At 40.3% G+C, this 144,179-nt stretch overlaps 4 protein-coding genes across 4 annotated transcripts; 2 read left to right on the plus strand and 2 right to left on the minus strand.

The window, feature by feature from the left end:
- The first annotated feature begins 31,413 nt into the window (after positions 1-31,413).
- On the plus strand, positions 31,414-50,393 carry YES1 (YES proto-oncogene 1, Src family tyrosine kinase). Its single transcript, XM_014938623.1, has 12 exons — positions 31,414-31,519; positions 32,304-32,576; positions 36,836-36,935; positions 38,106-38,204; positions 41,247-41,350; positions 41,530-41,679; positions 41,898-42,053; positions 42,327-42,506; positions 46,017-46,093; positions 46,448-46,601; positions 47,157-47,288; positions 48,067-50,393. The coding sequence occupies exons 2-12, from the start codon at positions 32,312-32,314 to the stop codon at positions 48,273-48,275; spliced, it is 1,626 nt and encodes a 541-aa protein (XP_014794109.1). The 5' UTR covers positions 31,414-31,519; positions 32,304-32,311; the 3' UTR covers positions 48,276-50,393.
- Positions 50,394-55,563: 5,170 nt separating this feature from the next.
- On the plus strand, positions 55,564-73,916 carry ENOSF1 (enolase superfamily member 1). The gene is given in 16 exon segments (XM_014938454.1): positions 55,564-55,629; positions 57,228-57,319; positions 60,051-60,138; positions 61,503-61,575; positions 61,778-61,869; positions 62,217-62,330; positions 63,493-63,527; positions 63,931-64,018; positions 65,084-65,230; positions 65,861-65,914; positions 66,522-66,711; positions 70,068-70,231; positions 70,330-70,514; positions 72,758-72,784; positions 72,786-72,845; positions 73,321-73,916. Coding segments are annotated over 16 exon segments (1,566 nt in total). The 3' UTR covers positions 73,412-73,916.
- Positions 73,917-74,365: 449 nt separating this feature from the next.
- On the minus strand, positions 74,366-83,091 carry TYMS (thymidylate synthetase). The gene is made up of 7 exons (XM_014938750.1): positions 82,770-83,091; positions 81,984-82,057; positions 80,586-80,760; positions 78,784-78,885; positions 77,443-77,618; positions 75,948-76,019; positions 74,366-74,933 (listed from the first exon to the last, which is right to left on the minus strand). The coding sequence occupies exons 1-7, from the start codon at positions 82,942-82,944 to the stop codon at positions 74,796-74,798; spliced, it is 912 nt and encodes a 303-aa protein (XP_014794236.1). The 5' UTR covers positions 82,945-83,091; the 3' UTR covers positions 74,366-74,795.
- Positions 83,092-84,472: 1,381 nt separating this feature from the next.
- On the minus strand, positions 84,473-97,838 carry CLUL1 (clusterin like 1). Its single transcript, XM_014938475.1, has 9 exons — positions 97,753-97,838; positions 96,734-96,843; positions 95,319-95,467; positions 93,025-93,192; positions 90,597-91,041; positions 89,205-89,342; positions 87,479-87,693; positions 86,192-86,362; positions 84,473-84,871 (listed from the first exon to the last, which is right to left on the minus strand). The coding sequence occupies exons 2-8, from the start codon at positions 96,834-96,836 to the stop codon at positions 86,195-86,197; spliced, it is 1,386 nt and encodes a 461-aa protein (XP_014793961.1). The 5' UTR covers positions 96,837-96,843; positions 97,753-97,838; the 3' UTR covers positions 84,473-84,871; positions 86,192-86,194.
- Between the last annotated feature and the right edge of the window lie 46,341 nt (positions 97,839-144,179).

The following is a 144,179-nucleotide window of genomic DNA, read 5'->3' on the forward strand; positions in this document are numbered from 1 at the left end:
AACAGAAAACCCCCACCACATTACATTTCTATCTATTTTTTTTCAGGTTTTGAAATGTCAGGTTTCTTAATGTCCAATAAACTGTAAAATAAAGATCAACATTTCAATCAAGTGTTTTGATTTTCTTAATCAGACTGTTAAAAAAAAAAAAAAAAAAATCAGTGTCTGGGTGGCAGGCAGGGCCCCGCTGCTGCCGAGGCTGCGCGTAACTTTCCGGGCTCCCTGCGTAAAGTTGTGTGTGCATCCCTCGGGCCAGGGGCTGGCCTGGCTTCTCCCTTGTCATCGCATCTAGTCCAGTATGGTCCCATCCAGACCTCAGGTGTGGGTGTGGGTACGGGCCACTTTGCGTTGGGAAAACTAGGTTATAAATATTTCCGAACCTCGTGGTTGTTAGGAAGGTGTATCCACTGGATTTAACCCTAAGCAGAGAGGCTGGTCGTTAATTAAAAAAGTAGATACGTGGATTTACTTCAACTGGCAGAATGATCCAAAAACCGGTTTAAAACTTGGGAGCATGTTGCCAAGGAAGTTGTATTGTCTTTCTCTTAATAATTCATAGGCAGCTGAATGAAATACAAGGTATATTTTGCAAGCAAAATTGACCTTTAGTCAGGGAAGCAAGATATGAAAGTTTACCTCAGGTTCTTTTATTTTTGGACAGTATGCTCTTGAAGAGGGTTTTCTAATACAATTGCCTTATCAGTTACACTTGCAATATCCCTGTCAGTAGGTAGTACAATTTCGCCATAACTATGTTTCTGCAGGCTTTGTAGATGTAAGGACTGCTCCTTTCCGAACAACTCAACCTTGTACTTCCACTCGTCTTTCTGTTGCATGTCTGTAAATTTACCTGTAGGAGGTTCCTGCTGAACAAGATAGGGATGGAGCAGAGACGATGGGTGGGTTGTGCACAGCCACGGTGTCAGGGTTAAGTTCGGGACAAGGTAACATCTGTGATGGGAACAGAAGGAGAGCAGCACTGGCGTTGTGCTGAATTTCGGATACCAGACGTGTGAAAGGATGACAATAGTTGGTAGCAGTGATTGCCAGTAATTATTCCGTCGGTTTCGTTAGCTTTATTTCCTCAGGAGGTGCAGCTCAAATGCAACTGCAGTACCTGTGTGCCGTCAGTCCCTCTAATAACCCTTCTGGCCATTAGCCGATTTCAAACACATTTGGCAGCAGAGGTCTCCCAGGTGAGCAATTTCTATAAAATTTGTGAAGGTAGGGGCGCCAGTTAGAAGAGAGCTCTTAACCTGCACACTGGAGAGTTCAGGTCAACATTTATCTCAAGCTGGAAATTGATGCAGGAAATGGGGCCTCCCTGGTTTTGCTGCTCACAATGCTACTGATCCAGTTTCCAATAACTTTTTAATATCTGGAGCCCAGTACTGCTCTTTGAAATCTGAAGAACTCCATTTGGAACGAGAGTAGTGAGCCCAAGGTAGGTTTAATCTGTATTTTGTATTATAAAGAGAGATTTTCAGGGGAATATTTATTGCCTAACAACAGTTCTTTGGCTATGAAACAAACGAAATTGAAAGTATATTTAAATCTCTATGTTACTTGAAATCACTAGAAGAATACTTAATAAATCTTTCATGTGCTGCATACTGTGTAACAGAATTATTGAAAAACTGCAGTTTACAATTTGGCTTTTTTAGCAGCATTCACGTAGCAGAGCAGAGAATGACACTTTCACACTAGAGGAATATTCTTTATTTTGAGCTTTGCATACTTCCTGCACCTCCTGAAGAATGAAATCGGCGCTCTGTTTGCTCTGATAAATGATGGCTGTCATGTGACAGTGCTTTGAAAGTCTGCAGTGTGGCACATGTCAATTTATCTGGTCAAAGTTTACTTTATGAACAAAGTCACTGCATTATTTTACTTTTTTATATACGCTGTCTGCAAACAAAAAGCTGTATATTTCCAATAGATAATTCCTTGTGTTCAAATCGTTAGTTAGAAGAAATACATTCTTTCATCTGTATTCCCTACTTGGATCCAACAGTTTTGCCTCGTACTTTGATCACAGTTTGAGTAAGCTACCTTGATGTTAATTTAAAAATTGGTGTCAACATAAACAGACTACTTTAGGAATGCCTCCTTATTCTGCTGCCTTTTTCAGATAGGACACCTTCCATGCATACGTACGCAGTCTGTGGTTTCTGTGAAGCCCTTGTGAAAAGTTTTGGGCTTCCAGTACTGGAAGTCCTCTGCTAGTTGGTGGAACAGATTGAGTAGTGAGGGAGAAATGTAGTTTCTCAAACTACTGGAACGGAATGGTTTAGTTTTTTGTTCTGGAGAAGCCATCTCCAAATGCAAATACAATTCTCGTTATTTATTCCATATTTGTTCTCCTTGAGAATGCCGGTAGGATGCTGTTTTATAGTGATGGATTTTATGATGATTTTTTTTGCTACAACCTGCTTTACAGTTGCTATAATCAGTGTAGTCCCTGACTGCATTCAAACCAATGACTTAGAGCTGTAGGGTTCCAGGCTGTGTTATCAATTGCCAGATTCTGAAGGCAAACCTGGACAAATTCCCACGTGTACGCTGAATTTAGTAGGGAAAAATTCGTATTGAAAAGATGCTGTCAACTAATTGTAGGACAAGTTTAATTTTAGGTTTTAAGAGGTCATTCTTACTGCCATTTCCACCTGTGGAGGCTTATGCTTAATGGTACTAACATGTCAAATCAGAAACTGGCACCAAAACAAGTTACTGAAATGAGTGGGACTGTACCCTTAGGTAAAGTTAACATGAATGGCTGATTGCAGCATCAGAGATCAAGATGATTGTAATAGTAATGCTAGAAGTTAAGTAAGTAAACTATATTACTTATGCATGAGTTTTGTTCCCTTTAGATTTAAACACATATTCTTTAAAAATGTAAAGGATAACTGGAAATAGGATGGAAAAATACTCTTTCTGTTGTCACTTTGGGTAGGCACCTACATAGGGCACCGGGTTTCACGCTACGTCCCTGGAGTCAGTGGATCAAAGTCACACTCAGCTGAAATGAGCCCCCGAGCTGAGGGTCTCCTGCGAGAACTGTTAGCCCTGGCTTTTATCTGATCCTCACAGCCCAGCGGGATACTGCTGTAGGGATGGGATCCTTGGTAGGCAAATCCTTGGCCATGTTGACTGTTGTGGCTGAGACTGGAGTTCTGTTTTGATTTTTCTTGACTGTAATGTTAGGTAGTGTTACAAGGTATGCTTGGAGAGTGCCCAGGAAGTAACGACTGCTAAAACCTCAGGCTGGCATCATCTGTATTTCAGCTTCTTGAGTACTCGAAGATGTTGCATAGGAAATTAGGTAACTTCTTTTGCTAACCTGGCAGTATTTTACCTTCATATTTTTGAAAGGCAAATGCTATTATACTAGGGTTTATGAGGGTTTAATAAATACCTTTATTGACTACATCTATATCTTAAACGTTTGCGTAGATTTTGAATTCTTATGGTGCTACTGAACTTCAAATAATTTGTCTTTCAAATTGGTACTGCGGGGGGATGAAAAACTTCTGTGTCTTGAGATACATCTTTCTGTGGTTTTCTTCACACCAGAAGTCTAGAGAAGTCTGGGAAAAATAAATGATTCTTCAGAAGCTTCAAGCCACCCATTCAGTTCAGATTTTAGGATCAGCTAGATCAGGCTTACAAAAGTGAATAACTTCATTTACTTCTATTGACAATGAAGTTGTTGACTAAACACACCCACATAGGTATTTTCTTGTAGATCTTGGCCTTTAGCTTGTTTCTTGGGAAACTTTCAGGATCATTTTGTGGCATTAATCAGGTGCTTGAAGTCAGTCTTCATATTGGAAGATTTTGCTTCAATTGAGTTAATTTCCTTTGTTCACAGATGTCCAAAGCATCTTTTAATCTTGCCAAACTGAGGCAGTTAATAGTGTTTTATTCATGGTGTGGGTGACGGTGCATGAATGCAGTCAGGTCTCGGGTATGCTTACCAGGACTGATGGTCTCCTGGCAAAAGAAGGGTCAGAGTGGAGGACGGTGTTCATGTTCAGTCCCCTTCCAAATGTTTGTCTGTAGTTCAGGCAGACTTTCTGATGGTGTGTGTAAAGTTCAGCTTCATGAAGAAAAATACAGTACATGGGCTAAAGGTTTTGAAATTTTCAACCGTACTTAATGCCCTCACGATTGTAAGAAAAGGCAATGCTCATGCGAGGCATTTAAAGAGTAATTAGAGGGTACTATGAATCTCTTGTGTATTGCAATTGTATAGCATTATAACTGTTTTGGCAGCCAGCCAGGAAAAGAAGACTTAAAACAAATTAATACTGAACAATCCTGTTTTATTAAGTTATTTTAAGTATGGTTAGATAACAAAATTAATATTTATGCTTAAAACGTGACAAAAGAGAAATACATCTGGGTTGTTATGTGTATCTTCTTGCTTTCTAAGAACGTTTTATTGGAAACTAAAATCGTGACTGACACTTGTAACCACAGAATAATAATAAAAAAAAAAAAAAGCCTTTCACAGTCCATCTGTATACCTTGCTCTTCCTTTCCACACTCTTCCTGTTTCTGGTTGTTTTTTTACCAGCTTAGGTTGTTCAACAAATACAGTATTTTGCCAGCAACAGTACCCTGAAGTCCAGAAGCTAAAAGACTGTGCCAAGGACAGCACAGCCGCAGGCTTTCCTGGTTCTCAGGCTCCCTTTCTGAGCATCCAGTATCACCCAGTGCCTCAGACGGTGGGGTCCAGTGGTGAACCTCTGCTCTGACTCAGAGGTGTTTGGGCCAGATGGGACTATTGGTCTGATTCGTAACATCTGGTCTTGCAGTAGGCTTAATTTAATGAACACGTGCCTCAAAGATGAACAACACTGTTAAGATTTTGGTCAAAGCACGCTCCACTGAAAAATTAAGATAGAATTACTGTCTGGAAAATCTTCTCGCTTTCAAACCATACATTAATCTGAAATTAGCATTCATTTGCCAAACTGTGGGAAAAAAATATTAATAAAGAGTTGTCATTGAGGAAGTCTGAACATAAATACAAAAGCTCTGCATTTCATTGTAAAGTGTTTTAAAAAATCAGTAAGTTTAGTAGTACATCTTCCAAGTTGTTTTTTTTAGTTATCTTGTATCTCCTTTCTTTGTCTTGATTCTGATACTATTTTTCAGAATGTCTGTAGTTTGAGATTAAAACCTTATCTTACTGATTTCCAAACAATGGTCTCCAGAGGCGTATTAACAGGCAGAATCTGTAGTGTTTCAGTTAAAAGTTTAACACAGTTAGTCTGTTAGAAACAGAGAATTAAGTGTGACATGTAGGTATGAAACTTACGTAAAACAGTGGTCTCCAAACATCTTAAAAATCTGCACCAAAACTAATAGCAAACTTCACATTTTAAAAATCTGTACAGACATGGCATTTATATTCATGGGAGAACTAAGCAAGGGTGAGATGAAATGGGAGGAAAGCTTATGGTGATAAAAGTGAGTGTTTTGTTTACCATTTCCCGTAACTACTTGAGCTGAAAACAAAATGTACCAGCAGACTATTTTACTAGTTCTGGTGTTGTTGATACATAGTATTTAGTATTTGTGACTAACTCTGATTCCACTGTTTCAGTTGAAGTATTCCACATTTCATTAGAGGCGTGAACTTGTTTTGGTGCTATTATGAAGCTGCAAACATATGCAATAGTGCATCTTACACGCTTGTAGGTAATTTATCTTAATAGAAAATTTCGCAATATGTCAGAGACAAGTGAATCTGAAAATATGGATTTTTTTTTTTTTTCCTAATGCAAATTTATGCAAGGCTTAGATAAGATCCGTAGGGCAAAGACCATTTTCTGCTTCGCGTTATGAGTAGCCCAGGTGAGTTGCATATCAGTCTTGTGAGAAGGCTGTCCCATACTGCACAGAGATGGAAGATTTGTGGTTTTCTTTTTTGTTTTTTTGTCTTAAATCTTAACAGTGCTTATTGTCTTTGCTGCACATGTTCATTAAGTTAAACCCACTGAAAGAACAGTTGTCATGAATCAGACCAAAAGTCCATCTCAGTAAATATATCTCTTTTTTATTCCCACCCCTCAATTCAGGAGAAGTTCTTAATGTCTCAAGTAAAAGTTTTTGGCAGTTTCGTTAAAGGGAAAATTTCAGGACAGGTTCTTTTGGAACAGATAGCAGTTGTGATTCTGTTTGTTTAAATAAAAAATATCCAGGTTTTATTCCAGCAGTAATATTTTTAAATGTAAGTGTGCTCTCTAGTTTCTCAGGCGTGTGATTTTTAGGATTTTTGCCAAAGTATGTTTTATGGTTTTGGGCTCCCCCCCCAAGTTCTAGGTAGAAGATGCATTAATAGAATGACAAACCAAAGAGAGGGAGGGGTTTGTTTAACTGATACCAATGTTAAATATTTGTTTAAAGGATTATTAAAGGTTACAATAGCATTGGCCAGGTAGCTCATCCATACCTAAATGAAAAACATGGATTGGCAAGAGAAGAAGAGTGTACTAGTCTCACTGTGGACATCCACATTTAATTCTGTTTTCATAGCAAAGTTAAATACTCTGTTCAGGAACACTTACAGGATAAAGCAAAATACTATGCATTTTGAAAACAATTACCTATGAAGGAAAGATAAGGGAAAACCAGGATAATTGCTAAGCTGTTACTACTAGTCAGTTGGGGAAATTTTCCTGAATAAAATTCCAATTCTCAGCAGCCACACTTCTTCAAGTCTGAAAAGTAAGTATTGTATTAACATTCTGTAGGGGGTAGAAAAAAGGGTTCTGGGTTGGGTGTTTTGTTTGGTTTTTGTTTTTAGTTCTGTGGTTTTCAAATGAGTGAACAAAATGCAAGTACAAAATTATCAACTTTAGAAGACACAAAAATTAAATGCTGACTTGTGTACGGCATTAGAGGCTAAGACGCAATAGTAATATGGATACTTTTTTTTTTTACTGTCAAGTACAGTTCTGTACTGTATTTTAAGTACAGTTATACACTTAAAACACAATTCATAAATCCTAGTGGTTGAGGTTATTTAAAGTGATAAGCTTTCAAAATAGCTTGCTGAATAATTATATATATTATGTAATTTGCTAAAGATATCAATCTCCTTTTTCATTTTAGGAAATAGTTCTTAGCCTGTACGCTGTAGAAACCTGTAGAACTGATTGATTCAGGCTATCATGATGTACGTAAAATGAGACAAGTGATAGTTTATAGATGAAAAATCATTTCCTTGGAAACGTTTGACTTGTTCATGCAAAGTAGGTGTATTTAAATATGCTGGAATTAATTTGCATTGGTTATTAAATCTGGGACTCTGATTACCTTCCCCCCCCTCCTGCTTCAGCACAGGTCTGACGTACCATCAGAATACTATTTAAATTTGGTGCATACATGGTGAAACCATAGCTAGGTTAATTAACAAGCATGACACCCTGATTTTATATGGTTATTTAAAATGATTATTTAAATTAGTTTTGTGTTTGTACTTCTTCGTTCTTTTCCCAAAGAAAGAGGCTGAGTCTTACTAGTCAGTAAAATACATTGACTCTAACCATATATTAGGTTTACGCTAATCTTGTTAGCTTTTTGCCAGGGGTGTGGATTTTATGCGTGTGTGTTTAATGTAATAATAAAGTGTCTTAATAATTCTTTTAAGCTATATATATAATTATTTAAGCAATGAAAGCCTAATTTATACGCAAGACATTTTTTTTCTTCCTAATTTGTGTTCAGTGACATTTGAGTGGAAGTCCTGATTGAAATTCATATAAATAACCAGCATTACATTTTAAGGTACATGTTAATAATATGTTGCCTTTTATAAGGATATAGGAGGCAATAATTCTAAATGCAAAACACATTTTGTTTTAAATCTGATGGATTTATTTACAAAAGGGAATGTTAACTTTAATTTATTAATTTATTTTTGTCACCAGAACCTCTAAGGTGTTAGAATGAATAGCTCTCCTAAGTGCAAGTTTTTGTTTTCTTTGAAAAAACAACTGAAAGTCTTCTTCTGTCCTTTAACCTGATCTTCCCTAAATGTTTCTCAGTTTCTAGTGAACTTGTATCTAAATAATACTAATTGTGGGGAGGGAGATCTTATACGCTTGTGAGAGCTTATGTTACTTCAGATATTTAGGTGTTTGAGTTCTAATTCCACATGGTTATGAATGAGGTCTGCCAGTTTGGTGATTTGAATTTGTTTAAAATTTTGGTGGCTAACAACATAGTTTGAATATTTTTTTAATTTAATATAGGTTATCCTAACAGTAAATTTGGGCCTTAATACAAATTGATGTTACAGTTTTAAAAAAGATTTCTTTCCCCACTATAAATACTGAAAAAAATGCCATCAGAAGGGTAACTTTCCATTATAACGTGGCGTGTGGTCAGTTAGCATATGACTTAATTTGGCTGTGCAGATCTGTTTTGTTTTAGTTTTGCTGTTATACAAATACTTAGGAGTAAACACTGTTTACTGCATTATATGGAGCATAGTACAGCCAGGTAAACAGGTAATTTAGGTGACAGAATCAAATCATGTTCGGGCCAACAAGTAGCCTGCCAAAACTTTTGAACCGAAGGACTGATCACAATGTAAGACGTTCTTGAGGAAACCCTAACAGCACTGACAGAGAACTGAAAAGTTTTAAGCATTGCCACCGCATGATTTCTACAACTTGGAAACCATGCCATTAAACTGTTGTTTCTCTTGAGGTATTTTGTAGACTTGAGGTCTTGTTACTTTTTCCCCCTCAGTTTCTCTGAAACTGAACAGACAAGGCAGACACATTAGACAGTATGGTGTTACAGTCAGAATATTGGAATGGGATTATTTTTTCTGTTTAAATATGATGCTGTGTAAATACGTTGCTGCATACAACAACTTTTCACATGCTTTAAACTAAAATAGAAATTAGACTTTTTTCCCATTTTTGTTTTCCTTTTTTTTCCAATTTTTTAAAATTGTTCGTTTCATCAAATCAGTTGCATATGTTTGTTGTTTGGGCTGGTTTTTTTTAGCTAATTAGGAAGAGGAAAATCGGAATTTATTAATTTATTTTTATTCACAGATGTTTTACCATTGCTGTTCTGGGACCTGATCCTGTTTCACACTGAAGTCAAGTGCAAAATTCTCCTTGACTTCAGGGAGAGCTGGATTAGCTTTACACAAAAGGACCAAATTGTCCCCTGGGATAAGTGGAGGCATCCCTATTGAAGTAGACTTCATTGGAATATAAAATGAAGACAAAGAAGTGTTGCCTGCCTTTACAGGCAATGAAATTGTATCTGTTAGCTCTTAACAGCTAGGTTAATTTAGCAGTTGAATCAAGAAGTTATGCTTTTTCCAATTAGATGGGACAGTTATACTAACTCACTGCATTGAGCAGTGAGTAAGATATCATTTATTTTTTTACCACAAATATTTTACAGAAGCTAGAGTCTGTTTATGAACTCTTCTGTTTATGTGGCGTAGGAACCATGAGAAAACTCATACACTTTCTGAACTGTTAGCAAATATTGAAGCAGTTTATCCTTAAGTAGCTGAAAGGGACCCACGTAGCATTTAAATTTAATAGGCTTTATGTGACAAGTTGTGTGGGGTTTGGGGGGACTTTGTTTCTATTTTCAGCATGAGGCTGGTGTCCTGAGTGGCTTTCTTTAGTCTTGCTGAACTGGGAAGAGGGTAATTCATTTACACCAAAAGTTGGACTGGATGTTATCCCTTGTGTTTGCCAACGGTATCCAGAGTAATCCCACTGACTTTCACAGTAGACAGTAGCACGTTTGGCATCTTTTTTTATGCTTTATGCAACGATATCTGTATTGTATACACAAACGATGAAGAAATAGTATTTGAAAAATGAACTCAAATATAGTGATTACTTCTGTAATTCTCTGTAATACTTGTAAAATGCATCATTCGTTACTGTTGCGTATCAAGTTTTTCTTTCAGTGCTTCTGGTATCTGTTGGGATCAGGAATTAATTCAACAGTCTGTGTGGTTATTTTGACCTAAGTGCTGTACCGCTTTCTTGTGCTTTCCCTTTGAAGTTTCACAAAGGGAAAGGGGGCTGGAGCATTGTAATCTCTTTAGAATAATTTGAGAATGAGTAGTTAAATGCTGCTCCGTGTTTCTTTATTAACATTTCATGTGTGAAATGAAATCCCCTCCTGGGAAGAATGCGGATCCACAGAGCTCTTGGCTGTTTGGCGTATGTAGCTCTGCAAAAAATCCATCCGCAAATAGCGGCTGCCGCAATATTTAGCTGATGCGAAGGGGTTAAGGAGTAAACTGCAATTCTCTGAAACACTTGAGGTGCTAAATTTACAAAACAAGACACAGGAACTGTTTTAAGATTAGTCATAGTTAGGAAGCTTATTGAACCACCAGCATCTTCCCGGAAACATCCTGTACTTTTGTCGTCTTCGGCTAGCTTCATCTATTCACCCTCCTAACTGCTTTTTGGTTTTTAGAAACTCTTGCTACAACTTCTTTGTGACTAAGGCACATTGTCAATCAGTCCTGTCCTCCCCATGCCAGCCAACTGTCCCCTTAATGCAGCAATTCACTTGGATGAATAGTGCTCATACTTTAAGGAGACAATTGCCTACCAGAGAGAGTGCCAAGTTGATTTAACTTTGCACAAGTGTGAAAGAGTTTTTAAATGGATGCTGTCAACTAACGTTGGCCCAGGGCTTCAGCTGCCTGGAAATTGTTATAATCTGCTTGGGAGTATATCCAAATTTGTTTAAAATATTTTAGTCAACCGCTCGGCTGCAGAGAGCATTAGTACCCCAGAAACTGTTGTCAGACGATCGTCCTTGGTCTGTCGGAACTGCAGCAGACGTGTCCTGGCCAAATGTATGACACGGCTTTTAAAATGGGCTCTTTTTTTGGCAGCACATCACTAAATCGGTGAAAGAATACGGGACTCATGTTGTAATCTGCTCTTCCAGTTCCATTTAATGCCACAGCGTGTGTTTGAAGCACTTGATTGGACATATAATACAGGATAAAACCACAACTGTAGCCTGCCATTACTGTAGGACTTTCAGAGCTGAGCTACCATTTAGCCAGACTAGCTACTAGATTATCCGCTACCTGGACAGAATTTAGGAAAACTGCATCGCTGCTTTGCTGGCCAGAGTGTTTTGATGCGTTTTTAGTGGAAGTTGAAAGGATGCTTACCTTCTAGGTACACTGCCACTTGAATGCAGAGGGTTTGGTGCTGTGCATTCTTTCTTCCCTGATAAGTGTAATTAATCACAGGCCTTTTCTTAGCATAGTTTGGGGTCAGATATGTCTTCATTGAAGTTCTGAAGAGAAGCAAAAAGGTGAAAAAAATGTAAGGAAAAAAACATGGAAAAGGTGCTCCCAGAAATACCTGATGCCTCTGTTCCACAGAGGCCAGGAAATCTAAGAAAAGGAGCTACTTCTGTCAAGAGTCTCAGAAAATACAGGAATTAAACTAGATGTGTAGCAAGGGTACTATAACAAAATGCTCAGTTTAAAGTAGAGAAAAATTCTTACAGGCACGGTGATCGGGCGATACGCCTGGTGTAAACTTGTGTTTTCCCAACAGTAAATAGTGAGTATATTTGGGGGCGGGGAGGAGGGTGTTTTCCTTGTTTCTCTGAGATCATTAGGCCATTACAGCTGCAACAACATTGCTACTAGTTTAGATACATTTGTGGAGGAAAAAAAGAAGCATTGTTATTTCAGTGCCTGGCTGGAATAAGTTAAGCAGCACTGTGAGATTGTTAGTTGTTTTGAGGACATCCCGATTAGTAGATAAGCAACTATTAATGAGTAAGTGTATTGTATGCATCAGGAAAAAAATACTTAGATTGAAAAAAATGAAGAACAGGAGCTAGAATAATTTCCAAATACGAAGGTGATTGGGGGTTTTTAGCATAGCATGGATTTGTGAAGGGGAAATCATGCTTAACCCCCCTTCTGTGATGAGATGACTGGCTGGGCAGATGAGAGCAGAGCGGTGGATGTTGTTTATCTTGACTTTAGTAAGGCTTTCAGCATGGTCTCCCATAGCATCCTTATAGACAAACTGGTGAGGTACACGCCAGGTGAGTGAACAGGGAGAGCAACTGGAAACTGCCTGAACTGCTGGGCTCAAAAGGTTGTAATCAGTGGCACAAAGTCCAGCTGGAGGCCAGTCACTAGTGATGTACCCCAGGGCTCAACACTGGGGCTAGTCCTGTTTAACATCTTCATTAACTGACCTATGTGGTCACACAGAAGTGCAACCTCAGCCAGTTTGCAGAGGATACAAAACTGTGAGGAGTGGTTGATAGACTAGGGGGTTGTGCTGCCTTCCAGAAGGGCTTCAACAGGCTGGAGGAATTGGCTGACAGGAACCTCATGAAGTTCAATAAAGGGAAATGCCACGTCCTGCTCCGGGGAGGAACAACCCCAGGATCCAGTATATGGTAGGTTCCAACCAGCTGGAAAGCAACTTTGCAAAAAAGGACCTGGAGATCCTGGTGGGAAAGATGTACATGAGCCAGCAATGTGCACTTGTGGCAAAGAAGGCCAGAGGTGCCCTGGATGCACTAGGAAGTTACCAGCAGGTCGAGTAGGTGATCCTTTCCCCCCACTCAGCACTGGTGAGGCCAAGACTGAAGTGCGGTGTCTGCTTCTGGGCTCCCCAGCACAGGAGAGACATGGACATTCTGGAAAGCATCCAACAAAGACCACTGAGATGACTAAGCCCTTGGAGGATCTCTCTTATGAGGAAAGCCTGAGAGAGCTGGGACTGCTCAGCCTGGAGAAGAGAAGGCTCAGGGGCATCTTAGGTGTATAAATATGATGGGGTAGAATAAAGAAGACAGAGCTGGGCTTCTTTCTGTAGAGTCCACTGACAGGACAAGAGACAATGGGCACAAATTATAATAGAGGAAATTCCATGTAAACATAAGAAAAAAAAAAGTGTTTTGTGTTTTGTTTCGGTTTTTGTTTGTTTGTTTTTATTGTAAGGGTAATAGAATGCTGGAACAGGTGGCTCCTTCCTTGGCAATAACTCAAACCCCAGCTGGACACAGCCCTGAGCAGCTTGCTGTCATTGACATGGCTTTGGGCAGTGGGGCTGGAGTAGGCATCCTCTAGAAGTGCCTTCCAACTTCAGCTGTTCTGTGATTTTTGTGAAAGGAGTTAAGAGGGCCACAACAGTCAGTGTGGTAGTTGAAATGAAACAAAGCACAGCTGTTGAAAGGCAGAATATTTTTGTTTGTTTTGGCAGCCAAATTTCTTTTGTTTGTTTCTGCCAGCTTTCCTATGACAGCTTGGGAAGAGGGGAGATAACTCTTTGCAACGGCATTTTTCTCCTGGGTTTCTTTGCTTTCTGCTATTAATATCAAGTCTGTGTATGGCTTTGTTTTCTGCTGTGTCCTCTCCCCACTCCCATGGCGGCAGTGGTGAGGATACTGTTAACTTCTCTGCCGCCTGGAAGACTGAGCAGTACCAGAGGCTTTTAAGTCAAGGATATGTTTTCATTTTGTATTTGGAACTGCTGCACTTGTTCCAGCAGTCTCTTTACCAATGGTAAAGTGTTGGTTTTGTTTGTCTCCCCGTATTTAACTAAACATACTGAATTGATGAATCCATGCTGTTCTGATGATGGTGTTAGAACTAGAAACTTAGGTTAGACTAATACAAAATATAAAGGTGAAAAAGGAGCTGAAACAGTTGCATGTGGATTTAAACACCTATTGTGTTTAACATTTTACCAGTAGAAATGTAGTTACAATTAAACCTGGCATTTGAGCTTGCATCACAGAAAGGCACCTCATTAGTTTCATAAGAAAGAAACTCATTAGTTTTCAACATTGTTTTTGGACTTGTGTGTAAATAAGACAAATAGTCAATGCTACGCTGAAGAAGAATTAGGTGAACTTGGACTAGAAATTTATAGGACACTTAGAAACCTTGTGAAACAAAACTGCAACTTCATAAAATTGGTGAGGATAAAAATACTTGTGTATATTGAAAATTGTCTTGGTTTAGTTCTTGTCTCAAGTTGCCTGGCTGCTGGTTGTGATTTCCACAGAAGTTCTCAGTTCCAGTCTTCTAGCAAGATGTTAGAAGTTATACTTCCCTTTGAACAATATCTCATTTGCAATTGAATAACTGTGTTTTCAGAAGCTCATTTGTGTTTTCTGGTAATTAGGACAGCTATTAAATAGTTGAATGGCTACTACTGCACAGGAGCATATATTTATGGAACTGTCATTTACAGACTGGAAAGATAAGAGGGTGCTTTTTATAAAACTAACTGTAATATTACTGTTTGTAGTATTACTATTACTGTTAATCTTTATCATGTACTGATCTTCCCAAACATACTGCTTAAACCTTCTGACAAAAAGAACAATACTCGCATCTCTTAAGAGAGTTTTGCTTTTGCCCCTAGAAGTAGTACAGCTTTTCAACTGGCAAGCAAGCAAGGATCACTGTGCTGCAGACAGTAAGCAACAAATACAACATCTAGTTAAGATATAAATTCATTTATGTATGATCTGTAATGTCTTAATCTGGATGTGACACTGACTTATTTTTAAAAAAAAAAGGCTTCAGGAGAGATCTGGGGAACAATACATCAGTAAGCGTGACATCTGTACGAAGTAAATCAGTCAAAATAATAATGAAGATAACATGGATAAACATGATGTATTGAGGAAGAGTTAAGAGCCTGCTATGAAGGGATGACATGTTTTGCAAACTCACTGGAGCTTTTTGAAGGCCAGCACATGAATAAGTAAGATCTGACAGAAATAGTTTACATGGATGTCCAGCAGACATTTGACAAGGGCCCCCACCAAAGAATTTTGAATAAAGTAAGGGACTATAGAATAGGGGGAAAGGGCTTCATGTGGTTAAATTAATGACTAAAATATAAGAAGGGGAGAGTTGGAGTAAGTAGGGTAGAGAGGGGTCCCATGTAACAATTCTCCAGGGTTATGTTAATGAGAGTGTTCAAGTTCATAAACGATGCGGAAGAAAAGTGAGCTCACAGACTTTACTGTTGGGTAGCAGATGCAAAGGCAAACCCTAGCACTGCACAAGGACTTGACAGTGCTCAAAAATGGCAGATTAAATTTCCCATAAATAGCTTCCTGTGGTATATTTGGAGGTGGGGAGGAGGAAGCTTACCTTCGCATCTAGAAAGATAAACTCAAAGCTGACTATTGCCACTGGAAATGGCTAGGAAATAAAGAATAATGATTATACTATTTTAAAAAAAAGAAATTCTAAAGAAATTAATTATCTTACATAGTTCTGCCCAGCTCACCCTTATCCCCGTCATCATCTCAAAAATAATGTAGTTGAAGTTTAAAGGAAGAGCAAATCTGAAACAAGTTTTGTAAGAGCAGCAGCATGAATTCATTAGGGTAGAAATGGCGACCAAAAAGTGGTGTGACAGAATTCTGTGAAGTGTTCAGTAGCCAGCAGGATATAAATAGGAAGTGTTTATTCACTGTCTTCTTTTTTTCAGTGCGCACACACTGAGAGGTATCTAATGAAACTAGCAGCTGATGAATTGAAAACAGACAAAAGGAGGTGGTTCTCAACAGAACGTGTAATTAAGCTATAGAATTTCTTGCCTCAGGAATTTAAGGAGGCTAAACATTACATCAGTGCAGAGGGAAATTGCCGTTTCATGGAGGAAGAATCATCAAATGCAAAGACCTATTCTTGTTCAGGAAATCCTGCTCCTGCAAGCTGTTGGGGGCTCAGGGAGCATTCTGGGCAAGTATTACTATATATTTATTGTGTTCTTACACGCTTCACTTGGTAGCTATTATTGGCTGTTGTTAGTGAGAGGGTATTTGAATGGTCATGAACCTTTAGGTCTTGTTCAGTACAGCCATTCTTTTGTTGTAAAACCTGCCCCAATTTTTTTTAATTATTATTTATTTTTAATTTCTCTTACTTGTTTTCCAGAATCCTTTCTACCAGTAGCACTCAAACTCTGGTGCAAAATGGGGTGATAACCTATTTAGGGGGTGTTTTAGGTCTACTGGCTACATATTGTTCTCTTTTTGTGACATTGTATGTGCCACCAAAATATAAAATCTCCATGAAGCAAGCATCATGTTCAGGGCAGGGTTGGACTGCAGGTACATGTCAGTTGGTGGCTTAATTTCCTATGACTTTGTCTTCTTACAGCTGCATAATACTTTTTTGGTCGTGTAATGAGTGCATTTACAATCACATCTCTCTTGTGTGCTCCTTGCACAATAGAGGCCTTTTATGGAAAGAGGTGTTCTAAGGAAGAGGCATTTTTGAGTGGGTATTGATCAAACAAATGCGTGGTCTGGGCTGTCTGTAGACTGGTTACTTCTGCTGTCCTTTCAGACTCCTTTGCAGTGATTTTTGTATTGCCTTTTCCTCTCCCAGACACGCTAAACACCCGCGTCTCTCTGTTGTATGTGACAAGCTTATAACCAAGGGACCTCTCTTCTTGAAGTGAAGGTGATTTTTGCCTTTTCCTCTCCCAGACATGCTAAACACCCGCATCTCTCTGTTGTATGTGACCACCTTATTGAGAAAAATATATTTCTTTCTGTCTGTGGTGACTATTGAAATAACCAAGGGACCTCTCTTCTTGAAGTGAAAAAGTAATACTAAGAGGACATAGTTTGTGCTGGATGGAAATACTGCATTTGAGAAGATTCCTGCTATTTGAAACAAGAGGCTGCTATTTAATATAGCTGGCCTGTTCCTTTTGTTAAGGTGACGTCTGTGCAAATCACAGATAATTTTTACTGTTCGGTTCAATCTTAATCAATTATTTTTATTCAGTAGCATACTTTACTGTGTCAACAATTTTGAATCCTGTGTCTCTGCTTTTTGTAGAAACGTTCTTAAAGTTTAGGCTGACTTTAGGCATTTAATAGACTTAGTAATATGTTTTCATCCAGTTATTATTCATCATTTTGTGAAGATACGGGCTTCTGAATAGCTTTCTATATGTGGTTGCATTATTTTAAAATAGTTCTTTCATATTCAACAGGTGCTATGATTTGTACAAAGATGTAAGATGTGTGGGGTTTTTATTTGAAAGATGTGTGTATTTTTCCACAAACAGACCTCCAACTGTTATGCAAGGGGGAAAATAGTAGTGACTGCGAATGTTTACTTAGAACTTAAGCTAATTTAGGGTAGTGCTGCTTCTCATCTTGAAAGAAAACTTTTCTAGTCTAATTCTTTGATTCAGTAACAGAAGACAGCTGTCAGGCATGCTCTGCAACCTAAATGTGAGCATTAGCTACCAGGAGACAGGTTGGTGAACGCCAGCTTTGGCTGCCTATACGTGAGCTAGTTCTGTAGGCTGCCTTTAGAGTCACTGGAGAGAAATAAGCACTTTCATTGCATGATTCATCTCACCCTCACATAGTTGTCTAAATTTGGAAGATGAATTCTACCTGAAGTCCATTATTGAATATAAATGTCATTAGCTTGAACTAGGGAGTTATTTAAAAGGACACTAGCTTGACTGGCACAGCAATTGAGTCTATTGTTTTCTACCATGAATTATTTTTCAGAGATTTAAAATCAGCACTCTGTAGCCTGTTTCATATTTTGTGTTATCTGAAGCTTCTCTGCTTTTATGGTAGATTTGATACTTAACAAGTAGAGTGTATTCCCATTTCCTAATTTCTAAGCATCTAACTCTTTGAAGCTCTCTGAATACTCTTGTTGCCAACTGGTTTGACTTTGGAGCGAGGGATGAGGAAGTAGCATAATTAGAAGAGCAGGGCATATAACAATTTATTCTGCTCTAATCTTTGTTAAATGTTAGTGATAAAAAAATAAAAATCTTTAGGTACCCTTAAAACCATTGGTCCTCTAGAGGAGCCTGTGTCTCCACTGACTGTACGGGAAGCCTTTGTAAGGTGATCCAGACTTCAAATTTCCAGGACCAAAAGGTAGGCAGTGCATATACCTTCATTAATTTTTATTTCTTTTTGTCTGGAGTCAGCACTTGGAATGGCTGGTATCGTTTTTAAGTAAGTTTCAAGCTGTGCCATGCTTGAAAATTTTATATTTCTCCCCTCTTCTTTTTTCCTGTGATTCCTGTCAGTGGCAAACTCCTGGTCTTTTTCTTTCCTTTTGGGAATGCTGCCATAATTTGCGGCATCTTTATCCTCCTGATCACAGTGATCAAGTCCTACCATCAGATTCTGTCCTTATACCTCAATCAAATATAGGATTTCTAATGTACCACTTCTGTTTTTCTGTCCTATTAATTATACTTCTGTGTAGTTGTATGTGAAAGGCTGAAAGGAGCTCTGTCAAGTTTGTTGTGGGTGGTTTTTTTAACACTGAAGTGAGTGGTTTTTTATTTCCTACACCAGCTTGACCATTCTAGAAAGTAGTTTAGGATTAGAAAATAACTTGCAACAATATTTCAGATTACCTATTCCAGAGAAACCCATATCCTTCAAATAGTTTCCTCTACCAGGTACAAACATGGAGGGAAGAGGAGTTCCTCACTATGAGCTTAGGGGAAATCACTGCTTGGAAACTTGGAAATGAAGGGTTATTGGGGTTCCTAGCTGGGAGAACTGGATGCTGTACAGATATCACATGGGCTCCTTACTTGTACTGACAAGGATGTAAACCAGTTCTCGGATCTCTAACAAAAACAGCGAAAGTCAGAAGTCACAGCTGTGACACCCTACGGGAAGGTACGAGGACAGATGAAGCACATCGCCTTAACACGATGAAGCATGCTTTCCTTAACACGGGCAGAGCATTTGTCAAATAGAAATTGTCAGGCACTCTAGAAGAAAATGCTTTCCCTGCAAGAGAGGACATAAAAAAAACCTGGTAGTCTTCTACTAGTTGGGAATGGCTGGATAATTCTCCCCATCTCTAGTCTGGCAATTTAATGCTGGGTGTTATATGAGCAGAAAATGCAAACCTGTCAGTTTGTGTGATAAGGAGCAATTGCTGAGCTCTCCGCTTGATATCGAGTAGGACTTTGCTTGGGGACAATAATCCTTTATGTTGAGTTACAGCCATTATTTGGTAGAAATATGAAGTGCTACCTGCTCCTCCCCTATAGACTGTTCCAACGAAGTTACTCCCTTCTGGTTTTTCCTTTCTTCTTACTGTGTGTTTGGGGTTTAGTGCTGTATTGTGCAGCCCTTACCTGTCTTTAGACCAGTCACCAGTGAACTATGTCACTCTTCTGGTGGCTGAAAGTACAGGGATTTACTTCTTCTAATTCTGCTCAGCCTCATGGTTATCACTCTTAGTATTATTCTTTGTGAATAGCAGCGGATTCTGGCAGTGAACAGTCCACAAATTGCTCCGAACAGCAGAACCTGTTTTTCAGCAGATTCATTTTGTGTTTAGTCCAAAACACAGTGTTTAAAAATATGTAAAATGATAGTATTCCATCGCTTCCTGCTTGAAAGATGACATTTAGAAGCATTAAGTTTATAAAACTGGTGAGGACTTAAGGAGTTTTTGAGGCTTAGAAGATTTGAGGCTTAGCAAAGAAATCCCATGTCTGCGGGACAGGGAGCACCTCTAACTTTCGCTCAGATACAGCTTCCTATTTAACCTTATGAAAAGTGAGAAATACAAGTTTTTACATATTTGTATATCATTAGTTTGTATCAGCTTAGGAAGAACCAGAACATTGAAATGAGTAAGAAGACCACATAAAGGGACTTAAAATACCTCTACCCCACCTTCTAGGAGAGACATAGAACAAGGCTTTCTTCCCTTTCTCATTTTATGGGAACATGATAAAATAGAATTATTTAAAATGTTTGTATTTTTTTACATTTTTTTCAATAAACACTAAGTTTTATTGAAATTTTGAGTTGAAGCTTGTCAGATCTGCAGTGAGGTGTATATTTCAGCTCTTTTACACATGCTGCTTTTTTTAAAGAGAAGTTTTGTCATTGCAACGTTTCTCTGTTAGACAGCATTAATTCTTTTTGAATATTGTTAATTTGTTGTTTCCTTCGTTATTACTCATCACTTAAATCCTTCTGACCTATGACCAAAATTTAAATAACGTGGAATTTCTGAGGAATAAGTTGTTTGCCTCACTCATGCTTCTGCTGAATCCCTAACGTCTTCCACTCCCCTTCAGTATTTTTACCTTCAACATTTAATTGAAATGGAAATTGTGCTTCCTTCTGGTAATACTGTTGGAGTCAAGACTATTGCTAAAAGCTCTGCTTATTGGTTAGGAGCAAGAAAATTTGCTACTACACAGTAGTTCTTTGGCCTGAAGAGAACCTTTAAGCATACATTGTGTACTCCTGAAAACAAGGTACCAGAGTGGCCAAGACATTTTACTGACCTATTTAGAAGAAAGTTACCTGAACCTGTCGATAAAAACTGAAGGATGTCTTTGTGCTGTGGTGTACCCTATTGTAGTTTAACAGTATTTACCTACATGAAATATGTCAAAACTGTTTTCTTTTGCTCTTTTCGTTGTTCTTTGGTTACTAATACTTGGGGTTTTTTTTTAAAGAGAACTTATAGCACTCCAGTTGTTGCTCTAGCATCTCTTCACTCCCCTATTCCTGTTTTAAATTCTATCCTGTACAGTGGCTTGCTTAATAATATTATCAGTTGTGTTCACTTTGCACATCTGCAGAGAGTAGTGACCGATATTGTGTTTTATGTACTGCTGGCTTGTTCACGCTTGGATTGTGTTGCCTGCATGGCAGGGAGTAATCTGAGCTGGAAAATGCTAAATTAGAGGGAAGGCCTATTGCCTAATATGGAAAACCTTTTAAAAAGATGAACAGAAAACTGACGTCATCTTTAACATACCCTTAGAAGATGTCTGAAGACTTCTACATTTTTTTTGAGCTGTATTTTGGTAAACCTCCCCATAGCAGGAGATGCTGAGATGGTTTCCCTTTGTTTCACTCCAGTTGTTGCTCTAGCATCTCTTCACTCCCCTATTCCTGTTTTAAATTCTATCCTGTACAGTGGCTTGCTTAATAATATTATCAGTTGTGTTCACTTTGCACATCTGCAGAGAGTAGTGACCGATATTGTGTTTTATGTACTGCTGGCTTGTTCACGCTTGGATTGTGTTGCCTGCATGGCAGGGAGTAATCTGAGCTGGAAAATGCTAAATTAGAGGGAAGGCCTATTGCCTAATATGGAAAACCTTTTAAAAAGATGAACAGAAAACTGACGTCATCTTTAACATACCCTTAGAAGATGTCTGAAGACTTCTACATTTTTTTTGAGCTGTATTTTGGTAAACCTCCCCATAGCAGGAGATGCTGAGATGGTTTCCCTTGAAGTTGTGCCATCAAATAAGAACACCCTCAGGAAAAGTTTGTCTTCGACATCTTTTTCAGAAATGCTTTTATGAACTGTGTTTAAAGCCCTTTCAACAGCTTTTAAGTGGTAGAGTCAAAATCAGTGGAAGATGAGTCTAAAGGAAACCCAAGAAGGAATGGTAAGTGAATGCAGTGTGGTTTTCTATTACATGACATTATTGCAGGCTTGGAACACGCTGTACATGTCACACTAATTGCTAGTCTGGAGCTGGAAAGAGTTGAGCTTTTTGAGTCCTTAGGCAAATGAAACAACGTGAACATGAGGGAAAGTAACACCTTGTTTTTGAAAGCAAAGAATTAGTTGAGTTTTTTGGTTGGGTTTTTTTTTTTTTTTTTGGTAACAGGGTCACAAAATCACTTGTGAAATGCCCACACTGGAACAAAACTTTTCTGTTGAAGACAGAGGATACACCTACTTTGCAGGAGCCAACCCTGGCCGGGGACAAGTGACTGTAGCCTACAAACAAGCCAGTTTTGCCTCCCAAGACAAGAGGAAAATGGGTGCTTCCTTTCTGTGGTGTGCTTGCTGGAGGTGCAGCAGAAATTTGTCTCCTGCAGAAAGGTCTTTCTCCTGCAGAAAGAGATGATCTTGGAAGGTAGAGCTGCCACGTGGCTGAGCTCCATGCACATTGCAACGCATAGTGCCAGGTGCTCGTAGGCTACATGATGAGCAGAACAATGGAGTATTGGAGATAAGTGTAGGAAGCTCAAGGTAGGATAACAATGAGACTCCAGTCTTGCCATGTCGTCTTGTCTCCATTTTCAGATGAGTGATGGATTTATTTTTTTAAAAAAAATTTGTCTCACAGCTCTGTGATCAGAGTAATCAAGATTAAACTGGCACAGACTCTCAATTAATACAGCTAAATAGAATAGTGCACTTCTAGCAAGAAGGATGTGGGCTATACTTTCAGGATACAGGAATTTCTATTATTTCTATTCTAGAGCAGTACTGAAAAAAACCTGAGAATCATAAGGGACAGTGACTGCTGCCAAAATAAATAGTAGAATCTCAGATGGGCCCATGTGAAACTCTGGAATTCAACAAGGCCAGCTGCAAGGTCCTGCGCTGGGTCAGGACAATCTCCAATATCAATACAGACTAGAGGATGAATGTATGGAGAGTATGCATACTTGTGAGACTCCATGCAGTCCTGAGGCCTTAGATTGGCTGTAAGGAAGAAATTTTTAACTATGGGGATGGTGAGATCCTGGAACAGGTTGCCCAGAGAAGTTGTGGTTGTCCCATCCTTGGAAGTGTTCAAGGTCAGGTTGGATGGGGCTGTGAGCAACCTGTTCTAGTGGAAGGTGTCCCTGCCCATGGCAGGGGGGTTGGAACTGGATGATCTCAGAAGATCCCTTCCAACCCAAACCATTCTGTGATGGTATGAAAGAAGAAATATTTCTTATCTGGAATACCATGTCTGTTCCTGGTGACCCTGTTAAAGGGAAACACAAAGGGAAACACTGAAAAAAACTGAGGGGACTTGGAGAAAATGAGGTGGTTGGAGTGATCAAACAGCCTTTTGCTAGGCTAGGGGGACTAGACCTGCCAAGGTGAAAGGTTGAATGAACCATGATCTACACACTCAACACCAGGAACAAAAAAGGGGCCCCAAGGCAAACATGTAACAGGATTGATGGCTGGATCTTGGTATTAAATTCAGATGGGACACGAGGCATGTACTTTGAGCGGTTATTGTGTTTAAAATTTAGGACTTGTCCGTTGTGGGTGGACTATCCATAACAGGTCACTTTGAAATTAAATTAATTGAATCATGTGCTTACCTTCAAAAACATAAAAAAGAGCAATTAATTTAGGGCAGCACTATGGCCTCTATTGTGCAAGATGCCTGACAAGCTAATTAACATAATTTCTCCTGGTCTTCTTGTCTACAAATGCTATTAACTGTCAGTATAGAAAGCAATATAACAGTAATAATGATAGCTATTAGGGCAGTAATTCTTGTTTAGGTAAACATCATGCAGCTCTTCCCTTTTAATAAGGGTATTATTTAGCAGGTGTCATCTTACACATTTTTTTGTTTAATTTTGAATTTCTTTACAATTTAATTGTACTTTTCACTTGTTTTTTATGTAGAAAGGAAAACACAAGCTATTGAATCATCAAGAACAGTGTACATGTGTGATTGTAATTGTTTATAAATACTTTTACTTTTTGTTTTAGTCAAAAGGTTGATATTTTCCAGCTGGCTTCTTGAAATTCCTGTTGTTCAGCTAATTGCTAAAGGAGGTCTGGGTGTATGGCCCTTGAATAAATGAGCAGCAACATTTTGTCAGTAATTGGATTTAAATACTGTAATTACTGATTTTTGTTAACATGCTAATCATGTCAATTATATCAGATAAAATAGCTTGAGAATAAAGAGGAATTTACTTTCAACTTAGGGTGACATTTGGCAAACGGTAGCTGGGAAAATTCATTTCTACAAAGCAGGTATGTGCAAATGTAAAGTAACAGTTTGTCAAACACACCAAATTAATTAAGTCTAAGTTCCATGAGATTCCCTAACAGTGTTCTTCTCCTATAATTCATGTGGATATAGCAGTCGTTTACTCTAGAGGCTTTTTTTTTATTCATCTTTTACATTGCTGTAACTATTCCTTTCTTTATCTTTCTAAGTTGACTAACAGACCAAATGACTTTGCAAGTGAATTCTTGCTGATATTGAAATACATCTTAAAATGTAATTACTACTTCAGCCCTATGCCCAGTTGAGAAAATTAAAAATGCTGTAGATTCATATGAATTCCAGTATCTCTGAATTTTTGGGAGCTTGCAAATTTTGTAGTCCATTTTTTTCAAATTTTAAAAGAACTTTGAAAGAAATTACTTCTTAAATTTTTGGAGAATTTTTCAGAACAAAAGTGCTGCAAATTGTTCTTCTACCATGTAAGTTTTTATTTCACCTTTTCTGTAAAGCAGAAGTCCCATGGGAAAGCAGTTTGCGTGCTTCCTGCTGTGAAATCCAGAAAACAGAACATTGCTTTACTTTAGTAAACAATATTGAATAGTTGCTTTTTAAGTAACTTTTAGAGGCATCTTTTTAAATAAATAATATACTTCAATAGAAAACTGAATGTATAAAAAGGCTCTGTGATACCAGGCGTACTTTTTGTTGTTTTCCAGATAGGATTCAATGAAAACAAAATCTTTCTGTTTATAAATTAGTTCCTTAATTCTGTCTGAAATAGTCTAGATAGCTTTGGCAAGATATGACCTGCATCTTATTGTTATCTGAAACAATCTTTTGGCCAGACATCTTGAATATATCAGGCTTGTAATTATTTACAAATTAATAAAAGTTGCTATTACACTGAAAAAAGTGAACTGTCCTTTTCTGCTTGCATTTATTTATAGACTGTACTTAAATGTTCAAGACAACAGTGCAGCAGTGATGCTGTCTAGACAATATATTGGTTGTTTTGTCTGTGGTATCATCTATTGTCAGAGAAATGTCTTTGGTAAAGACTTGAAATTGTATGTCTAGACATTGTAACTCTAAATTTAAAAAATGGTCTCGTGTATATGTATTATATATTTCAGCACATAAAATTGCTTTTGCAATTCTAATGTTTTAGTTAATTTCTCCCTTGTGATCTTGACTGCTGGAGTAAAGAAATATAATCCATCAGTGTTGAGTACCCATTTTGTATCATCTGCCTTAGGTTTGTTGGCAGGCTTTTTGTTGGATGTACAGGAAAGCACAAATTATTTTTCACACTTTCTGGATGTGAACAGTATGCTTGAAAATTCACTGAAAATTTTGAATAGATCCTGAAAACAAACTTTCTTAAAACAAAAGTTCTATTTAGCAATTGGTACGTTTTTTTAAATGAATTTTAAATGTTTAAATTTTACTAATATTTTCTCTGCTGTGCTCTGGAAGGTAGAAGGAGCTCCCTCTGGCTGTCTATCTCAGGTGGCCTTGGGATGTTGTGAATTTTTTGTTTGCTGTTGTGGGGGTTTTTCCCCACCCAGTGTCTTCTTTCTTTTGTGCTTTCTGTTGCTGTGCACACAGGGTAGGGCAGCTTCCAGCTGAAGTGGAGATTGCTTATGTGAGCAACTGGAAGACAAGGAGGTTGATGGTGGAAATGTGCTCCTTCAGGTGCTTGAATATCTTTGACGAGGAAGCCTTGCTCAGGTGTAGCAGACTAAAAGTCAGGTCACTACAGTCACACTTGGCAGATCTCAGTCCAGGTCTTGGCTGTGAATCTCACCTCCTGCGGGTTTTCAGAAGCCTTGTCTAGAACAGAAACTTACAATGTTTAAATCTGTATCATTATAGTGATAACTATTTTATTTACCTGTTAGTTCCAACAAGGACAATAGGTGTTTCTTCAGGAGAGAGGCTTTTGTTTGGGATAATTCAAATTGGAGGACTGGAAATCCTCAGTCTCCTTCATAGATACGATGTCCTACATCTGATGCATTCAAGCAAGTCTTCCACATCTGAAGGTGTTCAAGTCTCGAAGGAAGCATGCTTCCATCAAACTTAATGTTGTCCATTCCAAAAAAAAAATCAAGATATTATGGAAGGATTGAAGGACCTTTTTCTTTTTTATGCAATTTCTGCTTATCCTAATTTTCCAGGTAGTTCTTTGTGATCTGGTGTTCCTTCAGAGCACAGTTGTTGTAGTGATCTTGTCAGCCAGGGAAGTGGCTCCTCCAGTGGAAAGATGAGACTCATCCATTAATTTAATGCAAATTTAAGATTCTGATTCCTGTAAAAAAAATGAGCCAGAACAGAAATGTACTATTTCCAACAGCTTTTAACTCTGAAATACAAAATGTGTAACTAGAAAAGCAATTTTTCACTCATTGTTTTTTCTCTCTTTGTACAAAGTCCTGTTTGCTACACTGGCTTTGCTGTAGCTTTATTAGCAAACAATCTGGGGTTTGTTCTGCTTCTATGAAATCGAAAGCATTGTCACAACAGCCCCAGAATTTTTCCTTGATTATATTTGTATAGTCATGATATAAGCAGGATTTAGTCTGCAGAAACATTAGGATCAAAAATTTCAGATTGCATTAGTTAGATATTTCTTACCTTTTAAATATATTTTTAGTTTACGGGCAACCTAAGGTCTAACAACGCTGGTGTAATAGTTCTGGGTAGAACTGCATGAAGATGTGTGGTAAACACTGAAATTCTAGTAACCTAAATCCTTGCTTCAGTGTCTCTTTTTTTAATGCTTCTTCCTTTATCTTCACTTTTTGCTTTGTATTAGATTGTTAATTACAAGGTCATGTCAGTTGCACTTTAAATGTGTAATGATGCAGACTCTCTGAGGTCTCTTTACAGTAATGTTATTGCTAATTATAAAACTGAAGCAAGGAGAACATCATTCTTCAAAATTCCATGGGTTGTTTATATAAAATAAAATATAAAATAAGCAAACCTTGCAGTTTATGACAGCTCATAAAATATAAATTACATCACATGATTAAAATGGCAATTTTTTTTTTAAAATTGCGTAGACTCTGCGGAGAACACAGGGCAATTCCTTAGTTTATTTTCCTTTACAAACATGGCAGGTTGCCTTATAGCCAAGAAAGCCCACCCATCTTTTCATACCAAAGCAGTGACCTGTTAAGGATGGAGTGAATTAGTTGGACATTACAGCGTTGGCCAGAGGGGCTGTTGGGCTCTTTTCTGGTTATCTCTGTTTCTTTCAGTCTGTGTCACTTCTAATAAATGAGTCTTCGATACCACCAGCTGAAACCAGCTGTTAGTGAAAAAAATGATGTTCTGCATCGTTTGCCCATTGTACGAAAAGCCAGAGTAGGTTTCGTGTCTCCGGTGACAGACGGGGCCAGCTCTGCGCTCCTTTGGGCAAAGAGTCAGCCCTCAGCTAATGGGTCCATTAGAGAACTTCCCGCAGAATATCCTGTCTTCATCGTTGCATGAAATTTTAATAACTTTACATCATGACTTCAGCTGAAAGTTAAGAGGACCTTTTTGTAAGACATTTGTTTCACATTTGAGAGGTGAAGGTGCTTCTTTTCTTGATAAAAACAGTTTAATTTTTTTTGGCTAACACTGCGAAGTGAAGGTAGAGTAGCAGTGGAGATCTTCCAATGTTTTCTTTCATCTTTTTATTAGCAATTTGTGGACCTCAAATGAAGTTATTTTTTATGTTATGTAGCATGGGGGGATTGTTTTCCAGTTGTTGGGGTTTTTATTTTTAGCAGGAGGATATTTGCAGTCTTGCTTTATCCTTCTGGAAAGAGATTTGACTTGCTTGTTCTTCTAACTTGACTCTTTCTTGATAGTGAAAAATAACTTACATGCTCTTTTTGGCTGTATGAACAATTTCAGAAATCAAAAGGAATGGAAAAAAGAAATGTTGCAGCCTCCCCTTCCCCTTCCTGATTATTTTTTTTTTTTTGCCCTACCTCTTCCATTTATTTCTTGTACAGTTTTAGTACCCAGTTTAGCCTAGAGATTGAAAAGAGAGCCGCTCGCTGAGGCTGAAGTCTCACCCTTTGTGGAACATCGGAATGACCACATGCAGCTGTCATTCCTGGCCTTACATCATGATGAAGTCTCCAGAAGGCATCTGGGGATGTGCTATAATTTAACAGAAAAGCAAGATTGGAAGAGAACCTCCAGTTGGCCCCAAGAGGAAATTCCTCTTTTTTTCTTGGTGTTTTGTTGTTTTTTTTTTCCTTCTAGTGAGTGGGTTTTGTTATCAAATCCATTACAGCAAGTGAAACAAACGAGGCTCTCCCAGCTTTTGGTCTTTGGGGTTTCAGAGACTAACATCTAGCCCTCAAAATCTTGGTACTGATGAGTAGAGCATGGAGGGGAAATGAGTAGGGTGTTTGGAGACATTTGCAGACTGCTTTGCTCTGGGGCAGCTTGCTGTATCAGATGGCCAGGTTATCCACCTGACTTAAAATCACCTCTTTTCTTTGAAAGCTCTATCATCTTCCTTCACACCAGTAGGAAACCTTTCTTGAAGCGCTCTGGAGAACCTTGTGTCCTAAGGAGCCAATGAGTAGATAACTTCTGTAACTATCAATGGAAAGAGCAAAGACGCATTGGATGAACAAGTGGTTCCCTTGTGACACCCCATTTCCAGGCTGGATGGACGAGGCTGCAGACATCCTGAGGGAACCATGTGTCAGTATCCTAGGATGTGATGGCTCTTGAGGAAATAGTTGTTTTTCTTGGTCTGATAGGTCATCTTTCTGAAAAGAAAGCTGGAAAAAAAACCAAAACCAAACCAAACATAAAGACTCCACTGGCTACACTTTTCAACTTTCAATTTCAGAGTTTTTTTCAGTTTTTCAACTTTGTTGAGCAAAGCTTTCCTTGTGATCCAGCACTCTGCTATAAAGCAGAGTTGGGAAGATAAGAGGGCAGCATTGACTTCCCTGGAGCTCTGTTGTTTGGCAGAGGGGTTATTAGGGTCCTCTGTCATTGTCTGAGGTGTTTGCAGAGTACTGAATGACAATGAACTATTGTCCTTTGTATGACTTCTCCAAAAAGCCCAAGTCAAATTAGATGTCACTAAAATCTCATTTGGTGACTATTTCCTGGAGTAGTCTCATTCTTCTGTTGATTTTTGCGGGCACCCTGCTAACCTTCAGATGTCCTTCAGATTTTAGCTTCTATTTCTTCTTGAAAACCTTATAGCATAGGATTGTTTTCATCTAGAAAGCAGAACAAGACATCAGTGCTTTTAGTCCATGCCTTTCTGAACATGCTTTCCTGATAGACCTCCAGGGAGCTGACTCCTAACCCACCCACCAAACACGTGGGCATGCTGATCAGAACCTACAGGAGAGTATTTGTTTCCAAGAAAGTTTGAAAACTGAAGTTACTCAAGTAGTTTGCTTCTGACACCAGTCTGGTCTAAAATAATGATTTAACTTAATGGGAATGGATCAGTGGCTTGTGAATAACATACCTTGGGCCAGCATCGCTTTGAATAGATGGACTTCTACTGAACAAACAGGAACTCCTCATTTGTATCTATTTCTAAAAAGAGAAAGAGAACTATGACTTTTGTAAGAGAAACCTATTCCTTAATATTTTGTTGCTGGTCAGACAAAGGGTGATAAAAATAGTTGTACATTATTTCAGTTACATGCATTTTTAATAACAAATAGAGTACCAGAATAATCAAATCTAGTATTGCGTACCAGCTGCTTGAGGATTTTTTTTCTTTATCCAGTAATTTATTTCAGGACTGACAGTAGTTAGTCGTTGGGTTTTTTCCCCCCCGTGGTGTAGGCAATCATTTTTCCTTTCCCTACTACTCACTCTTGGCTTATGTCATCTTCTCTCCTCTCATTCGTCCAATTCCTCCTCATAAATGCATACACAGTGTTTTATATAGTAAGTTCCATAGTAAGTTTGATTTTTAAAAGCAAAGGAGTTTGCTTCCTTTATTTTGTTTTTTGGGTATGCAGTTATAAAAGTAGAGCTTTTAAATTTTTGACTGCTTATTTCTGGATGTCTTTGTCTTTGAAGTGCTGATTGAATCTCTGTTAATCTCTTTAACCCCTGAAAAGAAGATTACCTTGACAGTAAAGTTGCTGGGGAGGGGAGAAGGAAGGGAGAGGCTGACTCTTACTGCCCTAGAATGAATTCGGGTCTTCAATAAGGGCTTTTCCTTGCGGCACTCAAGACTACCACTGGTGACTTTTTGCTGCTCAGCTTAATGGGTGAGCATGGATGGGTGATAGCAGTTATAATTGCAGTACGGGGTAGCCTTGTCATCGGCCATGTGGTCAGCAACACCCTGGGCAGAACCCAGCAACTTTATCCAACTCGTAAATTGTTTTGAACACGTAATTGTACAAACATTCATACATTTCCCTTTTAATCTACTTTATTAACATAATTAGTGTGTAAGTCTTTTGAATTGCGTGTGATGTGTAACTTACAACCAAAGGCAGGGAATCGGCCGATAAATTGGCAAATATATTTTTGCAGAGGTTATTGGACTTGTATTCAGTGCCAGCAGAAAACCTTAATTTTTTAAAGAGAACCAGAGAAACAGGCCTCAAAGTAAGGCAAGAGTTCACACTGGGCAGCCACATGACCAAAAAAATGGTTCAAATTACAGCATTTATTTCCAGGGGCAAAGAAATTACAATGATGTGATTGGGTGTTTGATTGACTTGTATCATGAATTAATAACTAGCTTTTCTACTGTAGATTGTAAGGCTTCTTTTGTAACATGTTTAGACACGTTCTTCGTGTGTGTATTTGAGTCTTGCTTCATGAACATTTCTGCAGAATTAATAAGTTGGGAAGAATAGTATCAGAAGTGGAAAAAAAAAAGGATATGCTGTGCTTTTGTGATGGTTTATTCTGTGGAAAACTCTCAGACAGGACCTGTAAATAAGCAGTTATTTGACTTTGTTGCTGCACCAGTAATTGTATTGCATTATAGCACTAGGGGCTGAATCGACAGAGTAAATATTCTTAATTTTATGAGCAGTAAATTCTGTATGGTGTTTCACTGGCTACAAACCTCCTTCTTTAAAGGAACTCTGATTTGTGGTTCTTAAGGAAATTACAGTATCTTTAATATTGTAATAGTTAGTTATACAGAGGGAATTAGTTTCTCTCAGTGTGACTATATTAAGTATTTGTTTAGTAAGATTTACTTTGTTCCATATTTTTATGTCTAATAGTTAACAAAGTAAGAGAGAATTTAAAAGGAAAAAAATAGTTAGACACACAGTGGGATGCCGTTTCCCTAATTGTTAGTTAGAGTCTATGAAACTGTTGTGGTTATCAAAAGACATATTTTTAATACTTTCAGACTGGTGCTGTTTACTTTTTTTAACTGATGCATTGGAGAATGTGGAGCAGCTGATTTCCTATTTTTGTGGACCTTTCTCCTTTTGAAGCTGAAGTAGATTTTAAACTTTTTTTTTTCCCCAAGAATGTAAGATTTTTTTCATGCTGGACTACTGCTGCATTTAATAGAGGCTCCTGTTATTTTCCTGATTTTTTTTTTTTTTTTTTTTTTCCCAGCTGGGGTAAGCCAGAAAATGCCTGCTACCAGTTGTCACCACCTGATAAATGGCAGGTGGTGACTTCTTAAGACTCAGTAATTTTAATTGTTGGCGACATGTCTCCTCTCTGATTGCCTCCATCAGCAGGTAATAGGTGTCTGCCTAATAAACAGCTCTGGCCCAGTCTGTCCGTAGTGGGAGCTGGGAGCAGTCTTGGGCCATCAGGGCTACAAATTGTCACCTCTCTGGGCGCAGTTCAGTTTCTAAACTACTAGAGACGTTGTAGTTACTCTTCTAAATAATTTTCTAATTCTAGTTGGTCTGTAGAGCTTAACCCTGTCCTGTGGCCGTGCATATCCCAGGTTTGTTTGCCAGTTGTATTTTGGGTGTTGGCAATGGATGAAAACTTCTCTACATCTTTAATGATATTAGTTGTAATACCACCAGCACACAGGTGGTTAAAAAAGAAAGCAGGTCTGCCCCACTCGTTTTCTTCATATAATTGCTTTGGATTTGCTTCTTATAGTTGGCCTGGGATTTGTCACCTCTATTTCCCCTCCCACCCTACTATAGAATTCTTCAGTGTGCTTTCCTCACCTGTTGCCCGACCCCTTTTTTGTTTCTTCTTCTTTGTTTGCCATTTACAGTCTACCAAGAAACTGGGATGAAGAATAACTCAAATGTGCTGTTAGTGTGTGTTGTAAGGGAAAATAATTATGTCCTCTCTAGTCTAGGAATAACTTAGATTTTTTTCCAGAACGCTTTTTCATCAGACTTTATAAACTGCACATAGGAGCAATTCCTGGGGGTTGTTTTTGTTTTTATAACCAGTAATAAATCAACATTTTCAGTAACTTTTGGGGAGTCTTCTGTGTTAACTACCAAAGGATGCAACATAGAGATGAATTATTCTTTCCTGTCATTCTCACAGAAGCAACCATGGGGTGCATTAAAAGCAAGGAAGATAAAGGTCCATCCATGAAATACAGACCTGATAATACTCCAGAACCTGTTATTTCCCACGTCAGCCATTATGGATCAGACTCCAGCCAAGCAACACAGTCACCGTCAATAAAGGGATCAGCAGTTAATTTTAATAGTCATTCCATGACTCCTTTTGGAGGGCCCTCAGGAATGACACCTTTTGGAGGAGCATCATCTTCATTTTCAGCTGTGCCAAGTCCATATCCTAGTACTTTAACAGGTGAGTGTTACAGAAAATGATGTATTATTATTATGTCATATTAAAAAAAAAAGCTATGACCCCTTGCCACACAGAAATAAATTGCAAATTTAAAATAAAGTGCCTTTTAGGGATTTTCAGTATCTTTACTGCTTAGGTAATAATTCAGCCCATATTCAGTAGTCAGTGGGGCTTGGGGATTTGGTGTTTTGCCTTTTGTTTTTGCTAGGGAGATAGGATAACAGCACAGAGAAATTTAACATTTGTTAAAGGCAGTAATGGGAATAGTTGATAAGATTGAGTCAGTAGTTCATTCTAAGCTGCTGAAGGGGATGCACATGTGATAATGGCTTTAAACTTTTGGAGAGGGGTACAAAATGAAAAACACTTCAAGTTCAGGAAATTTAAATTTTAAACTGATTGTCAAACTTACTTGATTAGCTGTAAGCTACTTTAATGCAACACTGAATCTGTTCATTTATAAAGCTAAACAGGATATGCAGTATATTCTGTGTACTTTACTGTATGAATAAGATGTGTGAAACAAAAAAGAGCAGAATTCTCATTGTTGGGGGTCATATTGAAACCGAAATTGAAAACATAAAAAGAGAATTTACAAGGCTCAGAGACCTTCTTGGCTAAGATGTAAAGTCTCTGAAGATACAGTGTTTTAAAGTGATATGCGTGTTTGATGTTATAAACCCACCTTTATATCAAAATCTTAAAAATACATTTCAAAACATTGATTTTGTGCACATGGTTAATTTCATAGAATGATAGAATGGTTAGAGTTGGAAGGGACATTAAAGATCATCTAGTTTCAACCCTCCTAGTTTCATTGGCTATTTTTGAGAGGAATCTGTGCTTAATTATTTTTTTTTTTTGAGAGAGAGGAAAGTATAACTTATTTTAGAAGCTTTAAACAGATATTTCACAATACAAGGTAAATAATTCCTTCTTATTCTGTTTCTAGTTTTCCCACAAACCTCTGATGTTAGCACAATTACAGTGCTCACATGTTTGCTTTGTTACAGTGGCATTTAAAATCTTTTAAACACAATAAATTTGAGATCCATAAAAACCCACTGTGGCCTTGACATTAAGCAATTGAGGAAAGCAAATATTAATTGACAGGTAATGATCACTTCGAATTCCCTTTTTGGAAATTCATTAAAAACCAAATAATTAAAACGAACATCTGTCCTATCTGAAAATTTAGTCATCTCTAATGGGGTTTTGGATGAATAGATGCAGAAATGAAAGAAAGGCAGCATAACTTCTTATTCATTAGCCCCACTGAGGAGAGTTTATCGTGCTTCATCTCCTCCAAGAATCTCTGTATATTTCTTCTGACTAGATCTGGTTCTTTGTTCACGTGGGAATCTCCAGCAGTGTTTGCAGGCACTCCTGGATATTACCAGACATCAAAGATAGAGCCCCCATCCAGGTACCACAAATCCTTTGCTGCAGAGACCAGAAGGGATGTTCTCTTTCTTGTCCCTGTTCCTGCTGGTACTTTATCATGTTATATCTCGGACCAGAGTCAGCAGAAGAGATTTTTCATGAAATCTCTCATCAGTGTGAATTCAGTTATCAGCAGGCAGGCTGGTTTGGGTGAACACCCCCATCATTTTGGGATCACGTAAAATGATAGTACATGTGTAATTATTCATCCTCAGTTTGTAAAACCAGCCCATCCACAAACAAACACATTAAATAAAAAAAATTTTAAAATGCATCAGCATTTGTTTGGTACATTCAGTACCAATTTTCAGATCAATCAAAATTGGATGTTTTTGTGAATGAATAAGATGAGAAACTTCATCTGACTATAAGCTTTCTGTATTTGTGACGAATAAAACACTCTGGCCCTTTGTTTCGCAAGGGAGGAGAATAGATGGGCTTGTTGGACAGGACAAGTGTCAGTAGGACTTATCCAGTCCATCAGTGATGTCTGACAGGAGGATGATATGGTTGTCATCGTGGTCTGTAGTGCGGCTGAAAAGACTTGAGCTGTCTTTTATTCCTCTAGAGCAGAAAAGGAGAAGAAATTAGAGTTAGTCACACTGCTCCTGTATTACACATTCTCAGTCATCAGATACTTTGAATTCTTAGAATATTACTGAAAATCACAAATAGTTTGAACGAGCTAACCTAGATCACCTTCACAAAGAAAACAGTGCAAGAGACTTCAAAGATCATTTGGGCGGTATCTGTTTAAAACGTTCTGTGCTGTTGCTGTTCTCCTGAAGTATGGTGTTGTTCTTTGCTGTTCTCTATTGTCAGTGAGAATAAAAAGAGGTTGTATGGTAGCTCAAGTGTTGAAATCAAAACTTTCCAAGGATTATATATTGGTTTTTCCAATTCTTTATTTAAAAATAATGAAGAGAATTACTGATAATTCTCTTTTTGCATGGTTTACATTTGAATCTACTACTTCAACTAGTACTACACTATCTAGAGGCATTAATTGCTTGCTTGTTGTCATGTTAGTATCTTTCTAGATATTGGACAGTTTGGAAGTTGTGGGAATCTCCCAGTTTCTTTATATACAGTTAACTACTTTTGTAATATTGTGACTTGAGAGTATTGATTTTCTTCATCTGCTGAAGAATTCTCTGGGGATGGTTTATTTCTGTAACATTTGGTTTCTGTTTGTGTGAATATAGTATACATCCCCACAATTTTCTTGCTCCACGTAGCAGTTTGTGTCTTCAAAATAATGCAGTAATATAGTAATACAGGCAAAAATTGGTAGAAATGTGTTGATTTTTAACTTACATTAGGAACTGTTAACTCCTAGGGAATATTCTAATTCATTTTTGGTTCATAAATCACACTTCAAAAAAAAAAAACCCTCAATTACTCTAACCTCCTGTGGGGACTTTTTGTTCTGTTTTTCCTAAAGGAACTGTAAATTTATTTCCAGCTGTGGCCTGCTGAGATAGTGTAATCACAGGAAGACTCTAAATCAAATGAAAATATTTAAGTGATTAGGAGCTCTTACATCAGAAAGTGTACATTGTAAAAGAATATATAGACAGAATAATACAAAATATAAAAGAATATGTAGACAATACCCATTGCATTATGTGTTCTTTCTTTCTGATCACTGTCATGTTAATTGTAACATCTAAAATTAATTGACACATGTTTCTGTTGGTGGTCTTCTGTGTATATCCTGGTACATATATATATATGCAAGTTAGAAATCTAATATTACAGTTTTAAAAATAAGTTATTGCTTGGACTATCATTAGGCTTCCTAAATGTCCATTAGACTGTGAAATAGCATTTCTAGAGCTTAAGAAGTCTTTCTGAATTGCCCATCTGCAATTTTCTATTTTAATGTTCTTCCAGCTATGGTACATAGTTCTTTATTTTTGCTTGTAGCTTGTACATCTCATAATAGCCTGTTCTCCTGTCCCTCTTTCTCTTTTAGCCCACTTTTATAGATCAGTTCTTTTAAGTATAGAAAATGTTTTTCTACTGTAAGTATAGGAACCGCCTGCCCATGTATCTCTCACACGTGTAACCTGTTTGTGGGACATGTTCAGCAGCATGCCCTGTACCAGAAGTGGGATGGGGAAGCAAATTCCTTAGGGTTGGTGGAGTGCAGCTGCTCATCCCATGACAAATCTCAGTCTGTTGTTCTCCGGAGTCATGCACTGATGGATCATCCTCAGCAAAGGTCTGCTTCACTACTGGGGAGACTTGATGGAGTTCAAAAAAAAATCATTAGTCGTAAGGTGTCTTTGTTCCCAACAGAATACTTTTATTATTGTTTCAGTTTCTTGAGTAGGTCTTGATGTGTCACCCTAGAAAGTTGGGAACACATTGGTTATTTATGGCTAAGTTCAACAGGAAGCTTCTCTAAAAATTAGTGGCTGATGCTTGACTGTTGTGGCGGTGTAGGATCTTCTAGAATTGCACTCCTTAACAAGAAGATAGCTTAATAAAGAAGCCAGCCTTTTTTACTACTGCTGTTTTGTGCAGGTTTCTGTCTATAAGTGCTATAATTATTAATGTACTTCCACTGACGTATCTAGCTGTCTTTTGTGGTGTGGAAGCATATTTTTAGCATGTCTCTTTATAGGCTTTCCTCTGTTTTAAGAAATGAGCTCGTTATTGATCAAGCTTCCAAAATGAGATACAACCCAGAGTGTTTAGGTGCTTCCAAGTCAAAATTGATGAGTTTTTTTCATGGACAAGTCCTTAAATCAGGTGTTGCAGCATTACTGCTATATAACATGTTGTTGTTTGTTTGTTTTTTTCCGAAGGTGGTGTTACTGTATTTGTGGCCTTATATGATTATGAAGCTAGAACTACAGATGACCTTTCATTTAAGAAAGGTGAACGGTTCCAGATAATAAATAACACGTAAGTGTTCTCATTCACAGACTTCACTTGGTTGTTGTTGGGAATAAGTAGACCCTCAACTCTTCTTGAAATCTGCATGTCCTATTTCAGTGAAGAGTAGGTGTGTTGGGGGGTTTTTATTTTCTTGAATGTGAGAGTTCAGCAAGAATGGGGTTAAAATATTGATACTGGCAAGACAATAACTTTCAGGCTTGATGTCACCTTTGGGTAGGATTGTAGTGATTGGGGCAGCCCCAAGCCCTCTCCTTCTCAGTTTGTTGGGTTACATCCTCCTACTCCCTGCTGCAGGGAGGCATAGCTACCCCCTTTGGGGCAGCAGAGATGGAGGCGTGGGCTGTCCCACCCCATCCCAAGCTCTATACCTTGCAGGTTTTCTCTGACAGGTCTCCCTATGTGATCCCACCTCACTTCCATGTCTGATGGGGAGGTGGGCACAGCCAGCAGCGTCTGCACCATGAATGCCAGAGGCAAGAGCCCTGGCTGTAAGCAGGGACTTGTGGCTGTGGAGCTGTGTCTATCTGGCCTCCACAGTAAATCCACCCTCGGATAGCTTAGGAGTAGTTTGATGTTTCATTTTTATTGCAGCAGTGTTACAGTATTACAGCCTGATTTCTAGAAGTGTAGCGAAAAGGAAGTTGTTTGTTCACCTTGATGATTTCTTTACCCGCAGCTTTGGGCTGTGTTAATAGTTCTAATTCGTTCATGTAGCAGTTTTCACCCATCCAGTTCTCTAATTTTCTTAGCTGACTTCTTGCTTCGTTTGTTGCTCACTGCCAGCATACAGGCAGAATGAGAGAGGCAGTTGAAGACTAGAGAACTGGGAAGTTTATTTATACATACCTTCCATAAAATGTTTTGTTGCAAGTTTGCATTTTGCATATATAGTTAAATTCCTTTTACATTAAAAAAAAAAAAAACCACCAAAAAAACCAAAAAAAAACCCCAAACCCAAAAATGTTAAAAATAAAAAATTCCACTGAGAGGCACTCGTGTTGCTTACAATGGAAAGAAAAATATATTTAGGTGCAGCACAAGCTATTTTACATGCTTTCATAATTAAAATAACACATTCCCTAAATTTAACTTACTTTTCATATGTAAGGATGTTACAGCTGCTAGAGAATGATGTATTGTTTATATATGGAAGAGATAACCAATGTTGCATTGCAGGGAAGGAGACTGGTGGGAAGCAAGATCCATTGCTACAGGAAAAACAGGCTACATCCCCAGCAATTATGTAGCTCCTGCAGACTCCATCCAAGCAGAAGAGTAAGATGTTGTATCCTGTCAATCTGTTCTTAGTAGCCATTCTATGCTTTGTGCCCTGTGGTGATACTCTTCCTTTAATTCACTAGATGTAACATTTAAGGGTAAAGTAGGATAATACTACTAATTAAAGGATAGCAATGCTACTTGGATGATGTCAAAGGTATAATTATAAGTAAGGGTGAGGTGGACACTCAGGAAAATGTTTTATGCCTGCTTTCAGTATGTAGGGCTAAAGGAAAAAGGATGAGGCAATGCAGTAATGAGGATGAGAATTGGGGGACATGCGTTGTATTTCATATAAAAAAGAAATGTATACTTTTTAGTTAAAAGAGTTCACACATCATCAACTCTAGGTTTTTATCCTTATTTTGCTAAATGCTAATTCAAGATCAGCTATATCCTTGGTAGCACCTAAACTTACATTCTAGAAAACATTTGTGTGGAAAGTTATTGTTGATCTATTAATCTATAACAACTTTTTTGGTGATAAAATTCTTAGGCACACTAAGGACTACTACAATCCAGGAAAATTGTATTGGTTTGGTACCAGGACTTCCTACATTTATTTACAAACAAAGATCTCGGAACACTTACAGAATCACATAAAGTTATTGTGGGAACTATGAGTTGGGGTACAGTTTCAGGTTATAATTGTTCCAAGGGATTAATTGTGTTTACTGTAGTAGAAATACAAAGCTCTGCATCTCTTGCTTCAATATACAGGCACGGTACTGCCAATAAGCAATTCCCTGATACATGAGCTGCGCACTTCTGTGTTTGCTACTGCACTTCTGGGAAGAGTGCCCAATTTCCAAGACTCTTCCTGAATCTCAAGCTGAGACTTTAGCATGTTGCTGCTGCTCTCACCTGGCTCTTTGCTGTTAAAAAGTGATTGCATCAAAGACACACTGATATTTTATGCCCTTGAGTTTCAACTGCTTTTAAAATTACTGACTTCAGATTTTTTGAAAAAAAAAGTTGAGCGTTTGGTTTGGTTGTTGTTTTTTTTCCAAAGAACTATACAATAGAAGCGTATTGTCATTACAGCTGCAGTGGTGGTAAAATCCAAATGATAGATAGCCCTTTGCAAACTAAGTATGCAGTGTTTCTGCAAAGAAAGTATTGCTCCTAAAGACTGGCAAACCAAGGTGGGAGGTTTTGTCATAGGTTTATGTGATGACTAGAGGCAAGAGTGAGGAAGCTTATTTTAAACTTACTATTTTAAAGAACCTAGTGCTAACTTTATTAAATATTGCCACAGCATTTGGAATAGAGTTCATTTGTTAGCCCTGGGCTTTGATAGTGTTTATAGATTTTGTGTTGTGGTTGCAATTGGAGTTACAAGTGCAAAAGCAATACACAGCCCCAGATTGCTAGGATTTTTTTAAAGTGGTCTTATAAATGTCTGAAGGCATTTATATCACAAACCGCTTGGGACAGGATCCATATTATCCATGTGCATTTTGAATGATACCATAATATAAATGTTTAATGCTCATAAAAAGAACAAGTAAACCCTATTATTATTTTATTGGTAATGAAATAAAATGGCACTTTACAATACAGTTTGTAAATTGTTGTTGTAGTCTGGGGAAGAGGCATTTTCATGTGAAGTAATTAACTAGGGTTCAAGTTTGCTTCAATAAGATTATAAGTTACAGCCAATTTGTCTCTGCTGTATGTACTTTCATATCGATTCTAACTTTGTACATCTATTTAAACAGTCAAACTGCAAATACAATTAAAATTTAGAATAAGTTTTGAATTCCCAAGTGATTGCACAGGCCTTTCTGTTCACCTGCCAACAAAATGATCCCTCCTTACCCACATTTTTTCCCCCCTACAAAATGTTTCACCCACAAAACCATTGTTTTCCAGCAGTTCCCAATACTGCTTTTCTTCCAACAATCATGAAGCCAGATTTGCTTGATACTATGACAGGGCCAAATGAAAACATTTGGAATTTACACTTTGCATCACTTTGTGACTTCTGAAGCACGCAATCAAAATAAACTACGGTTAGAAATAAGTGTTATTATAAAAACTGGGGATTCACTGGGAGATGGACCTTAAAATTATCGCTGGCTCAGAACAGAGCTGTGTGGAGGCTGTTCATCAGGATGAACACACTTTGGGAGCATAGCAGAAGAAACTCCTTCTTTGAAAGAACTTTAGGAAAGAAAAAACGCCGGTGTTTCAAAACATCTGCATACTTGTCATATCAGAATGATGCAACAAAGATGGAGTGTTACTCAGAGACAAATGATACCTACCACAGGGCTGTTGTTAAATGATCATCAGAAAGAAGTGCTCCCTTTACAGAGGCACAGGAGGATGGGAGGGAATAGAAGTTGCAACAGGGGAGGTTGCAGCTGGATATAAGAAACCTTTTTATCATGAGCAGAGCCAGGCAGGAGCACAGGTTGCCCGGGTTGGCTGTGAAGGGTCCATGCTTCAAGGTTTTCAAGACTGGAGTGGACACAACGCCCTGAGCAGCCAGGTCTGATCTCAGCTGACCCTGCTTGCAGCAGGAGGCTGCCCTAGAGACTTCCCAAGGGCCTCTTCCAGCCTGAATGAACCTGTGATCTGGTGATATTTATGCACACCCACTTTGCATTAAATGCTGGGGTTTTTAACATATAGCCGAAACGTCTTAGAGAAGGTATTTTTGGTGCTGCAGTGTGGTAAGAGTGCTGCTAACAATATTTCATTGTCATCTGACTCAGCGTGACCTGTGAACTTCTTAACCAGAAGGAAAGTGTTACTTCCATGATGAGTACTGTTGATGGCTGCTATTAAACCATCAGAAAAACAGAATATTTGCAGATAGAGGCCTCTACGTGTATTTTGTAAACAGCAGAAGTGAGAGTCATATAGCAATTAATCTTTTGATTATATGGATGCCATTACTTTTGTTGATCTATAACTGCTTTAGGATACTAGTAGTTCAGTCAATGCTTGATATTTCTAAATCTTGTATTTATATGATTACCAAGGCATAGGAAGCTCTTAGTTATACATGTCTCCTTTGACACTTTCTAGGTGGTATTTTGGTAAGATGGGCAGGAAGGATGCAGAAAGGCTACTTTTAAATCCTGGGAACCAGCGTGGTATTTTCTTAGTAAGAGAGAGCGAAACCACTAAAGGTATGTACATGTCCTCTCTCTTCTATCACCACCACCACCAAGGTGGACATAATGACCATTTTTATGTCTATCACATCATGTATATGCATGTGCACGCATGTATATGTATAATGACAGAGAAATACGGTAAATATGTTTTTAAATTTTTGATGAAGAACCAAGTTTGACTTGTTTACTAGGTGCTTACTCCCTTTCCATACGTGACTGGGATGAGGTCAGAGGTGATAATGTGAAACACTACAAAATCAGAAAACTTGACAATGGTGGATACTATATCACAACCAGAGCACAATTTGAATCTCTACAAAAGTTGGTGAAACACTACAGAGGTAAGCCCAAGTTCTAGAGTCCCAATGCTACCTTCTGCCTATCACTGGGAAGAAAAACTGCGTAAACAGCTTATTTTTTAAATTCACAATTATAAAATTTCTTTTTTATTTCAACAAACAGCGAATGGACTAGTTCTTTTTATAAACATTAGGATGTTATTTTTGTTATAGTCTTACCCCTGCTGAATGACAAAGCTTCTTTTTTTTCCATTTTCCAGAACATGCTGATGGGCTATGCCATAAGCTAACAACTGTGTGTCCCACTGTGAAACCACAAACACAGGGACTAGCAAAAGATGCCTGGGAAATTCCTAGAGAATCTTTAAGGTTGGAAGTTAAGTTGGGCCAAGGATGTTTTGGTGAAGTATGGATGGGTAAGAGCTTAATGTGACACTTTTCAGTTGTTCGTGTGAAGGTTTTAATAGTATTTTAAGTAAATCAGTATTGGGATCTGAAAAGATAATCTGATAAAGAACTGAAGAGATAAAGTACCAATTATGATCAGTCATGTAAAGTTAAAAATAATACTCAATATAACTTACATTTATAATTATACTGTTAGCTAACAAAACAGAAGCAAAAAACAGTTTCAGCAGAAAATCTCTTTGGTATCATAGGGGAGAATGAAATCTGATTTGTTTCTCCAGGAACATGGAATGGAACCACAAAAGTAGCGATCAAGACACTAAAACCTGGTACAATGATGCCAGAAGCTTTCCTGCAGGAGGCTCAGATCATGAAGAAGCTACGACACGACAAGCTTGTTCCTCTGTATGCTGTTGTTTCGGAGGAACCAATCTACATCGTCACTGAATTCATGACAAAAGGTGTGTGCAGAATAGTTTGAAGATACTGCCTTTAAAAGATTATTTAAGATCCCAGCAACGAATTAAATGTTTAATCAACGTTAGGCTTAAGCTGACTAGAGTGTAAGTGGCAATTTTGATTAAATTAAAATGAGCAATGCTTGACCTACTTGAAGCAGTTCTGATTTAGATTTGTGGGTGGAGACGTGATTTTTTTGCACATCTGTGTCACCCTTACTAATCTTACAAGATTAGGGGTTTTTTTTCTCCTCATTTTTTAGTATGTACTGCCTGTTAGTTTAAAAGTGGATGGTATAGCTGGGAATCTTATTATGAGAATATGCCTGCCTGTAGACCAGTCATGCTCACAATGACAGAATCAGTTGGGTTTGGGGTTTTTTTTTTCCGTTTTTCTTCTCTAGCAGTGTAATACTAGATTTTTAAAAGGTGGAGACTTTTTTCCAGACTCCCTCCTTTATCTCCTTGTTTTCAGTCTTTCATCCTCCTTCCCTTGCTGTATATAGTTTCTCCCTCCCCCTATGCTGAAAGAGAGATTTAGAGATTTAGGCTGAATGTAGAAATAGACATCATAAGCATATTAGTGTTAAGAAGCAGCAGATTTTCAAGTCAATTATTGCAGATATACAAAATGCAGACTTGTTCTGGATGTCATCTCCAAACATGTTGAAAACAAAGAAGTTATTGGAAGTGGTCAACACAGATTTACCAAGGGTAAATCATGCTCGACCAATCTGACAGCCTTCTATGATGTTATAACTAGATGGCTGGATGAGGGGAAAGCAGAAGATGTCATCTGCCTTGACTTCAGCAAGGCTTTTGACACTGTCTCCCACAACATCCTCATTGGAAAATAAAGGAAGTGTGGGCTAGATGAGGGGGCAGTGAGGTGGATTGAGTCCTGGCTGTGTGACAGAACTCAGAGGGTTGTCATTGATGGAGCAGGGTCTAGTTAGAGGCCTGTAACCAGCGGTGTCCCCCAGGGGTCAATAATCGACCCAGTTCTGTTCAACATATCCATCAATGACCTGGACAAGGGGACAGAGTGTATCCTCAGCAAGTTTGCTGATGATACCAAACTGGGAGGGCTGGCCGACTCTCCAGAGGGCTGTGCTGCCATCCAGCCTGACCTGGACAGGCTGGAGAGCTGGGCAGAGAAGAACCTAATGAGGTTCAACAAGGGCAAATGTAAGGTCCTGCACCTGGGGAGGAAGAACCCCAGGCACCAATATAGGTTAGGGGTGGATCTTCTGGGAAGTACTACTGAGGAGAAGGATCTGGGAGTCCTGGTGGATGGCAGGATCTTCATGAGCCAGCAACGTGCCCTTGTCGCCAAGCGGGTCAATGAAATCCTGGGCTGCGCAGGGAGAAGTGTGGCCAGCAGGTCGAGAGAGGTCATTCTCCCCCTCTACTCTGCACTGGTGAGGCCACAACTGGAATACTGCGTCCAGTTCTGGGCTCCCCAGTTCAAGAGAGACAGGGAACTACTGGAGAGAGTCCAGCGTAGGGCAACAAAGATGATTAAGGGATTAGAGCACCCCCCTTACGAGGAAAGGCTCAAAGAGCTGGGGCTCTTTAGCCTCCAAAAGAGAAGACTGAGGGGAGACCTCATCTATGTTTACAAGTAAAGGGTGGGTTGAAGGATGATGGAGCCGGACTCTTTTCAGTGGTTTCCAGCGATAGGACGAGGGGCAACGGGCACAAGCTGAACACAGGAAGTTCCACTCAAATATGAGGAAGAACTTCTTTACGGTGAGGGTGACAGAGCCCTGGAACAGGCTGCCCAGGGAGGTTGTGGAGTCCTCTTCTCTGGAGATTTTTAAGACCCTCCTTGATGCAGTCCTGAGTGATGTGCTCTGGGCAATCCTGCTTAGCAGGGGAGTTGGACTAGATCTCTAGAGGTCCCTTCCAACTCTGACAATTCCGTGATAACGTGAATCCATGTTCACCTCACAGAGAAATTTTGCTGTCCTGGTAAGAAATAGAAACACTGTTAAAAGCCAAGAGATTGCATAGTTGTGTTCAGTACTCTGCCACAAAACTGGGGGTGGGAGGAGGTCCTGTTTGGATGGGTTTTTTTAAGCATTGTATACTTTGAAAAGATAGAAAGGAATAGAAAATATAAAATGTTCCTTCTATGTTGTTGTTCTAAAATAACACTAGACAATCACTCTGTCCGATCTTAATGCAAAATCAGTTTTCATTGTTCAGAAATCAGGTTTTAGCTAGACAATCAGGATTAAAAAAAAATGTATAGCATTCTGCCTAAAAAAAAAAAGTAAAGATTAAAACCAGAACTGTGATGTTACCTTGCAAAAGCAGAAGTAAAGAATTGGGAAAGTAGCTGTAGGTTTGTCTAAGTTATATATTCAAAATGCCTTTGGAAGCATCTGTTTTCATTTGAAAAACGTCTCACATTTTACCAAAACAATATAAAACCTACTTGGTTGTTCATGCTTGAAAGTCATTAGAACAGAAATCTTCACCCCCTGCCTCCTTTTACAAGGAAAAGAGGTAGGTAAGAATTGCACAGTACCCAGAATTTTTTTCCAGCGTGGACAGGTTGCTAGAGGTCAGAATGAAATCTTTGCTCCTGTTTGGTCCTTTGAGCTCATGAACCAAGATGAGAAGAAGTCTGTGCAAACACACACAACAAACATCAGCGGTGGTGTGGGTCTGGCCTGCCACTTTCAGTGCAGAAATACAAGAAGTGACTAAACCCATGTTTGGAGGTATCTTAATTCACAGCTACAGCCATGAATCCACTGGAAGATCTGAAGTTCAGAGGCTTTTTTCCCCACCATCACCACACTCGTAATTTTGCCATTGTAATTTTGACTGTGATGAGACCGATTAGTTCTCCATCTTCACCAGCTGCTGAAGGAAGAGACTGTTCCTATACCCTTATGGCACAATAAGACCTGTAGGGAAAGCTGTTATGTCAGAGACCAAGTTTTGCTACTCATGTTGTGTAAGTGGAAGAAGCTAATATCGTAAAGAATGGAAGATACTTGTGATTTCCCCTGTAAGGAAGAAAAAAGCAACAAAATAGAAGCAACAATTTCAGAATAATTCCTCTAGCATACAATTGAAGCCAGCAGAAAAAATAATGAATAGGAGGGGTTTTGTTCTTTGATTGTAAATCTCACTGTGGAAAAAAGTCCAGCTTGGAAGGGCATTAATACCAGGAATATTGTGGAAAAATTCTTATGTATTGTCATATAATCATCAAGCAGCAGTCTGTTTTATTATTGCTTAGTTAACCCAATTATTGAAATGGATTCCAAAACCCTTGGATAAAACTTGCCCTAACTAGTTATCAGGACAGAGACAACTACAGGCAGAGTCATTGAATCATGCATTCTGGTAAATGATGGCTTTTCAAGTACATATTTTGGGAGATTAATATGTAAATCATAATGTCTAGGAAAAATAATCTCATTCATATTTTCAGGTGAAGTTCATATTTTGGGTTTTTCCTTTTTAATCCCCCAAATGTGTCATCTTTTACAGGCAGCTTGCTAGACTTCCTTAAAGAAGGAGAAGGGAAATACTTAAAACTCCCCCAGCTGGTCGACATGGCTGCACAGGTACATTGTACAAACCAAGAAAACTGTATTTTGTGCTTAGAGAAGAGATGTAAATCTGTATCAGATATCAACCAAACATAAGTATTGAATGCTTTGGCTACTGCCTGCTGTTCTGTTGTACGTCTTCTGTTGTAGGTTTGTAATTTGTCAAAAAGAAACAGTCTAGTTCCCAATCAGCAGCTATTTTTGTGTGGCCAGACACTCTCTAATTAGTGCTGTCACAAGCCCTTGCTATGCTATACTTTCTATACTTACACAATGAGAGCAGAGCTAAAATAAAGGGGTACAGCTTAATGCTTGGGAGAAATGTATGTAGTAATGAAAAATAATCTTTAATAAAACTTTATTTTTAAGATTGCTGATGGCATGGCTTACATTGAAAGAATGAACTACATCCACAGGGATCTCCGGGCAGCTAACATTCTCGTAGGAGACAATCTTGTGTGTAAAATAGCAGACTTTGGTTTAGCAAGGTTAATAGAGGACAATGAATACACTGCAAGACAAGGTAAGGCCGATTTATTTACTGAATAAATAAGATGTTACTTAAAACTATTATATTTAGAAGAATATGTCTGTGTATTCTGTCTATTCATAAAAGTTATATGCATAGAAGTGTGCTTTCACAGCTATGTTTAGGTGTCCCCTCACCTAAGTGCAATTTTAGTCACCTTTTTAATGTTCAAAATTATCTGGCAGTTTGTTTTTAAAAAGTGCTTTTAGTTATTCGGGGGGGGTAAAACTTGCTACGGTTTGAAGAGAGCTGAGATTCCAGAGAGGTTGCTCATCAGATTCTGAAAATCATCCTACTTTTTGAAACATATTTAATTAAGCATCCCAGATGTCTTAAGTACTTCCAGAAATTGCAGCCAGTAGTTGCTGCCCTCGTTTGAAACTGTTTTCCAGTTTGAAATAGTAAAATACTAAACCACATCGAATTTTGTCAACAAAGCAAAACACAAAAAATTTTTGAGTGCAGTATTCTTCTTAAAATACTTCAAAGTGTAAGGAAATTATGCATAAGCGAGGGAAAATTGAGCATCTATATTTCCAACGTTTACAGGAGCTAAATTTCCAATTAAATGGACCGCTCCAGAAGCAGCATTGTATGGTCGGTTTACAATCAAGTCGGATGTGTGGTCATTTGGAATTTTACTGACAGAGCTGGTGACAAAGGGGAGAGTGCCATATCCAGGTAAGAGGAAAATGTAATAGGTTTTTCTTTTCCTTGCGGTGTTTTGTTCTTCTGAAGTTACCTTTTGTACTTTTTGCCTTCGTTCAGAGCCCACAGTTGACAAGCAGAGACAAAAACTTAGTCATGCTTCACCGGTTCCTTTGTTCACAAAGCTTCTTTGTTTTATTTACAGATTAACTATTGTATATAACATTTGTAAATGCGACTGATAGTTCATTTCAGATTAGTGGATATCCTTGTGTTTTCCTATCTCTCTGTTCCTGAAATGTCTGCTTTTGACATTTTCCCAGGCTACAGTGAGCATCGGTAGAGTGAACCTGCTAGACCAGTTTTTGAAATTAAACATATGTAACATTTTGTCAGATATTTTGCTGTGACTGACATTTCTAAGGCAGTTCTGTTAGGTAAAAAATACCTTTTTCTTGGCCTGATTTCAAATCAAGTGGTCCTTGAGTGGAACCGAAGGCAGGCAGAAAGCATTTGTGCTCAAGTCTCTTTTTTGAAAGGACAGGACCAAGGCAGTGGGGAAAATACACAAATGAGAAGGTACACAAACGGAAGAAGGACCAAATTTTGAGGAATTAATGGTGCAATGAAATAATTTTTAGAAAAGGTATTTAATGCAAAATGTAAAAAGTTCATTCATTATAAAATGTGTTCATTAAAGGTTCTGCTATGGCAGATTCGTGTGTGTTGTGGCTGGAGAGACACCCGAAAAACTTTGGGAATCTGTCCTTTGCATAATGTTATTCAGAGCTGACGTGCTTTCCTTTTATAGGGATGGTGAATCGGGAAGTTCTGGAACAAGTGGAACGTGGATATAGGATGCCTTGCCCACAAGGCTGCCCAGAGTCTCTCCATGAGTTAATGAAACTGTGTTGGAAGAAGGACCCTGATGAGAGACCAACATTTGAATATATACAGTCTTTCTTGGAGGACTACTTTACCGCTACAGAACCACAGTACCAGCCTGGAGACAATTTATAAGCCAACAGTCTATATAACGTGCACAATTCTGCCAAATGTAAAAGACTTGCAAAGAATTCCTGACGTCTATAAGGAATCAAAGGAAAGAAAATCTTCGCTACTTTGCATGCTCTTAATGGCAAACTGGAATTTCATAATGCAGTTGCACAAAACCACTTTTCAAGTGTTATAATCTAATTTACCAATGACATGTTTTTATTTTTTTCCTCTTTCCCAACTTATTTTCAGGGTCCAAAGGAAGCTTACTGAAAATACGGGGTAGAAAAATGAGTGTTGGTGTGAACAATAGCAGAAAAACCAATGTTTCAAATCCTTAATTTTCCCAACATTTGATAATCATTCTACTAAAGAGGGAATTGTCCGGAATTGGTGATCTTAGGGTAAAACATTTTTAAAAGAAGAAGAACTTTGTGGGACCAAGCAAATCTATTCCAGTTCTGTAAAACTCCCTGTGATCAAAACTACACATGTGCCCCCCCTTCCTCCCCCCCCCAAAAAAGATGGTACAACTGTATTTGATATATAGCCTTGATCTTTAAGCTTCCTCTTGCATGGACTTAATTAGGGTAGGCAGGTTAAAAGAGAAATTGGAACAGTGAATGACAAACTTGATCTAAATGGTAGACCTCAATAGTGAAATTAGAGAGCGCAATGCACTGTGTTAATACTTGTATTAATGTAACTGGAAAGTAGCATGAGAGATTTTTCTTTTTTCTTTCTACATAGCTAATTAAGAATAATGAAGGTAACTAGAAAATGAGGTAATATTTTATAAAATTGTTTTGATAAAGTATGGTGATATTTGAACTTGAAGCTATGTAATACAATCAGGGGGGGGAAAGCCTTTAATCTTATAAGCTCCAATCCAACAGCAAGCTTTTGTATGGGAAGACTACCTGAACAAAGCTCACCAGGAAAGCAAGACTGAAGCTCGTAATTGGCCACTTTTCAGTCGTTTTTCAGAGACAGGTTTGGTACTGTTGTATGTGGCTTTATAGGTGTTAACAAGGGTGAGTGCCACCAATGCTAGCTGTCACCAGTTCAGGGATTTGATTGCACTTTTGCTTTTCTTGACTATTGAGACACACTTACACACAGTTGCTCTTCCCATTTCTGCCCTTCTTCCAGAATTATTTAACTAAAAATAAACAAAAGTAAATGTGAAAGTTTAAAAACTAAAAGGATAAAATATATTTAATATTGTCCGAATATAGTGACGTTGAAATTTGCTGGCATTCAGCCCAGCTGACACTACATCTAGATTTATTTTCCTTGGCTACTGACATATCAAGCAATAACATCATGTCTTTTACTCAACAATTTGCATGAGGTTCTTGAATTTCTGATCAAGCTTATGTACTTTAATTTTGAAACACTAAACTCTTACTTAGCTACCAGGTTGGAATCCATATTATCATTGTAAAGCTAGCCAACAAGTGAGTTGCAGAAAAGCCGGTAATATAGTTCTGGTACTAAACTTAACATTCTTTGTGGGTTTACACTACATTGAATCCAACTACCAAACAGATCTTTGTAAAAACAGTGCCATCATCTTTCGTTTTCCCTCATCGTTGTTCATCACCTATACATCTGTGGTTATCAAATTTTAAAAGGGCTTTATGTAAGAAAAACAAAAATAAAACAAAAAAACACATACAAAAAAAATCAAAAAACCCCAAAAATACAATGGCATTTTAATTTTTCTAAATATTTTAAAATTAATAACACAATCATATGAATTTATGTATTAAAAGTTATAACGGAAAAATGCCAAAACTGACACTGGCATTGTTTGGATTTTTAATTACTGAATGGAACAGTTCATTGTAATAACACTTGTATAGTAAAGGAATAAAACACTAACTTAATGAACGTGTTCATTGTAAATGGTTGTGTATTATAAGACTTCTCCAAAAGAGTTTGTATGTTTATGAAAATTTATTTGTTTCACCTGAAGACCTTGATGTGGTTCTTACCCTAACAGAGTTTAAAATTCACATTCACACTTTTTATATAAATAGTAATAAGTTTAATTATGTAACTAAGTATTTTTATAAAGTATGGCATTGTTGAACTGTTTTGCAGAATTGGTTCAAAATAAATTTCTCCTTGATTGCATCTGCTTATTTGAGGGGGCTGGGGGGGGAGCAGCTGGGGGTTGGGGACAGGGTCTCCCCACGGCTCCGGGTCTCAACTGAAGGGGTCGTTGGCTTCTGTACTCATTAACCAGGCGGTCAAGCCTCGGCGCTTCCTGAGCAGGGCAATTAAAGAGCAATAAGGAAAGGGACCCGCGGGGGAACGTGTCGGGTATAAAAGAGCCGATGCATAAACAACCCAGGGATGCCAGGACCGACGCAGGATGGAGGGTTGGGCCCTTCATTTTCCTGGAAGCCCCGTTTCACCCTCCAAAATTAAGCCCTTCCTTCCTTTTTCAGGGCTTGGGAGAGTGGAGGGGAAGGAGATTCCCACCCGGATGATGGAGCACCATGTGAGGGTGTCACCTCCTCGAGCCATGCACCCCCAGAGCTGGCACCCAAATACGAAGAGAAGGTTTTGGGGTGCAGGGTGTGGGATGGGGAGATGGAAGGAGGTGCCTCAAGCCCATCTGCATCCCTCCCAGCGCCTGCGCTCCGGCGGCCAACGTGGAGATCTCATCGATCCTGGCAAACCAGGCAGCAGGGGAGGGGGACAAAAGCAGAGTAGCCTCCATATTGAGGGGAAAAGGAGGGTAATAAAACCTTCCCGAGTTTTGGGTGTATCTTTATCCTCCGTAAACTATTTTGATGTACTTTGATACAAGACGCTGAGTTCATGGTGCGTTACTGCTGTGAAAAGGGAGTCAATTTTTCAGTCAGTTCAGAAGTCCTTGGCAGGAGTAGGCTAGAACACTTCTGTTTAGGCTTAAAACTAACCCCCTTGATGGACAGACAGACAGACAGACTTGGGATTCTTGTGAGGGCAAATCCAATGCTCAGCTGGCGCTCACTGCCTCACTGTAGGTCAAACACATTTCCTCTCTGTTGCTTTATCTGTGTTTTTTCCAGCCACTGTTGACTTCGGTGCAATTTTTCAGGGAATTTCATGCGTTTGTTCTTGTGACAGCTGGTGTTTTATCTCAATTACACTGAATGTTACCTGTCTCGGTGCCCACTACAACTCAAACCACAAATCCTGACATGTATGTGCAGTGCAGCTGTAGATTACAGGAGCTGGTACTGTTTGAGTTTCAATAATAACTAATATGGCACTAAAAACCATTCTTACAGAACCTACGAACCGCAAAGATTTCTGTATTTTTAGTATTTCCTGTAATGTAATTAATGTTTCATTATTTTTAATGACAATAATCATGTAATTTCTGCTAATCTCTGCTCTCCCCATTGTCCATGTGATGCCCATTCTGCGTGCCAGGCCTGCAGACTGTCTCTGTCCTGTGTTGTTTCAAACTGTAGTATTTTAAGAATATTTTCATAATATTTCTGAGTAAACTTCGAAACATAAAAATGTGTGCAATCCTACTATTTAGGTAAAATACATCCCTATTTCGGCGTAAAGCATTATGAAAAGAACCTTATGTGTTCTTATCCTTGCAGCCTCTGAATTGTCATTTCACTAGGGTTGTGAGTAGTTCTTACCACCGAAAAGTAGTCTTGGAAAGGTGTGTTTCGTGGTTTTGGTTTTGGTTTTTTTTCTTAACCAAAAAAAAAAGTCTCCTAGTGGGGCAACAAAGGCATGGACTCCACCAAGTGGTGAAGCAAAGACGTTTAATGTTTTATTTTTACAGCATATATAGTTTCTCTCTTTTGACCATGTGCTGTGCTCTCTGCACAGACAGGTTGTGGGGGCCTGTCCACGTGCTGTTATGAGCAATAAAATTGGCTACATAAAAGCGTTCATGTGCCTAGGCTAATTAGTCATTATTATTTGTTTTGGTATATTGTTATCTATTTGTTAGCTTGCTGTCTATTTCCTTGCCTTCACATTATCATAGAAGGACATTGTTTACTGTTCTCAAGGCTTCCTTCCCATCACTGCAAGAACACCTGCCGAGCTCTTGCTCAGCAGCATCTCCACAGTTCCTCACTCCCCACATCCCAGAGTTTGCTAATGGGTAGAAACAAGCCAGAATGCTGGCTTACACATAGTCATCTACAATCCTCCTGCTTCTAAAACACATTACCCACAGCTGGAATGAGTATAAATGAATATAAAACAACTAAAATTCATAAGCCCCCACTTCTGTTATTTATTTTGATCTATTCAATCCAATAAACTTCTCAGATTTTACATTTTCTGTAAAGATGCTGTAGATGTTTGTATTTGTGCCAACTTTCCCCCAACACACAGGACTCGGAGCTACCTCAGTTATGTTGGGTTTAAAGCACAGGAGCACTCGGGGTAAGCAGTTCATTGCAAACAGGAGATTCAAATTCTCACACCTTGCTAAGGAATTTAAGACTAAATTTGCATAACTGATTTGGGATGGACACTGATCCTCGGATCCCAGACTGACGGGGGTGCTTACCTCTGGAGCTCAGCCCCAGAGTGGTGGCATTTCAGACACTCTGGCAAGCAGCTTAGGATTTCCTTCCTAGAGGGTGTATGTGGATGCAGGATTTTATGTTGGGTTTCCCTCCTTTCCATGTGGGTACGGCAGGCCTAGGAATCTGAACAGAGTTCAGGCATTACCTGTGTTCTTTACTGGTCCTGCTCTTTGAACTTCTTTTCCCTGTCAGTTCTACATGCAAATGTGCTTCTTGTAGGTAGCACATTTGTTTTTGGGATTTTTTTTAACATTCTTATTTAATTTAAAGGCATATTTTTTGTCAAATTGTAATAACCACTGTTGTTGGGGGATTAAAGTACTCATAGCACTGTGTACTTTCACAGAATATTGTCCATCTTCTCTTAGTATTTCATTTACCTCAAGTGAGTAGAACATGTGTTAGCCATCATGTTGCTTTTGTCTTAAGGGAGAGGGGACAGTTCCCTAGTTAAACTCAGCAGGGTCTGAGGAACAGACTGGAAATTTAAAAGGGAAACCTGAATACAAGCACTCTTGACAAATCAGTTGTGTATCAACACCGAAGCTGGCCGCTCTGCAAGCATTCCTTCTTTTATCCAAAAGCTACTCGCAGTGGGAGCACCTTATGCTGCTCCTTTGTGTCCTGCTGGTGGGTTATTGAGCCCTCAGCTGAGGCTGCTGAGAAGTACATACTGGGAAATGGGTAGATCTGTGCCTGAAAATCCACCCCATGCGTACTAACTGCTCACTTCTTTCCTGAACCTCAACAGGCACCAGCTGCTGTGTTCACCCTTCATTCAGTACCTCCACAGTTACTCACATCTGGGGCAGCCTCCTGGGGGCTCCGTGGCTGATGATCCTCCTCTCAGCTTCAGTGTTTGGAAGAGCCAGGGTTGTATTTGCTGGGTAAGGAGGCATTTCTGCTCTTTCAAAACCAAAAAGGGATAAATCTCAGTTCAGCATGACTCCTATGATAAAAGTGGCACAAATAAGGAGAACATCTAATCATTCAACTGCTTTATTATGAAAATAGTGAGGAGGGGTCCCTGGTCCTCCCACAGGTGTGGAATACTCCGCTGACAGAGATGCTCAAGGTGTGTTGTCAAACAGCCAATGCCCATGATAGACAGCATTCCCTGCTCAGGCCTACCAAGGAGCCCAGGTCTGTGGTTCTGTCCTTCTGAAGAGTTCCCAAGAAAAGGCAGGAGCGTTGGCTCACATTTCTAACAGTTGGAAGCTGGTGACTAGTTGACTTACATCCCTCTACCCACCTTCCTCTCCTCTCAGTTCTAAGTGCCCGCTTTTCACCACAACTGATGTTTATTTCTCCATCATGTGGCTAATCATTCTCATTAACACATATGAGAATGCACAGAATTAAAGATTAGAACCCTTTAGCAGCCTTATGTACCATCTCTTTTTTTTTATTTTCTTTTTTAAATGGAAGGTGCCTGGCAAAGTGAGCAGTGTTATTATAGCACGGTCAGATACGAATCAGTTTCACTGGAGCTTTGATTTCGTTCTGCGTTACCCTCGTCACTGCTGCAATGGCTCCATCTTTCAAATTGGCCTATGACTAGTGTAAATATGTATTCTTTTCTTTGTGCTAATAGACTGCAAGAACAATAGGAATCGTTTCTGTATTTACATTTTAATTTGGTGTTATTTGTTAAGGTGACTGCATCCAAATCTGTGCTTTAAATCTTCTTGCTGCTTGAATCAAAGGACTACCATTTGCAAGGGGAGATTTTTTTCCATAGGAAACTGAAGTCCAATCAATACCTTCAGTGGGTTTAAGGTTATAATAAGTAGGTTATTAATAGGCTAAGGATAATATCTGGCACCACTGTCATTAGAACAGCCCCAGCCTTTTGAGACTGCTACTAAGTGCTTTGAAGAGCAAGTGAGCATGTACTTAGCAATAGATAAGCCCCCTGAGTCCAATTGATCATTAAGGTGAGAAGGAATGACCCCCTCTGCAGCCTGGGGATGACAAATGGCATTCAGGAAGATAGCAGGATACGCACCCACCTTGACAGGCCAGCCTGCCTTGGGTGAATGCTTTTGGTGTATCAGCAAAATAGGACAATCCACATTTGTTCCTCATCCCGAAACAGACACGGTTATGTGAGGCAATAGGCAGAAATCTACTGATAGGCAGCATTTCTCTTCAGGGTTTCCAAGGCATCTGCCGTCTTACCCAACAACCCTTGTTACCTAATATATAGCATTCCTCACTCTCAAACACTTCACAAATGAGATCAGCTTTAGTATCTCTGGATGGCAAATTAAGGCAAGGGAAGAAGAGGTATTTTGCCTCATCCAGGATCAAGCTAAAGACCATGACGGAGCAGCAGACAGGATCCAGCATTTGGTCTACTGGGAATTTCCCTTCAGATGGGCAGCTTTTAATATTCACCTACCAGCCTTAGCTCCTGGTCTTCAGCTTGGAGAGATGATTTTCTAAGAAAAACCTGCTGTGATTTCCCATTATGCCCCATGAGCGACACCTGAGCTACTCCAAAAAAAAAATGGAAAAACCTGGGTAAAGCCTGTGAGCCCCACACAGCAACTTGGCTGCCACAGAGCTGGCATATCAACCACTATGTGAGGACAGCATGGAGCTTGTGGTGGAAAACCATGCCAGCCCTTGGCATGCTCGGCCTGGAGCTAGCCCAGGTGGCCCTGGGGAGCAGCTATCCACCATGCAGACAGCCCATGCATGGGTAAACACATGACCTCAGCCTCCAAGGTCTGGAGGGCATGGCAGCGACCGTCGGCAGCATCTGCTTCCCCAGCTTGCTGGGCTGCCGCATCTTGGACACCATGGTAAGCACGGCCAGGCAGGCAAGAGGCTTTTGTTAGGCAAAGCAGTTTGTTACGACAAAATGCGACTGGGATGTGAGCACATGAGAGAGTTTCTCTCTAGTTCTCATTGCTCTCTTCTTGTACAAGATGTAACTTTAACAGGTAATTGGTTTGCAGCTGTGCTTTAGAAGGTCTTTCTAGTGCCCTTTAATCCAGTTGGTGCCCTAGACCATGGAATGAGCAGCTCCTTCTTTGCCACTCCAGTCTGGTGTTTCACTGACACTGCTGAATGTGGCAAAACCCTTTAAGCAATCAGCTGAACACCCACAAAACCTGTGACTTGATGATATCATGCTTTTTCCTCCTTCAATCTACCTTTAAAATTGTTTCTTACAGAAACGTCTACATTTTTTTAAAAAATCACTTAGCAATCTGGCAAGTACATGCTCAGTTATTTTAAGCTTCTTTAAGGATAAACCATTATCTTTAGTCAGCCTAAGATTGGAGTCTGTGTATCACCTGGTCTGCTATAATATAAGATATAAGCCTTCTGTCACCATGAGTGAAATGTGCTTGGTGTAACCTGCCTAGATACATAAATGACCTCAGCCACTGTAGTACATGATTCATCACATCCAAGGAAAGTGGGATGGGATGTTCTTCCCACACTGCAGGTAGGAACAGCAGAGGAACTGAGACAGAGGCAAGTAAAATGTCTTGCCCAGAATCACACAAAAAGGTTCTTACAAAACTGAGGTTCAGACGTTGGTTTCTCAGATCTCGGGCAAATACCCTGAACAGGAGAGACCTCACAGAATCAGACTCACGGTCTCATATTTGTTAAGACTCTCTTTATTCCATGCTGCTAAACAAAATGACAGTAGGCACGAGGCTTCATACTGTGTCTGTCCTTTCTCTGACACTCTGCAGTTTGCTAGACCTGATTTGCCTGTGGTTTTCCCTAACAAAACCCTTGCTGGGAATATAAGTTGACGTTGAGTAGTGGTATGTGGGACTGGGAAAAAAACAGAATTCAGCCTCAGCCCTTAGTCTTGGGAATTTGAAACAGCTGGACCACAACTGCCATGATCCCACTGCCAGAAACAGAATGCCTTATGAAGAAATGAGAACTTGAATGTGACTGCAATTGCCAAAATAAGTCTGTTAGATGCAGCAGTTGCTTGAAAGGGATGGTATACGAAGGCTCTCTCATTTACAGAAACGCTGTTTTCCTCAGAGATGTGATCTGATGGCCTCTGTCTCTTTAACAGTGTTCTGGGCTGTCAGTCTAGGGTGGCTGTTTTCCTCTTCTTTGGAGTGGGAGGTGATACAGGAGCAACTCTTCATCTTAAAAGCCCTTCGTAATTATTAATTTTTTTTTGAGGAAGGGGTCAACATCTGGAAACAGGTAAGTATAAGATGAAACATGGCCACACAACTAAATTGACAGTGGCCGCCCAGATCTGGGTGCAAAGTGAATGGTTCCGTGCTGATATTTCAGATCTACAGGCTGTCAGAAAAGATTACTTCTCAAAGTATCAGCTGAGGAAAGGACCCACAGTCATTCTGTTACAGCCATTTGGCTGTAATGAGGCAGTAAATTGTACTGTGCTTTGCAGTCATATGTGCTCTCGAGGCTTGCTTTCAATAGAGACATGGGAGAAATTGTCAACAACTTTGGAGGCTTCTACAGAGCACTCATTGGTGGCATGTAACTCTGCTGGGTAAGACTCACTGGGGGTGCTGTTGTGAAAAGGGTAGTAACAAACATATATTGTGCATTTTCACAAAATATTTCCATTTTTCATCTTGGGAATGTATCTGGTGCTAAGGCAAGCCAGTGTGAAAGTGACCACTCATTGATTTCTAGGTGGTTATTTGATTCATGTCTTACATTTCAGCGTCTGCTTCTTTTGTAACTTTTAACCAATATAGATTCCTCCTTTTTTGCAGTACCAGTGACTTCTCCCCTTGCTGTGTTACCAGCAGTGCTGTCTTTCAGTCTCTGGCAAACAAAATACCACTTAACAGAAACTGAGACATTGGTGAGTATCAAACCACCGTGGGTGACACTGGTGGATGTACATTTGTTTGCTCAACAGATTGGACCAGAGAAAGGAGCTGAGCCCTTGGCCATAGCTGCTGTCCTGTATGGTCTGTGGGCCAAAGGAGAGGGAAAGCTCATGGGATCTCAATATAGAAACGCTCATTAATTCAGAGAGATTCCCTGCTCCTGGTTGCCCTCATTTGCACATCTGGTCATGATTTTGCAGTAATTTATACATATGTTTTAGCTTTAAAATGTCAAAGTACAGACATTACCAAGTTCTTGGTGACTCTGCACATACATAATTTTTGCAGGATGGAAAATTGTAGCAACAGCACAGTGCTTAGTGGTGGAATTGGTCAGAATATTTCAGAGTCATTTTATTGGAGCTCTGACATTTCTGAAAGATTTTTACCTAGCCCTGCTTATCAGATGTTTCTCTGTATGCCCTTCTCTTGATTTCATCTTTTGTACTTGGAGATTTTAATCTGAGATTTTAATCTTACTTCCTACTTCCCTACTGAATATGCTATTGGTCTGGGATCCAAATAATTTATACTTAGCATGTTACTAGATATTAAAAATAGTCTATTTCGGCAGCAAAGCGAGCAGCCATAAAGGTGGCCTGGTTAGAAGGGGGAATAACTGAACAAAAGATGTTATCTACTCAAAAATACTGACACAGAAAGGGCTTCAAGCCTGGAGATTAACCCTATCAACCATAAAAAACCATCCTTGAAAAGTGCAGCTGGCTTCTTTGAAGTGCAACCAGGGTATCTAGAAAACAGAGACATCCACAGATAAGTGCAAAACAAGGGACTGTAACAGCAATTTTTCATCTGAGAAGGTGGAAAACAGTCTGAAGAATAAAATTGCTCTGAAGGGACAGAAACCGACATCATCTATTGGCTGTTACAGGTGAAAAATAGAAATTAACAGCATCTATTGGCTGTTCAATATCCTATTCCCTCTTATGTCTCTGAGATATTAAAAAAAGCTTCTTTTTTTTATGAGAACTTCCCAGTTGAATCCCACACAAATTTTCTGTGAGCTCTTGGTCTCTTCCCAGTGATGCCTAGCTGAAACCAGAAGCTGTGATGCAGATCATTTTGGAAGTGGGACTCTGCTCACTGTCTTACTAGCTTGGTCTGTCCTCCCTTCTTTTGGGGATGGCTGGTCTCCCTCTGGCATCTGTTTGTTCCCCACTTCTGGGATGGTTTGGCCCCTTCTGAAATGTGTCTAATTCACTTCATATCGATATTATATATATTCATATAAGTAATATATCATAAATATATCTGCTGTTATATTGTTGATAAATTTGGTTAATTAATTATAGGCTGTAGTATACTATAATAGTATATAGCTACTTGTCTTCTACTGCAATACTGTTTGATATTACTATTGATTGACAGTAATCACTTTAGCAATTGTAGTAATCTATATTTTACTAAAATTGCTAAATTTTACTATTACTATAGTAATAGTAAAATATAGATTTTAGTAATACAGTAATCACTGTAGCAATTACTACAAGCATATAGATTGCTTATAGTAATTTGTAGTAGCTTGCTATCTATTCATTCATATTCATTTTATGAATCATAGGTGTGTTTGGTAGTGGCTATTTTTCTGGTAGGATACTTGCTTGTGGTGATTTTTGTGTTATTTGTGGTAGAAAAATATAGAAGATAAAGCTTCCATGTGCTTACATACTACAGAATCCTACAAACCCATGGTTGGGATCTCTCCACACCTGTAGGCCAGGTAACCCTTTAGGTTGTGACAGAAATTGGCCTTTTGCTCTGTGAACTTAAAATCCTTGGAATGGTGGAGTGTTAGTCCAGAGCTAGCACTTCAAACCCCTACAGGAGGGCAAATAATGCCTGGTACAATGTTGCTGTGGCCATATCCTGACAAGCACAGTCAGACATGCTTGCTGTATGCAGACTTTCTGATTTAAGAGGATAGAAAGAGCAAAAACCTGTAGCTACCACCAACTGGAGTTGCCGTTGTGCACGCTCAAGTACCATGTGGTTTGGGACATGCCACCGCACTGCCCTGACTGAAGAGCTTGCAGGAGACCCTGGGCTTGAGTCCCACCAGCTCAGGCCTGCCAGCATCCACTCTTTTCCTCACTTCTGCTCTGCTGGATTGAGCCCTCACGCATCATTGCTTGTGAAAGCAACCAGCAACCTTCAGCTTGCCAAAGTCCAAGACCTTAATACAGCCCAAAAAAGACACTCATCAAAAAATTCACAAAGAGACATCTTGTATGTTGAAAGGGTAATTTGTATGATGACAATTTCTAGCAAGTGAGGGGGCTGGAGGGAAGGTCACCAATTCAGATAGTTGGTATGAGGCTTTTTTTTTTTTTTTTTTTTTTTTTCTTCAGATATTTCATGAAGGAGAACATTTTGGGGTTTGAAATTGTTTGGACTGAGACAACTCAAATGCGTCAAAGTTGGGTCTCAGTCACTCAGGTAAGTAAACCTGGAGCTGCTCCACTTTTCCTGTAGTGACTCCAGGCTGAGGGTGGTGTTTTTTTTTTTTTTTTTTTTTCTAATAATCACCCCACCAATATTGCTTCTATAATGAAACTGGGTTAAGAAGGATCCTCAATCCTTAATGACTTTCAGGGGAAAGTGTTAAATGTTCTTGCCTGGGGTTGAGAACCACATTGCTCTGGTGTCAGTAATTAATTCTGTATGACAAATGTAAACATACTTGCACTTCATGACACTTCCTCATAAAGAAAAAACATCTCTGCGTTATCTCTTTTATGGCATCCACATGGTTCCAGTTATTTAATTCGTTTTCTTTTCTAGTTTTTGTGGAAATTACTAGTCAACATGGTAAGGAAGACTCATTATATTTCCAGTCCAAAGGCACCGGCGCCCTATTGTTTTTAATTGTATCAGAAAAGTAGGCAGTGTCCAAACTAGAATAAACTTAACAGCTCGTTTCAGACAGAAGCTGTGCAACTTTCTGCTCAGAGGCATCCTCCCCTCCCAACTTGCCCTCTTCACGTGTCTACCCTTACTCACACCAGCCCCTCTGCCAGGGGAGCTGTACAGCTTGTCTTGTCCGGCTCTGGCGTCAGAGCTGGCAGTGGGACCTGACGCCTGCTGCTAATAGGAAGCTCTGTACATAAAGATTGCGCTTTAATCTGTAGGTCTTTGTTTAAGATTTGGCAGAGGAACTGCTTTTATTCAAGTCTGGATAACTGGGGGGTTGATTTACTGTTTTTGTAATTGCTGGGGGCTTTTTCTTTTTCCCCCAAAAATTAACTCCTTAGTGAAAACGAAATGAACTACTGAAAACTAAAAACTAAAATTGAACTGCATATGCTACCATGGTCTGCGAGCAAATGCTTGGACTTTGTGTGTTGATCCGTTTTCTGACGTGATCAGTCATTTGGGGGCAATTCTGTTCAGTTTTAAGATCTAAAAGAGCCTGTTCTAAAAGAATCTGTTTATTTTCCCCCTGAGAACAGAAGGTGTGACAACAGGGGTGCTTTTCCGACTTAATTTGACAGCTGAGAAGTGTGACTTGGCTTTCCTGTTTAATTTTTCACTCTTGCTTGGACAGAGTTTAAAAGGAAACTGAAAAGGGCTTATTTTCAACTACTCACAGCACACACACGTTTGGCAGTGCAACACAGGCTGAGGAGGCTGTTGGGGGAAAGGTTTAGAATATCTGCTGTCTCAGCTTCCCGCTTGCTTCAGAGAAATAGGGGGAAGACTGACAGTCATTCTTCAAGTGACTAGCATTTCTTAATCCTTTTTTTCATCATACTGTTTTATTATGTTATGCTTTTTGATTTTGTATGTCATCCTTCAGTCAGGTTGCCAAACAATTTCTGCTCTGCATGGATTTCAGGTATATTACAGATGTGCTAACAGACAAAGAAGCTTATGGCAAAACATCTTTCCTTCAAAGCTGGACTTTGGTACCCTCCATCTTCCTAATCCTTCAGTTGTCTCATCAGTTTTGGTGGGAGTAGCTCATTGGGGAATACACCACCAGCCTGTGAGGCTAGGACAGGCAACGATGAAATCTGGAGGGTAAGAAAAAGTTGTTGTTTGGTGTAATTTGATATTTATGCTTGTTCCCCTCCAGAAATACTCTAAAATGGCCTGCCTGGGAAAAAGGAAAAGGGTGAGCTTAAACAGATCTGTACTCTGCATCTCTTAGAGACTGGGAAGGGAACGGTGTGAGATGAAGTCTGTCGTTTGCTAACATCTTCTCATGCGTGCCAGGAGTGCAAAGTCAGACATTCAGTTTGTGCTACATGGGTAACTTTCTGCTATAAAACTCTTTGAGTTGGGTTTGCAAGGAAATCGAGCTGTTCTCTGCTGCTTCTGGTTTGCAGTTCTCTTGCAATGAAATGGCTACGGAGAAAAAGGAAGGACTTATTCAGCAAAATTGATCTATTTGATAAAAATTACGGCTTTCAAGGAAAAAAAGAAGTCAAAACACCTCCAATCCTTCAGTTTCCCCACAGAACATTCTCTGCTGCACTATTTAACAAAATAATCCTCTGTTTACTGAAACACAGCTTGACTTGAAACCGTCCTCATCTGCTTCAGAACAGCAAAAGTTGAAGCACAAATATCTGGCTTATACAGGATCCCAATCCTGGCTGGGCTACTCAGATCAGCAGTTAAAACAGGTCTGAATGTTTGATCTTACAATAGTAAGATCATTACAATATTTACATTATTATGATGTAATGATCATTACAGTCATTACAATAGTAAGATTACGTGAAGTGGGGAAATGCTAACAGACAATGGACAATTCTCACTGCTTGCTCCTAAACACTACAAGTTTGGCTGACTGAGTGAAAATGTAACATCACAGATCTATTTTGGGAGGCCCAATGCCATTTAAGCAATTTTGCCTGTAAGGCAGTCCTGTCTAGGATCAAGGATATACCTAAGGAATATGAGTATTGAGAATAAGGTATTAAGATAGAAATGGAAGTCTCTTTATGTTGGTATACTGTGCATAACAGGGAGTTTGCATGGGCGCAGCTGTGTTGGTTTAAGCAAGGAGCATATGCATTTAGGGATACTCAGGAGAGTAATATGAATTAACCAAAAGTGTGGTCATTAAGAGTGTTAATAAAGACACATGAAGTCTATGCTTGGACAGCTGTGTTCAGAAGCAGTTCAGTTTGCAGTAACTTCATAGATGAAAAATGGGGATGTCTCCTTCACAGACAACATGAGCCCCGACAGTTTGTTAATTGCTGGTTTCTTCTAGAACTTCTGGTTGCCTTGGCTTTGAGGGATACTCTAAAACTGTCAGCAGAACTGTTAGCTTCCTTCGTAAAGCAGCATCCTTTTTGCCAGAAAGAGTTGCATGTGCTTGGCTTTCTGTGAAAGCTTTTCACAGTTTACTGGTGTCAGATTTAGTTAATACAGCTGGGATTTATATTCTGGGAAATAAACACCTTGGTATACCTAGAAATAGTGTTGCCAAGTCATGGGATGTTCATACCTGGTTTAGAAAAATTTGTCATATGTTACACTTAGCTGGGTTGAGGAGTTTGGTTCACCTGGATGTTTTTCATATGTCTGATCTCATTTTCTGACGGTTTTCTGCTACCTCTTGGCAAGAAATAAAAAGCTTATTCTTATTCTGAAAATGGGTAAATTAATATTGTTCTAGATGCAGTGTGGTAGAGTTATTTGGAGGAAACTCTTAGTCATATGATTTAGTGTTAGTCGTGCAAGAAGCAGGGAATTGGACTTGATGATCCTTATGGGTCCCTTCCAGCTCAAGATGTTCTATGATTCTGTGTATAATTGATGTGACTTTGCTTGCAGTTACATACACAGGCCTTGAGAGAAGGCTGGACAATGTATAATAAACACTTGTATTCATTGTTATTCTTCTGTGTTTTAAGTTTGAAGAGATGGACTAGATCCAGTCTAACTCTTTCAGGTCTATGATATGGGCAGTGATGACTTTGCTTCTGTATTTCTCTCAGACTTCCCCCTTCTACTACTGCATAATGCTGCATTGCAGGGAAAGCAGCAACGGTGTGGCAAAGCTGAGGGCTGATCACAATTGAAGAGAAAAAAACATTGCTGTTTTGTTTTCAGAGTAGGACAGAGCTTACTCACAAGGGAAGAGAAGTAATAAGGAAGTTCTTTCTGTAAGATAGTGATGCTGAAATTGTAAATTCTAGTTTATGGATTCCAGTTCACAGCTGCATTAATCATTCAGAAGTGATCTATAGCTTGTTCCAAATATGCATCTAGGTTCAAAGTAAAGGTGAGTGCAGATCTGCAGGATGATATTTGCAGATGCAGATTTGTAAGAAAAAATATTGGCCCAAACAAAATAACAGTGAATATCACTTTTTGCTACTAAACTCTGTTATTTTCTATTTTAAACCATTAGATGAAATATCTCTCATTATATAAGGTCCTTGAGGAATATTTTTTTCTTCCTTCTTCAAATCCTGAATAATGATGGCAACAAATGTTGATATATATCAACAGAGCAGTATTTGACATAACCAAAGATGTATTACTAAGAATTTCATCCTGTATTTCTGTGCCAGAACTTCCAGTCAAGTCTGTGGGGGAAACCCACTTCCAGGATTGTCTTCTAGAAGATTTAAAGTGCCTTTTATATCCAGGGAGGCCTCCGGAGAAAAGCCCATTAATATTTTTCCAGCAATATTTGGCCAAAAATAAACTGGAAAATAAGTTTTTCAAACTAAAATACTTGGATAAAAGGGAATAATTAGATGGAAGTCACACGTTTTGATTTGGAAATGTTACTCTGTTGACTGCTATGGGCTAGATTCTTTGCCCCATGTGTTCCATGACACACCAACTCTGGTTGCTGCAGTAGGATGCAGTGGAATGCCATATATCATGACAAGCCAAACAAAGAACTCTGTGAATACAGGATGGCAAGGACCTGAAGAGGCTGCAAAAGAACTACGGTGTCATTTTCAGGTGTTTCCCTTTTCATAGAGAGAAAAATTCTCCCTTGTGTGGGAGAGAAGTGCTGTTTGAGATACTCATTTAAACTACTGCATTTTTCTGTCAAGAAGCTTTTCTGCTGAAAGTTTCAGGTAGCCATGTCCATGTTTTAGGGGGCTTTACTCAAGTATATGCTGTCAAGATATTCTCACAAAAGACTGTTCTACTTCCTACAGCTCCTGATCCGTTTGGTTCAAACCTAGTCTGGATATTGCTATAGTCATTGCAACTCAGTGTAAGTGTGGTCAAAAGCACACTACAGAAAGAATGGCAATTCCAGCTTTTGGTTTCCTTTCTATTTCCTGAATTTCTTTCACTTCATATCAATTTTGCAGCTCTTCTGAGAGTTTGACAGGGAAAAAAAAAAAAGTCAATAGAATCCTTCAGTGTATTTGACTCTTATTTTCCTTATTCCCAGGTGCTGGATGCAAACCAACAATGGGAAATAAAGGAAGCCATAGAATGGGTTACTAAACCAGCTGAGTTTAAACCCTTGTGGATTAAGAAGCCAGCTTTTCCAGATGAGGATATGCAGGTCCAGATGGAACATGCAACCATTTCAAAGGTTGGGGAGGTTTTTTTTATTTTATTTCATTAATAATACAGTGACTTCAGTCAATACTGTAGTGTAATGTTGATACTGTTCCTTCACATATTTGGAGTTCAGGTTGAACTAGTTATTCAGGTGCCATTAAATGTATTTGCTACAGGACCTTTACACACATTCTGCACCTGTATTCCCTTAAGTTTTAAGAAATAGTTTGTTTCTAAAAAAAAAAATACATAAAAGAACTGTAATGCCTGCATAAGCAAGGCAGCCAATATTTAGCATGAAATATGAATGGACTTTTTTTTTTTAAATGTGTGGTTTCCAGTGAAATTGGAAGTTCGGTTCAGAATTTGTGTTCTAAACACACACTACTCAGCAGCACTGTTAAAACCCCAGATGTACAGCGTGTGCATTTCTTTACTGCTCCACACACCCTGCTCTGTAATTCTTTACATTGTTTGTGGAGCAGAGGAAGCAGAAAAAAAAAATCAATAAAAAGTTTCATAACATGTGTTACATTTTCTATAAAATGAGTAGAAAACAGTATGCTGAATCAACTCTTATTCCATCCTTTATGCTACTGAGTAACTCTGCAGGGAATTAAAAACCAGAAGCAAGTCTTGAATGTCTGTTATTTCCTTGTAGGCCTTAGAACTGCTGGGAATTGATGTGGCAACCAGAGAACATGTGAGTATATGTGTAAGTGCTTTGGGCTTCTTTCCTAATTACTACTTGTTTAATGTAACTACTGCATAACCTTTGGAGCTGGTGCCAAAACTCCTTTACATTTCTCACTAGAGTCAAATACTACAACGAAAATTGCTTGGTATCTATTTCAGCTATTCCCTACCAAGGTTGCCTCCCTTCGCCTATCTCCATTTCATTCTTTCCACACATGATTTCTGTTCCGGGAGTAACTGCTGAAGTTTCAAAAATGCATCCATGATTGTGATTGCCCATATGAAAGGCAGAGAAGTAAGGGTACAAAGAGTAAGTCTGGGCTGCTCTGTGGAGCACACTGCAGCTCCACGAGACAACGTGGATAACATCTGTGCACAACAGTGTAGGCTGGACAATGTGGTCTGTAGGGAGCTGCAGGGCTGCTGAAGCTGATATCCCCTGTAGCCCAGGGATAATGATCACAGCTCCCACTTAGCTCTGTGGGTTCAGTGCTTAAGTGAGTGCCCTGCTCAGCACAGCAGTGCACATGTAGACATGACCTTGCAGGGGCTGTACTGAAGTAGTTTTTAGAGTCAAAAGGCTCCTCGCTCCTCTTCTTGTATCAACTCTATTTGTGCTGCACTAGCTCAACTGTAAAGATGAAAATCCCAGAAAATCATGTTTTAGCAAGCTGCAGTTCACCCTCTCGGTGACACCAGGGGCACTGTCAGGGGCGCAGGGAGGGCTGGGGAGCCAGGAGCCGACAGCACGGCTGGCAGGGCAGGTCTGGGGGTGGCAGCCAGCGTCAACCGAGAAGGTTGCCAGACAAGGTCATGGTGAGAAGACAACTTTGAGGGCAGGCTCTGGCCCAGTGACAAGGACCAGAGTCAGACACAGCCCAGTGGCTGCCAGCCTGTCCATGGTGATGAAGTCGGACCCAGATATACCTGGGCTGTCAGCCCACAGTTCAGGGTCCAGATTAGTGAAGTCCATGGCTTGGCACAGCTGCAGTGTGACAGGAGATGGTCACAGCTCGGGGTAGCTCAGCCAGGAACTGGGGGCCATGGCCTGAGCTGAGATGGATCCCAAGGGCAGGTGTGGAGGGGAAGAGGCATCTGGTGAGGCTGGAAAGGGCCAGCAAGGCCACTCCTGACCTCAGTGCCCTGATGGCAGCCATCCCCCAGAGGCATGTGTCCTCCCACCTGGCAGAGGTCTGGGCTCAGATGGAACTTGTTGAAGAGAGATTTAATTGCTGTGGGCTGTGAGGGGCACTTCAGGGGTCACAGAGCCAGGGCAGGGATAGGGAGATAGGAAAGAGACATGGTGGGGGGGACTGGAACCAGGTGGGGGGCTCAGGCAGACCCTGAGTAGCCCCAGAGGCTTGGAAGGCTTATTGGGGTGGGGGCAAAGGGCCCAGAAAGCCAAACACATCCTGGGCTGCATCAAAAGAAGCGTGGCCAGCAGGTCATGGGAGGTGATTCTGCCCCTCTACTCTGCTCTCGTGAGACCCCACCTGGAGTGCTGTGTCCAGCTCTGGAGTCACAAGGACATGGACCTTTTGGAGCAGGTCCAGAGGAGGGCCATGAAGATGATCAGAGGGATGGAGCACCTCTCCTATGAGGACAGACTGAGAGAGCTGGGGTTGTTCAGCCTGGAGAAGAGAAGGCTCTGGGGAGAGCTTATAGTGGCCTTTCAGTACCTACAGGAGAGATGGGGAGGGACTCTATCAGGGAGTGGAGCGATAGGACGAGGGGTAAAGGTTTTAAACTGAAAGAAGGTAGATTTAGACTAGATATTAGGACTAAATTTTTCACTATGAGGGTGGTAAGGCACTGGAACAGGTTGCTCAGGGAAGTTGTGGGCACTTCAATCCCTGGAAGTAATCAGGGCCAGGCTGGATGGGGCTTTGAGCAACCTGATCTTGTGGAAGGTATGGCGGCAGGGTTGGAAGGGGATGCTCTTGCAGGTCCCTTCCAACCCAAACCATTCTATGATTCTCAGGTGCCCCCTGAAGAGCCCTGAAGCCTGTCAGAAGAGGGGTTCACTCAGAAGCTTGGGTTTAGGTAGGGGTCAGTGCTGCGGGAAGGTCAGAGCCCAGAGCCAGGCCAGGGCAAAGCCCAGTGCAGCCATTGGGCCTGGCTCTGTGGTGCTGGTTTAGGGCTTGAGACAGCCTGAGAGAACTGGCAGGGTGCCCCAGGGACCAGTTGCTCCCAGGGGACCCCGAGCCTCCGGGTGTCCCCATGAGCAGGGTCAGCAGGTTGGAGTTGGGTGGCCCCAGCGCTAAGCACTGGGCACCTCCCTGGGGACAAGGATAGGGATGGGCTGCGGCCAGGCCAGCTGGGGTTGAGGATCAGGCCTGGTGAGGGGAACCAAGGTGAGACAGAGCTCAAGGTGTGGCCGGGCAGGGCCATGGCCGAGCAAGGCCATGGTCAGGAGGCCAGGCCAGGGTGCTGCTCCATGGCCAGACACGTCCACAGCTGGAGGCAGGTACACCTGCAATGCAGCCCAGGCAGAAACTAAGGCCCATGGGCCAAGGGTGTGGGCCCCAGGTGAGACAGGTCAGGGAGAGGCCTGTCGGTGCACTCACTGCCCTGTCCGGCCGAGGGAGGAATTTGGTTGGTATGTATGCAGCTATTTCATAAGGTTGAAACTTCTCCTTTCCCCCAAAGAAACTGCATTAGCAGTAAGTCACCGTGTTCAGCTGTATTTAAATACTTTTCATGTAAAATATTCTTAATGAGTCCAAAGACCAGAACTAATTCCCAGATATGTCATAAATAGCGAGGTGTCAGTAGGCAGACTGGTACCTTTTAGAATACCAGTCTGCAACCTAAATTGTTCTTTATTGCACCCATCTTTTTGCCAAATCTTGACACCAAATCTACACATTCGCATTCATTAATGTGAATTAACAAATTCCCAGTTCTCTGCAGCAACCGGAGACAACAGTAACTGCATTAGCATAGTTTCTCTGCTGACTGTTTCTGGTGCCAAGCCCTGCTGTTAACGTATTTCATTGAGCTTCTCGCTCTCAGCTATTGTCTACCAGTAGATTGGACACTTCATTTGGAGAGAGAGTTGTTTCATAATGAACATCTATGAGGATGGGTTTGAATTACCCATTAATATAGCCTTGCTTTACAAAGTAAAGCCCAGTCCTGAATACTGCTTCACTTCATGGTTTGCATAACCATTTTCTTCTTCTCACTATAACGTCTCAGAACCACATAAGCATTTAATGTATTTATCCACAGAACTTTCCTATGAACGAGGGGAGTACTATTATCAGTATTACAAACACAGGGAATTAACGTGAGGCCTGAACTGACTGAACAACTTAGCCAAGCTCCAGAGAGCAAATCTGTAGCACAGCTAGAAACTGAATCCTGACCCTTATCCAAGTGTATCTTGTCTACAAGGCCATCTATCATCTGGCTGAACTGGTCTCCAGAAGAGGAATGCTTTCTTACAGCAGAATCACTGCTATATTCTCTTCAGCTGTCTCAAAATGGGAGTATCTGCTCATTCACGTAAGTAAGCACATCCCAAAGCTGTGCAGTCCTGACCATGCTGAAGTGGGGCTAAGACAGTCCAGTCCCAGTGTATCCCAAACCCCTGCCTGGGGACACAGTTGTGTGGCTGGAGGCAGGTAAACTGACTCCTAAAGGAGCTGAAATCCTCAGGAGATTTTGAGCCAGTCTGTGAGGCAAATAGCTGGCAGAGCTGCCTGATCAGTTCATACCAGCATTAGACAGTGGTTTCAGTACAAACTTAGCCACCTTTGCAGGGGTTAAGCCCCTGTCCTTGTCCTGGAATGGAAGAGCCATTTTCACTTGGCGTTTTTGCTTCACTTTCACTTATCTGATTCAACATCCAGTTAAGGGGCAGTAATTTCCAAACTCATTCCTTTGGCACGTAGTGATTTTTTTTCAGCATACCTCAGTTCATTGTGTCAGGTTGTCGCAGTTTGAGGCACTCTTCACATTACAAGTTTATTTTTAATATTAGCTGATTATTTTTAATATTGGCAACATCCTTCAACTTCACTTCATCCAAATTCTCATGTGATCTCTCATTTAAACCCAAATTAAAATAATTTGCGTTTATTGAGACACACAGGAAGGACACTGTATAAATGTTTTTATATGAGCTGCCAGCAGCTCTTTTAATATGTTAATCTGGGAGACTTCAGGTCTTAACTTTCTGTTTTCTCCCATACACTGCCACACCAGAGCGATATTTAAACAGTTTCTGCAAAGCTAAGGCCTCAAATTATCTCTAAATTGACACTGCAGGCTGGGAAGGGTGAATGAAAACTTGTCTGTGCAGCTGATGGCCAAAATGTTCCAGAGTAAGGCTCTGCAAAATGCAGCAGCATTGAGAAAATCTTTCTGTCCCCGCGCTCCAAGCTACTCTGATTAGTTTCTTCAGCTGTCATGCTTGTGATTTATGAGCATAAGCTTGCATGCACTGCTGTAATTGTCTTTGTTTCATGTCACGCTGTAGGGCTGCCCAAAAGGGCTTTCCACATGTTGGCACTGGACACTTTCTCTAGTACGGACTTGGGGGATCTCTGTGAATTAGTCCAGCACTTGATAATACCTGATTATATCCCAGTATCGGAAAGCCCTGAAAGCAAGTTAGTTATGCAAAATACTCCAGCAAGATATTGACTACAGTGATCGTTCTTTTTTTTCTTAAAAAACGTTGCTACATGGTGGTCACAGGATGCATTTCTCTTGTTACCCTACAAGCCCACTTACCTGTAGGCTACAAAGAGAAGTTACAAATGTGAATTAAACTTCAAGCAGGTGAAAGTGAACAGCTTGTGGTTTTGATAAAGGTACTTGAAACCTTAGCTGTATTCCATATTCATAGAATCAGAGTTGGAAGGGACCTTAAAGATCATCGAGTGCCACCTTCCAAACATTTCACAGACGACAGTAACTGTAGTGGCAAACTTGCCAAGTCAGACTTATTAACAGCTATCAATTTTGATGGCTCTTCAGGTAGGTGTTTGTCTCAAAATTCAGATACAGCTCTTTCTTTTCTGACCCCTCATCTGTCATGACCAGGTAACTAATGTTCTTTCTGGTATTGCAGTACGGCTGATTTTGCAACATGCCAGAAATACTGTGGGTTACAAAAGCTTGCCTAGGAAGGTGGAATACAGACGGAGCTGCTATCTGAGCAAAGTGGTAAGACATTTCTTTGCCATCTCCAAGTTGATTGAATTGACCTTGGAAAGCGGGGGAATGATGAAAGGATGCATTCAGAAGAGGAGTAACAGAAGAAAGGACATTCTTCAAGGCCAAGTTGTGAGGCAGAATGAGCATAGTGGTCAGGGCAAATGGCAAGGACTCAAAAACGCCATGTATATGCAGAGCTGGTAAGAAACTGACTTCTAATGCCATCTGTACAGCTCCCTAAGTCATCAGCTGGGGAGTGCGAGGGCAAGGGAGCTGCTGGGACAGTTTATTCATCAGGAAGTAAGTCCAAGAACGCCCCCTTCTCTCAGCAGGCCTGAGGGTTCCTGTCATAGCTTCCCAAAAGGATCTAATGATGTCCTATGTTTTGTCTAAAATACTGCTCTGAATATAGCCTGCAGTCATGCTAGTCATCTTTGCAGCAGTGAACAGTCTTCATAATCTGCAAAACAAAATTCCTTGAGTACCTCCTGTTTAAGTCCATTTACTCAAAATCTTTGAATGTTCATATTTTTTGCTTGATATCATAGAAGTCTCACACCTATTCATTAAAAAATGTGTATTTTCACTTTTATTCATACTGAAGTCTGTTGTAAAAAGTCTGCTTTTTACATATTTCTGAACTTTTGAGCAGTGTAAACCTTCTTGGACTTCAAGGTAGAAGCTTCATTTCAGCAGCTGCTATTGGTAGTAAACTGTGCTGATAAAGGGGAACAGTGAAGTTGCAGTTAACTCCTGTACCGAGAAGCAATAGCTCTTCCAGAGCTATATATATTGGTCTGTTTAAGGATGCCCTCCACATTCCACCTCATCTGACATGCTACATAAAGTGGTTGCCAGCAAAAGAAACTTAACTTGCTAAATGTAGGCAGAACTGTTAAGTGAATTTGCAACTTAAACTGTTTTCTTGTATGCTAGAGGACTGTAAATACACTCAAGAACTTTTAATTTATAAAAGTATGCACATGGCAAGAAGCTGCTGACACCCTAAAGCTGGGAGGTATCATTAATGCAGATAACACCTGGAATATCTGAACCAGGTTACTTTAAAATATAAGACTACTACAGCTGAGATGAAATTTATTGGAAGGAGCATGTGATGTGGTGTTCAGATCTAGTAACAAGAATACTGCTACAATCTGTGAGTTCAATAATTTGAAAGAAGACTCAAGTGTGTTTAACTACTGGCTGGCTATGGAGTGTCCACTTAATGCAGCCTCAGAAGAAGACAGGTTTGATTCTTCCATGTACCAAGTTTCTCATGTGATCTCAGCTGAAAGAGCACGTACAGTCTGATCATCACTGTTCAAGAAAGATGGACTACAGTAGATACTGAGGAGACCCCTTCTAATAAGCAGAGGCCTATTTATGTTCGATGTACTTATAGAAGGTAATGACATCTTCTTTCTGCAATTTTGTTGTATCGGTCTGAACATTAGGAAAAAAGAACAATGTAAGCTTAAAAGTCCTACTTGGTGGAAATTAGAAAATTATTTATCTTCTAAGACTAATGTGCTGAATGCCTTTTCAGTAGCCAACAAGGGGAGACACAACTAGTTTTACAGTGAAAGCTGACTGCTTTATGTAGGGAGATAAGGAACCTGTTGCCCATGGTAGCAGCAGTTGGACTGGGGACTTCAGGTGCTGTATATCCGAGCTCCATTTTTAGTTCCAGGACGTGTGAATTTGTAGATCACCTTCACATATCCTGCAGTAATAAATAATGCTTCCTATATGCCACCTCAGGTATGCTGCAAAGTAATGTATCTCCACCACAGTGAAAGACTTACAAGGCTTAATATATACAGCAGACCTTTCATGTGGTCTTCAGTACACTTATACTGAAATAAGGGGGAAGAGATGGGCTGTTATGTGAAGATGTAGGATTATTTATTTATACCTTCTAAATGTAAACTGTAAAGCTGAAAGGAGTGTAACCCTAGTCGGAATTCAGTCCTAGGAATATCACTGTGTCTGTCTAATAGTTTGTGTTGCTGACTCATCTAGCAAACACATAAAGATATTAAGACTGTACCCTCAACATCTGCTCTCCCCCATAGCTTTAACCAGACAACAGGGATAGGATAAGACTGATTGGGAAGAGGATTCCCACTCGCCTTTCAGACAGGCTCAAAGGAAGATACAAATTCATACTTCAGTCCTGAAGAGCTGAGGAAGCTTGTTACCCAACTGCAATGTCTTCATTGTTGTCTGAATGTCTGAAAAAAATGGTAAAAGACTGGTATATTCCACTGAAATGAAAGAATGTTCTGCAAGAAACTATCCATTTCCAGAGGGAGAAGTTTGGCAGAAGCTCCTTTCAAGCTAGAAGGCACAGGAACATTGATTATTTAACCCTGTCGAGAAATAGATTCCTCAAACTTACTTTTTGAACACATGCCATTGCTCAGTTTGAAGACCAGTGATCAGTATAATGAAGATCAGTAAAATGAGATTTGCAAACAACTTGGATGCAAAATGTGCTTCTGAAAGTTATGATCAGGTGGTTTAAAAAAAGATGCAAGTCCTCTTGTGTAGGCCTGTGAATAATGGAATCAAAGCACAGTTTATTAAAGTCTTGGATTTATCTCAAATTGTACCATTTCACAATGATATTTATCATTGTTTACTGAATCTAAAAATTAATCAAGATATTTCAAATAAGAATTACTATGCATTTTTCCATGTGTTCAAATACGTATTGAATATGCTATGTCTGAATAGTAACTGTAGATCTATACATAACTGAATTCTTAAAAAGGACTTTTTTAAGGACTGAAATTACGGCAGAATTTGTAAGGATAAGGAGAGATGGAAGCTCATTTCTGCTAAGATTTAATTAATAAGCTCCAATCCTATAAATACCACTGTCTCTACCTTTTACTACTCCAGGCTGCAAAATTAGTCCATATGTCTGTGGGATCTGGTTTTAAATGATAACAAATTGTTACTAATACCACCTGGAAACCTCTGTTTAACTACAGCTCTCTTTGATTTGTATCATCATTCACGTAGGGCTGTGGAACAAAACAAATGCTGCAAAAGAGATGTTATGCAAAGACTGCATTTTAGACAAGGCTCCATCAACATCTTCTGTCACCTTGCCTGGTTCATATATGAAGACCAGGGGAAGTTTGAGCTTGTTTTTCCTTGCTAGATCTCACCCTCCAAGATCCTAAAGTGAAACAGAATTTACCTTTGCTCCAACTCTTATTTACTACTAAGTATAAGCAAACATACTAAAATTAAACATGCACTGTCTCTTCCAAAAGATTTTTTTTTTAAAGCTTTATTAAACAAATACTCTTTAGAACATATTTAAAGCCTTCTACAACCTTGAAGGAATCCTCTGTCGTACATAAAAGTTCATATTTTCAGTACTAAATAAAACATGTAAAGCAAGTGCTACTCACATGTAGTAAGTGAACGGTAACAGAAGTGGCCACTGGTAACTGAAACAGGGTGTCAAAAACTATCTTGGTAACAACTTAAAACTGGGTTAGCATCTGCATAGTGCAGCAGGAGTAAATAATCATCTGTTCTGTACGACTACAGGTTAGTACTTGAAGGCAGTACCGGTCTACTAATACCTGCTTCTTTTTCAATAACAAAGTACAAACCTTTTGAAGTAACAAAACCCCAGTAACTTTAAGGACAGAGAAAGCTAAGTAGCTTAGGTACATTTCCACATTAACAGAAGCTGGTTAATAGCATTAAACAGCCATCTCCATTTTAATAGGTGGATGAGGATTATAATCTTCAATCTGGAAGTCCTCTGCCTTAAAGTCACAGATGTCTTCAACCTTACGAAGAATTCTGAGTTTGGGGAAAGGTCTTGGCTCCCTCTGAAGCTGAAATAAAAGCAAGCTTATTGTATAAAGCTAATACTTGAAGGCAGAGATTTTGCGTTATAAATTAGATCTCATAAATCTCCGTTCAGATTACACTAGGTAGATTTTCCCTCCTCCCTAGGAACTTATTCTCAAGAAAAAAGAAGGAAAAAAAGAAAATTATAATCCAGTTAGGTGGAATCTACTTTAGTATTTTGATAGGGAGCAGCAGCATAATTTTAAAGTGAATCCACTGATCATCCAAATGCACTGCAAGCATTTCCAGTTTGCAGAGCAATTCTGGTGGTTACAAATTAGACTCCTTCCAGAGGAAACTAAGTTGGAAATTCTGACCCCAATGAGCATCAAATGGGCTGTAGTTTCTCACAGAACATTTGTGTCCAAACCAGTAACATTCTCTGACTGGTTTTGAACCATGCGAATGGTCCAAGCTAAGTCTAATGAAATAAAATTATTATTATTTGCTCCTACTGCAACAAATTACTTCCTGAAGCAAACATAGCCAGCCTTATCCAGCCAAATAGTAATACTGATTATCTCTATGAATGTATAAGTTATCCTTTTCTGATATATTACAAAGACATTTTGTGTTTATCTGTATTAGGTGAAATGGTTTTCTAACGTTTAGAATCATAGAATGGTTTAGGTTGGAAAGGACCTTAAAGATCATCCAGTTCCAACTCTCCTGCCAGGAGCAAGGACACCACTCACTGGACCAGGTTGCTCGTGTTTTGGGATGATGAAATCAAAAGTAGCGCTACAGATCCTGGATTTCCAACTTGGTTCTGGAATAGTTCACTGATGTTCATTTTAATCATGTTTGTACTGTATTTCTGTTTGCAACCCAAGCTGAACACAAGTTAAGGTACTACAATTATTAGGGTAGAAATGAGAAAAAAAAAAAGCCACACAAGCTAGTATTTGCAAAAGCGTATTTATAATACCAAGATAACTTTGTACTGGATAAGCATTGCAGAAGACAAAAGGAAACAAGAATACAGAGTAAGTACTTACTTGAACTTTCAGAGGTTCCACATGATTCAGATACACATGAGCATCTCCTAATGTGTGTATGAACTCTCCAGGCTGAAGAGAAAGGAGAATACGTGTGGTTTACAAATAGTCAGGTTTCAAGAAAGCACAACATTACAATGCTTACAGTCCTGACTTAGTGTGGAATTGCAGCTTCTGTACTAGACTGGATTATCAAGACATCCTTGCAAGCTTTGAAGGACACTGTCTTCCCAGACTAATCCATAATTAATGAGAAGTGTAATGAAATTTCCACTAGCTTACAAAAAAATTTATCTTTGAAATCCTGCTGGGATAATAGCAGGTAAAATGAATGGAGCACTACTCATCTGCTCACCAAGATGGAAACAGATGGGAAGTGACGTCCAGCTTTTCCACTGCACTTCTAGTAAGTAGGACTTGTTGAAGTTGGTTCCAGACTAGTTGCAATAGCCACTACTCAACGATGTAGTTTGTGGCAGGGGAGGTGTCGGTCACAGGCTAAACGCCAAAGCACTTATCAAGGCATCCAGATGGGCTTTGCCATCTTGCAAGTTCTGTGCCTTAGCAGCCCCTGAGCAATCTAATGTGACTTAGGGAAGTTTTATCAGGTATTTTTCTGGCCTCTGACTGATCAGGCCTCAGATATACTGTGCTGAAAACCACCAAAGCTGTGAGAGGAAGCGGCTGAAGGGCAACAGCTGCTTTACAGACATAACGTTAAACTTAACTTTTTCTAGTACTTTGGCTTTATTTCTTACACATGCCTGCAATTGCTGGGAAACGCGATTATTCCCTACTTCCCTATTTTAAGCTCCCCTTCATGTTGCTGGTAGCCTAAACATCAGGCCCAAATGGCCTTGCTAGTACAGTTTTTTACATGCTGTAAAGAAAGGAAGGATTCCACTTGTACAAGACTGTGGTGCATTTAAGTTACTCTGCCAAATTGCAAAATACAGCTCTGGAGTGAGGGCAGTAGTTATTTGAGAACATACTGCCACTCTACATATATAGTCATCTACAGTAGGAAATGAAAAAAATACCCAGTTGAAATCGTAGCTGGAAGTTAGGTGGGCAGAATATCCAAACTGGAACCTTGACAGCAACCACTGAGCTACTGTTTGCTTCCAATAAAAAACACATGCTACAAAATTTAATCACTTGTATGTTATTAAGGACATAAGGACAAGTGCTCAGTTCAGATTTCTAAGAAGTAGACTAGTGCAACAGGTCAGTTTTGACACGTTCAGTTAAAAAGACCTGGAGGATCTTCTGTCTGACTGATCCAAATTTAAGAATTCTTACACTGCTGATCCTAACTGCCCACAAAGACCTGAAACAATTCACATTAAATTCACAGGGCCCTTTCTTAAGCATATTTAAGCAAGATTTTGAACAGCACGTTCATCACAGTTTTCCTCGGACATGACATGAAGAGTCTTATCTTTTAGACCCTCATTTCTCAGACAAGATTAAGTAAAATGATTAAATAGCCTACCTTCAGCCCTGTGACGTGGGCAATCATGTATGTGAGCAGTGAATAGCTGGCAATATTGAAAGGCACTCCTAGTCCCATATCTCCGGATCTCTGATAGAGTTGGCAAGACAGTTCACCATTTAGAACATAGAACTGGCAAAGGGCATGGCATGGAGGCAAAGCCATCAGAGAAATATCTAGGAATTGCAGTACAGAAAAGAGGGGGAAAAATGTAACAGCATTACTCTGTTATAAATATAGAAGACGCAAAATCTGAACAGCATTTAATAACATACAATATCCAACTGCAACTACCATTCTGTTGCTTTCTCTCGTTTAAAAGCACCTGCTGCCTAAACAATTAAGTCTGGGTCATGACAAGCTGTCTCCTGGGCTGTATGACCAGAAAAGTCATAAACAAATATTCCACAGACCAGATTTATGCCATAATGCTGCACAGCAGTTTAGTTTTACTCACCTCGGCGGGACAGTTGATTTCCCTAAAGGAAGACATTAAGAGCAAAATTAAGCATGTACCCCAAAGCGACTTCCAACTGCTTCATCTTACTCTCTTCCTGTTGCCTTTACTGCTTGTTGACATATAAAAGTAATCATCAATAAAAAAATAAAATCGGAAAACAAAAGATCTTTTGAGTGCTTATCTACACTTTAAAGTGCGGATAGTGCAATTACAGTGCAATTAAGGAAAACTTTAACCAGGAATCTCCTGGTATCTGAGAATGTTTAACCTTAAAAGCAACAGCAACAGCATATGGCATTCCCTTTCAGAAACACGAGTGGAAAATGCTGGGTGATTTTTTGTGTGCACAGATCTACTGATGCCGAAGCTACACATTCTCAGGCATGAACCCTGACTTAGAAGAAGCCCTACAGAGCAAACGGATATCTAGACAACTTATGTTCAAGGCAACGATTACAACACAAATAATACTTTTGTTCTCTAGTTTTCACGGTTTTGTGAACTTTACAAGTTATTATAAGGCTAAAAAACAGACACACCACTTTGGTACACTCTTTTTTTATTTTGTTTTTTTAACCTTTTTAAAATAAGAGTTGCTGTCTTTGTTCAAAGTCACTGGAAGCCAGATATATCCGTCATTTTAACCTGGATCGAAAAATTTGAAGTAAACGTTCAAAAATGTTGAGGTCTGAACATGAGAATGAAGTGGGAAGAGAAAGAAGCATGTAACACCTGGGCATTTTTACTGCATTCCTGGTAATTTTATGTAGAGTATGCAAGGTCATCCAATGGAACTGGCTGTTGACACAGGATTAGAACATAGTTTAGCATACAGCAAGAAAACGTGCAACTGCATTCACTTAAAGTCTGCTGTCCAATACCTTTGGGATTCCAAGCACACATAATGATTCTTCTGTCATCTGGATTGGTTTTGATCATTTCAATCACTTTTTGCAACTGATCAACTCCTTGGTTGGAGTAATCTGAAGAAAGATACCAAATAAGACCTAAGCCAGACAGATTCAACTCGTGACAGTTTTTTACAGCCCAGCCCACATCCCACTGAAAAGCGATACCCAAATTACAGCCTCTGATGATTTTATTTTAACTTTGAAAGTCATTAACTTTATCAGTTGGCATCCTCCAAATGCAGACTATTCTTGGTCTTCCTTAGGATGCTCTAAGGCTTATGAAATTCTCACAACAGTATTTTTGTATGCCCCCCCACCTCTTTTAATGTACTTTGAGTACCTGCAGCACCCACTGCAATAGGACCATTTAGAAAGCTTTATTCCAAGCCTCAACAACTAGACGTTTTTTAAGACCAAATAAGAAGTCTGTATAAACACTACATCCCAGGTAACAAAAGTTGCAATACAAAAAAATTAGTTGGACAAAGCGTGTTACTTTGTCATTCATGATGACTTGGTACCTAAATAGGACAAAAGATGTACTGGAACAGGCAAGATATTACCACTTAGTCATTCATGGTATTTAAACTAATTTGCTCACTGCTTTTCCGGATTAAGATCCTTTTCTAGATGTTAAACTTGCATGATACAGTGCTCCTTCTAAAAATAAATAAATAAATGAATTTAAAAATAAATAAATAAATAAATAAATGAAAAAAAATTTAGAAAATACCACCAGGGGTGCTGGCATTCTTTGCATGCCCAAAAGGAGAAAGCTTTTAACAGATGAATAAATGCATCCATCTAGCACTCACAAGGCCATGTATGAAAACTAAACTTCCATGGGATTTGGTGCCAGAAGGGAACTTTAATCGTTTATAGCACAGGATATTACATTTCACCCAATGATGCTTGCAGGCTGATTTTTAGGCTCAAGACCAGTTATGTAAGAAATTCACTGGAATTAACTGAACATTAGAATGAATTCCAGAATAAAGGAGTCATTAATTGTTTCTCATTGTTCTGAATCATGCCAGTGAATCAGCATGGCTGGTAACTAATTTTTTCTAATAAGTCTTATTGCAAAGCAATACCAAATAATGGTTACAGGGAGACCCAAGATGGCAAACAAGGTAGTAATACTTAATTAGCATCTCAGGGAATTCTTCTGCCAGCAATACTGTGCCAGAAGCCTCTTCCAATGATTATGTGAGTTCCTGCAGCTAATTACCTATCCATTAGTAATGCATTTTAAGGAAATCTATTACTAATGAAACCCATGGGAATTAATCTTGTTCATTTTTTCCAAGCTATGTTATGCATCAGACCTTTTAAGTTGAGGAATGCTGAAATGTTTTAGTAAGTTCTTAGACGTGTCAGTCCACATGTTGCATCATTTGTGTTGGCATAAAACTGTATTCTGCCCGCAATCCACATGCCAATACCAAGTCTAATATCTGTAACTAATGTGAACTTCAATTTGAGACTGTATTGACAAAAAACACAAGAGCAAAAAACATAATCAACCATGTTGTTATTCTGAATTAAAAATCACACCAACCACATAGGGACAATCGTTTGACTTTTTTTAATGGCAGTCCTCTAAACCTTTTGTCTCCTTCACTGACTTAGAAAAGAGCCATCAAGACACTCCCGAGTACATTTAATGAACCAGTTCCATCATGGAAATTAGGACCCTGCATTGGTATGCTGGAAGCGAGGTGTCATAATCATCTCACTAAGCAATCAAGATTGTGTTTGTACGGGATTACCTGTGTGCATATCTTTGTATTCTGCTCCAAAGTGCCTCCACTGGAAACCATAAACTGGTCCCAAATCCCCCTCCTCTCTGGTGCTGAAACCCTGCTTATCCAGGAACTCACGTGATCCATTAGCATCCCAAATCTTTACACCCTTTGCAGACAGCTCTTTAGCATTTGTAGAACCCTACAAAACACAGACAGTATTAAGTCTACAGCCTAATCCCAACACAGAGGACACAACGTGAAACAGCTGTATTAAGCTTTGCTAGTCTACAGTATTTCTCCACTTATAAAGGATGAACAGTCCAATTCATGTACTGGATGAGGTTCTTGCACATGGACACAATAAAACTTATGAGCAACATACTAGGATGAAGTGTCAAGTGCCACGCTGCTGTTATTTAAGTCAGGATTCTTCTAACTTTGTGAAAGCACAGAGAGTACAGTCTCAGGGTCAACTGTGGGCTATCATTTCATACACACATTTGGAGAGAACAAGATTTTACTTTACAGATGGGTAAAAGCAGGCAAAGAAAACATTTACCGCCTAGGCATTGTCTTTGCCAAGCCACCTATAATGAATGGAGGGTCTTAAAAATCCTTTTGTTAAAATGACAAAAATAACAAATAGGACAAAATGACCCAAAGAAATCTCGCTTAGTGCTGCAACATTTCCAAATCAGCACACTCAAAAATCCAACATAGAAAGTATTATGTTTTGGGGAGTGTCTAGTCTTTTATATTTTAATAAAGACACTTTAAAAACATGAATGTGTATTTGAGTTGTACTATCTAGCAAATGGTTAGGTAGATCTTCCCATACCTGCACAATGTCACAACATACAAGGGAACACTTACATCCTAATGTATTATCTAGTTGAATGTTATTACTCTAACTACAGCTATTATCTCCACTAGATCTCAGGTTTTTGCTACTTTAAAAAGCCTGGTGTTTACATCAGTCTTAACTAACCTATGATTCCGCACTGCTTGTTTCTGTTCAAATCAATAAAAGCTATCTCAATACTAAAAAGCAGATCATTAAATTACCTATAACCTACTTCATATTATATTTTCTTATTCAAACACTAATAAAAGAGACTGTACTAGGCCTTATAACTCTGGGGTGTGGGCAAATCGTTGAAAGCCCTCACTATTTCAGACTATTTCCCTTAAAAAGAAGCAGAATGACCCTTCTGATTGATAACAATGCAATAGTCTCCACTAAAATGCACACAATGTTGTGAAGATAATGGCCTTCCGCATGTAGTTGTAATATCTGGTGGCTGCACTCCTTCTGTCAAATGAACAGAAGCATCTGCAATTACCCCCAATTCCTTAATCCATTCTACACTCATTCGTTCTGCCCGTATCACTGTCAGGCACAGAGACATCCAAACAACAAACCTTGATGAACCACAGCAGCTCCTCCAGCACTCCTTTCCAGAATACCCTCTTCGTTGTCAGCAGTGGAAACTGATCTGGAAAAGAGTTTCAGAGTGTCAGAGGTGACCAGCGATTTGTCAGGATGACCTCCATAGGAGGGAGTAATGCCACCATCTCACATTCACAGGTTTGGATATGAAGAAGTTGGCAAAGGATGTGTAATTCTCATATTCAGCTCAAGGAAGACAAGAACGTGTTTTATTTGGTTTATTTTCCTGGACAGAGGGGGAGGTGAATTAACCGTGGGGGCTTAAAAGACACCATCCACCATGAAGCCACCATGGTGTAGGGCACAGATATACGTGTGGGCATTCTCGATGGAAAACGCAGGATTAAGATACAATTCTTGACAAATCTATTTCAGAACCCATCCTTCCTACTACGCTGGAAGGGTAGGAAGCACCAGGACAGGCTCTCTCCAGATTTTACCCGTGTATTCACCAGGGGACAGCGATGGGGGCCGGGCTGAGGGAGAGGAGGGGTCCCAGCTGCCTCAGGCTGGCGGGCAGGGGGAGGGCGCAGGAGCTGCCGGTACCGACCTGAACGCCTTCACAGCGTTCACAGGTCACATTCGGGATCCGAGCCCCGACCCTGAGCGGGGGAAGGCCTCCCCCTCAGCGGGCGGGAGGGGGACAGCGCTGGGGAAGAAGATGGCGGCCCCGTCGCCCTCTTCCCTCCCCCCCCACCTCCCCAGGGAGCAGGGCTGCGACCGCTGCAGTCGCGGCGGGCAGGGGTACGGGGGCCGACCTCTCAGGCTGTACCGCGCCTGCATGCCGAAGACGGAGATGGTGCCGGTGCCGGTGCGATCCTCTTTTCGGTGGCCGTGCTGCAGGATGTGCCGGACCTGCCGCAGGTATTGCGGCTCGCCGGCCTCCAGCCCACCGGCCTCCGGGGCGCTCGGCAGCTCCCCATCAGCAGGCATGGTGGCCGAGAGGCGCCCAGGGCGGCTCCCGGAGGGCCGGGGTGAGCGGCGGCTGCCCCGCTGTCCCCTTCCCACCGGCCGCCTTTCCTCTGCGCCCGCCAAAACCCGCTCCTCCTTCCCGCCAAACGGCGCTGAGGGGCGGGCGGAACGGCCTCCCCCCCGCCTTCTTCCTCCCTCCCTTCCCCTGCCTTTTCCCTTTCCGTCCGGCCGAAGCCCTCCCCTCGCCCGGGGGCCCTCAGCGCCGCTGCCGTTGCTTCAAGCGGGGTGCAAGGAGCTCCACGGCCGCGCAGGGCTGGTGTCCGTTCCTGTGCCGCCCTGGCCGGCTCCCTGGCCCCAGGCTGGAAATCCACCACAGCCGCCATATCGGCCCCTTGCAGGGCTGTCCCCACCACCCAGCCAAAGGCTGTGCGCCAAACCAGGCCGTTTTCCCTCGTTCTGCTCCCAGCACGGTCTTCTCTGAAATTTTTCTGGGTGTACGCTCTCTGTTAGTCAAAACAAACTGATACTGGGAGGTGGTGAGGAGGTTAGGAAAAGGTTTTCACTCTGAGACACTAGAACAGGTTGCCCAGAGAAGCTGTGGATGCCCCATCCCTGGAAGTGTTGCAGGCCAGGCTGGATGGGGCTTTGAGCAATCTGGTCTGGTGGGAGGTGTCCCTGCCCATGGCAGGGGGGTTGGAACTCGATGATCTTTAAGGTCCCTTCCAACCCAAACCATCCCCTGATTCTGTGATATGATGAACTTAGAAGTGAAGCATGTAAGAGTCACTTATCTCTTAGATAAAGCTCAACTTCTGACAACCAGTGTGATTACAGGAGTTACGACTGCTATTCGCTCACAATTAGGAGCCTCTAAAACAGGCACGTATCATGGAGGTTGATCGAACAGAAGGCCGTGCACTAGAAAACACTACGTCTCCTTATAGCAGGCAGGAAAACATATCTTTCCCACTAACTAAAGCAATGAAATGGCCTATTTCTTGTATAAATGTCTGTACTTATTTGCATGTATAGAACTAAACCAAAAGGCAGGGTATAATTAGGGCATGGTTATTTTTCTATACTCATACCTAATCTAAATGGTTTTGTACACTTTGAAATGAGTACAATTTATTTAGCCATGGAAATGGTGAACGGAACACTCTGCAAAAAATGCTTAGAAATGTCAGGCACAGCAAATGAAACCTAATCACCTGGAGCTGTGCTTTTAGCTGAGAGATATATCAATTCTTCATGTTTATTGTAATTTGCAAATACCCTTGCAAGCTAATCTGTATAATTTAGGAAAAAAACAAACATATTTTTCCTGATAAAGGGTTCCCTGTTAATTATGACTCCAGAGGCAAACTACAAGTAAGAAATGCCAAAGGCAGAGGAGTTACTCATTACTGCATATTCAGAAAAGTCATTTAATGTACATGATAAACATCAAAGCAACTAGAAGAAGAAATGGAACATTTCATTGGAAAATAATATGCTACATGCATATGGAAATCTGGTTGATTCAGACTTAGCTGAATGTGCAACATCTGTAGGGACCAATCTTGAAAAGGCTTAAGAATGTGCTTGAATTTAACTATGCAAATAGGAATTATTTGTATGCTTACAGCTGATTATTTCCTTAAATCTTTGCATAACCAGGGCCATAGCTGGTTATCAAAGATTACACAATTTACAATATAAATAACATTTTTTTAAAAATAAATGAATATTAACATGGATTTGAATTTGGTTTTGAATTCAAAGATTTCTACAGTCTTCAGTTGCTAGCTTGTATGTCACAGTATTTGCTAAGCAAAATTTTATTTATATGCCACTATTTTAACCATAGTAATTTAACAATTAGCTGTACGTTGATCTTAGGGGTATTTCACCTAGAGAATATTGGATTACTGGATTTCAGGAAGAAAGTTTTCACACATCTTCTTTCCTAGGGAAAAAAAAAATAATGATTAAACATTTTGGTTTTGGACTGAGAAGGAGATGTTAGAAAAATAAGTGTATGGGGAATGTATCATTGCCCTGCTGTAGAAACATACATGACATAAAAGCAGACTGAGCACATTTTTTTCCTCTTTTTTCCCTTCTTGTAGATCTTTCAAAGTTTTAACTCTTTGCTTTCGTCACTCTTTCACATACCCTGAATCTTGTGCAAACTGAACAGAAAATGGTGTTGTGTTTTGGAAATTAATGCCACTTACTTTTCTTGGGCATGAAATGGCTACACGAGATATGTTGCACAGAAGAATCAGACTAAGATTCAAGCTAAAATTCATAATCAGACTAGGGACATTAATATTGTCATGTTAGGCCTTGGAATATTAGTCTTTCATGATCTGAAATGCTATATATCATCAATAACTGCATATAAGTTACAGAGAATTTTGAAAGAAAACTGTAGAAAAGCTGTGATAATCATTGTATAAGTTTATAAATACTTTTTAAAAAGTTTCTTTCTTAAATATAATATACACATAGTTTCACAGCAGCATGACGCCACCAGAAACCACCCCATCTTTCCTGGAGATTCCCCGTGGGATTAGAGAATATGAAGCGCTCTTTTCCCCTGCCTCTCTGCCTGGTTCTTCCCTCCCCATCTGGAAATCTCTTAAGCACGGAGAGAGGCCTCTGTGAGCCCTTTCTGCAAAAATGGTTACAAGTCTGTGAGAAGGATCTTTTTGTGCACATTCCTACGAGTCAAACTGCGGACACTGTTAACAATCTGAGCGGAGCGCTCCTAATGTGAAAATGTTATGGTAAGACAGCTCTTTCAAATCATGGTGCTGATTCTAGCTTTGCCCTCCTTTTTTTCATACAAAATAATAAGGAGCATGCTCTTAAACACCACCTAAAATAAAGAATATAATGAATAGTGGTAATTCCAGTTCATCCATGATTAATGAGCACAAAGACGTGGTTTCTGATGCCAAGGCTCTACACTGTGGTTGTGAGGCAGTTCTTTTCTGAAGGAACATTTATCATCACATTACCTCATCCCAGATGTTACTTAAAGATTGAGGGTTTCACAGTTAAATAAGTCAAGCCTTTTAATATCATCATGTCTGTGTTTTGCAGGCCAGAACATTGACCATTTGTTTTTGTTTTCCATAATGCTTGTGTTTGTCTCTCAATCAATGTGTCGTTTCTGAGTATACCATGACTGTATCTTATTGCAGCTAAAGTTTATTGCGATGTAAACACCTCTTATAAAGATTAGGGTTCTCTATGAAAGGAGAAAGAATGAACTTACCACTTAAAAATTCTGCTTATATAGTTGCAGTGCTTTCCCAGCTATGTATTCAATGAATTCAGCACTCTTTGGGTCTAAGTTGGGAGGAACTTTAATGGTGAAAGTGGGTGAAGTCAGAATATTCACGTCTACCACGGTTTCATTTTTACCGGAGGGGTCTCCGGGTACCACCTAAAAGAGAACAAATTAGTACTTTAGACAGTACAAGCTACTGGATACTTTGAGTTTTGTTTATACCTACTGTGCCTACTGTCTTTAATAGGGGAAAATTAAAGAGAGGAATATTTAAGACTTTTCTACTTTCTTTAAATTACTTTCTTCTGAAGAGACAGTGGGTGTCTGAATTTATGCCAAAGCTTATTGTAGGTGGTGGGAAGAGCATACGTGGCACTGCAAGACCGTATCAAAGAACTGTATGTTAATATTTACACCATGAACTACATCTATAGTGAGTTTCTGATCTCCTAATGAAAACTTGTGTGAGTCGTCCCACTAATTTCAAAATTTCAAGACAAGGGTTGTGTGATTGAAGTTATACATTCCTTTGTATCTGTTTTTCTAAGACAGACTTAGTTCTGTAGCTTTATTATTCTAGAGCAGATAGCTCAGACGTGTTCAGGAAAGTGTGCTTAAATATTGCCTGTCTCCTTGTTCCTGATTTTGTGATTTTTGGTGGATTGCACAAATTTAGCAGTAGTACATTAGATTTCTGAGTTGGAAAGGAGAATAAGATTTGTTCCTCACCCAGGAAGATGGATTGAATTTACCTTGGATATATTCTTGTGTGCAAGATACAATTAATCATGATGTATTTATTGGAATATTGATAGATGCTTTTCAAGATATGCAGCTTCTACTGCAATGACCCGCATAACATTTGCCATCTTTGAGTTTTGGGATATATAGGTACAGACATAGACATATAGCTAGATATTCAGTGCTCCAATAAGCATCTGACTGGTACAGTGAAACTTATCTGGAAAGGTAATCTGGGGTCAGTCAAAGCTGCTAGTGTCAATTTACTCTTGTCTGACAGTGGTTCAGGTTAGCCTGCCGGCCATCCATCAGAGTAAAGGGATTTAGAGGAAAAGAGTTTCTAATCCCTGGAGTTTCCAGGGATTATCAAGCATACATAAATTCAAGATGAATTTATACAGGAACTCTGTGTTGTAAAACCCAAACATTACACATGTACAAACATCCGCAATACCCAAGAGCCTAAGTATGAGCAAAGTGTAGGTCAAAGACAGCACAGTGCAATAGTTCCCTTTGGAAGATAACCCTTACCTTCACTATATTGAAAATATTTTCTGGTCCGATGGTCGTATTAGATAACTCAGACACCCACCCAAATCTTTCTTTCATTTTGTTCAACAGGTAGGAAGTGTCTTCTGTATGACGCTGAACCACCTGGAGAATCTGCTCATACTGCTCCCCCGAGAGATTAACCAGCTTAAAGGCTTCATCAAACTTGATGTGCAGTTCAGGAACGTTGGGGCAATCTGTTAGAAAAGAGCCAGCATGAAGCTTCTAGGAAAGTCTTGTACTTCATCTTTTCAATCTGAAGTCTAGAAAATTGTAAAGAAGACTAGCAAGGGGGCATGTTTTTGGGTTGGTGTTTAAATAATGCTTAAAATAAAAGAGTAATTCTTGCTGACCTATTTTGATGGATTTAGTTTAGGCTCATAATGGCTAAATGGATTATTTATCCCATTTGCTGTATTACAATGACTTACCAAGTACTTCAAGGTTTATATCATATTTCATGGCAATTGATTTTCTTTTATGCTAAATAAGAGCTGGTAGATTTTGCATACAGCAACTTCATAATCTCCTTATACGTTACCTTTTGTTTTAATTGCTCATATTCCATTATCAGTCCTTCCAAGTATATAGGTTATTAGAAGAAAGCCCATAATGTGTATTAGTATTTTTGTTGAGTGTTAAGGCCTAATATTTATCTAACAATAGCTAGACATTAGTATCTGACTAGTATCATCTGCCATGAATTCAGAACTGAAGATGGCTGGCTTTTTCTTTACTAAAATGCAGATTTTAAACAAGAACTTTTTATTAAGCCTATGCAAAAATTAGTATGTAAAAATTAAATTTATTCTCTGTCAAATAGGACTGTCAAGGGACACTTTCAGGCTGATAGTGCAGTAGCCACAGATACAAATTGGTATCTGTAATACACAGCTATAGTCAAAAAGATATTTTTAGTGAGAGGGAAGTGGTCTGATATTCTTTTCAAAATGTGTCATTGGATCATTAATGCCACACTGGAGATGTTCTGAAGACATTCAGGTTTAAGCATATTCTGTGTTTTTTAAGACATAAATAATTCTGGAAACACAGCGTGTTATGTGCAGCGGGAGTCCTGAGAGCAGTTCTGGGTGATGCTTTGCCACCTCCTTACGTACTGACAAGCCATCCCCTTCTTGTCCATCAGGTCAGCTCTGTTTGCTGACATGGTTTGACAAAGAGCAATTGCAGGCTGTTCAGCTCTTGCTTTCCTTGATAGGAGCTGAACGCGACCTGATGGTATGTCTGGTTGCCCGAAGGAGAAGCGAGTGTCAGGAGTTTGAGCTTCTCCTCACTTTCTGCTCAGCACTTCTGCACCCAGGCAGGATGGATTACAGCCTGGCATCTTGCTTCTCTGCAGGATGGCAACTCTAACAAAATATAGATGTATTTTGTTATGGAGTGTAGAACGTCCTCTTGCTTCTCTGCAGGAGATGTATTTTGTTATGGAGTGTAGAACGTCTCTTTGGACCTCCAGCGGTATGTTAACAACTGAGTTATAGTGACACTCTGTGGAGACAGTGGGGAAGGGTAATTGAAGTTATTTGGAATGAGGAATAGTGTTTGTACCGGTTGTTACTAAGAAGAAACTCAGTGACTGAATGTTAATTCCCAAAATACGGAAACAGCACAGTAGGAAGTGACAGCTTCAAAATTTGCAAACCAGTTATCAATGCATTACAGAAAAAATCAGAATATAGCTATTTACCATGCAAAAGATTGTCTTGACATTTCTGACATCTCTCATGAAACTGTGGGCATCCAGAGGAGTTCTCCCGAAGCTCCCTGCAGAGAGGCCTCCGGTGCCCTGACCCAATTTTTGAAAACATGCCACTTCTGTCGGGATCTGGAAAGAAGTCACAGTAATTTTAGACTGCCATTAAGCTTAGAGTCTTGATAAAGATATGTTTGTTACCTACTCTCTGTGTTAGAATATAATTTCTTGCCCTTAATGCAAAATATCTGTCATTAATTCCCCCCCCGCCCTCCAGAAAGAAAAAAAAAGGCATAAAACATTAAAAATTAGAAGTCAGGAGAAGATAAAAATCATCTTTTCTTTCAAGGAATTCATGCCATGGAAGTATATTCCCTTATAAAGGCATAGTAGCGTATTCCCCACTAATAGCCAAACAATTGCTAATATTATTACAGGTTATTTCTGAAACAAGTGAGTTCTGATAAGATCTTTTTGACCCTTAGAAGTCAAAATGTTTCATAATCGCATATACCTAGATGAGAGCACGGTACCAGAGCTTATTTCTGAGGTAACGTGGGTCAAGGTACCAGAAGAATTAAAAAACACTGTTGCAGAATCAGTTAACTTTATATTTTCTGATGAATATATAGTGGTTATGTCATCTAACCCTCAGAGTACGGCATGTCCTTACTGTGATCTTATAGATAGGCACCAGCATGTATTTGAATGATGCTTATTTTTCTATAAGATATGAAGGATAAGGCTTATTTGTATTCCAAAAGGTGACCAAGGGTTGTTTTTTTCTATTGAGAGTATTCACCTGAAATCAACATCATGCCCAGGATTTTTCTGGTTCCTGGAAAAGCTGATGGCTGGCCTGGGTTTGATTGGCACTGCATCGCTGTGGAAGCCTAGAGCAGGGCTGGCAGCTGTCTGGCTGAGCTTAGTGTCTTTTGACAAGGGCAGGGATATGCCTTGACATGTCATAGAATTACTCGAATGTTTTAGAATTGGTGACGTGTCAATATGATATGATATACATCGTATCTTGACAAATGCTGAGATCAGACCTGTCAGTCAGCCTGATGGAAACCTGCTTCCGTCATGAATTCAAGTGCTCCTGAGGAACTCCTGCAAATGCCCTGAGAATTGACGTGAAAATCAGACTGTGTAGGACCCAGAAGTCCCTCTGTGACGTTTCTTTGAGATTTCTAGGTGATTTGTACCTTTTAATTTAACTGATAAAGTTATCCATGACCCATGCCTGCTTAACCAAGAAAGCCTTCAGAGCTTCCATACCACGTCTTACACCAACATACCTCAAACTGAATCCCTATTCATAGTTTAGCAATCCCAAGGGATTTGATGGCATTGACAAGTTGATTTTAATTTTCTGACACTTGCCTTTGGCTTGTTCTGGCAGATCTCTTCTGTTATTTCTGTATTCATCAAATACTTCGGTAATCACCTCACTGACACCTTCAAACACTGTCCTACTGAAATCAAAAACTGTCTGTAAGAAGCCAGGTATGCCCCAGCCTTTCTGTGAGCCATCATTTCTGGTGGTGTCCTCAGGTAAAGCTGGCATGCTGAGGGACTCATTCAAGTTCAGATCAGACATGAAATATGTCTGAAAAGACTGGTCAAACTCCTTTTGCATCCGCTTGAAAAAAATGAAACTTCTGTCAAACATTGAGCCCATGTCTGTTAATAGTTGGCTAAATAGACCGTCCATTTTTACTAGCTGGGTATCCTCTTTCTCGGGCTTTTCATTAAACTGGATGTCTTTTCCTTGATCCTCATGAAAAGTAAAAATGAGTGGAGGTATTTTCCTCAAAAAATCTTCCACCTGTTTATAAGAAGGAGATAGATCAATTGCTTGACAAATTATCAGTTTTTCATATCTCAGGGAAATAGCTTTAATTTTTCTCTTTCAAATACCCGTAGAAACAATGCCCTCTTAATAACTTCAAACAGAAGATATTCTCCAAAGTAATTTAAGACACTAGACTCTAAAGAGTGAAAGTAAATTCAGTCTAAATCATTAGCTCCAATTCAGACCTGGAGTAAAAGGATTGCCAGTTGGCCTTTAATCTGTGGAGGCTCAAAGTTAGTATCTGTGTTTGGGTTTCTTCCAACAAACAATTTGGACTTTATCTTGGAAACATTTCTGTGGTACTTATGTGCAGCATAGAGAATAGAAGGCAATTGTTCTTAATATGATCTGCAAACACCCTGCTCTCTGTCACCAATGGCCAAGCCCTCACAGGCTTGTACAAACTGAAACCCATTAAAATCAATGAAGCACTGGCCCTGAGTCCATGGTTTGATGATGGAAGAGACTGGGTGTTCACTATGCTCTCAGCCACTGGTTCCCTGCTCTGTGCTTTAATGCAGTACCTTCACCTGAGCAGATGCAATATTTTGTGGAACCGCACTTCATAGAATCACAGAATGGTTTAGTTTGGAAAGGACCTTAAAGATCATCTAGTTCCAGCCCCCCGCCGTGGACAGGGACACCTCCCACTAGAGCAGGTTGCTCAAAGGCCCATCCAGCCTGGCCTTGGCATTAGAAAACTAGTATGGGTTAAGAAACACCCTGCTGAGCACATACACACATATATACCTTTTTAAAAAAAAATAATCAGATCAGCTGCTTGATCTGACTGCTAGTGCATCTCAGAGGGAACGTGGATTGTGAAATGGCACTGCAGGAGCAGCCCGAGCCAGTATTGCCCCTGCTGCCTGTGTGTCATCAGCCACAGCTATCGTCTTTGTCCTCTTTTTTTTTTCAAAACGATTTAGGTCATAACACAGTTCTTCCTTTGAACGCTTCAGAGAAACCATATAGCTCACTGAGGAAGTTACCAAGAGGGTCAAAGACAGTGACAGTGCAGCACATAACTTTTACTGTAATAGTTTTATCCTGACATCCACATTCTCTTGGAAGTCCAAGAGATACATTTGAGGTATCCAGGAGGGGTATGTAAAAAGCCAGAAGTATCACCAGTAGTCTTAATATCTTCTACATTTGCCTGAATAATTTTAAGAATATCCATAAATGTTAAAACACCTTTGCTCTAAAGCTTGTCACTTCTGAAACACACCACATTTAATTTTTAAGTTGCAGTATTTTTCAGTGCCTGGGGATGTGAAAGTTAGGTAATCTGGCTAAAATTTCAGTAGCAGTAATTGCAAAGTTTCAGTGGTTACGTTGCACTTAAAGCCTATGTCCAAATAGAAAATGTGATTACAATTTTATTAAGTCTTGTAATAATGATGTACCAGCCAGGAAAGCATATTGTCTTTCTGGTAGAATTAGGGGAATCTCCTTTGCTGACAGTTTCCTTTATTAAAAAACAGTTACATGTTTTAAGTAGAGTTAAAATAAAATAAATATAGGAAAGTGTGATGTTGAATAAGCAGGTGATTTTTTCCCCATGGAACTTTGCTAAGGATATTTACACTTTTAACTCTGCTGATTTTCAGATGGACGATAAACAACCTATGTGGTATTTTTCACAAACAGTTATTGAGCATCTTAATGCAGGTCCTACTGTGAGAGACAACGCTGTGTATCTGGAGTGACTCCACTGGAGTCAGGGGAATAATCAGTGTCCATGGAGTCACGCCAGGGTGCAACATTGGCTCAATGTTCATTGACTATTATTGCATGTAATCTCTGCCATATAAATTCAAATTTCCAGACCCTTCAAATCAAATTAATTTTAGTAACCTGATATAGCTGGCAGATCTGGATACTGAGAAAATAAGATGTGCAAACTGTTAGGTGAATTCAAGGGTATTTCCCAGATACAAAATTTCTTCCTACCTTTCTTCTAAATGTTGACAGACCACGTTTGCAAGTTGTATAATATCTCATGCAGGTACTTTCTAAACAAGATTCACATTCATCCCATAAATTTTTCAAGGATACTTGACATTGTCTTTCTTCTTCTTCTAATCTGTCCTTTACTTCATCCATAAGTCGCAAGGCTTGCTAAGTAAGAAAAAAGATTCAGTTGAGGGCAATTTTCAGATGAATATTCTAAGTACTTACCCTGATGATGATCATTTTGACTATTTATGGTTCCATTTTTTACTAATCCCTAATGGTTAGGGTAGGTTGTCTTCTCAGTTGCAGTCACATATGGAGGGAACTAAAAAATGAAAAACAGAGGGCAGAGCCTACAAAACCAAACAGATCTCTACAGTCTACCTGGATTTTTGAGGTTGTGAAAAAACTCATGCCTTTCTGTGCAAGAAGCATTCAACTTCCCACAAGGTTATGTGCTCAATGCATGTAATTTTTTTCTCCATGTCATATCTGCAGCATTCACCTAGTCCACAAACAGACCTGTTTTGTTTCTGTGCTCTGTTCATTATGGGACTGATATTTCGTGAGGCTAGGTCCTTGCCATACATAAATTCTTTCTCTGGTGCAGAAACATGTAAAAGCATAGCATTTCCTCTGTTTGGGATTGTACTAATCAAAAGACTGTAGTGAGAGGGCTTCTCCCCCCTCTTGGGAAAGTGTAAGGCACTCCTTCCATACTGAAGAGAAACAAGATGCATTTTAAAATGCTGCTTCTATTTACTGGATCATTCTTCATCATGTGGAGCACAAAACTGAGCAGATCAGAAGCAGCATTTTAGAACAGACTTGGCAATGGGAAGAGAGGAGAGTTCTTCCTGTTGAGGTAGACTGCACATCATTAATTTCTTTCTGCAAGTACAAGCTATTTTAATAGTTTAGCTTTCCAAATGATGTTCCAGGTTGTTACAAAGTATGACAGAAGCCTTTTAATTGGTCAGTTTCATTCCATTCTGGCATCATTTCAATAGGGAAGAAAAGAAAACCTCTGTCAGAATGTGCTTGGTGGAGACAGTACCTGTGGTCTTCATTGTCTACGTTTAATTATTTTCTGATCTTTCTCATACATTATTCAATGTTTTATGAACTCTCACTATGGATGTAAGTTCTATGTAAATGAAATCCAGTAAGAGCTAACAGCAGTGTAGATCATAGTGTTCCTAAAGCTGTTAGAAAACTATCAGTACTTTCTGGCTTGCTAACACAAATAGTTTAAACTAACTACCAGATGTTGGGCCAAGAGGGGATTTTTCTTCAACTTCATTGAAAGCAGTAGTTAGGATCTTTGCATTTTTTTAAAATATACAGTAATGTCTATTTCTCAGGATTGTCTAAGCCCATGGCCCTGAGCCTAGGCATTGCTCTAGGACATTGGAAATTCCCCTGATCCCCTGTACTTTCTCTGCAGCACATTACCAGTTGTGGCTTTGATACTTTTCTGAAGGTCTGAAGTTTGCAAATCAAGCTGGGAAGCGTCTTGTGGGCTGAGAGAAGGTAACTCGCTAACTAGTGGTAACTCAGCTGTGTTTTGTCTAGTGCTCACTCCTTCAGCTTCATTTTAGAAATAGCTTAGACATTCAGCCACAGGGAAAAATTAACAGCATGCCACTCAGTTAGAAAGCTGTATTTCTGAGGAAAGACAGAAACTCTTCACCTCTAGCTTTCAAAAGAGCCACACAATCTGGAAGAGGCACCAGTGAGGCAGTACTTTATTCCAGTGCGGTCTGAAAGCTTCTCTCAGGGCTGAGGCCTCAGCATGCCAGGGTCCTGCCAGCAGGCAAGCTCTTTCTTAAGAAACTGGCAAATACAAGCAAATTTTTTAACCACTTCTGAAATGAGAACATCCAGGTTCCTGATGGGCTAATAAATCTATTGGCCTAACACCTGCTTCCAGGAGACGGGTGAGAACCTTTATAGAGATGACATGAGAGTTTTCTTCTGCTAGTGAGAGAAAGGGGCAGCAGCAGATTTCCTAACAAGGGGCAGAAGCAGATTTCCTAACAATCCTGTGACCGTGTAAAGGGATATATGCTGCTCAGGGTGTACATACAATGTGGCTTACATTCTTTCCAGACAAGGGGAGACACCAAGGGGTCCCGTCTGGGTTGCTTAATGGCCTAAGCAGAATGGCATGCTGTACTACTTCCAGGAGGTAGGCTAAATCCATGTACAACCTGTCTCATCTTTGATTAAAAATAGCTAATTTTGATTAACAAAAATGCAAACAAAAAAACCACAGATGCACTTGTTACCTTTTTTTCTTCACTGCTCTTCTTCAAGGTTTTCATCAGATCTACGTGCTTATCTTCATTTTTTTCCATCATAATTTTCATCTGCTTAATACCAATCAAAGCTTTCTTTACCTCTTCATCTACATATTTCTCTCCAACTTCAGATAGTACTAAAAAAAGCCAAATTATACAGTGACTTAACACTATCACAAATTGTTATGCACTGATGACAAGGGAGAATGAAACAGTTCGATGTTTCCCTATAGTTGCAGAGCCAAAGATTGAGATAGTGAATGCTGAATAACACAGAGTCAAGACAGCTTCCATCAGATAAGAATCTGGCCCAGGGCCTTAGCCAGTGATCAGCTGTGTGGAGCGCAGATTATATACTCAGCTGTCCCACTGCTGATCACTGAATCCCAGAAGACTTGAGGCTGGAAGGCACCTCTGGAGACCATTGATCCCAACTCCCCTGCTCAAAGTAGGGTCCACTAAAGCAGGTTGCTCAGGATCTCATCCTGGGATTTGGATATCTCCAAGGATTGCTCATTGGTTTTCTAATAACATAACGTATAAATTTATCTTTGATCTGAAAGCAGCCTGTGACAGCTTCCCTTTACATTTTGAAAATGTAAATTACAGGTGCCTTCAAGCTGCTTTCATAACAATACAATCTCTGGACTTTCTGTGAAGTAATGGCCATAGAGTTTTGGTAAAGGCCCAGGTTGGCCCACACACTGCACCTCGAACCTCTGCATGATTGCCTGTCCTTTATCTGTATTTGTTCCCTTTGCAGAAATACTCTGAATATCACTGGAGCTATACAAAACAAGTAAAGAACACATCACCCTGAGACTGCCAGAAGCATGTTAGTAATTTCTTCTTTGATATCTTTCTTCCCCTTCCCTAACTTTTAGTTTGTTACAGAAATGTTATTAATATAGACTGAAGCAAAGGAATATTTCATGGCTGATTTTCTTGGGATTCCTATCCACAAAATAAAACTATGCTTAAATGTGAGTAAATGCAGAATAGCGGCTTTTTCCTAAACTAAGTAATTTTATTTCAATTATTTGTAATAACCATCTTTTCCAAAGATTATTTAAACAAACAAAATAATTCAAAATCTGTTGAATTGAATTTTGGGTTCAGTTTATATTCTAATGATCTGTGAGGGACCAAATAACCTCTAAAAATGCTGTAAATACTTTTTTTGTATGGGAATGCTTGACTGTTAATCCCTTTACTTTCTCATCCCAGTTGCTCTTATCTCCCCAGCGTGTGTGTGCGGATGCATGTAGTCAGCCATATGACAGTTTCTAAGCTCCACACATGAAAGCAGACGCCAGTGACTATGGAAATCAAAATGCACCAGGAGACTAGAGACTTGGGCCCAGGGGCTTCCAGCACGCCCCTGGTAAGAAAGGCATACTTACGCTTCAGGTTTTCACGGAGATTCATTTCCTCCTGCCTTGTCGGTGCACACTGATGACCATTCAGCCATAGCACGAATATTATAAATAACCAAGAGGACTTCATGTTCTTTCTGTTAAAGAAGCAGGTTGGTGTGGTTAAATGCAAGCATCTCCATGATGTTCAGATCCCTAGGTGTAATGTTTACTAAGTGTTATGCAAGTTCCCGTTAATTTTGACTTTGACTATGGTTTCTGAGACCTATAACATGGACCTAAATGCTAGTTAGTGAAAATACATGAGTAAGAAGCTTGACCTCATTTAAAATTATCTATTCAGACTAACTAGATGAATTCCACTGAGTTTGCAGAGTGGTGTAACAGAATCAGGACATATATATATATATATATAAAACCGAAAGCTTATGCAGCTCAGCTTGTCCCTGTTCTACATTGTGAAACACAATAATTACTCATCTCACACTGTGTTTTTAGTTCATATTATAAATGCATCCGTGCTAAACGTTATTACCAAATTTAAAAAGGGAAATTTCTAGAATATTATTCCCTTCCTTGTCTCCAGGCATGCATCTTTGCATTGTCCTTGAGAATAATACTTAATATAGCAGATGCAATAATAGGTGTACCAAGAAATTGGCAATTAGATAAGTTTTGTAAGCAAACACATCAGCGATCAGAAGAAGGGGAAAAAATGCCATTTGATTTATTTCCCTCCCAAGAGCAGTTAAAGAAGAAAGGTTTATTTTTCAGAAACCATGCAACTACACTTTATAGTTCTCATCTGATTAAGTGAGTACAATATTTAAGTGTCTGTTTGTTAGCCAGTGTAGCCTTCTTGGAGAGGCAGTTACCAGCTGTAAGTGCCTGTGTAAATTAAGAGCCTGGATTTATTTATAGCCTGGATTTACTTCTATAGTTATTTGCATATTGTACCTTTACATTTATAGCGAAAGACTAATTAACTTTGCAAAGAAATGCAAACCTATTACCAAAGAAAAGTAAAAAAAACCCAACATATTTACCATTAATACTGAAACACCTCCTCTGCAAAATTGCTCCCCGCGTCAGGAAGGGGTCAGGCTGTGTTCTGATCTAATTGCTGGGAGTGACAGGGATTTTGCCATGTTCTACTTATCTGATGAGAAGCTACTTAATCCTATTAATGGGACGTTTTGTCACTAGGCTGGAGGATTTTGCGTGTATGGGACTTCATGCTCATCTCTGTGGGCAAAACCACTAGGGGGAGCGTTGGGCAGAATTGCATCATTTAATGTAATTTGGATCTGCTATTTTTCTGTAGTCAGTAGCCTCTTGTCTTACTAGCTCTTCCATCGTCTTGCTTTTTACCTTAGGAGTCATCTGCAGCTTATGTTCTTAGTGAAATTGTTACAATTAGTTTGGCTAAAAATAGCTTCCAACATTTAATCCCTTCTATGTAGTTGCTATAAAAAACACTGGATTATGTAATGGCCTTCCTTGTATACCTTCTGAAGATACAGCAATAAAAAAAAAATCAGGAGCCCAGATGCAGACTGGCACATGAATAGAGTCTGAGATGAGATAAGCAAATTTTGGCATTTTGTACATCATTATACTTGCTAATGTTTTGGGGATTTGCCCTCTTAATTATTTTCTTAAATTAATCCATGTGTGCAAAATATGTCTGGGATCTGACCTGCATGAAATTTTGGATACTCTGAAATGAGATTTTTAAATACTAACAGATGCTTGATATAAAATATGGACAAGTATTGTTAGCAAATCATATCTCGCCTTGTGATGTTCAGCAATAATACTCCCTTGAAATCAAACAGGAGAAGGGGAAAGTAGATGCCTGTAGATCATGGTCTGTAACGGTAGTTTTAAAACATCACATTCTTTTTTGTTTACCTCATAGTTCATAAAAGCCAATTGATGGTTGATGATTAAGATCTAGCATGGTTAATGCTGCTTAGCGAAGAGATTTGAGGGTTTTATTTTTAAACACATTCTCAGGAAGAGTGGGGAACCTGTTAGCTCTAATGGCAACTGCAAATCCTCAATTTGCATTAAAAATTAAGATAGCTCCAGTCTTGTTTTCTGAAATGATGCATAGGAGGGTAATATATATGTATTTTTTTTTAATATATATGAATTGCTGGCTCACTGAAATGCTGCTAACTCCTAGACTTATCATTACACAAAACCTTTCAAGTTCTCTTTTGTGGCAATACCAAGCAGGCACCCTTGCAGACTTCGCAATCCCCTGGCCAAACTGGTTGTTGAGCACGCCTGGGGCTTGGGCTGAAGCATAAGGGGCAGTCTCCCTCTCTCTCTGGGCCTCATGCTTGGCTCAGGATAGAGAGTAAATGGAAAATACATTTGCACAAAGGAAGACAATCTATTACAGACACTTGTATTTCACAAGTTATTACCCTACATGTGTAATGAATCCTAACAAAGACTTTAATCTTTCACTGCAAGGGTTTGCCCCCTCATTTTTGGCATTTATCTGTGCCAATATTCATTTACTAGCAAAAGTTACTGCTGGCCTTTCTGGACCTGACTCAATATAGAGAAAGCTTTGCTCGATCCAGACCAAAAAGGGCAGTTTCAACACATCACCCACAGTTCATAGGAATTTGCAAGAAAGCAGGCGGCCGCAGCCCTGCAGGGAGGGAGAGCAGCACCCCTGCCCCAGGGCGAAGAGGGTGGAGGCTGCCTCTGGCAGATCCCACCACTTCTTTTCACAATTGCCAGTCTTCTGAAGGTCCCTGTGGGCATCTCTCATCAAAAACACTCTTGCACCTTGCAAAGCCAGTCCTTAAGAGAAATCTGTACTGAACATAATGCTGGAGGTGGCTCATTTTCTCAATTCAGTTTGATTTTGAACATTGCAAAATATGTTGGATTGTCTTAGATGTTATTCCTCACACTTTATTATAACCACTATGTAACCACATGGAAATCAGCATTACCATCTATTTCTTTTTACAAAAACACCAAATCCTGGTTCTTTCCTCTCATGTTATCTCATATACATCTAATGCCTGGACGAGGAGGTCTAAGGAACCTGAGGACAAAATTGTTTGGAGCTACTATGCCTGTTAAAGTTAATCATGGGTTTAAACTTAACCTTTGAAGTGCACTTAAGAACCCAACACTCTGTTCCTGAAAGGCAGTTATTAGTCATGCTCACTCCGAAATCTTTTCTTCCTTCAGTTCTATTTTGAATTTAATTAAACAAAAATCTCACCAATTATACCTTCAGTTTTCATATGAAATATCTACTCCCTTTTCTTTTAACATTCCAAATCTGATTTGCGGTGGCCTATTGTGGGGATCTCCAATTTTTATCTCTGCTGCCATGTTCAACAGTTTCCTCTTATTATTTTATTTTCCTCTGAATTTGAGTGCTTCAATCAGCTATAGTGTGCCATGTCATGACATTGTGCTGACGTTCATTTTTTCACAGTCCAATACAAGTAGATGATTCAATGCTCACTGATGCTGTTGCAAATTATAAGGTACTCTTCCAATATTAAATCGTACAGGAGACAGTCTGAAGAAGCCCTTGTGAGCAAATTGTAGAAATTGTCTTTTTCCGCATCTCAACTGTTATCTGCTCTATTTTAATGGAAATTAATATGTATATATTGGAAAAAAAAATAAGAAAAAAAGCTTGAACAGGGATTTCAGTAAAAATAGGTTTGTTGCAACATAGTGATAAATTGAAATGTAAGTAATTGTGACAATACAGATGGACATTGAGCTTGAACCTAGCTGAACTTGAGTGATGAGAGTTGTAGCTGCTTTGTGGAGTTTCCTTCTGTCCTGTTGGATGACCTCTGCAAATGTATAACATTTTTTCACAATGTACTCTGACTTCTCCCTTTTTGTTGATCCATTCCACCTGGCAGGATTAAGCATCAAGAAGTATGTTGAAATGGAATTTCCTGTGTTATACATCAGCTGTAGGATTTTGTTCCAGTTATATATTTACACAATTATTTGCCATTTGGAGGAGTTGTTTCCTACTCTGTATTTTCACATTTCTTTCTGAGCTAGGCCGGTCATACAATGAACAGGCTGAAAATACCTGTACATATTTATAGACTCTCTGAGTCATGCAAAGTGCTACATATTGATGTTAAATCTCTTGATACTTTTATGAAATAGTCCCCAGTTCCACAAAATCTTAATTAGCTTTATTTGTAAGCACACCATTAGTTCTACTGCTTTCAATTGAAATTAAATCCTAGTAGGGGTTTATAGTGTAATTACATGGCTAATCTAAAGCATGCACAAAGCTTTGCTAACAGTTAGTATGGGTTTTAAGGCTATAGAATTGAACTTTTGTTGTGTGAAGTGGTATTTGTTTTGTTTTTAATCCTTTCTCCTTCAGGACCCCCTGAGTGGTTTTTGCTTTCTCCTGGATTTCAAAGGCTCTTGGAGCCCTCCTTCAGTTTGTATTTAGTCTGTCTTTGAGCTCTGCCTGAGTAGCCAAAGTTAGGAACGGAGGCTCCTTCTTTCATCCAGACGGAGGGGCAAGCTCCTGAGATGCTCTCAGTCATGCTGGAAGGCCTCAGACTGAGGAGCTGTGGCTACCCAAGGTTAGATAGCTACAGTTAGTCTAAGCTACACATCTTGCAAAAATAACAGCTGAGGCCCCAAAAGTAGCCCAGCTGTGTTAGCATGACAGGATCCCAAAGTTGATGAGCCCTGCAGCTCGGAGTCAGGCTGACACAATTACCCTGTCTGGAGGAGGGTCAGGCAGTGCCAGGCCGGGACGGCGCTGTGCTCAGCACAAACATGAAACCAGCCGAAGGCACGAAATCAGCCTGCATAACTTAGAGCACCACGGTAAGATTTAACGTGGCTTTATTTGGAACTGTATTGGGTTTGCATGGCCAGGTTTTGATAGTGGAGGGGCTACAGGGGTGACTTCTGTGAGAAGCTGCTAGAAGCTTCCTCTGTGTCTGATAGAGCCAATGCCAGCCAGCTCAAAGACTGACCCACTGCTGGCCAAGGCCTAGCTTATCAGCAGTGGTGGTAGTACCTCTAGGTGACAATGTATTTAAGAAGGTGAGGCACAAAATCTCTGCAGCCAGAGAGGGCAGTAAGAGTAATTGAGAGAAACAACTCTGGACACCAAGGTCACAGAAGAAGGAGAGGAAGAAGGTCCTCCAGGCACTGGAGCAGAGATTCCCCTGCAGCCCATGGTGAAGACCATGGTGAGGCAGGATGTCCCTCTGCGGTCCATGGAGGTTAATGGTGGAGCAGATATCCACCTGCAGCCCATGGAAGACCCCACGCCAGAGGAGATGGATGCCTGAAGAGGGCTGTGATCCCATGGAAAGCCCATGCTGGCGCAGACTCCTGACAGGACCTGTGGACCCATGGAGAGAGAAGTCCATGCTGGAGCAGGTTTGCTGGCAGGACTTGTGACACTGTGGGGGACCCACGCTGAAACAGTCTGTTCCTGAAGGATGGCACCCTGTGGGTGGAAGGGACCCATGCTGGAGCAGTTTGTGAAGAACTGTAGCCTGTGGCAAGGATTCATGGTGGAGAAGTTTGTGGAGAGCTGTCTCCCATGGGAGGTCCCTACGCTGGCACAGGGCAAGAGTGTGAGGAGTCCTGCCCCTGAGGTAGGAACAGTAGGGATATGTGATGAAGTGACTGCAGCCCCTATTCCCCGTACCCCTGTGCCGCTTGAGGGGAGGAGGCAGAGAATTAGGAGTGAAGTTAAACCCAGGAAGACAGGAAGGGGTAGGGGAAAGGTGTCTTAAGACTTAGGTTTTATTTCTCACTATCTTCCCCTGATTCGATTTGTAATAAATTACATTGGTTTTCCCCAAGCCAAGTCTGTGTTGCCCATGACAGTAGCTGGTGAATGATCTCTCCCTGTCCTTATCTCAGCCCACAAACCTTTCATCATATTTTCTCTCCCCTGTCCAGCTGAGGATGGGAGTGACAGAGCGGCTTTGGTGAGCACCTGGCATCCAGCCAGGGTCAACCCACCACAGGAGGTGTTAACCTACAGCTTTTGAGATCAGCAAGACCATCTTCACAAGGCTTAATGTGCTTTAAAAAGTATGAGCCTTTTCTGATTTCTTTTTGCTTGTCTATCCATGAACACTCAGGATGACTATTAGGTTTGGAAAAAGTCTTCCGCTTCACTGCTGATTTTTTTTTTTTCCCAAGCCCTCCAGGGCTTTAACACAAAGTTCTAAATACCAGTCCTGGCAGTAACGTGACAACTGTTGTTCACAGGGCCATGCGAGGTTTCTTCACGCCTTATACAGAGATGTTGCAGAAGGGACCTATTGTGCCTGTAAGTGATACTGAACACCGTATTTGGGAAGACAAATCTATAATGTAAAGGAATTTAATTAATTTTAAGGAACAGAGAATTAAAACCCTAAAGCTGAATGTAAGACAATACGAAGCTGAAACCTAAAAATTATGCAGTTGTCTTCAGAATTTGTGCTTGGGATATCAGCTAACTATTGAACTTGGAGTAGCACTATTACTGATGTTGTGTTATCAGCAGGAGGTATCAAAGTCAGTGCAAGGATAACAAAATCAGTTAGGAACAATTTATTATAAAGCAATGAAGCAAACCTGCATGGTACAGTTACACAAACAGATTTCAGGAAGCATTTAATATTAAAATGCTGAAGTTTTGAACCAGATGTTTTGCAAGGATTTAGTTTCAAGCTTCCCTAGGAACATTAAAACAAAAAAGTTTTATTGCATGCAGACATGTAATATATCAGCTTTCAGCCTGCAACTGAAAGGAACAGGGTTCCTTGTGTGTTTTCATCTGGTTTGCTTAAGCTTATCTTCGTCATTCAGCTCTGTATCAGGGAGTTAAAAGAGTGGCTGCTTGTTGGAAACAGCTCTGGAGTTTAATGAAATTAAGATGACTGAATTATCAGAGGTGCTGAACAACTCTTGAAGATGCTGCTAACTGCCCTAATCTGCTTCTTTCTTAAAACATAACTGAAGGCATTCAGGACAGGGCCTTGATAATATTCAATGAAGAAACTGGAAATTGTTCTGGTGGGGAATAATCCTCTGTCGGGTAACTTGGCCTCTTGCTTCTGCTGCATTTAAAGTGGAACCTGCTCCAGTGCCTGCCGGACAGCAAGCCCAAACAGGGCTATCTGAAGATAAACCTTCCTCAATATAGCCAATAACAGGACACATGCAGTCCCCTTGCTTGCAGTAGGGCGGAAGTGGAGGAAGTAAAGCTGGAATGCTGCCTGAAGCTGACTTTTTTCTTCATTTCAAATATTAGGGACAATTTCTAAGAAGGGCCTTACTGCAATTAGAATTAATGACTTCATGCTTCTAAGAGTCCTTGCTTAATTGCTGTCACACATGTTTTTACAGCTGTCCTTTTATATAACCAGTACACTGCCCCATGCATCTGCCTCGGTACTCACAGCTTTGAAAGCGCTGTGAAAAACAACAACATTAGTTACGGAGACCTGATAAATGGGAGGAGAATAAAAAAGAAAAACTGGGTTCAGAGCAAAGGAGAATTAAAAAAAAACCAAAAAAGGCAGAAAAGGGAAGTGAAGGTAGGATAGGAAAGATCACAAAGTATCAAAATATCAGGGAAGACACAGGGGAGAACAGCCTCTCCAATTGGAAGTATATGAAGTAAAATATGCTTCCATATTCTCTACCAACAGCTTACTAGTTCTTCCAAACACAAAAATGTAGGAAGCCCATGAAGATGTACGTGTGGCAGAACAGGACAGCTATATAACCCTTGAAGTCCTCTCTTGTTCCTCCTGTTTCCTTCTGCTCAGCTATGAAACCACACTGGCAAAGACTGGGGGATTTGCCCACACTTCAAGTTACTTAATACATTTGCAGGCACTGTGAAATACTAAGCACTAAGAAAAGAATTATGGGTTTTATCAATCCAGCTTTGAGTGTGCATCTCAGCTAGGGAATGATCTAGGTTTTTTGTAGCCAAGGAAGAGCTCTAGGCTAAGCTGCAATTTAACTGACCTACTGTATTCCTTGACCTCAGTTAGATGAGTTGCACTTTGGAAGACCCAAGTTTTTCTCCCCTGACTAGAAAGTGAACACAGCAGACTAACCAAAATGTAGATCTCTAAAACTGGGACAAATGAATCTCATGGATACAACATGCAGGTTCAGCATGACCTGGCTTGTTTGTGTTTGTCAGCAGCATCCTGAGCTGCATTAAGAAGAGGATTGCCATCAGGTCAAGTGAGGTGATCCTTCCTTTCTACTCAGCACTGGTGAGGCCACACCTGGAGTGCTGTGTCTGGTTCTGGGCTCCCCAGTAAAAGAGACATGGACACACTGGAGCAAGTTCAGTACAGGGATATAAAGATAATTAAGAGAATGGACGTCTTTCACATGAGGAGAGCCAAAAGAGCTGGGACTCTTTAGCCTGGAGAAGAAAAGGCTCAGGGAGATCTCATCCATGTGTATATATACCTGATGGGAGAGAATGAAGTTGAGGGAGCCAGGCTCTTTTCAGTCGTGCTCAGTGACAGGACAAGAGGCAGTGGGCACAAAGTAAAATGCATTCAATTTCACCTGAACACAGGAAAACACTTTTTTTACTCTGAGGATGGTCAGACACTGGAAAAGGTTGCCCAGAGAGGTTGTTGAGTCTCCTTCTGTGGAGTCATTCAAAACCTGACTGGACATGATCCTAGGCAACCAGCTCTAGGTGGCTCTGCTTGAGCAGGGGGGGCTTACTAGATGATCTTAAGAGGTCCTTGCCAACCACAACAGTTCTGTGATTTCCATGTTTATTCAGCTCTGGAGTCCCCAGTGCAAAAAATATATGGACATGTTAGAGTAGGTCCAAAGGAGTGCAGCAAAAATACTCAGAGGGTTGGAACATGTCTCCTGTGAGGAGAGGCTGAGAGAGTTGGGGTTGTTCAGCCCAGAGAAGAGAAGGCTCTGGAGAGACCTTATTGTGGCCTTTCGATACTTAAAGGGAGCTTTAAGGAAGATGAAGAGAGTCAGGTCAAGTGAGGTGATCCTTCCTTTCTACTCAGCACTGGTGAGGCCACACCTGGAGTGCTGTGTCTGGTTCTGGGCTCCCCAGTAAAAGAGACATGGACACACTGGAGCAAGTTCAGTACAGGGATATAAAGATAATTAAGAGAATGGACGTCTTTCACATGAGGAGAGCCAAAAGAGCTGGGACTCTTTAGCCTGGAGAAGAAAAGGCTCAGGGAGATCTCATCCATGTGTATATATACCTGATGGGAGAGAATGAAGTTGAGGGAGCCAGGCTCTTTTCAGTCGTGCTCAGTGACAGGACAAGAGGCAGTGGGCACAAAGTAAAATGCATTCAATTTCACCTGAACACAGGAAAACACTTTTTTTACTCTGAGGATGGTCAGACACTGGAAAAGGTTGCCCAGAGAGGTTGTTGAGTCTCCTTCTGTGGAGTCATTCAAAACCTGACTGGACATGATCCTAGGCAACCAGCTCTAGGTGGCTCTGCTTGAGCAGGGGGGGCTTACTAGATGATCTTAAGAGGTCCTTGCCAACCACAACAGTTCTGTGATTTCCATGTTTATTCAGCTCTGGAGTCCCCAGTGCAAAAAATATATGGACATGTTAGAGTAGGTCCAAAGGAGTGCAGCAAAAATACTCAGAGGGTTGGAACATGTCTCCTGTGAGGAGAGGCTGAGAGAGTTGGGGTTGTTCAGCCCAGAGAAGAGAAGGCTCTGGAGAGACCTTATTGTGGCCTTTCGATACTTAAAGGGAGCTTTAAGGAAGATGAAGAGACACTCTTTACCAGGGCCTGTAGTGATAGGACAAGGGGTTACAGAAAGAGTGTAGATTTAGACTGAATGTAAGTAAGGGTTTTTTTACATTGAGGGTGGTGAGGCACTGTAACAGGTTACCCAGAGAAGTTGTGGATGCCAGGTACCGGGAAGTATTCAAGGCCTGGTTGGATGGGATTTTGAGAAACCTGATTTAGTGGAAGATGTCCCTGCCTATCAAGGGGTTTGGACTAGGTGATCTTTGAAGGTCCCTTCCAACCGAAACCATTCTGTGGTTCTATGATGCGTATGATACAGGTCAAAATGGGATACGCCTGATGGGAGAGAATGAAGTTGAGGGAGCCAGGCTCTTTTCAGTCGTGCTCAGTGACAGGACAAGAGGCAGTGGGCACAAAGTAAAATGCATTCAATTTCACCTGAACACAGGAAAACACTTTTTTTACTCTGAGGATGGTCAGACACTGGAAAAGGTTGCCCAGAGAGGTTGTTGAGTCTCCTTCTGTGGAGTCATTCAAAACCTGACTGGACATGATCCTAGGCAACCAGCTCTAGGTGGCTCTGCTTGAGCAGGGGGGGCTTACTAGATGATCTTAAGAGGTCCTTGCCAACCACAACAGTTCTGTGATTTCCATGTTTATTCAGCTCTGGAGTCCCCAGTGCAAAAAATATATGGACATGTTAGAGTAGGTCCAAAGGAGTGCAGCAAAAATACTCAGAGGGTTGGAACATGTCTCCTGTGAGGAGAGGCTGAGAGAGTTGGGGTTGTTCAGCCCAGAGAAGAGAAGGCTCTGGAGAGACCTTATTGTGGCCTTTCGATACTTAAAGGGAGCTTTAAGGAAGATGAAGAGACACTCTTTACCAGGGCCTGTAGTGATAGGACAAGGGGTTACAGAAAGAGTGTAGATTTAGACTGAATGTAAGTAAGGGTTTTTTTACATTGAGGGTGGTGAGGCACTGTAACAGGTTACCCAGAGAAGTTGTGGATGCCAGGTACCGGGAAGTATTCAAGGCCTGGTTGGATGGGATTTTGAGAAACCTGATTTAGTGGAAGATGTCCCTGCCTATCAAGGGGTTTGGACTAGGTGATCTTTGAAGGTCCCTTCCAACCGAAACCATTCTGTGGTTCTATGATGCGTATGATACAGGTCAAAATGGGATACGTAGATATCCTGCTAAATATGGACACATGCAACATCTATCAGACATGGAAATTGACAGGTTCTGAGTATCCACACTTAAAGCACAATCAAGTTAGAAATTATTTCAAGCTGTACAATTTCCTAGACAATCTGCAGTCAGCCAAGATGGCAGCTGCAACATCTAAATCATTATCTTTCTGAAAACTTGAATCAAAGTATTAAAACTCATAAAAGATGAAGGCAAGCTCCTACAGAGCACAATATAGCACAATAACTTACTTAGGATTAGACTCTAACACTTCAGTCATGCTTGATTTTCACTTAGGTTTTGAGTTAGCTACGTTGTAATTAGTCTCCAGCACAGTATCATGCATCCTACTTTCTGGACAGTGGCTTGTAGGGATTCCTGATGCTGATGTGTTTATTTTGTTCCTACAGACAAAGGATATAAAAAGAAGATAGGCTCATTGTGGTTATTTAGCACAATGGAGAAAATTCAGATCAAGAAGTCCATGAACTTTTACCTGCTGGAAGCATATTCAGGGTAGGCTCTTATTTGTGCATTTACCTGGAAGGTATTTGTTTTCTTATAAAAATGCTAAAATGAGACACTTCACTGTTTTCCAGTGGTACAGGGGTTTTTTATGGTTGCGCCTGTCTGAACTCAACAATTGCATGAAAATGTTATTCCAGAAATTGCTGGAGTTGTGACCTCTTTGCTCACAGAGGGTCTCATTACAGTGGAACCCTGCTTTTCCAGAGCTGTGGGAAAAGCTGCCTCCTATGGAAATCAAGGCTATTTTGCACCTCTACATTGAGATTTTTATAAAATTTGAAGATGTAAAAATATTCACCTTAACTCCAACTGGAAATTAGGCAGAAAAATATAACCATTTGCTCATTCAATTTGAATTTTATTTATTTCTTTAAGAACTTGATCTCTGCTATGTACGATATACTTTCTATATGCAAATTACTAATAGGCAATTTAATGAAAAAAGATTTTACTCTGGAATATTGACAAAAATCTGGAGCATTGGGGTAATGCTCTGTGTTAAGGAGTAGTCTCACTGTATATTCTGAGCACCTTACACAAAGGGTTTGCTCCGCATCTGGTCAACAGACAGGTATAGAAAGCCTTTAGAAAATAATTGAAACCATGAGTTAGGCAATACTTAACTTCCTAACTTGGCTGATCTGAAATGGCCACTTCACATTGTTTGGAGCCGGAGCCCCTGGTCACGTATATGTAAGACACAAGAATGCTCAGTGACTAATACTGAAAATTCTGCAATAATGCAGATTCATTTGAAACACCTTAAGTGCTAGAAAGCTTTCAAAGGTCCATAGTACAGATGTAAATATGTTGCAAACATTATTCAAAAGTATTTTGCTATTGTCACTGGGAGACAATACCATATTTCATACCTGACTTCAGGAAGAAATAAGCTTTCATTTCAGCCTTTAGCCCTTGTGCCTCTGATATTATATTATATCTCATATCCCCAGAGCAGATTATTGAAGGGCCTATTCCTCTGTTCAGGTATTATATGTTTAACTGCACACAGACATGCATTTATATATTAACACAGTAGACAACAGGTCAGATCCTTAGCTGATGTAAATAAGCATAGCTCCCTCATCTCTACAGACAGCTCTGATTCATACCAGCTGAAGACCAGTGCATTTTCCCTAGGTCTGGATTCAGTAAACCACACACACACAGAGTGCAAAGCAGCCTATTGTTTGAAGGAAACCTTTCTTGTTTAGGGCACTGCTGAACAAATAAACTAGGCAGCAGAGGGAATTAGCAGGAATGAAGAGCATTAGTTCCTCGGAGAAAATAACATCAAAAAAGCCCTTGGTATCCATCAGTCAGAATTCCTTCAGTGCTAGACAAAAGCTGCAATGGAAATTGCTGTGTTGTAACCTACGTGATCCCATGCTGAACTATTTACTTGAAATGCTGCGCTTCCAACACATTGTACAGATCAAGTATCACGAGCAAGGAATGAGAGTAAATGAGAAATTAAAAAGAACTTAAATACTATTCAAGCAAAGCACTTAACCACGCATTTAACTTTTAACCTGAGAGTAGTCCCATTGAAGTCAATGAGATTACTTACATACTTAAAGTAAATCATGCGATTAAATGGTCGTCTGGATCAGGATTTTAAAAATCTGAGTGACTATTACTTAAAAATGGATACAGTACAACAGGGGAAGGGAAGGAGAAAAATCTGTTTTCCATCCTCTGTTTCAAGTGTGCTGACAAAGGCGTGATAAGATCTAGCACCAGGAAGTTAGAGTTGGAAAAATCCAGCCTCGAAATAAGACATTTCCTCATAGCTGTGAGGAAAATATTGAGACAGCTTATGAGAAGGAAGTGGATTTACCCTCACACAGAGTTCTTATAATGACATTAAATATATTAAAAGAAAAAGGGGATTAATCCTGATTCTGGGAATAAATTCAGTGGCTTCTTAGAGGAGAGACCTCTCCACCAGTTTATTGCAGTATGCTGGTCCATGTCCAACCTCCAGTTCAAGAAATTCCTAAACTACTGATTATAAGACAGATGATTTTATATCACCCTGCTGTTTTCTTGTAAGCATCTGCTACTTTTGGAAGTAGTACTGTGCTAGACATATTTTTGATTTAAGCTTGTACAACCATATTTCTTTTTGATACTGTATTACATGTACACACACATCATGAAAGGATTCGGCTGACTGGTATTTGCAGTCTTTCCTGGCCACGAAGTATGTCACTCTGACTTCTTCTGCTTACCACCTTTGTTTATGAGTTTGATGGGAAACAGCATTAATTACATTTTCTTCAGCAGTCCGACAACCCTCAGCTTCTTCCAGGATTTGGGAAGGAAGCAGGCACCGTGCTGCCCAGTCGGCTGCATCTCAGTGGCTTTTAATGGAGCTGGAGTCACCTGGGAACATCTTGCCCAAGCAGGTCCCAGCAGCCAGGGTGCCACACCGTGAGGAAGGGACCTCTGTTTCTCGTCTCCATGGCATGCTCTTTCTAATCTCCTAAGGAAAAAAAATGTTATTTCAGTACTGGCATATCTGGATAAAGCTTGATTATCCTGTGATTAACTAGAGATCCGACCAGATGATCTCATTTAGTTTTTTTTCTGGCTCCAAACACTATAAACTCTTGTCCTGGGCTAGGGCCCATCAAAGTCCATCTGAGTCCCTGGAAATACTCCTATTGACTTCACTCTGCATGAACAAGATTTCAACTCAATCTACAGCCTCTGTTCAAGTCAACGGGAGTCCCAAAAGAATGCAGCTCAGCTTGCAGTAAATACATATACCTAAAAGACCACAAGCAGAGCTATTCAGAAAGGACTAGTAATAGCATCTTCACAGAAATTAAATATGTGAATGCTCAATTAGCTAAAGATATTTTCAGGAGATATTATTCTTAGCTTTATGCATGAAAGGTCTGTTGAAGTGAAAAGCTTTTAAAGTAACTTAGAGGAGTGTAGCACAGGCTATAAGGCCCTGCAGGATTCGGCCACTGGAGAAAAGCTGTTTCACCACAGTTTGTCTATTTCCCAAAACAAAACTGAGATCAGCCCACATAATTTACATGAGTATTGGCTGGGTTTTAAATGAGAAAAGACTCATGCTCTGGGCCAGAAGCACAGCTGGTATAAGCTGAAGGATCTAGTCCATAGCAGTAATATTTTTCTGCAGTCTTAAGCCAGAGCTCCTGCATGTTTCAATATGACAGCTCATAGCTTTAGGCTCAAGACATAACACAATGCTGGGAGCAATTAACTGTGCACTTTTTCCCAAAAATATCCCAGTTTAAGATGCCTATGTCTTTCATGGCAGAGAGATGACCCCAGTTTAAATGTTAGGCTTTTTGCTAAATACTAAGCTGTGATTTTTCTGTTCTTTTTTATGCAATGATATAGAATCAGTGAGAAATAGATGCATATTTGCATATAAAGTGATTCTTCATTGTCATAAGAGAGATGTTTATATAGTATTTATGTCTGCCATTTAAATAGCCCCATTTAAATAATAAGGTATTTAGGAATTCTGGGTGAGGAATGAGGAACATTTCACTTTTTAAAAGTTGCAATAACACAAACATCTTCACAGCTTCACAAAGTTACTGTCTTCATGCAAAGTCACAAGAAGGGAGATTTACGTATGATGGTTTTCTGTCTTTGCGGGTGGATTTGTCTTCTACACTTTCCGTCCTTGGAATATAAAAGCTCAGGACTTTATGAGGCAACTTGAGATATAACTTTGCTCTACTTGGCAATTCAAAATTCCCACAGACAAGACCAAAAATTTTAAAGGGCATAAGGATTAGGGTCAGTTTTCACGATGCGGGTATATTAAATTAGGGAGGTAGCTGGTTAGACAGGGGTGATAACAAAGGCTCTGATTTTCAGGTGTGCTACCTACCTCACATTTATTTTCCAGTCTCCTTGGCTATATCTATTCTGCCACACCAAAATTTGGAGTCTAAATTGCTGAACTGTGTCTCAAAGCATTGGTTTTTACACTGTCTGAAGAAAAGGGCCAGTTCCTCCCTCGTTCCTGGGCTTTTGTAGTTGTCAGCCTATTAGCTTGCTTAGGACGTCAGCTAGAGCTTGACGATTCATGTAGGCAGTGTGGATGATCCGATATTCAGGCTCAAGCACAAGTTTACCCCTGAGTTAACAAGTACTGATGGACCCAGGATTGTCTTCTGGAGCTGCCTGCCCTCGCCCTAGCAGATGTTGAAGGTGCATCGCCCCAAATCACTTGAAGGGTTGGGGCCCCATGTAGAGCACAAATGAGAGCCTAAGGTCTGGCTCAGCCTCGTGCACTGGCGAGCAGAGGAGACCACGTTGGTGGCCATCAGGTGTGCTTGAGTGAGCAAGCAGTAGAAAACATGAAGCACTGAGTATGTACATGTGAGTGTAAAATGTGGTAGCTGGTCAGATAGCAGGGCTGTGTGTGTTTGAGAGAGATGATTAACCTGGAAAATTTATTTGTGGCTAAGATAATAACCTGTTTTCATAAGACAGGGTTTTTTTTCCCCTGCTTGTTTGTGAGTTGTGCTTTGTTTGCATTTGTTTTCAATTATATTATTTGTAATTGTTGCATTTTCCTGAAAAATTATAACTTTGGCACATATAATTGGAAACCATATTTCATCTATGTCAGAAGCATGCACCCAAGACCATTAGAAGTGATGTGTTTGCTTTTTAATAAGAAATTAGCTTCCACGGGAAATTATCTTGTAAAAAAAAAAAATCCAGCAAAAGCTACTTTTGTTATATGATATATTTTAGAAAAGTCTTAGCAGTCTCCAAACTGCAAAAACTATGCCTGCCATTTCAAAACACTCTGGGGAAAGGCAACTGAATCCCACTTTTAATTGTGAAATGATAGGCATAGTTTTATGCGTTTGGGGGAATGTAAAATATTATCATTATTGTTTCTTCCCTTTATCCTGGTTCCTGCCTCCTCCATCTCTCCTTTCCCCCTCATTACTCAAATCCACATTTGGGATGGGACAGCTATTTATCAGGAATACACAAAAATGCTATCACACAGAGTTTCATCAAAAGTACATATTGATTAGAGGCCAGGGGAACAGGCTTTTTCAAGAAAAGGCTTAAAAGGAGAAATTGAGCATTTAATACAGGAGTGTGGAGAGAAATGCTGGACCACCATAGGGGCTGGCAGCTAAGAGGGGGAGCATAAGGGTGTAGGGTAGCACAAAAAGATCAAAGTAGCAAAAGATTAGCTTAACTATAAGGGGAAATAGCCTGGCACTTTTGGACTGGAATAGAATTCAAAGGGAAAATTTGGTGTCTGAAGATAGAGACTGGACAAAGGACTGGAAATGCTTCCTGGGCAAGAACTCTGCACTGACAGGGAGATGGATGTGTGTCTTTCAGTTCAAATACTATGAGCAGAGACACAGGATTAGTCATGAGCTACTAACTTCCACATGGCGATCTCAGGGGGCTGCAGCACTAACACTGCCTGTTATAAATCTCCTGTGAAGAAGCAAGGTACCCAAGAAAGATGTTTAGCACACAAACAAAGAGATGGGAGGCCCAACTTCCATGTATCTCAATACCACATCCTTCCTGGTTGTCTTATTTGCTCAGAGGATGAGTTTCGTCTGGAGACACTTAATTCCAGGGAGGCATATCAATTAAGTAGATCAGCAAATCACAGCTATTTCTCAAACCAGATGTTAGAAACATCTTGCCTCCAGCAAGCTTCTCCCAGGAGCTGAGTCGCCTGTGGTCAGCTGCACAGACAGCTCCTCCTCTGCCCTGCTCCCCATCCCACCAGACCTGAAAGCCAGTCCCCATGCTCCTCCATGCCGCTCCACCAAACTAGTTGTTATTACAGGTCAGGACAGATGAGCCTCAGTCTGACAGTTCAGAGCTGTGGTTGAAATAGAATTAGATCATTATGGAGCTACGTGTCTTTTCAGATTGGTAAGCAATGTTTTCATTGCAGACAAGGATGCTTGGGCTAGATGCAAGTTATCGTCAGGGCTGTCTTCGCTTCCAGTTTCTGGGTCCAGGCTGTGCTCTGTTTCTAGACTGACATTAGATAATAGTGTGCATCAGCCAACCATCTCCCTTGTCCACCCAAGCCTGGCATACCTGCACAACCTACACAGCCTACACAACCACTGGGGGGACTGGCACCTAGGATAAGTGCATAGATGCAAGCTGAAACACACACAGGGAAGCACGGTGTGATGTATCACGTTGTGGTACTTGCCACAAAAGCTTTCACTAATTGGGTGATGAGCCCAAGGGAGATGAGGAACAGCTGTAGAAGCTGCACAGGAACTCATCTCGATTTGAGTTTGAGAGCCGTGGCTCCTGGGGCAACTGTTCTACCGGCCACTGTTCTGCATTACCAAATCAAAGGGCTCCTGTCCTCTCCTGCCTCAGTGACATTCCTCTGTTAAGGGCTTAATTGTCTCCTGAGCTGTCACTGTCTGAGGGAGAAAAGGATATAGCAGAGAAAGGGTCTTAGGAAACCTAGTGGAAAACAAAGTATCTGGCCAGTACATTTAATTCAGTAGATAAAAGTGGTTTGTATTCTTAAATGCCTTGTGTGCGTCTGACCTGGACTCATATTTGGAGTTTAGGTTTCTTTTCTTCAAGATCAAGTGACATTTAATTAACATTTACTATACAGAGTTGCAACTTATAGTTTCCTATAGTAATGCAGATCCTTCCACTAAATGACATTTAAAAAAGTGAATAGCACTCATTCCTTTACCTATTAAATGCATAAAATAATATTCTTTCTCACTCCCTAACAAAGGAATTTGATGCTGGATTGCCTTCTGTTACTACATGAGTTGGGTGTTTTCACTATATCTGAGGAAACAAACCAGACAGGGGTCACTTATTCTGCAAAGTATACTTTAAAATGTTTGGCACCTCAGACCTATTCATTTCTTTTTGCTGCCATTATAGAAAAATATGGTTTCATACTTGATAAACATCAGTGAGAAGCTTTCTATTCTTGTTTAAACAGAAGTAAACTTGAAGACCTTGTCAAAACAAGTAGGTTAAGCTTGACTAAGCAGCTGAGCTCATTCTATTAATAGCTAAGGTGGCATCATTATTCCATTAAGCATTATTCCATAGACAGCTTTGTACCTGTCTGTGTCAGGTACGTATATCCATACAGAAGAGGTTAAACCAGATGAACCTTTCCAAAATTAGAATAGAGTACTTGGCGTTTATTCTATGTTTCTTCAGTCTGGGAAGGAGTATTCTGCCTGGCTGAACAAAACAGGAGACATGAAATGGAGACTTTTTCAGAAAGCATTGTTATTTTGCGTTCTGCAAGAGGACAGTTGCTTTGTTATGGCTTGGCTACATGGAGTCTGAAGTGATGTTGTCATTCTCACGGAATGTGATCTTACCTGAGTTCAAATTATGTGCACTGTTCATCCTATATAAAGTGCTTCTCAGGCAAATTATGTCTCAGTTGGGACATTAAATGCAACCTCTTGCAGTTAAGATAATCAGGAAATAAAGATGCACTTTGGATTTTTTTGTCAGTCTCATGGTAGAAAGATATAAAATTGAAAGAGAAGTAAAATCACGTTTTATATTTTCAGATTAAGTAAATGCAAATTTATCAGCTACATCCAAACTATGACTGATTACCTGGGAGCTCACATTCTGTAGCTATTCACCATTTCCTTCATCCCTAACATGAATCACTTACCCAACAGTGCCTTATGTAAAGAAGTTAAGAAGTCAGCCCAAGGGCATCCATTGACAGCATTTGAGTTTAGTTTTCTTTTTTGTGACAGATTCCTCTCCAGCTCTAAGTGATAAGTGTTGTCTATAGCTCCAAGAGGGAGTTGTTGAAGTTTAGATATTTCTGTGCATAGTTTCTCTAAGTGATCATCAGCAATACTGAAAAACCTAGGCACTTATGAAAAATCTTCCCCAGCAGCAGTTTCTTCCTCTCATCTCTGCTAGGAAAGTGTTTCCGTCTCTGAATCTTTAGCCCAACAAACAAAAATGCAACAAAATCTTTACCTAAAAGATCTGAGACTGATGTTTAGGCATTGCTTTTAGCCACCAGCTGAGGCAACAAACTGCAACCGAGAGCTGCTATCTATATACTGCTAAACCATACAAATAAGCAACTAGGACAAGCATCCCAAGGTCCGAAGTATCTGGGGTTTAGGTAAGAGCTGTGTAAGCCACCCAGAGTGCAGGGGCATAAGAGAAAAAGCCTGTGGTTTAGCCCGTGTGGCTCCAAAATATTAATGCTGTCACTGAAACATTTTCTCATGTTAGTAACGCGGAAGCATCAAATGGACAAATGATCCCCTTTTCTCTATCAGCTGTCATAATGCTGTGGAGCTGTAGGGCACTCAGGTCTCACTGTTTCAATAAAAACATTTCATACTCTTTGCTACAGTCCTTTGTTGCCATTTCATGGCATCTATGCTTTCCCTTTAGGAGCATAATCATTTATTGCAATGGCTTCTTTCAGATGTAAATTTCCATGACTTGAGACCTTGAGGAGATCAGATCCATCTCATAATTTATGGCAACATTAATGAGAAAAAACAGAATACAATTCCCCATCTGTCTGAAACATTTCTGTTAAAAGAGCAGCATGTGTAAAGGCAGAGTGGATTTATAAGAGAGATGCTATCACATAAGTAAGTTGTAGGGGCTCTCTACTTCTGTTACAGGTCATTGTGTTAGCAAAGGATTTAGCACTATTGAAAGCACATCTAACCTCTCTTCTTGCTACACATGACGAGTATTGTAGGGTCTAAGTCAGGCTTCAGTTCTCACGTATGCAAAAAGATTTAGGATTTTTTGGTCGTTGAAGAAGTGTACACACTTACATGTAATTCAGAAGAGAACCACTACCAAAGAAATCATAATAAAAAGTCACACTCTGTGACACATAGCAGCATGAGAAAATAGTAGTTGTTTTAATTGTCAGATTGTATCCAAGCCCCACTTCCAGTTTTCTTGAAGAACTAAATGTTTTTAGAAATTAAGTATCTGTACTTCTATTTACAACATGTTCAGAGGTATGAACTTGTTCAGATTAAGTACTCTCAGGTGTTTTCAGTGTTCAGGCATAAATATATTTTAAAAGTTTCATGCTTTTATAGCCACAATTGTTGATAGATACTATCTTTGTTCACTCCTTCCTTTAAATTTGATGTGGGGAAGTTCTCTTTCCATTCCCTTCAGCTAGAGGAAGAGCTTCCTTCCTGTTCTAGCTTCAGAGCTGATAGATGATATTTCTTTTTTGTTCAGAGAAAGTAAAGACATTTTGACAGAAACTTCTTCAACAAAATGCTTTTACTTCTGCCCAAAGGCCATGAGCAACCAATATGAACCAATTATCTTCAATACCTGGAGAATCTTCACGTGTATAACCCCATCAGAAGGATTCTTTTCCAAAATCCAGTAAACAAAAATTAAGACTGGGACAGTCATATAACTTGCTCACTTATCCTTCATGCATCTTGACTTGTAACTGTTGCCAGAGCAGAGAGCAGTTTAGAGGATAAAAGCATATAATCTATTTATTTCAACACTGGTCAATATTAAAGAGAAATGTATATCAACAGTCTTCCAAGTGGGAGCAGATGAGCAGTTGCATTCACTCTCTTATGTGCACTTAACACAGTTGCTTTTTGCACAAAAAAACCCAACCCAAACAACCCTCATGTAAACTTAAGGTATGTTTGTAATGCTTGCTTGCAATTAAGTAGCATTTGCTGCTAAGCATAAGCCTCAGTACTTCGACTTCCTGCAAAAACAGAAAAGGGATTTTTCATGTCCTGGAGAAAACAGAAAAATTATATTTGTCAACAACTCACTACATTTATCCATATCATGTGAAAAGTCCACTTAAATGTGGACATTTGCCAGAAATCCCAAGTTATATCCTTAGCACATAATTTTTCTATTTCTTACTTTTCAACTAGGTCCTCTAAGGTCTTGCTCTTCCATTTCTTATTCATTGTGTTCCAAGTAGCCAAGAAACTGATGGTAAAATGAAAGAGATTTACTGACAGACAGCTCCCATTTTGCTATTATACAAAAACCCTATTTGCATATGCAACTGGAGGCAATTGTATTAGGAATCCAGTTATGTGGCTGTGTTTGCCAATGCAGATTTTGCAAGATATCCTCATAGGCTCCCCAATCAAAAGCTTTTCTCAAATATTCTCTATAAATCATCTTGCAGTTTCACTGGCAGGATGATTCACTCCTTCACCGAGAGCTGCAGCTCATCCCTCCAAGCCAAAGGAAGCTGCGCGAAGACCACACTGTCCAGGGAGGAAGCCCCTGGAGAAATCCTGGGGCTGAGAGTAGTGGTCATGAGATCTCCTACCTTATAAAATGCTTTGAGTCAAGGTGGCAACATGGTATTGAATGGCCTTGGGCTGCAATAGCAATAGTACCCACGCGGTGAGAGACCGTGCTGTGCTCCCGCCCATAAAGGAGCACTCTGTCTTCACAAGGGATGAGGATTTTTGGCCAAATGCCATTACACAGGTAAACACAGCATCCTTGTCTAGCTCTTCTGGTTTCTTTCATTGAATGGGATGTTTTCTTCACCATCCTGCCCCTAAATGCTTCTATGTTGATGCCAGCACACTGCAATGGCTGGATATTGCTGATATGGTAACATAAGGCAGGTGTTGTCTGTTCCACTAAAGCACTTGGTATAAATTGTATTTTGTTGCATTTCATTTTTGTTTAATCCTACACAAGCAAAACACCAAGCACAACAAATATGAGTAAGGACTAGAGGAATTTAGCCCACCAGTAGGTACCCGTTAAAAGTAAGTGCCTTTTCCTATCTGATAACATACCAAGTCTAAACTGTAGAAGAAGAGAGGCATTTACTGTATTGTCTAGTTCCTTGTTAGCTCTTCTTCAGGTAACTCAGAGTATTTGCAGAGCTGCGGCCTGCTCTGCTTTGCTTGGCATATTGACTATAATACAGCAAAAACCACCATACACCATACATTGTACTGAACTTGTACTTAATTTTAGCTCCTCCCAGGTTAGTCAGGACAGGAAAACTTACACTGCCTAACATGCCAGAAATAAAGGCATTTCTGCTTATTGTCACATTTTCCATAACTCACGTTTAAGGCCACCTGCTTCACTGCTTTCTTCATCACATTTTCTAAATGTCCTTTCTTTCTATCTGTTTGGATCGTGGAGGTAATACATTTTGATTGAAAACTTTTGAGCTGCTTTTTCCAAAAAGCAAGGTCTTCTTTTCCATTTTTTCAGTGTATATCTCTTTAACTAGAGTAACAAGTCATAAGGGAGTTTAATCCTCTGTAACCACTTGTACAAAAGGAAGCATTTAGAAACAGAAAGTACCTATTTTCCAGGCTCAGGCTTGGATTTCAATATATTGAGCAAATAACATTGTCAGTCCATGGTCTGGGGAATCTCCTGCTGGAGATTTCTGTAGAAATCATCTGAAACCACAGGGTTGTGCAAACGTAGCCCTGCTGCAAACGGGCTGGTGTTTGCAGAGGGGTGGGTCGCTTGCAGACCGATTACCCACTCTCTTAGGGGAAATAGCTCTCCTGCCCACTAAGACATCCTTGAAAAAACAGAGGTGGTCAGTTCAGTCCTTGGATGGGTTGGGTGGTATTTCCACTGAGGAAAGCAAAGGCAGTCCCACGCACAAGCTGTGGGGAGAGAGCTTGGCTTGCAGAGTACATCCCGAAGGAGCACCTGAGCCCAGGCAGTGGCCTCCCAAAGAAACCCAAGATGCTGCTCTTCGGTTTGGTCACAAAATGAATGGTGTTATTTCTGGATAACGTTGCTTCCTTTTTTTTTTCAGTCACTTTCTGAGAATTTTGTGGGATTTTGCTAGTTCCTCATTATCCACTGAACATACGTAAAAACTGCTTGGTATCTATTAGTATCTATCAGTATCTATCTTTTTGTTCAGTACATGAGGACAGAAGCGAGCAAGATGACTTTGCTGCTGTCCCAAGCAGTCCTTGCAAAAACAGCCACTGTGATGTCAAAAGAAACATTAAATCTCTGGCAGAACAAAAGAGAATCGAAGTCACTTACAAAAAAAGTTAAAGCGGTGTTATTTTCCCAACACACACACTCAACAGTATTGTAGAAAATTCCTTAAGCAACAGAAATGGAAAGAGAAACAAAGTTTAACATTTCAGTGTCTTACTCAGCAAAGTTTTCTGAGGAAAACAGATCAGCTGAAATAGTACACTTTGTTAGTTTTTCCATATACTTTATTCAAATAAAGATATGTGAGCTACATATGTTCCTGTTTAATTTGAAGATTTTCTTCTAAATGCCTTTGATGTACATTAACTTGATATTTTTATTTATTAGTTACTGAAAAGAGTGACACATGGGGATAATGTTGAATGTGCTGTATGTCAGTGCAGTGCAGTGTTTAGTTTGTAGAGATTTAATCAGAAAAGCAAGATTTGTAGAGGGAGGAAATATCTTTTATTAACCTAGCAGCTGCAGTTGGGAAAAAAGGACACAAGTCTAAAAGCTTTGCCCATTTTTCCAATTAAGACATTCAGTCTAATAGAAAATAGTACCTTTCTTGTAGCCTTAAGCCACAAAAGCTACAGCAACAACAGTAAGACGATAGAAAAAGATTAATCATTCGTGCAGACATGGCCACGAAGCTGTATAACCTCATTGTCTGCATCTTCCCCTCTGCCCAGATTATGAAATATGGTTATTGCGCTCACAGCTAATGGTTTCGTTAGAAAAGGAGAGGCTGTAGCTGATGCATTTCAGGAGGCAAGTGAGCTCAGGCAGATAAGAGCAGCCTGTCTCAGGCTCACGTAGCAGGAGGGAGGACGGTGCGTGCGGGACAGCTGCAGTCCAGCACAGCACAGCACACACAACCGGGAGCAAACTCTCCATTTCAAACCCCGAGCGCTCACAACAAACCAAAAATAAAGCCCAGCTCTGTGATCCTTGTTTAAGTATTGCTCAGGCTGGTGAAAAGATGCAGGATTTGAGCTTGAGTGACAAGTTTAGCCTCCTCTTAGGGCAAAGGTTTGAAATTCCTTTACCTAATGGGTAATTGTATCATGCCACCCCCGCTGAGCTGCTAATAGCAAATGAGAGATGTTTTGGGACAGAAGGAAACTAGGAGTCCTTTCTAATTAAGTGTGCCCCTCTCCAGGTCTCTAGATAAATTCCACAATACTTTTTAGCCCGTACTTGCATACCACACCTTTTTCTTCTTCCGCTGTTTTTCCTGCATGCTCTATCCACTGCTCTGCAGGCAGAGAATTCCACTTGAATTCCTTTTGTGTCTGGTCATTCCATAGATTAAATCAGAGCCTCTTGGTTTATTATTAGGAATGCAATCGTCTCTGCTATTGGCATGTCTTTGGACCCTTCCTATTCCTATTTCTAACCTTAAGGTTCCTTCAAATCTTTTATTTTACAAAGTTAAAAACCCTATTTCTTTAATCTTCTTAAACTACGGTCTGTGAATTTATGCATCATCTGGTTTATCTCCAGTGCATTTTTCTATGCCAGGAAATACACAGAACGTCATGAAATGCGTTCAGTTCGGTTCTCGATGTTTCGCCACTTCTCTCAGACTTCAGCTGGATGTGTGCAAGGCTGCACTAAGCCCAGGAGCCCTGCCATGGCCAAGGTGCTCTGCAAGGGCTGGAAGTGGTTTACCACAGACTTGCACCCCATACCATCTATGCTTCCTGGTGAATTGTCCCATTTCTTCTCTGTGTCCTCATCACCATGTGGTTCTGCCCCATACCTGCAGTTCTTCTCGTGTTCCCCATGCTTCCTACCATCACAATATGGATAAACCCCTCCAGTGTCCTTCAGTGCCCCTAAATCTTCTGGACAGCACAAGCTGTGGCTGCCTGGGACGTACGTGTGTGCCAGCCAACCGGCTAGCATGCACGTGGGGATGGGTCAAGTGGCCACTTTCAGACTGAACAAAGGCTGAGCTCTGTCTGCATTCCTTGAGGAACAGATGCTCCTTTGGCTCTTGTTTCTCTACATGGACAAATGGTTCAATCAAACATTTGGGAACCGAACAACTTTGAGCCCTGTGCCCTCCTGATCGAAACTGCAAAGTGAATTACATTGCAAAGTTCTTAAGAAAAGAGTGAGAGAAGACACACACAGATTGTCGTACAAATACGCTGCAAATACCATTTTCTTCTGAAAGAAGGCTAAAAATCTAATAGCCTGGGTGGAGAATGACATCAGGAAAACTGGATTTGGCTTCCTAATTCTGAGACTCAGCCCGTGCCTTGCCATAAATAACATTGCTGACAGGCAGTTTTAAATTGCACAACAAATGGACCAGGGCAGGGCTACCCGATGGAGCAGAGCAAAACACATCCCCTCCTCTTTCCTGCTTTTCTGCTCCTTGCTGCCAGATGCCTCCTCCTCCCCCTTCCCTTACAAAACCAAGTGTAAAGAAGAGTATCTGCCCTAGCAGTCTTCTCCTATCCTGAAGGAAAAATATGTTCTGATGGTCATTGTACCCCCAGGTCCCCTCATGAAAAAATATAGCCAACTTGTAGGAGTGGATCTCAGGCAGGTTGCAGCAGTGCTGGCGCCTTCTTGTCTACAGTCAGCTCTGGGGCTGGTCTGGGTCTGGTTCTTGTGTGTGGTCTAGTTCTGGTGCATGTAAAACTTCACGTGCTTGAGGTGGTGTAAATCCCTGTAGTAGACAATGCCTACTTGCAAATTTTTAAAAGATAGATACTAAAGTAGTGAAGGCACAAACTGAGTAAGTGGGTAAGACTAGGAAGAGAGTATGCTTGTGAAGCAAATTTCACAGTGTATGGGCCCTTCGCAACAATTTTAACAGAAACTGGCAATTTTCTAGCGTCTTTGTTATATTTCATCTCCCTGGCACCTCCTCCATGATGTGAAACGGAGCTGGTTTGGCACTGGAATTTTGTCACTCTTCAGATATTCTAATTATCTGCCCTAACAGGAGCCTGGTTTCCTAGTTCACTGTTTCTTTTTCCTCTCTTGAGACTATTTCTGGCATCTGTTTCCACATCATTATGTGCACACTGAGTGCAAAAATGTCTTTAATGTTTTAGCAAGACTCTACCTAACTTATCAAGTAAATACGAATCTGTAAATCTGTCTTTTTCACTGACCCTTTGTTCAATTAGGATGAGCTCGAAAAACGCCTTGTAACATGTATGGAAAGACTTTTGATTTCCTCTCCATTTTTTACCTCCTTATCTGACACACATGATGTGAAGTATTGCTGGCTGATACTTCACTTACCTGTTCTTGTCCATTTATAGCCCAGTCCTCACTGATGGTAACGGTTGTAGGGATGGAGGGAATGTGGCACCTCACAGAATTCATCTCTAAGAGGCAAACCTGAAATACTAAAGACATCTTGAAGTCAGATTTTAAGTCTCAGGCAAATTTTGAAAGGACCAAGTTAAACTCATTGGGATATTGTGAAGAGACTTCAAGGATTTCAAGGACTATTTTTAATTAAGCTGAAAAAAAGTGGCAGCTCCCAGAATATTGCTTATATTTGCAGCATCTCATGCAATAGACACAGACTCCTTATTCTGCAGAGAAAATTAAAGAATGGCAGTATGGGTAGATAGAGAGCATACTAGTTAAGTCATTTAAAACATCTTCCTTCTTTGATGACCTTCCCCTTGAAATTTTGCACCCCTGTAAGATTATCTACAGCCCACGTGGACCTGCAGAGCCCCCTCACACACACAGAGAGACGCTTCATACCCACATTTTTAGTTGTTTTGTGCAAATATATGGTGCCAAGCATGGGCACTGAGGCCTCTGCAAGTCTGCCATGAAAAACAGACACCAGGGACAGTCCCAAAGAGGAGGCAGGAGGAGCAGGGCTGGTGTGGTGAGCAGGGAGACAGCAGAGCAGCTGCTCCTGTGGCGCCAGAAGCGGGCAGGGGTCTCACCAAGGTTCCCTGGGAGGGCTGCCCCTGCCAAAACCACCTCCTCAGAGGCTGTAGCAGAAGCAGCAGTGAGTCTGTTTGTCCAGAGCTCCCAAAGGAGGCACCCAAGTCACCATCATTTTGCTGTGCAGATGCTCACCGCTTTCCTGCCTGCTGCTTTCCCTGGTACAGGCAAAGAGCTGCTCCATGTCTGCTTTGCCCTCTCTCTGTCGGCTTACCCTAAACCAAAATCCAGCCCTTCAATGTGTGTATAAAAGATGTCCAAACATCCATTTTTGAACTCCCAAGTGGGGGTTGTAGTTTCTTTGCTGTCCCTGCCCTGCTTTAAAATTATGTGCTAAGCTACAGTGCGCCCACGGAGAGAAACATGCCAACTTAGTAAAGAAGATAATTAAGATTTTATTAAAGACATACATCAGGAAGAATGTCCACTTAAAAACTGCCTTCCCACACATAAGCACAGGCTCTACCTTTTGCTCTCAGCTCAGGAACGAGTGAACCACGCAGCAAGGATTTACAAGGAATGCTTATTGAGAACCAGCAGTTTCAAAGAAGAATCCGAACTGCAGCATGCAGAAATACTAGTGGTGTCATGAAGCAGATCAGCATTGCAAAGACACTAACTGCCTCTTCATGTTTGGAAATTTCACTCCTTGCAGCCGCTACTAGCTGATTCCCTGTTCTGCCCTGCCCAAGAGGTGTGTATGTGATACGTACCACATATGGCAAAGAAAATGGAAAAAAAAAAAAGAATGGAAAATACTTTGATCTTAATGGGAAAATGTCTATCTCACAAGGTTTAAAATGGAGAAATTACTATCTGCTTTTTACTCACAAAACATAAACCCTTGAAAATGTAGAAACATGCAAAATCGGCCCCCCAAAAACCTTTGAAGAACAAATTAGTTAGTTCTGTGGCATCTCACCAGGCTGTGGAATTTATGAAAACCACATTCCTTGGATTCTAAAACACTGGCCATCCCGCTGCTCTTTCAAATAATGTTGATTTTGCTGACTAGTCTCTCTGAGAGCCAGCACAGTTGTCTAATTGTAAGTAAATAATCTCGGAACAAATCCATGTTTGACATACTGTCATACTAACATTTACTGTTTTGCAAAAGGGATTTACTTCAAGGATATTGAAAAATTCCATTGGTGTTTAAGAGGAGTAGCAACTGTGACCCTCTATAAATTAAAATGCTTGACCCTGCTATATGATATAGAAGATCTGAAGTATTTCACGTGTTCAGATCAGTAAAGGCAGAAAACAAACCCTCCTCATGAAGGTGCGGTATTATGTTCACACAAACATCCGCAAGGGCTATGAAGGTTTACAGGGGTTAGCTATTTAAAGCTGAGACTCTTCAGCTCACGTGTAGCCCCCATAGCTTCATTGGGAATGTATAAGGTTGACTATAAAGGTCTACCCTTGCAGATCATATTGCCAGGAAAGGGCATGTGGGCCACATTCAGAGCCACTAATATAGCGCTTAAGGAGGACATTGGTGCCACCGTGATGTCAAAGTTCAAGAGCTTCACGAGCCCTTTGGACCACCTACAACCTGAGGCTGCCATACCCTAGCATCCTGTGTATTCAAGGCAAGGAGTTATGAAACCTAGACTAAAAGCCTTGAGCGGACAGCCTGAGCATGGCCCACCATTGGTCTTCTGAGATCCTTGCAAGGCAGGCTGGGATCATACAGGAGTCAAGGTCCAGAAGCCCCAGTGCTCCTGAATGTAATGCCATAGTAGTGGTGGCACCTAAGACAAGTGTCTGTAGCAAAGAGTTTGCTTAGCTGAGATGACACAAATCTCTTTCTATGTCAATATAAACGAGGACCTTGCAGTCTGTCATACCAGCAAGCTCTGAAGAGCTCATCACACTCTTGAATGAGGACAACACAGTAGCCACATAGGCACAGCAGTCTGTGTGGCCCATGGTGCCTGGGAGCCCTAACCTTGCAACCCTCTGAGCCTTGCAGAGGCAAGATCCAGAGCCTTGCAGAGGATTTACTGCCATCCAGGATAAGGCAGATGATGTGGTGTATCTGAATTGCAGGCTCACCACAAGAAATCTAGATCTGTACACACATGTTGAATATTGTGGCCAATAATAGGAACGGTGCTGGACTGGGGAATGAGGGTACCTGAATTTCTGCCTCTCACTCTTTGAATGAATGTAAGAAGCTGCTTTGTGTGTTGGCTTTTTCCATCAGCGATATGAAGATATGGATCCATACTTCCCTTTGGGAAACTGGTGTTTATGATGTCATCAGCGTAGTTGCTCTTTCCTTTTCCATGTAGCTGTTGTTTAACATAGCCATGGAAAGAATGCATCCTGCACAGCCACAGCAGTGTCACGGTCACTGTACAACCTGCTTGAAAAGGGTGCAGAGCTCATACAATTTCCAGTCGTGCAAAGTGCAAACCTAAAAGCAGAGTTGACCCAGCTCCGTTAAACCAGTGCCTTTTATTTAGGCACAGAGCAAATTCTGAGCATGATGCAAAATTCCCAAAGTTGTGTGCTTTGGCTTGTTAGATGTAGGCTGATGTTTGGGGTTTTTTAAGAAAAAAGTTTGCCAGGTTTTCTCAGCCATAGTCCCAGTGCTGAATCTGATGTGCCTCATAGGATTAAGTGTAAGAGGGCAAATAGATGACAGAACTTTGCTACTGATGGCAGACCAAGATCAATTTAGGATATAAGTTTTCATATCTCATTTTTACATGGCTGAATACTTTTTTTCTTTTTACTGTGCATTCACTGTATGTAGAGGGGAGAGCTTTTGTCTGTGACATATTTTAGTTCTAACCCCTTTAATATTCCCATTATAAAAAAGTGGCAAAAATGGCTTATTGTGAACAAATTGAATAGAAATATTCATAAGAAATAACAAAAATGTTCTGTCTAATGAAAGCATTTAAATTAGCTATCCAGATGTCTAATCAGTCCTGCTAATAACAAGTTTGCAGTTGTCTGAAAACTCAAACTATTGAAGTACAGTCAGTGTGATGGAGGAGTATGAAGTTTTGTTTAAATTCTTGGCTCCTACAGGGAAAAACTGTCTCTTTGGATTTGTGTACATCTGTTTCTATCTGAAACTGAAATCCAAAGAAACAGGAGCTGGAACAGTTTTTGGTGTTGATTCAAATAGTGCTTAAAAAATCAGGTCAATTCTCACTGGATCAGTACCAATTTCGCTATTTCCAGTCAAAAAAAGTTATGATGCATGTTGTTAAAATGTTTTTGAACGGGACTGCGTAAAAAAACCACCAGTGTCAAGCCTGTTCTCTTGGACTTTTGTGCTACCCATGGAGAGATCACTCATAAATGCTGCTAACAAATTTGCCCTTTGTGACCTCACGCTGTGAAGTTACCACAATAATTAAAAGAGTTCCTATATCAAATAACAAAGCCCTTTTTTTTGACAGTGGAATGTGTAATGTTTGTAGATTTTCCTCTCCAGTAAGCTGTCAACATTTTCAAAGGAAAACAGGAAGACATCTAGTGGGGAGATCACAAGGTAGGGAGTCAGGAGGTCTAGGCTTATTCCTGGCCCTGTCACCATCACAGTACGTGATGCACGGCTCCTCTGTGCTTCATTTTCATCATCTGCCACCCAACAGTGCTGTCTTTATGGACTTTGTCTGGGCTGTGCTCTGGGTGCTGGGGGCCATTGGGAAAGCACCAATAGCAGGAGATGTTCACAGTCATCCAGAGTCACCGAGCACCTCTAGCAACGTGAATTTTCAGAAAACATTGAATGCCTCTGAAAAAACCAGCCGTTTCTTTTTTCCCTCTCTGAAAAGTTCAGCTGCTTTGCAGGGAATATTAACCACTTTCCCATGAATGCATGTACTGGCCACGAAGGTGCCATTATAATAGTTGTCATTTAATCCAATGTTTGTCTTAAGCAATAAATTTTCAGCAACAATCCAATAATATTTCCATGGGATCCCAAATGGCTGCTTTTTTTTCTTTTCTTTTCTTTTTTGAGGCTGAATTAACAGTTACGTAATATAAGGAGGCTTTTTTTCTTGTGCTTCATAAATGATTTTTTGTTAGGCACAGTGGAAAAAGAACACCATATAACAATTCAAAATGAAGCCATCTGGCTTTGTGTCCATCTAACAATGTTAACAAATACCCCACATCTAAAAGAATTATGAAGCACTATTTCTGTGGTGTGTTCATTTACTTTACTTTGCAGGAACGTAGCACATACATACACATTTTAAGCGAAGCGTGAATTGCTTCATTTTTTCCACGGCATTTCATTGCTTCTTTGCCTGTGTCTCAGCAATCTTGCCCTCCGCTGTGGTGAGCCTTAAAAAAATAAGGAAAATCAGAAAGATGAACTAATTCTCCCAGCCATGACCTTACTGTGGGCTCCTATCTTGCAGCCAGCAGAAGGCAGGTTACCCAGCCGTGACTGCAGGTAAACTACTTCACATGAAGGGAAAATGGAACCAGGACGCAGCCATGCTATAAGTTCATGCCCTTAATTTACTTCAAAGTAACTTGTTGACTTGTCCCATACCCTGATGGGTTTACGCTTGCAACACGGGAGCACATTGGTGGATGATGCAAGACAAATATGCTCCCATATGAAAAATGTCTCTCTGTTGGCATTTTGATATTGCTTGTGGGAAGAAAAAAGAAAAGAGCAGAAGGGATTTCAAGCTTAAATTCACGCTACTGGGAAAGTCTTACAATTAGTCTACACCCAGTGTTCCTCAATGTGTGGTCTCCAAGGCATCAGAAAGGCGACTGTGAAACAATTGCGAAAAAATTAAAAAAACACCCGCACGCACACATATTCCCACAGATGCAAACAAGCAAGCAGGCAAAAGGGGAGAAAATGAAAATAATCAATGTGGTTTTGAAGCCTAGCCTTGGTATTCGGTTGTAGTGAAAACTATTTTGGCAACAGTGTGCAAGGTGATCCTTGGACTTCTTTTGCCTCCAACCCAGCAGGTACTTCAGTAAGGAAGATGTATAAACACTACCAAACACCTTTAGTGAAGACACAGCTTTCACCAGTAAATGGAGTTTTGTGCTCACACAGTAAAAGGACTTCACAGAACAACTTCACAGAGTTTGTGGAGATAAATCTGTTGGTTTGAGAGTGCTTATTTTTATGCTCCTTTCTGCTAAGATGTAGACCAGTAGAATTTCACAGAATGACTCTGGCCTTCCACCATGAGGAGGTAGGCCTCCTTTGATTAAATAGCTCTGCTATGAAATGAAGATTGGCATCTCTGTAGCTGCAACTGTACTTTGGTTTGGAGGGAATTGCATCCCCCTTGGATACTTCCTGGTATATAATACAGCAAACTGCCCCTCATGTGAGCACAAAGGAGGACGGGCAATGTCCAAGGGCTTGTGCTGCTGCAGCTCCCTCCACCCCTCCTCTCCCACCTCTGAAGGAAACTGCAGGTGACAGAAGCAAAAGAGCTTCTATAGAGCAGCTGTCTCGTTCTCTGCACCTCTTCAGACCCAGGACTGACACAGCTGAGCAAGCAGAAGTCCCTAGGACAGCCAAGTTTAACTCAAATAAATAAATAAATAAATGGAATATTTATATATACAACTCCTAATTTATATATAGCACCCACTTACAGAAACACTTCTGAAAAGTATCATTTGAACCACTTGAAGGATGAAAATGGTTTGGCATATGAATCAGCAATCGCAATTTGTTGTCCCTGTTTATAAAAACAGAAGAAAGAGTCCAAGGAGCCTCTTGCCTTCAAAGGAGGTGGCCAGAGGCAGCCACCGGCAGCGGTGGGGCTCCTGCAGATGTGAACGGGCTGTGTACCAGGCTCTTGTTCTGGGGATCCCCATGTTTGGATGCACACACACTCCTGCTTAGCTGATGCAGCTCTGCTGTTACTATCAACAGCTTTGCTTCTTCTTTTTCAAGACTGTCTGCAATTTTGACTCATTTAGTCCAAAATTGCACAGCTATCTCTGCCCAGCTATCTAAAATTAAAGATCTTAGCTGGCTTTTCATTTTTCTTTTCTACTTTTTTTTTCCTTACTGTAGCTTCATTAAATTCTGTCCTCCCTTCTACTCTTGTGACGGACAGGAGCTCCTGCAGATGTCCTAGGGCAGGGAAGAAGAGCCCAGAAACCCTGTATGGTGTCACCATATAGTGTCTGAGAGACCATGGCAATCTTCTGTGTCTCTGCCTGAGACTGTCTCTTTTCCTCAGCTGTGGTGACACAAGTGTTTTCTTTGCCATTAGCTCACCATGTGGGAATTGGTGGCTTAACATGCATAACAGTGCAGCAGAAGTTTAGAGTACGCTACAAAGCTTAATGACAAAAATATGTGTAGAATCAAATAAATCAAAATCTTACTTTTGGACTGGTTTTTGTGGGCGGAAGGTTGTTCTTACATTTCATTTTAAAGCCTTCATTCATTCCTGCAATAGAAAGCTATCTGTTTTGTTTCTAATTTGGTCAACTTCACACAGTTCTTCACATGCAACAGCCCGTAAATGAAAAAAATGGCACTAAACATTGGAGAATAGATTTAAGGTACTTCCTTACTATCTTGTTCCTTTATCTGAGATCCTTTTTAAAAGTATGTGATGTTTACAATTTGACAGAAAGTAATGTCTTTTACTCAGAGGGCTTAGCACCAGGGGGCCCCATCAAATGGGTGTCTCTTTATCACACAGCCAAGCAGTTAAGCTGAAAAACATGATTCTTTTTAGCATAAGCACACAAAAATATGCCAAGGCCTCCCACTATGATGTAATACAAAAAATATATATAAACTTAGGAATTACTCAGTGAAGTTTTGCAATCTTAACAAACTATCCATCATAAGATGGATCTTTTTAGTGAGAGGGAAAGTTAATCATAGTATCATAACAGAGCCATTTTCAAAGTAAAATAAGTGAAAAGGGGTCTGTATTTGTTCACTAGTAGCTTAGATTTGTATTGACCTCGAAAAAGCTGCCAACAAAGAAAGCCTGTTGAATTTTGCATCAACATGTAGAGAACTGCAGTAGAAACATGAGGACTGGTATGAATGGAGCAGGAGTGAGAAGGTCAGGGTAGGCAACCACCTGAAGAAGTAGCAGGGGAAGGTTCATGAGTACAACAGCTGCTGACAGAGCTTGGATTAGCAGCCCATGAAAACCCCAGCTGATCTGTGTGTGACTTCCCAGGACACTCAGAATGGGAGACACAGAGGTGGGACAATCTGGGGTAACTGACTCTCAGCTCCTAGATGGTAGGAAAGAGGCACATACAAAACTAGGTCATTGTCACCAACAAGAAGAAACCAGGACGTGTGGGGAGGACTTCATAGCTGGGATCCTTTGTCCCGCCTGCCAGGGAATCCTCACATCAGGATGCCTGAATGCATTGATTTGGGTATACACACCTCTGCTGGTGCTGGTCAGCATCAGCATATGGGAACAGGAGTGTGAGTATGAATGAAATTTGTTCAGGTTTTCAAACAAAATCACCTACTCCTCTTATATAGCTTTGCCTTAATCTTTGCTAGATTGTCACTAGTGTTGCAGTATTATTTCCTACATACGTGTGGGAAATTCTGGTTTCCAAAAAACGGTGCGTGTTGTTATGAATCAGGGATGACTCTGCTGCCTGCTTGCAAAGAGCTCGGGCAGGTTCCAGCACAATTTGCCTGTAATACGGATACAAAGAGGAGTTAGGCATCCAAACCCATCATATGTTTGTTTAACTGTATTGGATTTGCACAGCTTCCCTTTCTGCCAATAAAACACAAAAAATGGTAATCCTCTCAACATGCAGTGAAATCCTGGCTCCGCTGAAACCAGTGGCAGATATCCCATCGACTTCAGAAGGGCCAAGATTTCAGTGACGGCTTCTGGTCTTCCAAACTGTTGAATGTGGAAGTTTAAAGCAAAGCATGTCTATAAAGGTGCTGCCTTAGCAGGCTTTCTAGAGCTAGCACCATCAGAAAGAGCAAAAGTAGTGAAACGGCTCTAAAAAGAGCATCTTCAAAGAGTAGTTGAAGTTCAAGCAGCTATCTAATAGCTTTTAAAGAACTAAACAATACTAACTCAAGTATATAGGATCTTTTCCATTGACTTTAATGGCAGCTCAGTCCACCTCTCAGGAAGCAAGCAGCAATATCTACATCCACGTCTGCTTATGTCCTTGAAATATGTTCATTTCTTTCAAACACAGGTTTTAATAAATTGCTGTCTTGTCTCAGAACAGGACCTAAAATACTGGCTGACTTTTCTGCCAAAATATTTTCCAATGCAATAGTGTTCTTTTCATCAAAATTGAAGCATTTAAAAATATTTTTTAAAAAATAATTAAAAACATTTTTTAAAAGCTGAACTCCTCCCCCAAAGGCTTTCATCACAAATACTCTTTCAAGAAAATAAAATTCATCATACATTATGAAACTTCATTTCAGTGTTCTGAAATTATCTATTTGTCTTGTATTCATTTAAAAATAATTTCTATAACTTATGGCATGTTATACACTACTGTAGATGGCACATGACAACATAATGTAATACCCACTAACATCGTAGATGAACTGTTTTATTTCCTTACTGGGTGGTACTATCTTTTAAAATCATTACTGTGTGCTGCTGTCTAAGGCTGAATGAAACCTCTTTCCTTGATCACAGCGTCTCCTCTTTTTTGCAAAGAACTGGTATGTCACTCCCGTCCAAGTATTTCCTGTTTGTATTGGAACTGAACAGTCTGATAAACTGTTTCAACCCAACAGAAACTGGGGACAGTTACATTAAGAAAACAAAATGCTTTAATGGGTAGTAAATAGAAGCTGAACTTAATGACTTTTTAAAATAATAGCATAAAATATAGTCCCAGTGAAGTCATAAACTGATTTCAAAATACTAAAACTGATATAAAGTAATATCAATCTAAAAATGTAAAAGCACAAAATAAGAAATACAGCAAACGTTTAAAAAATTTAAACCAAAATTTCAAACTCCAAACCAAAATTTACCATTTTCTAAATAGATAGTGTTTCTTATTTTCTGTAGCATAGTTGTTGGGAAAATAGGTTTTGATTGTCATTTCTCTGTTGGTTAAGAATAAAAAATTTTCAATGGCAAAATTTCCTGACCACATAAATTCCATGTTTTGATCAGGACTGATATTTACACAAACAAGTTAGAAGAAAACTTCTCTTTCCAAAACGCACCACACGGCTATAAAACAGCATGAGTCCGAGCATGCATTCAATGAAAACTGTTTAAATTCAGACTGGTATTAATAAACCATGAAGGAATTCAGTCATTTTTCCAATATCAATTCATATATCATCACCGTGTACAGTGTAAGATTATATATAGATTTCTTAATGGCCAAAAATGCTGCCCATCAGCATAATCAGGAAGCACAAGTCAAAGTAAAGCCGTGTAATTATATACAAACCATTTCAGTTCACTCTTGCCAAGAAAAACATTAACAAAACTATTGGCTGCATGACCAATTAATTCCTGCAGAAGGCTTAGCGCATCGGGCCATGAACGAAGCTCTTCACCTGCGATCCCCGAGCTCCCCGGCCCTGCGCTGGTTGCACATCTGTCCAGGCTTGGGTGTAAATGACATCAGCCATCGGTTGCTGACAGTTTATAGGACAGTTAAAGATGTTCAGTTACCAGAAAACCCACAATCACAGATTATCAGCAGCAGCAGGAGAAGAGAGTAGCTCTGAAGTCATTCAGCTGTATCGCCAGGGTCTACAACCAAGTGAATACGCCTGAATATATCATTTCTGAGGGTGTTTTGCACGACCAGCGTGAAGTTGCCATAAAACTAGAACAGAGACTTTAATGTATAATTTAAAATGTCCCAAAATTATCCACTCAAAAGGGTTCACCTGAACATGTACAGGTTATGAACTTTCAGCTTTCATCTTCATTCTTTGCAGTTATTGGTTGCAGTCTTGTTTTCACAAGGCTTTTCAGATTCAGAGTCACCTTCTGCTAAGAGCAACCCATTATAAGAACTGCCACCACCTTGAAGAAAACTTCCAGTGGTATAAAATGCTGCAGCCTAATTGGTTAGCAGAGCAGATCATACCCCAGTGCTCTATTCTTCACATTTTGACCCCACCACATAAGAAATCCATTTCAAGATTTCTCATCTGGTGATCATATGCCCACAAAGCTACGTCAGTGGATGAATTCATGTCCTGCATTTATCACCTCCTACAGCAGTTGTGTTTCTGGGGCAACTACCAAAGTCAGCAAAGAAGCTCCCAAGTGCAGAAAATGGAGTGCCCACAGAAGCAGACTGCTTCGAGCTCAATGGAAGAAGCTGGAATGCGGTCATGCTGTGTTACACAGGACTGTGTTTTGTACCTGGTATCACTGCAGAGAGGATTTTCAGATTTCATGGATTTAAGGTTGAATTGGGACTGGCATGCATTGTGAGAAGACATAAAAAGGGTTACAGGCTCCATATTTTTCCAAATAACTTATGCAAAACTCATGTTTGTGACTTAGCTTAGCTCCAACAGTTCCTCACAGGAAACTGTTCTCAGTGTCCACACGAAATGCCTTGCAATCAGTGGAACCTGGGCTGTCACTGACTTCAGCAGGGCCAAGATGATATTAGTGCTCTGCCATCTTTCTAAATATAGAACTCTCCTCACCTAAATGAATACTTCAAACACTATAACAAGATCATTTATTTTTAATATACAGAAAAGTGGGGCATTAATGTAATTATTTCCTTTTTTTTAAAGCGTGAAGCTACGATGTTAAGGAAGTGGGTACATGGCAAGCCCAGATAAGCACCCAGCTGTACAGCTAAAAAGATGGGCATTATAGGGTCCCATTGTTACTTGGGACATTTGTCAAGTGCCATTCTCCTAAAAGCTTAGAGCCTGTCCATCCATCAGTTCATCCCAGTTGTCACTTCTGGAAAATTTTGAACTCTTTTTCTGAAATTGGAGGTTGCACTTCCATGTCCGTCTCCTTCACCCCAAGGCTGCCAAAAGGTCTGAGGCATCATGAGGAGTTACCAGAAAGCATTGTTAGTCAGAAGGAACTCACACCCTGCAGGAGGGGGAAATGAGAGGTGGCTGCAGGCCTTATGGCCCAGGCTCCATTCGCTGACTGTATTTGCTGGCAGCAGCTCGGTTCCTCTCAGGCAAGGTAATGTTTGTTCCTGTAGCCAGCAAATACAGCCAGTTCTCACCCTCATCCCAGGAGGCACCGAGCTGCTGCTGAATCAGGGTTACACAAAGACAAATGGGTCCGACGGGAAGGGGCAGGAGACAGCTCACACTCATAAAATGAGAAACACAGAGTTAAAGTATTACAGAAACGATAAAATCCATCTGCACTTTGGAAGGTCCTTCTATCAGCAGAGCCTGGGAAGCCTCCTTTCCCCCCAGTAATTCCTCTTCTATATCATCCAAACCTCAAATTCCTCTCTGGAAATGAATGTGGATGGGGCTATATTTCCCTGTGGTTATTGCTGAATGACTCAAAACTTTTCCCTCCCTTTTCCTGTGGGACCAAGGGGCTACATCCACCACCAGCAAAATTTTGCATTCTGTGTTTTAATTCTGCAAAAGAAATAGCATCTGGGACAACAGAACATGAAAATAGTGTAGAAGTTTCAGCTTGCTTTAATTGCAAACACAAATACTACCAATGTGTAAAATACAATACAATAACATAACGTTAAACTCTTTGGCTGGGTTGAGGGAGGCTTTCAGGGGTAAACAGAAAATGTACAGCTCCACAATTGAATCATTCAGATGTCCTGCCTTTACTACAATGCATACTATTGCTTCTATGAGCCAGCAAACTGCCTCAAAGCATCCTTGCTGTGTTGCCACAAACATCTCACACCTAATATACATTAAGCTGGGCCTATCTCCAACAGGTTCTTCTTAGGACTTGTCTGGTAAGGTCACAGAATCACAGAATCACAGCATTGATTGGGGTTGGAAGGGACCTTCAGAGCAGGCTGGACAGGAATGCACCCAGGTGGGTTCTGAATACCTCCAGAGAAGGAGACTCCACAACCTCTCTGGGCAGCCTGTGCCAGCGCTCTGCCACCGTCAAAGGAAAGAACTTCCTCCTCAGGTTGAGATGGAATTTCCTGCATTCCAGTTTGTGCCCATTGCCCAAGGCCAAGGGAGAGAAGAACACTGTCAGGAGCACCTCTTAGTATCCAAGCTGGATCCACTGCTGAATGTAGCAGTGCCAGCAGATGCAAGGCAGAGCAACGTCTTCTTTGCCTTGGTCTTCACCAACAAGGTCTCTCAGGCCTTTGTGTGTAGCAGCAATGGTCAGGGAGAAGGGAAACTCAAAAAAGGGGCAAAGAATTGTCAGTGGTTTCTTGGGAAAGCTTGATGTATACAAGTCCATGGAACCAGATAGGGTTTATCCAAGGGTCCCAAAAGAGCTAGTTTATGTCATTGTAATATGTCATTGCAAGTCATATTTATCACCTCTGAAAGGTCATGGAGATTGGGGTCTTCACAGTGGTCCATGGGTGGGAGGACGAGATACAATAGACATGAGTTGAAACAAGAGAGGTTCAGACAGGATACAAGGAGAAACATTTTCAGCCTGAGTACATCCAGGCAGGGGCACAGGTTGCCCAGGGAGGCTGTGTAGTCTCTGCCTGTGGAGGTTTTCAAGACCCAACTGGACAAAGCACTGAGCAACCTGGTCTGATCTCACAGTTGACCCTACTTGGAACAGGAGGCTAGACCAGAGACCTCCTGAGGTTCCCTCCAACATAAATGACTCTGTGTTATAATTTTGCAATCCAAGTGATTTTTGTTCTCTGATACTTCTGCATATATTTGGGTATTTGTTTCTTTGCAAGTACTTTGACAACATCCATTTAACAAATAGAAAAATGGAACTTTATTACCCAGGCAAGTATCTCAAGGGGGAAAAAAGAATGTTATGAGCAGACCAGCTGCCTGTTACTAATTTTAAAGTATACTTTTTAAAGTCTAATGCAATACAAAACTAGTAACCCTCCTAAACTCAGAAAATTAAATGGCAAGAGAAGAACCAAACCCCTCCATACTTAAACCTATAAACAATCCTCAGGAACAGTGGTCAGGTGGTGACTCTGGTGCCTTGTCTTGTTTTCCTTCCCCTGGGAAATGTTTCTTGCTTGCATTGCATATGGCACGTGGGCTGAACACAGTGTCTACTGCTGCTTCGTGCTTCGCACTCCTCCCTGCTCTTGTAGTTCTCCATTACCCAAGAAACCCCAGAGATCTCCAGATCATAAGGGAAAAGTTTGAACAAACAGGTGTTTGTATACTTGATCTGCATTTCGTGCGGATTTTGGCGTGTTTTGACCAAAAATTGCTCTGTCAACAAGCATACTTGGACTCTTTGTGTAAAGGAAACAGTGTAACAAATGACAGAATGAAAACTTTGCATTTTAAACTTTTATTTTATAAAAGTGGGGTAGAATTCTTCCCTCTGTCCCAATTGTCCCTGCAGTAACAACAGAGCTGGTGAGCAATATGGAGCTTTGCTCTTGGTCTCTGTGTTTTTGCCTCCCTGGGAGGCAGAGAGCTGGCAGCCTCGCTGAGCTCTGTTTGCAGCAGCAGATGTCTTCTTGCTAGAGCATAAGGGAGTTTTTTCAATCCCACTACTCCGCTGTAGCACCTGCATTGAAATGGGCTACTAACAGCTTTTGTTTGCTGAACTTTAAACTGAAATGCCTGGAATATCCTCTCCACAAGACCGTGCACACCAGCTGCATGCTGAGCAGTCATCTTCCAAGTGGGGAGAAGGATGGTCTACATTCTGCCGAGGGAGGTCTGAGTGGCTAATGCTGAGCTTGGAAACACCAGCTGAGTTCTGTAACTTACTGCTCAGGCAAGCTTATAGGTAATTTTACGTGAAATCTCAGAGAGATATGGATGCACATATCTCATTTCTCATAAATTTCTCAAGTAGAGAAAACTGACTTTTCTATTGTAGAAGAAAACTTTATAGGGCTATTAGAAGACCCGATGGCCTGGAGTGACAAAAGAAAGGTCAGAATCAGTTTGTTCCCTTGTGTCCTCTCCATAGATATCTCCAAACACATTTTGCTTTATATCTTCCCTTTACAGGGTTGCACGATAAATGGAAGATTAAAATCACTGGCCACCATGGTCATTCTTTCTTCATTCCTCAACTGGTTTTGGCCTTTCAGTAAAGTTACCCAATACTTTCCATTATAAGGACCTTACAGCTTTGCCAAAGTTCAGTCATTCTAGCTGTAATTTTTTCTGCTGGCTGGGTGCCTCTGGCTGATTTTGTTTGGACTTCTTTTGATAATTTTTTTGGAAAATTTTCAGACATTTCCAAGAAAGAACCTGGGGGAAAATGTATATATTGTTGTCTATGTCAAAAACTTGTAGACGTTTTCTTTTAAAAGCTTTCATTTCCCAGGCTTTGGAGCACAGTCCTGAAACTTGGTGGGTAAATGATCCTTAAGCCTGGAATGGCCTTTTCTCTTTCCCAGTGGAAATCTGCACAGCATAGAAGCAAGATGTCAGCCACAGATTTGTACAGTGAAGAAAACTTTAAGTCTTTCAGAGTTCTGCCTCACTTGTTGTAAAGGCCAAAGAAGAGACGGGGTGGGGGGGAAATTCTTATTTTCAAAGCTGGTGGCTTCAGTGCTGGAGAACAGGACTCTAACTCTACCAGGCAGTGCCTATGTGATGTGAGCAACTCCACCGGGTCTGGTTGAGGTGGAGTTAATTTTTTTCGCAGCAGCCCATATGGTGCTATATTTTAGATTTACGACCAAAACAGCGTTGATAACACACTGATGCTTTTGCTGTTGCTGAGCAGTGCTCACACAGCATCAGGGCTGTTTCCTTCTCTGTTTCTCACTCTGCTGCCCCAGCGAGTAGGATATGAGTAGGCAAGAGGTTGGGAGGGGACAGCTGACCCAAACTGACCAGAGAGATATTCCACACCATGTAACATCACACTCAGCAATAACACAGGGGCCTTTTTTTTCCAAAGTAGCTGCTACTTGGACACTGGCTGGGCATCAGTCTGCTGGTGGGAGGTGATGAATGATTGCCTTTGCATCCGTCGGGATTTTTTTCCTTTTTTTTTCCCCCTGTTCACTTATTAAACTGCCTTCATCTCAGCCCACGAGTTTTCTCACTTTTGCCCTTCCAATTGCCTCCCCCGTCCGTCTGGGGGAAAGTGAGTGAGCAACTGGGTGGGGGCTGAGCTACCACCAGCTGGCCTCAACCCACCCCAGCAACTCACCAACAGCCATCTCTATCACTACCCATGTTTTCTTCCACAGTCCTGATAGGAACCCTACAGCATCATTTGCAGAAGGGCTGAGTACTCACCCCTGCCATGAAAGTCAACAGGATCTATCCTTCAAGCGTGTAAAATACTCTGCATGACCGTAGCTGGATCGCCAGGTTTGTGCTATCAGCAGCACACCGAATGTCCTCAACACTCAATCATCCACATTCCAGATTCGGCTTAGAGTATGCCAGGGTTGCTCTTTTCAGGTTTCGTACATGTGGACATCAGGGAGAGGAAGAGCAGAGGCAGCATCATGGGTAGCTGAGTCTTGTGGGGCTGTGATGAGGACTTCTAGCTGGGCTTGCAAAGTGGAAAGTGGAAGGTGCCCTTGGGGGTATAATGTAAACATCAACTGCAACACTGAGGACCCTGAGAAATCATAGCATTTCAAGCAATTCTCTTCTTATGAGAGGATAACTTTTAACTTTAATCTTACTGTAGCTCAGTGCTATAAAACAGAGGTAATAATACTTCATATCACTTGCAAAGTTTAATTAACATTTGCGAAATATATAAATGCTGTGATGATGACAGGCATAGAGGGAATCAATAACTTCATCCTCAGAGCACAGCATGAATGTTGCAGTGAATGGGACCTAGAGGAACAATGAAGGGAAGATAAAACATTAAATGGGTGCTCACTAAATGAATTCAGTCTCTTCTCTGTACTGCATAAATGGAGATACTGGAGAAAAATTAATACACTAGTATAAACTAACATCCAGTAGGAATAAATATGTCTTGTCAATGATTCCAAACATATGCAGGTAAGTTAATGTCACAGGGGAAATCTTTCTCCTGGCATTTCCTAGCTTGTGAGTGATTGATTTCACCACCTCAGTAATGTTCTTTGACAACAATTATTTGTATGTGGTATTTATGAAGTCTGACAAAATGAAAAATACATTGGATCTCTCCAAAGATTTCATTAATATTTCCAGTGAATATCTAATGCCCTGTAATCTACCTGAAAGAAGACAGAAATACCACATCAGAAGCAGCTGTTGATAATATGATCTCAGAAGCAGTATACAGGGGACTATTAATCACTACCTATCCTTTGGTTCTTTTGTTCCTTTTGAAGTCAGTTTACTCTGAAAAGCAAGACCAATGTAAACCTGGTAAATACCACTAAAAATACTTATTAGAGTGGCTATCTTTTATTGTCATTATGCCCCAACAAGCAAAACTTCAAATGTTCAGCATTCTCCACAAACTGTAATTTACATAAATTACAAATGTGTTCCACATAGTGAGCAAAATACTTTACAATTGCAATCATGATGTTCCCTGATTTTCAAAGGTTTTTTCTGTACTTTTTGGGTCAAATTCAGAGCTGAAGGGTTGTAATTTAATATTCCCCTGGACCTACTTACACCCACTTGTTGAAGCGTCAAGGAGTCCTGGTGGGTGTAACTCCCAGGCTGAAGAGCCAAAATACATTGCAATAATGTTAATGTAGGGAGTTTTCACTGTCTTTTTATTTGCTTTTCTTGCTGTGCTCCTCTCCTGTGGCCAAGCATATACAAGCCATACTCAGCCTCTGTTTGACTCTTGGGTCTGCACTGCAAGACAACTGAGGAAGACCATACATACATGATGCGTTTGGACTTGCCACGTGGATCTTGCCATAACCAACAAATTTGGGGAAGTGGACGCACCTGAACCAAGCCATGTCAGTGTCTGTAAGTAGCTTACACCAGCTTCCACTCCCTCTAGTGCCAGATGGCCTCACAGAGACATCTCTGTGCATCACCTTGCCTCTGGGAGAAGCTGCACAGCTAGACAAGAGCATGCAGAACACCCCTGGCTGTCCCTGAACCCCAGATGAAATGTGTGGCATGTAACAGCAGCAGAAGGATGCTCCTCTGGGCTGACAGAGCCCAACTTGGTTGGGCATGGACTTGCTGACTCCCAGCTGGAAACGGAACCCCACTGGCATTTGGACAATCTCTAAACATGCAAGATCTTTACCTTCCCCCATCAACATGAAGCAAACCATGGCCAGTATTGTTTTGATGTGCTCCAGCAGAAGAGCTAACCAAGTTAGACCTCAGGCAATAGGAAACTATTTCTGAAGAAATCAGAATTATTTTACTGGGTGTGTTGAAACAAACGCACACTATGAACAAACAAAATGTTATTACTAATGTATAAAAGTCTACTTCTGCAAACACCCAAATAAAATTTGGCACTAATTATTTGATCTTGGTTTTGCTGTCTTCAACATTTAAGCACTCTAGAAGTAATGGAATTACTTTTCATTATGTGAAATTTTGGAGCACAAAAGCCAAATATTTTACTGGTTTAAATGTTCAGCAGACAAAACACAACACAAAATTGGTTTAGGCAATTTTGACAAAACACTGTGCAAGGAAATTGGTCTGTAAATTGTGAGAATAAAATTTCCCAAACTTTCTGAACCGGAAATAATCACTCCTCGTTCAAAATGGAATAAAACCCATAACGATGTGTTTCATCAAATATCAAAAATATGAAACAGTGGTCCCTAAATATCATCTGCAGGTAACCATAATAGCTGTACTTTTAATTGCATTCCAACAGTTTGCTTTTCTTTTAATTTAGTTAGGGAAATGTGACTGTCCAACCTATTCTAGAGCTGTCTTGTGTTTTCCTTCCAAAAAATCCAGTTTCTAAAAGAAAAAGGGCGCAGCAATTGAAAGACAAGAGAACTGGTGCATGGGCCTTTGTGTGATCAACATCCAAAACATATCTAGAATAAGTCTGTATCTCTGAGTAACTCCGGCACACCGAAAAGACAGCCAGGTGTTTTGCTGCTGTCAGAATCTCCTTCAGTTACCCAGTTAATTAAAAATAAGAAAGGAAAACAAAAACCCCACCTCACTTGTCAGAGACAAGTCTAGATAACTAAATACTTTCACATTATGATGCTAATTACCCAGACTAAGAAAAAGCTCATCTGTGGATTTAACAAAAGTATTAGTAAATAACTTCACCATTTGTTCAGGATCATTTACAAACTCATTACCCAGTTCCAAGGATAATGTCTTCACTCTGGGCACAGGTCCAAAATGGTCATTAACAACAATATGAAATTGTTGTGGAGAAAAAGATTTATCATTAAAATATGTTATAATACTCAACTCTTATTTTTCAAATGCACATTTTGTATTGAACCCAAATGGTAGTTACTTCAGACAAATGATCTTTCACATATGGTTCCCGTGTCACATGCAGTTTTCCTCAGCGATGCATGCAATTCTTTTTCAGATTTTGTAATTTAATTATTGCCTTTTGCACTGCATGTTGTCTCAGGCAATGAGAAGGCTGCCAATCAAAAGAGAATGCCACACGTACCTCCATGTGCATGGACCAAGGCTCCAGCATCTCCAAGACTCGCCAAAGAGCCAAAGAGCTTGTGGTTGGAGAAGACAGGAGCGATGCTGAAAATAGTTTGTAGGTTAGGCTGTGGGAAAGAGCCAGGTGAGGGTAATGGTCCATTGTGAAGTGGAATCAAAGTGAACAGGAACCAAGCACATTACCTCTGGTTTTAGATCACTTCAGCAAAGTCTGCACAATTTATTCTGAAGCGCATACAGGGAGATTGAATTTCCATCTTTTTCTTTTGGATTACTGCCGGATTTGAACATGTTTTGCAGAGTAAAAGTGAGTGTGAACTGTTATAAATGAACTTCCTTGATCCTCAAGAGAAGACGGTAGCAAGGAAAAAATGAACAACACACACATCATTGGTAAAGGGCTTAAAGTCACACTATGGCACATCAACTGCAGAGCGCTCACTTGGGTGACTTATTTCAGCATTTGATGAATAAATTGTAATAGTTCCATATAAACAAGCCATATTAAGCCAATATGTAAACATTTCTAAACAAGGATGATTTGTTTAGATCCTCTAGACCTTCTCTGAGTCTGAATCTGGCTGCAACGTGGGATCACTTTGTGACAGGCAGCCTGTTGCGGTAGGAAGCTGTTGTTATATTATTATTATTGGATGAAAAAACAGGCCTCATAATTTATGTCCTGAACGAGGGTAACAAAAAAGTCTGTAAAATGAATACTTCTGTAAAATTAGATTTCCCTAGAACACAGTCTAGAGTTTCCTAAAAGTAAAAGAATATGACAATATGCTTGAAACTTTTTCTAAGGTCAGTGGTTTCAACCAGAGAGGCAGTGTAATTGTGTTTGGCAAATTTCACCATAGCTTTAGCTTAAATGAAACTTGAAAAATATAAAGAGCGTATAACTGGTTCAAGCTTGCGAAGGCCCAGGACCAGGCAACGCTAGTTACATATTGCACCCTCGATTATGTACTGTATTGCACCCTAAATATGTACGTATTCTGTGGTTTACCTAGCTAGCAGGAATATCTCTTCATCCCCAGGTAGTAAGAAATGGAGATAAAGTTTCAGGTCTGGGAGGTCCAGCTTCATGGGGATCTCGGATCAAAGCAGAAATAAGAGGGGGAGTCTGAAAGTAGCAGCTGATTTGGTTGTTCAGGGTCAGGATGTGTCTGAAACCCAGGCAGGGGAGGGAGGCTGGAGAGAGGCTGATTACCCGAAATCAGGTGTGTTGGGATATACGCATGGCAGCTGGGGATGAATTCCAGGAGAACTGAGGTCAGTTTCTTCTAAGGTTGTGTCTCTGGGTGATTCCCAGTGTCTTTGTGCCTGAGTGTCCTTGTGGGCAGAGCTCACAGGGCATGGGAAGAGAAAT

Source organism: Calidris pugnax, unplaced genomic scaffold, assembly GCF_001431845.1.
Source record: "Calidris pugnax isolate Ruff unplaced genomic scaffold, ASM143184v1 scaffold13, whole genome shotgun sequence".
NCBI classification, from domain to species: Eukaryota; Metazoa; Chordata; class Aves; order Charadriiformes; family Scolopacidae; genus Calidris; species Calidris pugnax.

What these genes read in the sequence shown, in the direction of transcription:
- TYMS (XM_014938750.1), bottom strand. Translation starts at nt 82,944, where the DNA reads ATGCCTGCTGATGGGGAGCTGCCGAGCGCCCCGGAGGCCGGTGGGCTG. An exon ending in ATACAAAGATATGCACACAG is followed by an intron (nt 78,886 to 80,585) that starts GTAATCCCGTAC and finishes ATCTTTCTTCAG; the next exon opens with ATTACTCCAACCAAGGAGTT. An exon ending in GTGTGCTTGGAATCCCAAAG is followed by an intron (nt 77,619 to 78,783) that starts GTATTGGACAGC and finishes TGCAATTCCTAG; the next exon opens with ATATTTCTCTGATGGCTTTG.
- CLUL1 (XM_014938475.1), bottom strand. Translation starts at nt 96,836, where the DNA reads ATGAAGTCCTCTTGGTTATTTATAATATTCGTGCTATGGCTGAATGGT. An exon ending in TCTCCGTGAAAACCTGAAGC is followed by an intron (nt 95,468 to 96,733) that starts GTAAGTATGCCT and finishes GGCTTTTTTTAG; the next exon opens with TACTATCTGAAGTTGGAGAG. An exon ending in TGTCAACATTTAGAAGAAAG is followed by an intron (nt 91,042 to 93,024) that starts GTAGGAAGAAAT and finishes TCTTATAAACAG; the next exon opens with GTGGAAGATTTTTTGAGGAA.
- YES1 (XM_014938623.1), top strand. Translation starts at nt 32,312, where the DNA reads ATGGGGTGCATTAAAAGCAAGGAAGATAAAGGTCCATCCATGAAATAC. An exon ending in GACTCCATCCAAGCAGAAGA is followed by an intron (nt 38,205 to 41,246) that starts GTAAGATGTTGT and finishes GACACTTTCTAG; the next exon opens with GTGGTATTTTGGTAAGATGG. An exon ending in AGAGAGCGAAACCACTAAAG is followed by an intron (nt 41,351 to 41,529) that starts GTATGTACATGT and finishes CTTGTTTACTAG; the next exon opens with GTGCTTACTCCCTTTCCATA.